The sequence below is a fragment of the Ictalurus punctatus genome, chromosome 3 (assembly GCF_001660625.3).
Source record: "Ictalurus punctatus breed USDA103 chromosome 3, Coco_2.0, whole genome shotgun sequence".
Taxonomy (NCBI): domain Eukaryota; kingdom Metazoa; phylum Chordata; class Actinopteri; order Siluriformes; family Ictaluridae; genus Ictalurus; species Ictalurus punctatus.
The window spans coordinates 5,367,645-5,511,823 of record NC_030418.2 but is presented as its reverse complement, the minus strand read 5'-3'; the positions used below and the strand labels follow the sequence as shown (position 1 = coordinate 5,511,823).

The window sequence follows — 144,179 nt, the reverse complement described above, 5'->3', positions numbered from 1 at the left end:
GAATAGCGGCCTGTACACACTTCCGTTTCTCTTACTGGTTAAGTAACTAATTAGACGAATATAAAATCCACGTCTATAAGTGTTCATAATTGATTATTCAGATTAATAGTTTCAGTATTGGTATTAATGTTCCTTACATTCACAATCATCAAAGGACAACAGAAGTCCAGCTATAATTATGGCAAAAGTGAGATTTTATTAAAGTAGTCTCCAGTCGTAGAAAAATTCCCATTGGACAGTAAAAGGCAGCTAATGACAGTCTGGTCATTATGGTCAGTGGGGCCAGGGAATAGTTCACTTCTGTGTAAGCTGTTAATGGATCAAGATGAAGTGAACTTTCCAAACTCCCAGAGAGACTGTCTATTGTTGTTAATGTTTATAATAATAATAATAATAATAATAATAATAATAATATCATCATCATTATTATTACAGGGAGATTTACCAAGTCTTTCAGTTTCCCCATCCCACACTATTTGGCCAAAAGTGGATGCGGATGCCTGACCTGACAATCACACCCATATGTGGCCCACCCCCAAAATTTTGCCGCAAAGCTGGAAGCACACAATTGTCTAGAATGTCTCTGTATGCTGCAACATTACGATTTCCTTCCACTGAAACTAAAGGTCCAAAACCTGTTTCATCATGACGATGTCCCTGTGCACTAAGCCAGTGGTTCCCAAACTTTTCCAGGGCAAGGCCCCCCAAATCACATTAAAATTTGACCGAGGCCCCCCTTTTGCACGATGTCTTTAAAACACATTAAAAATACAGACTTCTGAATATATCCCCTTTTTTTATTAATAATTACATATTACATCTTTACATTAGGAATTGATTGTGTGTGTGTGTGTGTGTCTGAGAGTGAGAAAGAGAAAACATACATTTATTTATCTTTCACACCAAATTGTTGAGGCCCCCCCAGGCGCCCCCTGGCAGCCCCCACTTTGAAAACCACTTTACTAAGCGACTTCCAGAAGAACTCGAGTGGCACAAGTCCTGAAGTCCACTGAATATTTCCAGGATTAACTGGAATGCCGACTGCGCTCTAGGCCTCCTCTCTTGACACCAATGCCCTACTTCACTAAAGTTCTTTTGGCCAAATGGGCACAAGTCACCAAAACCATGTTCTAAATCTAGTGGGAAGCATTCCCAGAAGAGTGGAGGCTGTTATAACAGCAAAGCGGGGACCAACTCAGTGAAAATGTCCATGGTTTTGGAATTCGCACATACGAAGTCAGGTGTCCACATTCTTTTGGCTATATACTTTAAGACATTTGTAACCATAGTAACCATTGTAACTACTACTACTACCACCACCAACACTACCACCACCTACTACTATGCATCACATCACAATGAAAATTACAGTACAGCACCGCCAGACATGCTGCAAATAAAACACTTTCACGCTCCCGGTCTACTCCCCTTAAAGTATGTAATTGCTGAAGCATAAATGTCAACCGCATCCAACTTCAAGAGAAGCCTGATGAGAACAAAGACTGATGGCAGATATTAATAACTCCCTATCGCTTACATTTGCGCCACCATTTCTCCATGGTAACCTTCAATTACTGCACACCCATGCACTCCACACAACATTTAGAATGCCATGTACTATTATGCTCTTGTCCATCCTCGTGCATGACGATGGCAAAAGCCTTATTGCAGTTCTGAACAGCATGTGCACTCTTCTGAAAATACACACATTCCCTCTCAATCCAAGGCAAATTAATTATGCCTAATGAATTAGTTATATTAACATTTATCCAAGCTTTCTTCATACCTGCATCCTCTTTCTATGGAGTCCTAAGAACGGTAAAAAGGCCTACAGATAGCAATCCATAACATCATCACCAAATAAGCAATAATGTTGCAAATGCTCATAAGGCTGCCATACTAGTATGCTGTGTTACGATTTGACATTTGAGTATGCTGTGTTACGATTAGGCATTTCTCAATCCAATAACTCAACCGACAAAAACACCTATATAACAAGAGTAGCACCCTGTTGTGGACGGGAGGAGTGAATTGTAGCCAGAAAAGGAATTTTCAAAATACAAAATCTAACAAGTCTCAATTGTGTTAATAAATTCATGAGAAATGTTAAGGAGTCATCAATGAGAGAATGTGAAATCAGCAATGGAAGCCGGGGCATGTGTAATACAGGCTAGACTGGCCTGTTTGTGCTGTATTGATTTGTTTTATCAGGTGTGTACAGTAAAAATGAAGGCATATACTGAAGAATCGTCCCAATTCATACAATATGACGCGAGAAAATTCACCGAGCTAGAGAATTAGAACCGCTATTAAGATGTTCAAATGGATTTCTCGAAGAAAGGAAGCATAAGTCAAAAAATGGGCTTGTTAAATCAGTATTGCAATGCAAAGTATGCTTAATCCCGCTTACAATATCTTTTAATGCTTAATAATAAATATGATGTCGGTGCAGCATTCTGCATATCCTGTATTTCACAGCATTTGCTGTTATATGTCTTACTTAGACTTATAAACTGAGGCATGCATGTATCATGGCAGTAGCTATTATACATTATTTCTACTACACTACTGCATCTGTTAATTTCTGGGTTTGGAGATCACTGTGGTGTGGGGCGATCAATTTTGATTTCCTGTACCAACAGAAAGATTTTTTTTTCCTTTCATCCACAACCTCAAATAAGCGTGTTCAATTTTGCTCCTTCCAAATTTAGATTTCATAGCAAAGCTTGAGAATAGGATGAAGTGAGCATATAACAGGACACTACCGTCATGCTAACAAGTTTAGGGGTTCATCTGATATTTACATGGTATGTTCATTATAGTTTGTTATAGGATACGGATAAAAGCAATTATGATAGACATGCAATTCACATATGCAAAAAATTAAATAAAATAATTCACAGCAGCAATTTAAATGTAATCCATCTCCACAGACCTTGTAAACAATTTTCATGATGCTAAAAGGCATCATTTTCAACAAATTGCATATAACATTTACATCCTAATTCGACTTGTTCCCCTTCTTCTTGTCTCTTCCTTTCTCAATTAACTTTCTGCTTCAGCAATAATAACTGCAAATTCTAAGAGGAAGCAGTAGCCGTTATTTGCTTTGGCATACAGGTCAACCCATTAAAGTCACTTTTGACTGGGTTGTGTGGCCACTTGTCATCCCGGCTGAATCTTAATGAGAATGACATTTACTCATTAGATATGCCATGTTTCAGGTGATCAAGATTAATGCGTTCATACTCTGTGAAACATTTAATTATTTTTAATTCTGGGAAATTTCAGCTTTCCTGAACAGACACGGGATAATTATTTGCATGAGCGTTTGTCTGTACCCTGACTGTGACATTAAAGTCATACGTCCAAGTCCGTGAAAGCCTGGGTATGACCGCTATTGGTAAATAATGACACAGACTGCATTCAGAACCACACACACACACCACGCTTATACCAGTTCAAACAATGCACCACTGCTTTGACATAGTGCATCATCAGTGGTGGTTCATCCATAGGGGCAGGTGGGGTAGTGCCAATACCATACAACTGGAGAAACTACTACTGCTTAAATAATACTCACAAAAACAGTATGGCAAAGCCACTGACACCCATAAAGAATATTTAAAATAAAACAATCATCCTAGACAAAATAAAGTCTTTGACCAAATACAAGGTTGCAAGCATGTAAAATCTGTCTTCCATGCCATTGGGTGGGGGGGTGGAGATGAACATAACAGACAGATGGTCAGGCAATGGATATTAAAAATAAAGAAGCAGCTAAAAATATCATTCAACACAACCATGGCCATTTTGATAATTTGCCAGGATTTGGACACATGAGCATACTGCCATTCTGCACATTGCGGAGGATGGTGAGTGAGGCGCAAAAAAAAAAAAAAAGGAACCTAAAGATCTTTTTTTTTTTCAAAATAGCACAGTTTAGTTGATTCTTGGGCTGGTCAAGTTTCAAAATTGACAATTAGATGCCACCTATATAACCGCAAGCTGATTGGAAGGATTAAATAAAGGAAAAAGCCCTTCATGTGTACAACCCCACGAAAAACAGGATGTAATGTCTTCCCATGTAAATTATTTGATTTAAAAGAATAATAATAACAACAACAACAATGGAGAAGAAAGAGTATGAGATACCCACTGCACATACAATTAAAATCGCATTCCAGACTCAGTTTTGTTAAGAAGCTCACTTTACATTATATACATGAGAATATGATTTGGAGAGCATGAATATGTATGATTCATATTATACATTACTTACAAGCAGTCAGCATTTTTGATAGGAACACCTGTACACCTGCGCCCACGTGCAATATTCCAAATAGCCATTCCTGTAGAGTCAGGTCAAGAGCTTCAGCTAATGTTCACACCAAACATACAAAAGTTGAAAATGGGATTTCTGTTCGAGTATTTCAGAAACACATATCTTCCCCATTCTGATGTTTGAAGTGAATATTAACTGAAGCGCTGGACCTGTATCTGTATGATTCGATGCACTGTGCTACTGCTACATGAGTGGCTGAGTGGGTAATTTCCTGAGTGGACAATTGCCTGAATGATTAGTTGTACAATTGTTCCTTTTAAAGTGGCCAATGAGTGTACTGAGCTTGTTTAATATGGTTACAGAGGGTTTGTGTAAATGTGGCTTTAATCAAAGGAATCTATTTCAACAGGGTTCCTTGATAAATCGTGCTGACGTCTTCCAGCATACCCCAAAATGTGCTCACTTGCATGGTGCGATATAATGTTAGTCATTTATCATGTTATTTATTATTCTATAGCGCAGCAATGCATCTCTATATGTCTTTTGGAGATAATATGATCGTGTGTTTGTTTTTGGCTGTCACTGAGTACGTTTACATGGACAGCAGTAATCTAATTATTGACCTTACTCTGCGTAAGACAATATTGTGATTATGATGTTTACATGAGTCGCTATTAGAATACTCCTTTCATGTTCCTGTTTTACATGTTATTGAACATAGATCGATTAACAGCGCACGTCATTACGTCACTGCGCCACGCCGTCCGACGTCCCTCCAGAATTTCACGTATCGACATACAGTCGGTCTTCGTTATGGTACCATATACAGTTTTGGGTGTTTTTATTTTTATTTTTTTTAATTTATGAACACTTCAAGTGCGGTAAATTATTTGTCGTGCTATACGTGCTAATAGACAAGTGCTTGAAGCCGTGGGCTGCATCCCAAACCGTGTACTTACCTTCTACATAGTAGCGGAGATGCATGTATGTCACCTACTATAGGCCTATAGTAGGTAAGTACGCGGTTTGGGACACAGCCGTGCTCTCGTTTGACGATTCGTAAAACGGTTGAGCGCTGCCGTGTGTGTACGTGTCCTGTTGCAAAACGCGGTGAAAACTTTCACACAATGTTAATAGTGTGATTAAGGTGTTTACATGTCTGTAATACACCTCGATAATGCGTCTAAAACAGGAATACTCCACACGTCTTAATTCGATTAGTGCTTACTTCGAGTAAGCACTAATCGAGTGCTTACTTACTTTAATCGGATTAAGGTAATTAAAAATTGCTGTTTACATGGTAGTTTCTCAATCCGAGTATCATCTTAATGGGGTTAATATTGGATTATTTTTGTCCATGTAAACGTACTGATAGACATGTACACACCTTAATCCCACTTAACGTCGTGTGGGAGTTTTTGCCGCATTTTGTGACAGGACACATAAGGCACACGGCAGCGCTCAACCGTTTGACGGCAAACAAGAGAGCACGGCTTCAAGCAAGAAGGTGCATTTTTGTTCCGAGCGGGTCGTCTATTTACATGTATAGAATGACGAAGTATTAAACGGTAAACGGTCCCGTAACAAAGACGAACCGTATGTCGATACGTGAAACTCTGGAGGGAACGTCAGACGGCGTGGCGTGGGGACGTAATGACGTGTGCCGTTAATCGCTCTACGTTCTACAACATGTACAATGTGAACATGAAAGGAATCTTCTAAAAGCAACTGGTAAACACCTTAATCACAATATTGTCTTATTCAAAACAAGATCAATAATTAGATTACTGCTGTCCATGTAAACGTAGTCAGTGACTGATAAAAATAAGCAGTCAGTGCCTAAGGACTAGATTTATTAAGTGCTTCTAAGCAGGGAAATCTCCCAACTGTACCACACACTAATTCTCCAGTACTACATTACAAGTATTCCCAAACTTCTTGGGCAAACAATCGCAGAGGAATAGTAAAAGTTTTCTGCAACCTCAAGCCTTGATCACAGTGTATTTTTGTTCCATATTGATAATTTAGCATTATTGTATTGTATTTAATAATTTAACATATATGCCAGTAACATATGTGAGAGATAAGTGACAACAAAAAAATTCATTGAATTCATTGTACTGACTTGCCAGTCTCCGTGAGAAGGGTGAACTTGGATTTTTATTTGTTTGTTTGTTTGTTTGTTTGTTTGTTTTGAAACAGCTTTTAGGAGTCAGGTTGTTTGTTTGGAAATTCCAGTGTCAGATCCAGCTTCATACAGAGAGGAGCCTGCAAAAGGAGACCAGAATTTTGAGTGCATGCAAAAACATATCCGAGTAGTCAGTTTTCACTGTTTTTGGCATTTTTGTTTTTCTTCTTTATTTACCGTCACGCTTCAATAAATGTCTTGGCGTAGTTTCTTGTCCGTTTAATTGACTACCGTTGTTCCACTGAGCTGAAATCACTCAACGCCGTCCAGCAATTAGCAGAGGCAGACAGACGTGGAAACTTAACCTCCGCAGGTGCAACCTGTCAGGATAGCAAAAAGGAGTAAGTGTACACTAATTGAAATATGGCTTGTTTGAACCATTTCAAAATAGCAGCACACAAACCCCGTCTTCATAGTTAAGAGCAGGACACTGAGCTTTCTTTCTAAGTCAAGCTGAGCGAAACATTCTCACAGGATTTACAAATTTGTCGCTAACGCTCACTTATTTCGCACTCACGCGCGTATTTGATTGATGCCAAACACCTGTAGAGCGCAAAGCGCGTGCACCCCACAACTCGTTTGCATGTAGTGACGCCCACAAAACTCCATAAAAGGCAAAACTCAAAGAGTCAAATATACATTAAAGGTGTAACACAGCTGATTGGAAGGGGGGGGGGGACTCTAAACAAGGCAAAGCTCAAAGAGACAAATATACATTAAAGGTGTAACACACAGGGGGGGACTCTTAAAAAAAAGGCAAAGCTCAAAGAGTCAAATATACATTAAAGGTGTGACACACAGGTAGAAACTCCATAAAAGGCAAAGCTCAAAGAGACAAATATACATTAAAGGTGTAACACACGGGGGGGGGGGGGGGCGGGGGGGACTCTAAAAAAGGCAAAGCTCAAAGAGTCAAATATACATTAAAGGTGTGACGCACAGGTAGAAACTCCATAAAAGGCAAAGCTCAAAGAGACAAATATACATTAAAGGTTTAACACACGGGTGGGGGGGGGACTCCATAAAAGGCAAAGTTCAAAGTGAGGTGAAATCAGGACAAAATGGCAGTCAGAAGTGTTTGTACTGTAGTTACATTAACTATAACACTAACCTTATTTTTATGACACATAGGCAGCTTAAAAACCAGGTTGTGGACAATACTGTATATAAAACATTTATTACAGTATAGGCCTACAATTATCCAATTACTATACACTCATACCACTTTTCACTATTTTTGATTGTGGTTATGCACTTCTCAACTTTTATTTTACTTCCAAGAATAATTTCCCTTTATTTTTACTCATGTCTGTTGAGTACATTGTACAATACTGGTTCCCAGTTGGAGTCCTCTAGAGCCACAATGAACATATTTTTTCTCTCTTTCTCTGTGTAGTGTCTCAAGCAACTGATTTAGCTCATGACGTCCATGGTAATTAGTCCAGGAGTCGAATCAGGTGTGTTTAAGTAGGGAAAACACGTGTAGCGATGTACTCGAGAACTAAGGTTGGGAAATTCTACCTGAAGGGAAAACTGAAGAACCTTATTCATTTAAGTGTCTTTAAGTGTCTTAAAATGCTTGCTAATTGGCACACTATCGAAAGTGGGTTGTGGGCTAATTATCAGAAACAATCCTGTTGATTTGAAAATGTTTATGTATCTGTTTAGCTGTTAGCTGGAGGTCATAAAACAAGTATGGTATGCTGTATCTTATTGGGAGGGGACTATATTTAGGGATGCACTTGATTTATTACTCATTTCTTTAAATGGCAGAAGAAACATGTCACTTTTCTGAGAAAGCTACCCTGAAATAAATATAGCTGTGCACAATAATCTAATTTTATTTATGAATAGAAGGCTAAAAATGTTTCTGGGACATTTGTCTGGGAAAAGGTCATTTGTTCTTTCATTTTTCCTAGGCCTCTGTAACAGCTGGCTTAGGTCATCTTTATATTAGAGTATCGCAAAGTGCATTGTTTCTAAATTGAAATATGCTTATGATGCCATCACTGATTTTTTTGTTTGTTTGTTTTTAATTCCTTTTTATATACATGATAATAAATGTAAGAAAAGAAACATTAAGACACAGTTGAAATACACTGCCTCAAAATCCCTTTTAAAAGTGTGAAATCATAATCCTTAATGTGAGCTCTTTTTTTTTTTTTTTTTTTTTTTTTTTTAAGCTCCTTGTTCCCATGACAACCAACTACTTCTGTGTTATGTCCAGCATACTGTGTGTGCTTTATCAGATAGGGGGACATCCCTCTGCTGTTTGGCATAGCTTGTCTCTATGAGAATCTTGTCTCAATGCAGAGTCCAGTGCAACTAGGTGATATCTCAATGTCTTATTTATTCATTGTGCCTGGGCTATTAAACCGTCTGAATTTTCTGAGGATTGGGGAATGATTGTGAAGGTATAGTTGGGATTATTTTGGTACCACCACCTTTGGCTTTTTGGGCTTCTGAGTGGGAAAACTCAGAAAAAAATAGGATTTTTTTTTTAATCAAATTTTTAGGACACTACTGTACAATAGAGGCCTTGATGTGTACATACTGTCCTGGTACTGTATATGAATATTATTCATTATTTTCATTTAACAGCACATCCCAACATGTTTTATTCTGCCTATACCACAGTGATTTGCCAATGATTACAATTTTTTCCTGGCTTGTCATGTTCCTGATAAATCAGAAAGTGCAAACTCCTCCCTCCTGAAGACTCTCCCATGGTGGAAAATTGACTGTTACCACTGAAACTGGAGACTCCTTCCAAATCTCCTAACAGAAAGCTTCACCACATGAATGATTAAATATTTTTCTTTCCTACCTATATTTCCTTATATTTTTATAATTGGAGTGTCCACCACACAAGTCCCTGTAGTTGCTATCATTTATGTTACAGCCAGAACTACTGTCCGCGGCATGCTTTTATAGAAGTTTAATCCACATGTTCTGTTTCAGGAATCCAACTGCACTGACATATAATATAATATACAATTTATTATACAATATAATAGTTATACAATTTATTCCACGCTACTATCCCTACACAGACTTTTTTGGAGAGTAAATATTATGTTCGAAACCAATAAAAAATGTAGTTTCGTAACCAAGGCCTTAAGTGGTCTTAATAGGGTTGATTTCTGTAAACACATCTGTAGTGTCTGCTTGATTTTATGTATGGGATTTGGCAAATGAGGTTCACCAGGAGACGGTATAAAAAATAATAGAATGGTCTCTCTTCGTCCCCCGAGGAGGTGGTAATGGTATAAAACCTTGAGAAGAATATAATAAAATATCTTTCAGATTAGCTGTGACCTGGAGCTGAAATTGAAATTGATAAACTACAACAGCTCTGAATCTAACATTTGGAATAAACCATGACAGAGTACAATGTATTCAGGGTTTCCTGAGGGCTTGTGTTTTTCAGGAAATTCCATATTCAGTCAGGGCTGAGGAAGGGAAGAAATGTCTACTGGAGAATTGGTACAACTGAAATGCTAAGACCTAATTTAACATTTGAACTATAATTAGCAAAAAAATTATCATGTGGTCAAATACAGCCAATGAATGTAATAGAACTTAAAGGTAAGTTGACGTTTATGGCACATATTTCAAAATGTCCCAGCATTCCATGTAGATTTATAACATATTACAATATGATATATGTACAATATATGTACAAAACAAGATTTATTAAATATTACAATATTATTACACCAGGCACCAGAAAAGAGCGTTAAGGCAGCAACATCAGATGGAGGTTATGTCAGGATTGCTAGATTTTGTAAATCGTGCAAGATGATGAAAATGGATCACCATCAGGGAAATATGCAGTATTATTGTTAACTAAAAAAAGCATATTACTTCTATATGATATAAAGGTTATTACTGTATGTTTTGAAACTAATTAGTCCATCCATCCTTCCATCCATCCATCTTCTCCTTCTATTCGTAGCCTTACTAGGTCACGGGGAATCTATAGCCTATCCCGGGGGCATGGGGCACAAGGCAGGAGACACCCTGAACTGGGTGCCAAGCCATCGCAGGGCACAATCACACACACATTCACACACCATGGACACTTTTTGGACATGCCAATCAGCCTACAGTGCATGTCTTTGGATTGGGGGAGGAAACCCTTGAAGCACGGAGAGAGCATGCGCACTCCAGATCCAGACACACAAGGCCGCGGCTGGAATTGATCCCTCAGCCTTCACCTGTGAGGCAAACGTGCTAACCACTGAAACTAATTAGCGTTTTGATATATTTTATGTTGCATTAGTGTTTAGCCATAGATATGTTTCTGTATTAACAGAACACATAATACTTGACCTTTGGTTTATGCTATTTCAACTTGAGTCATCAGCAATATAAATTTAGGTTCAATAAATTGATTTATTTTTTTAATGGATTTTTGCCCTTTTTTTTGCCATGGCATATGTCCACGCATATAACGAGGAGAAATACCATTTATGCCCCTTAGTTTTAATATTGCAAAGAGCACTGATAGATTTTGGCATTTGACAGCTTGGCATTGTTAGTGCATGGTTATTTTTTTATCATTCTCTATAAAATCAATTTTTGATGCCATTTTGTCCTATGCAACTTGTCAACAAGGATAATAATTCTCCTACCACTCCCATGGGTTGCAGAAACAATAAAAGACAACTATGCCTTCACTTTGCTCATCCTCATCTTATTGAGATGTTTGGTCCTCTGTCCCTAAGACATTGCCCATCCAGCCAAGGAGAGATTGACTGTTGTTCCATTTAAGCCAAGTACAAAACTCCTCCATATATAAAAGGGATGGGTGTAATTTCAGGAGAATGGTTCACAAGCTCTCAAGACATCCATTACTATCCCCCTGTTAAGCCGTGAGCCATGCTGCCTCCAAAAAATTGTAAACTAAAGCGTGGTGTTTTTTTTTTTTTTCTTTCTTTTTGGTCACTGTCATATTTTAGAAGGCTTCCATATTAAGCAGCTTTGCCATTTTGGGCCAAAGGCAAGGTGAAATGCTACTCACAAATAATCGAGATTTATGGTTTTTTGCAGCTAATGCCTGCACCAACAAGTGATACTTTGCTATGGTGATATTTGATCATGGCACAGGATTAAATGTAGATCATTTGTCTTTAAAATACTTCCTTCTATCTGTCTGGTTTTTTTTCTTTTCTTTTTTTATGTGTAGATTGTATTCACACATTTTTCATTTCTAAATGAAAAATAGGTGAAAGATGAAACAGCTGTATATGTTTTAAGAACTTGGCACACTAAATAGGGAATGCATTTTCTTTTTTTACATATATAAAAATATATATTTTTAAGCAACCATTAACTCATTTTTAAATGTTTCTACTCGTTTCACCCCATGAACTCAAGAAATCAAATATTTATGAATCTTGTTTCTGTTTTCATTAAAGATATAATAAAAATGGGATCAGTATGTGCAGGGAAAAAATGTGGGTGATTGAAATATTCTTAAAATGCATCACCTGGAGAATCCTGCTGATTTTTTCAGGAATAATGTTTCATAATATTTATTGTTCTGCACATCTCGTATACATACATGCACAGTGAACACTTTGAGTCACCTTAAAACATACTAGCCAACACTGACTTATACAGCATTTGCACTTTGGTCATGTATGTTACCATGTATTGTATAAACTTCAAGTTTTGCCTGCTCTTTAATTATTTGTACTCTATTATTTAATGTCAGTTTGTTTGAAAAGATTGTGAATATTGATTTTTTTCACTGACATCTGAGATCTGTTCCATGGACTGCAGGCTTGAGACCGATCAACTAACCAGCTTTTAGGTGGGTTACATCTTAATAGCAGTCTTTACAGTAAAGGATCACACGTAATCTCATCGTGAGCAGAAAAGCTTGCTTTCCTTTGCAACACCTGAAAAGTAATCAATTTCTCTCACTTCTCATTTTGCATGTGGGTCAACATTTGACTGAATTATAAAGACCGCAGACTTTGAAGGCTAGAAACAAAGGGGATGTAATTAGTTATAAACAACATGAAAAGCAAATCAACCTTAGTCTAACATGCTTTCTTAGTAGTTGTTTTGTTTATTATTGTTCCGAGACCAAACTATATAATTATGATCATAGAATGCGAGGCAGACATATCTGTATTTGGCCATTAAAGCTAGCTTGACCGATCAAATGAATGCAGTGAGCTACAAACCTATTTGGCTTTCCAAAAGGATTGTGAAGGCACTTTGATTTCATTATGTATTTCAATGTATTAGAAAAGTGACATTGTTCCAAATGTGCAGCTTGAATGGCTAAGTGGAGCCCTGAAGGTCCCTGCATCTGAAACAATTCCATTGTACATAATTGGAAGTGAGAAATTGATCATCGGAAATTAGCGAATTTCTGGTACTCTCTGATTGGAACAAAGGCTAGTTTCCATAGGGACTGTTATGCCAGTTGTGCTGTCACCGTACTTCTGAGGGGCATTGACTCTGTCATGTTGCACAGAGAGAGAGCCCAAGAGGGCTGCTCTCATCATCTGAGGTTCCATATCGCCACGAATTCGGCCTAATGGAATCATTGTATGGAAATGGCTTCCGACCGAAGGAAGGGTATGGGGGAAATATTGATAATCTCTTTTGTTTTTCTCACTGTGGAGCCTGACACCAAATGAATCACATTTTCTATTACTGGTCTCCACCTGGCTCAATTATAGCTGGACAACAGGTGATGGGATACTGCTTAAGCCAGGTAACTACTGCTCTCTCACAGTCACTCAGTCTTGGTGCCTGTCACAGGGGCTTGCTTAGACCTAAATGGGCTTTGAACGTACCTCTCACAGGTGGGAACAGATGGAAATATGGTCCCTCTTACAGCGTGACCCCAGAAAAAAGACCTTAGCTGTCAGTGTAATATGCTGGGTCATTTAATTTCCCACTGCTTTCAGGATTCTTTTTTCTCTTTGTTGGGCTTGACAAATAGGAGATGCCCATCTTTCCCACTCTATTTCCTCCCTTACTCACACTAAATCACATTGTTAAGGTGAACAAGTGCATCATTTACTAGACAAGACATTAAATACGCTGGAGGCTAAGAACTGATCGTTTAATTTCCCATACTGCTGCACTCAGCTTTAAAAAATACCCTACATTCATTTAACTTAACACATGTTCAGCATCTGGAGATTAATTCTTTCATTCTTTTATTTTCAGTAACAGCATTATCCCAGAAACACTGGATACAAATTGGAAATACACCCTGGTTGTGACATCATTTCATCGCATGGCACCAAGCACATACACATTCACACACTCCTTCACACCTAGTGCAATTTACAGTAGCCAATTCATCTACACGCATGTTTTTGGGGAGGTGGGAAGAAATCACAGAGCCTAATGAAACCCATGCAGAAATGAAGAGAACATGTTAAACTCCACACAGACACTAACCCAAGCTTAGTATCAAACCCTGGAGCTATGACAACACTAGCCTCTGTGCCACCATGCATCAAGTGTTATAATGATTTCCCATTTCTCTTTCACACCTTAATGCCTATGCTTATTAATATCAGGGTTTACAAACCACATCTGAGGTAAAACTGATACAATACAACCAATCATATGCATCATTTTGATTTTAGGCTGAAAAGAAGATAATGGATACCTCTCAATATGCATATTTATGTATTCTTGTGTCCTCGTGTCCTTGCCTGATGTCATCTTTTCAGTGCTCAAGAACACAAGTACCAGTTAAGCAATTAACAGTTAAAAACCCTGCAAGTGTTCTTGATCATCCCCAAAAACTGAGGAGGCACTGGTTGGTGACTTGCCAATGAGAACGACCTGAAATTCCCATGATTCATTGTGACATTATTGCGATAAGGAAGGACTCGATTCAGGTCCATAATGGAAATTTTTAAGATCTTTTATTTTAATTAAATGGTGCATGAAACTCATGTTTAGACATGCAGTATGACACATTAATAATATAGTTGTCAAAGCTTTGCTCGTTTGGTACAAACAGTATATATTTGTGTGCATAATATACAGTAAAAGTTGATTCCACCATGATGAGGAGGATCCTATTGGATATACTAGCCTTCTTTGGTAAATTGATATTTGGTAAATAGCACCAAGTTGACACTGTCTAATGGTGAACAGATTGAAACAGTCTTTTATAATTGACATTTTAACCATCGGGTTTATTCTGAACTTACAGTTTTAACTATGCCGCCTTTTGTTGAATCTTTTTTTATATCAATGTTACCAAAGAAATACAATAGAAAATGCTTCTGAAGATTAAACAGAGTGTGACAAAGTGGTGAGCTCAGCCGAGGCAGAGTGCAATAACAAGTAAACAGTGAACCGCTAATGTATATAGGTGCGTTCTGTATTCTCCGGTCCTTGCAGGTTCATTCATGCAAGTCCATTTTTAGTGTTTTAGCTATTGAGAAACATCCAGTGTTTCAAGGTGCAGCTGGATGTTGTAGAATCCACATTCTGTGATCCATGGTTTGTTGATTTCCTTTCTGTTTTCTAAGTTGTTGTGCTTTGACACACCTGATTTGTCCCATGTATTCATTATCAAACTCTACATGAACTAAACTAGTGTCTCATTGAACTCATTGTCTCAGTGTTTACTTCCTGTTTTGGATCCATCTTGGCCCTCACCATGCCTCCTGGGTGTCAGTTTTAACTGTGTTTTATGAACTCTATTAATATTTTGTGAGCTATAAAATAAGCAGAATTTATACTTCTTGCTATTTACTGCCATGTGTAAACTCCTGACCTTTTTTCCCTCGTTGTTTTAATTTGAATCTTCTAGAATATGTAAAACAGGAACATGAAAGGAATATTCTAAAAGTGACTCATATACACACCTTAATCACAATATTGTCTTACTCAGAATAAGGTCAATAATTAGATTACTGCTGTCCACGTAAACGTAGTCTCTCTCTGACAGCAATAATCTGATTATTGACCTTATTCTGAATAAGACAATATTCTGATTAAGGTGTTTACGTGAAATGTTCGCGTTTTACATGTTATAGAACATAGATCGATTAAGGCACATTGTGTCCCCATGCCACACGGTCTGATGTTCCCGCCAGAATTTCAGCTATCAACATACAGTTGATCTTCGTTGGGTGTCCATCCATCCATCCATCTTCCACCGCTTACTCCTTCTTCAGGAGCCTATCCCAGGGAGCATCGGGCACAAGACGGGTCCATTGCAGGGCACAATCACATACACACTCACACACCCATTCATACACTACGGGCACTTTTAGATACGCCAATCAGCCTACCATGCATGTCTTTGGACTGGGGGAGGAAACCGGAGTACCCGGGGAGAACATGCAAACTCCACACACACGGCCCCGGTGGGAACCACCGGATCCTGGAGGTGTGAGGTGAACGTGCTAACCACTAAGCCACCGTGCGCCAATTTTGGGTGTTTCGTTTTTGTTTTTTAATTTTACGAAAGCTTCAAGTGCAGTTAAATATATATATATTTTTTTTTACTATTTGACGTGCTGTTCTCCCCTGAATGTTTTGCCTTTGTGTAAGTATAGCAGTCTGCTGAATGCAGAGTTGAGTAAATACAATCAGGGTTGTAGCACTGTTAAGGAAAAAAAAGTATGATTGTATGATGTGTTCTCAGTGTTGCAATATAGAGTTGTAGCAGCACAAAGTCACTCAAAATAATGTTATAGCAGCACAGAGTAAATCAAATGAATGTTATAGCAGCAGGAATAAATTCTAAATAATGTTAAAGTAGCGTTGTATCAGCATGAAGTAACTCTCCAAAATTCTCCCTGACTCCTGATTTTTCTCTACAGTGGTCATTTGTGGTCTACAAACTACAAAAATGAACTTAAAATCTGTCGTTGATCCAAATGTGTTGAAATGTTGTGGGAAATCTGTGGGATACGTTTCTCTACCATGTCAATTTTGAAATGGTTCGCAATATTGAGGAGGAATCCGCCATTGCTGCTTGCAGCTACATTTGTTTTTGGTTTTGCACCATTTGGTTTCACGTGTGAAAATCCCGGTAGATCAGCAGTCACTGACATTCAAACCAGCTTATCTGGCGCTAACAACAATGAGTGTATTTTCATACACCAAAAGAATAGTGACCCCACTGTTTTGTAAATAACTGGAGGTATTATTCATAGATAAAAATGTGCTTATTGCTGTGTGCAGTATTTAAATATTACCACTTTATTGCAGCCTTTACAACTTTTGCACATTTATGTCTCGAGAGCAATGGGGAGTCAGCCAGTCAACCAATAGAGGAAATTGTCCAAACCCGGTGCAATGTTCAGACCCTGAATGATCTGATCATGAGCTACAGTTGTCTTCTCTCAGCAAGGAAGTCCCATATTGATTTTTATAAAGAGCTATTTTGTTTCTTAGTAGGGCAGCAGCATCCACAGAGTCAGGACAGTGTCGAGGATGGCTTAAAATTCCTTTCATATAGGTTTTCCTTGGCTAAAATGGTGTGCTCCATCACCATCCATATGACCAGCAGAGGACAATCAGATTATTCTTCAAATTATATGTGGAATTAGATCAACCATATTTCCAACTCATGTATATGTTGAAATAATTACTTGCACGGAATTTCTACTAAGAATTTACATACATTGAATAGATATATTTTTTTTTACTGTTGTCATAAGACAGTTGTAATTTCATAAACCACACTACAGCTGTTTATACTGACTATACGACTGCAAAAGATCACACTTCCTTAAAATATCCTCCAAATTTTGTTCCCTGTTCATGTAGCATTATCATGCAAGCTGTCTATCAACTAAGCCAATCATACACAGGATTCAGTTTCACAGTTTGGCACATTAGATCTCGTAGGAGTTAGTTACCACGCACCAAGAACCCCCGGGAACAAATAACTCACTTCAGTTGTTCTTTTGAGTCAGTGTTCTGTAAACCAATGCCAGGACTCTGTCCCTCTCTCTGTCCGCCAGCTTGCTATTGTCTTCCACTTCGTCTGCTAAGAGATAGCAAATATATAATTAAATCTTGCTGCATACTCCTGTGAATTTTAACCTCATTCCCCCTGCTATCAATGCAGCTGCATTTCCACATGACTTGTCGGCTTGATTAGTAGTCAATGAAAAGAGATGAACTCAGGGAGTTTCGATCCCTGCTTCTCTCTTCTCTCGCAGCCTAACCATTTTGCATTCTTATATTATTTCCAGATATAGTTAAATTATCCAGGAACCTCACAGATCCTACAGTTGGTTAGATTTTCTGTTTTAGCTAGTTCAGTTCATTCTTTAGTCAAAGTGAGAAAAAAAAAAGGAGACCGATTTGTAATAGGGGCAGGTTTTCATGCCAGATAAGATTTTAATTTAAACAGTACAATAAATAAAGTGGTAACACTCAGGTTCCCTTAACTTACATTGTTTTACTGCATTATTTATAAGTTACAAACCACGAAGTTCAGCATTAATACAAAATATTGGTGTTTGTTTAAATGTTTGTTTAAATGTTTGTAATTGTTAAATGTTTGTGATTTTTTAAATGTACTTTTATGTATTGATTAATGTTTATTCAATCCAGGATTAAAAATATGCCCACATAAATTAGCAAAACATATTCCTAAATGTTGATGATATGCTGAACTCTGGTCTCCCTGTTTAAATATTGGAACTTGCTATTCGCCATGTCCTCATCTGCAAACGCTGGTCAATCTAAATCTAATTCCAATGATCCCCAGTCTACATACAGTATATATCACATGATGCTCCTATCTCTGTTCTTGCTCACCAGATTGCTGATTTAACTCACTGGGTCATACTCCTATAAGTAACCAGGACTCACTCACATACTTTGCAAAGTGTTGCTCCAGCATAGTGCCTGTGACAATGCTAAGCCTTTTGTTTATTGCCTGTTTGCCTCACTGTTTTGAATCTGCCTAGTTCTTTCATGCCTAGAGTATGACGAAGCATTTTTGGGCTTTCCAACAGAGTTGGCTTCTCATAGTCCAACCTGATAAATGACAGATATCCAGTGTCACTGTGCTCACAATATTTCTCATCGTGAAGTGATAAAGACAAGGCTGTAGTGGGGAACTGCTGTTTGTCTGAATGAGGGTGACATCATACAATATTATGATTGGTTTCACAATATGTTCAATCAACCTTTCTATGGCAAAGGAGCAGGGGAATATCTCCTGACCCTCAGGTGAATGTCAAGGCTCTGGGATGGTGTGAATTATTACTATTGGTGGAACTCCAGCCTACAAGGCATTCAATGTTCGCAAAGCCTGCATACAAACTCCCAAGCCCAAGTCCCCCAGCAGGCACACTCATCCATCTACCAGTCTTTCTGTGTCTGTGGTCTCACCTTGCGATCGATTTCATAACTTACTTGCCCTCCTCCTGAGCCCTGACAACCGTCCAAGTGGTCATTGTCTGCTTCTCTAAATCCCGCAGGCTCATCTGTCCACCCGACCTTGCCCACTGCCTTTGAAATGTAACAATTACTATTCCAGCATCCCAGAAAATTTTGATCAGACATTCCCATGTCAGTACTGTTTGTCTCCTAGTTTTCATGTCCCATATCTAGAGCCTGTTATTCCTGGACCACCAGACAAAGCATCTCCCAAAGAAAGGGCACCACCTCTAGACATCAAAGGGCAATATACAGTACTTTCTAGGAGCCATCCTTGACTTTCATTGCCCCAGAGGACTCCTTCAGTACCTCATCAATTGGCAGGGCTACCCTGAGGAATGCTGCTCGGTCCCTGCACTCATCAGAGAGTTATGTACATGCCACCCTGATTGCCCATGATCCAGATGCTGTTCTAGAAAAGAATCCCAGTCAGTGCCCACAGTGAGCTTGTTTGGGAGGGAGTGTATAACTCCCAGATATACCCAGTCCATGACAAAGTCACATAATCCTTAATCAAACACCTATCATTGGAATGCTGATATAACTCGCCAGTTTGCAATAATAAACACTCCCATAAATAACCCAGATTCACTTATACTTTGCAAAGTCTTGTTTCAGCATTGCACCTGTTCTCTTATTTGCTCTGTGTAGTTCATGCCGGTTTGCCAATCGCCTGACCCATTACCTGTTTATCCTTTTGAGTATTGCCTAGCTTTTCTGGTTTGTTTGCTTCAGTAGTTTTTAATAAAAATCAAAGCCTGCATCTACTGTCCATCTGTCTGCTTTAACGGTACTGTTTATCCTGAGTTACAAATTGAAAATTCTGAATTAATTGCTGAAAATTAATGTGTTATGTCATATTGGTCATTGTGGCCTTAATTTTAATCATTAACAGTACTTATATTGGTTAATGCGGATGTTGATTATTTGGCTTATTTGTGTTACTATGGGGGGGGGGGCAATTGTTACAATTGTTAGATACTTTGTTAATGCTAGATATAGGTATTCATGCTGAATGAAGTACATAAAGTGTGATGAGGATAAAACAGGGGGAAAAAACTGGCTTGTTAGGATAAGTCTTGAGATTTTATCTGAGCTTATTTTGTCGTGTCAGAGTGGAGCAAGGTCAGGCTCATTTATGTTAGTGACTACTGTCATCTGCCTCCAGGGCACCTGGGTTTTTTTGGCACATGCATTGGCCCACCTGCAGTGGAGCACATAACCTCTAGCTACTGGTGTGCTGAATGCCATCACTCTCTCTGCCCCACTGTTCTGCTCTTTCTTGTTAGTCTTGTGCACAAAAGGTAGCTCATCATGGAAGAGAAATACAAAAATCTCCACCCCGGGTTTAACAATGTGTTTAGGAGTGGTAACAAGGCTCTGGGAGGTGCACACTCCTAGAATAGATGAGCATGCCAGATTCTTGCCCTTGGGTGGCACTGGTGTGAACATTACCTCCAGTTCTCTTCAAACGAAAATTCAGTGGAAGATTTATCAAAGCTGAGGGTAGCTTCATTAAATCTGAATTCCTATCCACTGAAGTCATATATATTATGTAAGACTTTTATCTGTCTACTTACCTCATTTACTGTCAGCTTTAATAAAAGATGCTTTCTAATAGCCTGCAGTTTTTAAAAAGGGTTCTCCTAAATCATTCAGATTGTAATCTGTGGGAAAAGACTCACTTTCACAATATTTTGCCATGTAAAACAAATATACTGCCTATTAGGATAGACAATTATACTACCTATTACTAGCAAACTTGGATCGGTTGCTATGAAATATATGAACAGGAAGGAGAACTCGAACATAAAGCCCAGCATAAACTTTTGTGATCATCACTGAACTGTGTGTTCTATGCAGAAATTGAATTTCATTAAGTTTATACAAATGAATAGGATATTCCAGTACTTTGCATTACATCATTTCAAGTCAGTATGTTAAGTATTTTAGTTATCAGTATTTACAGAAATGAAGGCAACAGGGCAGGAATGGAGAACGGACATTGTTCCTTTCCTTTTAAATAATCAGAAAGGGTTTGACATTCATGGTCCAAGGCTTCATGCAGTCATTCATTAGTGTGACCTTGAAGTTTGAGCAGAATGAAATAGGTCCTGCAAAAATGTAAGGATTCTCTGCAGGATCTCATATGACAATATACTTCTGCTCTGTAATTGCCACGACAAACTGTTAAGATGAAATTACATTTTAAATACAGAGGTAAGGCCAGGAATTTTTTTTCTTCTTCTTTCTTATTTTCTCCTTTTCTCTTCTATAGTAGCTTCTAACTAAAGCAAAGATCAACAGTGCAATGTCAGGTATATTGTAGAGAGCTTTTGAAGAATGTAATTGCAGATCTTTTTTCGTGACAGCGGCCCTAATTACATTTGAAATAATTACATCGCATAAAAGATTACACAGATTATAGTTAAACTGTGTAATTGTCACAGTAATGGAACAATGGAGTCTTTACAATGTTCTTATCAACAGCCTTTAAAATTCTTAAAGTAGTCGACATATCAGTTATGTTTTTGGTTTTGATGTGTGTGTGTGTGTGTGTGTGTGTGTGTGTGTGTGTGTGTGTGTGTGTGTGTGTGTGTGTGTGTGCATATGTAAGAGAGAGAGAGAGAGAGAGAGAGAGAGAGAGAGAGAGTAGCTCCATAATATATAATAAGATAATAATTATCCCATTGTCATCCCTTTTGATGAATATAGACCTTCATATAAATAAGTTTGGTCAAAATATCACAGGAAAATGTTTATCCATGTCATCCCTTTTTATTTACTTATTGTAAAGGATAGTGACGCAATATGTAGCAATGGAACAGTGTATTTTGACCATGCTGTTGAGCTGTATATCATATCAACCTCTATGAAATTCACTGCTAGTGTTCACTGCCCTGGTCTATTGATCAACAACTACACACACACACACACACACACACACACACACACACACACACACACACACACACACACACACACACACACACACACACACACACACACACACTAGGGGTTGCATGAGTACTAATTTTTGCTGGTTGACCAATCATTTAAAAAAAAAAAAAATTAAAGTAGTCGACTAGTCATCTTTTCCATATTTAAAGCAGTAAATGCATCACAATGTCACTATTTTTACTTTTCTACTTGTGCAGTAAGGAACATCTCAACTTGCTTTTTAGGATACACTGATAACAACAAAAGTAAAGAAATCAGTGCGAGAAATGTGCAAAATATTAAATCAGTGTATCATATTACTGATTACAATTACACATACTCACTGATACTGAAACTGAGAGTGCAAAGAATGGAAGCTCTTTACAGCGTAATGATGTCTACAGCACTGTATTCCACTGTATACCTCCTAATATTTTTGCTCATGTACAAATTGGATCGTCTGATACAAAATGGTCTATGTCGTTTAACACATCTACATATAAATACCAGGAAATAAAAGCAGAAATTCTTTCTCATGTTCATCTTTTAATCTCAAACCCAAATGTCATCAGTCTACAGCAAAAACAATGCGCTGGCCTTGTCGTTCCAATAGTTTCGCAACTGAGTGGGATTGGATAGTGATGTGCAACCCATGGCAACCTGTTGCTGCAAAAGCAGCTCCTGGCCAACAGCACCTCACAGATGCGACCAGTGAGTGTATTAGTTGACAAATCATCGCAAGCCACACCCCCCTCCCACACATACACACACACAAACTTTTGTTTGCAGTCTCAGCTTATTAAGTCTTGCCTCTTGCTGACTTATTTTTACTCTCAGCTCATTCTTTTGTTCTGTGTTTCAGATGCTGATTAGAAAATGCACATTCGAATGTATTTAATATTCCATTTCCCTTTCAAGTGCACATAATTTGAAACATAACTCCAGTTCGATGGCAAAACAAATATTTACATTAGCATTTTTCTGCAACGCAAAGTACAAAAGCTGCTAAAACTCAGACACGAATGCAAAGTTGATTTGATATTTCATTTTCAATGTCTTCACTGGTATTGTTCTGCCATTTTGAAAAAGTAATTGCGATCGCTCGATTTGCTATAGTTTGCACTTTCTCTTACTCGGGGCAAATTTAAACAACTATGTAATCTCATTTGCATTTTCACTGCCAACAATATAGCCCTGTCTATCAAACACTGCAGGTGGGGTAGCACATTTTAGTGGAAAAGTCTGACTAAAAGGAGAGTACAGCTGGAGTACAGCTGACGGTAGCATGTTTTTTCCAGCATTGGGGTGGGTCCATCAGAAATATGCTACTTTTGCAGAGCTGACGCGAGTAGATTTTTTTGTTGCTGTTGTTGAAAGTTTGGGCATCAATCTTTAGCAAATAATATCTATAAGATGAAGTGGGGGTTTTTCTATTATAGTTTGTACTCTGTTATCTATGCATGCAGGCCTTGGTTATGATTAAAACTCAAAAGGCAGGTGAAATATGAATATGGTAACTAGCAACAGCTAGTATTGTCTAGCTGCATTGTTCAAAATTTTTTAATAATATTAATGTAATGTTTACTTTCGGAACAGGTATGATAGTTTTGCCTATCATTACAGGAATCAGGAACAAATTTGTAGGCTGAATTTCATTAGATCATTAGAAAATCACTTGTTTTCTAACAAGTCATTGGTCTTCCTATCAAGGGGCAAGTGAGTTCCCACAGAGATATCTACTCCCTGCAAGGCAAAATTCCTCCTTTGTTCAAGCGTCATGTGAGGGGACGTTAAGGCACACACACAGCCTGGGTATGTGGTATACAGTGGAAGGGTGAGATCTAAATAAATTGCATCATCAAATTTTGATCTGGGCAGAGTTTCACATGTTGTCCCGACGTCCACGTGGGTTTCCTCCAAGTCCTCTAGTTTCATCTCAATTCCTCAAAACATGTGGGTAAGTAGATGTGTGTGTGCATGGTGCCCTCCGATGGACTGCCATCCCCTCCAGGGTGTATTCCTGCCTCAGGGTGTGTTCCTAGGATAGGCTCTGGATCCACCATGACCTGGAAAAAAACTAGCTGAAGCTGAATACATTTGAAAAGTGTTCCTTTCAAGGAACTCTAGTTCATTCTTATCAATAATTCCATACCTGGTACTTACTTACCAACTTTGTTCCCAGTGGATATTACATTGTAATATTTACAAGCTGGAGACAATCATAATTGACTATATACTATACATAATTGACTATATCATTATGGTAGACCCACTCAATCTTCACACACCATATCAGCAATGCCGTGAAAGAGATAATTACCACTTTCCTGATTATGTAAAGCCAATTGGCATTCGTATTTAACCTTTAAAGTCATGTACCTAATTTTAACGGAAATCATTATTCCCAACACAACCCGACAGCCACACATGAAGCATTAAAATTAAGTGGGATAGCCATAGGGAAATGCTTAGCTGCATGCTGCTACGCCGTGTGTCTAAATCCTAATTCACTGTCGAATACTGTGAACTCAAAAGGGCTGCAGAATGACCCTGGCCTGGAATGAGCAACAGGCCACTTTGTGTGATAAGTGTGGAATCTGTCAAAGGGACCCCAGTGACTTTTTCGGACCATAATTCTCTCACTTCATTTGATATTAAATTGCTGCATGGCCCCACATTTGAGGGGCCCAATTTTTGGTAGGGTATGTGTTAGGATTTTGAATCGATATCCCAGAACGAGCCCCTAGAAAATTGTTAGGAATATGAATCGATATCCTGGAACGAGCCTCCAAAATACTATTAGGAATTTGACTCGATATACCGGAATGAGCCCGCAGAAGACTGTAAGGATTTGAGAATCTTCAGGTTATGATTTTTTTTTTTTAAATAGAAAACGAAAATACACAAAAAGGCGGCGACCTCGCCCCGCTACACACTTCCCACACCAAGGCCTTGGGAGAGTTTGTCAAATGACACACAGACACGCAAAGTTCAAATATCAAGATCTCTCGTTTATTCAGAGAAAGGCAGAGTATATATCATGCTTGACTCACAACGGAGACTGTGGGTTAACTATTGATTGGTTAGGCGGAAGGGCATCTTTGCATAAAACAGGAAGCATATCAATGTAAGACAAGAACAACACCATATATGGTTTTCAAGAAGTCATAGCAATACAGGCAAATATTATTCAGGAAGGTATGTAAATGCACGCAAATGGTATTCGGGGAGAAAAAGGAATGCACATATGGTGAGGGGCTTTATCTGTCTGTACCTGAGTTAACAGAGGAACAAAGAGAAAAAAGGTGCTAACACTTTCTTTGTTCCTGAGGAAACAGAGGCCCTGTTTACACGAGTGCGTTTTCGTTTTAAAACACAAAACTTTGGCTACGGTTACGTCTGGCGTCTACGCTACTCCGGCGTTTTCGACCCTTGAAAACTGAGACTTTTGGAAACGCCGAAGACCCCGTTTTAGTTTGAAAACTCAGGGCTCGCATTTCAGTGTAAACAGACCAAATCAAAGACTTTTGAAAATGAAGGCATGGCTGCCCACATTCAACCCCTGATTGAGTCTTCTGGATCATCGCGTATCCTTCCGTGATTCGTCAAGCCCCTACCATATGACCATTACGCTACATTGATCATATACACAACAACACGGAGACTGAACCGCAAGCTTTGCTGGCTTTGTTGTCATTCTTAGCAGCCATTGTGCAGTTCAGTTCTGTATTTTATAATACTGCAGCTGCCTACATGCGCAAGAGGCGAGCTACGATTAGATCGGCAACAAATCTCATTTCAAGCAGCATAAGCCCGACATGGAACGCCGGTTTGTTGTCGCTGCCGGTGACTAGCAACCAACTTCCTGTTTACACTTGTATGCGCATGCCCAGTGTGCATGAATGGCCATGTGACATGCATATTCGGTCATGTAGTGAGGACGAGGATCGTTTTCATTTTAAAACGCCATTTTAAAACGAAAATGCACTAGTGTAAACAAGGCCAGAGAGGAAAGAGTGTTCACAGTAAACTTAACAGTATGCATAACTGATTTGACAACCAAACTCTATTAACTTATTGATATGTGAGGTGTGGGGGGTTCTTTTAGCGATTCGATGCTTATTCCAGACACATGTATTGATTTAATTGTTAACTAGCAGAAAGTGACTCGTTCTCCGAAGCTAAGCTTCAGACAAAGAGAAGTGATTGATAGCTTAAAACACACTGGAATGGTTTGATAGACTGGTTATGCTATGAGATTTGTGTGTATTCCACTCAGTATGAAATGTACCCATTCCCCCTGCTGATCCATTACATTATGTATGGGACAACCTGCCTATTTCTTGGTCAAGCCACTGGACGTACGGTGATGCCCTATTATCTGTAAATGCCTTCCAGGCTCTATCCAAAACCATGCCCTAAGGAATATCGAATAATCAGAGTACTTACTTGAACTTAGCATCTGTGGTTTGCTGTCTCGAATGCTTCTTTTTTGGTTTTGTTATACTTGATGTCTGTTTATCAGGGCATTGGACTGACATTGCAGAATGAGAATCCCATAGTTGTTTTTCAGGGTGCACTGTCATTTGTATATATATTCAATTAATCCTACTAAAAAGGTTGGCACAAAAATGGATCTTGACAAAAAAAACAAGGCTTTTTTAAAAATTCCTTTGAGTTCACAAGGCCAGAATTTTTTTTTTTAGTGCTTGGTTAAAACCATAAGGATTTGCCTGCTCCCTTCACCCAGTGTTGCAAATCTTCCAGGACTAGTTACGGCTAGCAGTTCTTAGCTTCCCACATTGTAATTATATTCTTTTTGAGCAAAAAAGCACAAGGAAACATTTTGGCAGGCTTTGAGAAAGGACTCCCTATTGTTCCTGTCTACCTCTGAGGCGTTCACTTTTTTAAATAGTGGAGTGCTTGAGAAGAAGTGCTGTGATGAATTAGTAAGTTTTTAATTAGTAAGAATTATTGGTTTTTTAATAAGTGGAAAGTTAAGACCTCCTCTCTCCAGGTCGTTCATTAGGATCAGCAAAAGGTGCTACACAAAACCCTTTTATCAAACTCAGAAATGCACTGCTATATACCACTGGACCAGTGGAAGCAAAATACGGTTTCCTTGTTTGCAGGAGATGTCAGTGAGGCTAGGGGAGACCCAAAATAAAAGGTATGGCAGGTGAAGACAGGACCACTATGACCTAAAGTGGATATCAGTTGAATTGTTATATGAGTGATTCTTCCTGACCCAAGGGGATCTTTCATCTAGCTCAGGGGTGTCAAACTCAATTTCAACCTTTGCTCTGTTGCCATTTCTGTAAAGCCCTGAGGGCCCAAAAACCATGACTATTAGGGTTTTTAATGTACAAGGTGTCCCAAAAGTCTCCATAGATTTTTACAGTAAAATTAACACTTTTTCGCAAAATGTCTTCCAACATTTTTCATCCTTAGTTTATATATCTTTATATATACACCCCTACATTTATCACACCTTCAAATCCATATAATTAGAATCAGGTGTTGAAGATCAGGTGTCAGTGATTAGAATCTGCTTAGGGAGTGCAGGTGAAACCGGTCTTATTTATACCCCTCTCGTATCTAGTGTCTGGTGTTCCCTTTGCTATTGAAGTGTGTGGTGTCATCATGCCAAGATCTAAAGAGTTCTGTAAGGCCTTCAGAAAAAGCGTGTCTATGCCTATGAGTCTGGCAAAGGATTTAAAAAGATCTCCCTATTATTTGAAATACATCATTCCACTGTAATGAAAATCATCTACACATGGTGCAGATTTCAAATGACTGCCAATTTGTCTAGGACTGGCTGTCCCAGTAAATTCAGTCCAAGAGCAGACAGTCTGATGCAAAAAGAAGTCTCCAAGAACCCCAAAATTTCATCACAGGATCTGCTAGTAAGTCTTGCAACTACTGGTGTCAAAGTGCATACTTCTATAATTAGAAAGAAATTTGAGCAGTAATCTCAGGTAGAATTTGCGTAGTTTTATAACGAAATTAGCTGTAAGTTTTACTGAGCATCTTGCAGAACCAGCCATGGTTCTTCTAGAGATTTTGACTGTCGCACTTGCTTCTTATTTATGCAGCAAAATCCAGAAGCCTTTATTATGTTTGTTTTTTGTTTTTGTTTTTTTGTCTGAAAAGTGTCTCTTACCACTTAAAAACATATAAATATTTTTTTCTGTAACATTTAATTTGTACACGAAAACTAATGTTTTGAAATCTAAAAATTTTTTTTGTCCTGAATCGATAATGAAGAAATCATAAAATAAAATTTTATAACAAAGTTTGTATTAAAAGAAATAGGGTTCCTAAGAGTGATGCACAGTATATATATAATATTTACTTATTTATTTTTTAGATAGCCTTTAAGAATGCCTTTGAGAAAAGAATAATCTATTGAAATCATTCTCATGGCTGTATCAGGAAGCTGTCGCAAGGTTGCGATGGACAAACTCAAAAAGCCCAACATAAACATAAAAACATCCACTGACGAAGGTGCAACTGACGTTGTGCTAACACAGTGGTTTTCAAAGTGGCGGCCACCAGGGGGCGCCTGGGGGGCCTCAACAATTTGGTGTGAAAAATAAATTCTCACTCTCAGACAACCACACACACACACAATCAATTCCTAATGTAAAGATGTAAGATGCAATTACTAATAATAAAAAAAGGGGCATATATTCAGAAGTCTGTATTTTTAATGTATTTTAAAGACATCTTGCAAAAGGGGGGCCTTGCCCTGGAAAAGTTTGGGAACCCCCGTGCTAGCACAGTCCCCTACTGTACGTATGGACTTTTGGGACACCCTGTATTATTAGTATATACTTATGATCGTGAGTCAGTTTGCCATATTTATTTTTGTTTCATAATGATACCAAAAGTTTTATTCATTTATACCACTGGAGCAGTAAAGAAGAAAGCATATGAGCTTATCTTTGTTAAGAACAAAGATGTGCTCGGTTTCTCACCTGTCTTGTCTTTATTCTTTATCAACTTCTTTATAAAACATTTTGTAGGTCTCTCAGGGATGGATTAGTAAGTCCTGGGCTCCTGAGCATGAACTTCCGTAGGGATCCAACACATGCAAAAGGAGAAAAAACAAAAAGAAAGAAAATGCCATTACTAAATTACACATACATTATATTTGCGTACCTTCTGTGCTATGCACAAGGCAGTCTTACCTTACGCGACTGGCTTCTTTCTTGCTTTTCTCCTCGTTCTTTAACGAATTCTGCTTCAATGGCCAGCAGTGACTATATGAATTTTCTTTGGCCCGTTTTAGTTCCGAGTTCATTTTGAATTAGTTTTAGTGTGTGTTTATGCTCACCACCGGCTTGCTCAACTGGGATTAATCCACTAAAAATGTGTATCCTGTGTTTATATATTTCTGTAAAGCTGCTTTGAGACAATGACTGTTGTAAAAAGCGCTATACAAATAAAATTGCATTGAATTGAATTGAATTATCTGTTTTTTGTTCTTCGTGTAATACTACAGGCATTGCTATCAACAGCTGCATATAACCTTATTGCATAAGGATATTAGTTTACCTATAGTAAAAGAATAAAAGGTCGGCATCTTTTATTCTTTTACTATAGTTAAACTAATATACTACATCTGTCTGGAAGACAAGTGGCAGGGTGGTAATAAAGAAGTAAATCGATTTGGGGTTTTGGTGTATGATACAACCTGCTGCAACGCTGTAGCATTAGAAAACACCACAACATTATCAGTCAACAATTTTTCTTTAACCTTAGAAAACACATTGCTTGGGTCATTATTCAAAATGGGTGCCATTTTGACCTAGGGTCCAGGATCGCCATTGAATAATGAAGTCCTGATTGTGCAGCTTTCATAGCTGCAAAGTGTTTGTATGATGATGATACTTATGATAATCAGAATAAACACAGATATGTAGTTTATTCACTGTATCAGTCTTTTGTAATGTGAACAATGTTGTAAATACAACTGGTCTAACACTGACTGTGCCTCATGTTTCACAGACAGCATTGTACTTTTGAGCATCCTTTAAAAAAATGAAGCATGCACAATACCAATGGCATGGGCAGATTTTCGCATTGTGTCCGGTGTGCATTCTAGGTAGGTATACAGCTCCAGTGTGAAAATGAATAGCTGAAAGAAATGTGCAGCAGACCATATTTGGCCCATGGGCTTTGTGTTTCACATCTGTGATCTAGCATGTTCACTAGGAGAGCAGTAGGTTGGTGGACCAGGCTAATTGAATGAAGTCAAGGATAACTGAATGAGCCAAATGGGTTACTACTGACAATATAACCTGGGGTGCTTACCTCGTTAGCGCACGCATCAGAGTCAATGGTGTTGAACTGGAGAAGCTATCCAAATAGTAGACTCAGTGGCTCTTTCGTCAACAGTACAAGCTGAGGTCATCCCCCACGATGACACTTGAGCTCCTCCATGGGAAAGTGAATTCAAGTATCTCAAGAACTGAGGTGCCAGGTGCAAAGCCAGATTAATCAGGGCACCTAAGACAAACCTATCTGCCCCCACCAGAAATCCGTTACTGATGCTGGCAAGAACGTCAGCAACACCATGTGGGAGCCATGGGAGAATCGACGCAGCTATAGTGCCCTGCCACTGCTGAGTGATCAAACAGCCTTGAAATTGGTGATGATAGTGGTGAAAATGCAGTGGCTCAGTTAACTGCTTTTTTCCCCCCTTCTTCTTCTTCTTCTTCTTCTTCTTCTTTATAATCCGCTGATAATCATCATCTAATTTCAACATTTAGACATCTAATCAGAAAAATCATTAAAAAGTGTTCCAACTATCTGTCAATCAGTCTCTTTTATTAAATATGACATCTATTTCTTACTCAACAGAACGTTAACAAACCAAAAACGTATGAGTAAAACCAGAACACAACAGCATTAACTGCATAAATACATTAACAAAATGAAACGAGTAAGTGAAAATTGCTTGCTTGTTGCTGATTGGCTACAGTCGGTGACACCATAAAGCAGTGGTCACCAAGCCTCTTCCTTGAGATCTACCTTCCTGCAGGTTATATCTTCAAAATCTAAAATTTAACACACCAGTTTTATTTGATCAAGAGCTTCTTAAGGCAATGATTAGATGGTCAAGTGGGCCATCTGGTTGGAGCTAATGTCTTCTCCAGGGCCCAGTTGTTCAAAAAGTTTCATCCGGATCAGAATGATCTGGATGTGAAAATCCCATGTTTTGCTATCCAGGATCAAGTAATCCATCAAACTTTTGTGTCGTTTTTATCAAAGCAACATTGGATTGGATCACCCTGATCCAGATACAAAACTTTCAAGATTACCAAATCCGGATTACTAGTGCTCTAAATCAGACAACATATCACATTGTAGGCTACTAGCTATTTAAAGAACAACAGGTAGATTAGCCAGCATGGGGTCACTTTAAGTGTTTTTACTTGAAGTGACAGAAAACAGCACAATAAAACAATACAAACAGCCCCTTCCTACAAACAAACAAATATACATTATTCGCAAATACATTGTGGATATTTTGAACATATGTTTTAATTCATAAAAAGTCCACAATTACTAAATGTCCAATTATTAAAACAATAAGAACGTACAGAGTTCATGTGTGGAAAGCAATAAGTATGTAAATGTTAGAGACTACTTTTGACTGGTTCATCTCTGATGATTGTGTCATTGTGTTTGATATTGACAGCTGTTTGGGGGATTATCTTTGGGGATAAAATATTTTTTCTTTTACTGTGACACATAATGGGAACCCATTCAAGATGGTATTCTTGACAGCATTCTATGTTGTCTAATTTTTGAGACATCACTTGTGACCATCTCCTCATGCTGGGAAAATTGATAGGACAGTGTAGTAAAAGATCTTTCACTAATCGGATTTTCTTTTATATTTGTTCTGCAATTCAGCTTTCATGGTGACCAAGATGCTAGAAAGACTGTAAGGAGTTGCCATAACAACTGGCTTTGCTGGGCTGGGTGGGAGAGAGGCTGTTGGAGCAGTCATCTTTAATAAATTAAATACACCTCTTTAAGTACCAAGCTAAGGCCTACTAGTTGTTGAAGCTGGTTTCCATGCTTCCATGCTTACAAATTCGCTGACCAAGTCACTGCATTCCATCCATCTCACAGATATTGTTTAATTTTACCTCATTTTTAAAGCCATGCCAACTATGTGAGGTGTGAAATTACAACCCATATTACAACCCAGAATATGTGTGTGGTAATTATACTGATTATGTCGACTTGTGTAATTATAATTATTAGTATGCTCTGTGTTCTAAACAAATATGCTCTTTGTTCATTGCCCTACTGCCTCATGTAATTTTTTAGGTGAACTGTCATTACAGCTGGCCAGTGGTGTGGTCTGGTGTGAATTCTAGGTAAAATCAGAGTAGGCAGGTTTCCACGTTTAATTAAAATCCAAATTCGATTCAGAAAATGCTGATTCAGACATTTATTCAGACAGTATTTGCAACTGCATTTACCCCAATGAGTATGCATCATATGACACATTCAAATCCAACTGCGAAATGCGTATTTGCTTTTGCTTTTGTGTGCTCAACATTTTATAAATGCAAATGCAATGTTGATTTTACATTTCAGTTTTAATGGCCGGAAGGTTCTACCATTTTGGAAAAGTAATAGCAACCCTGTCATTTGCTACTGCACACTTTTCCTCATGCTCTAACTCGGTCAGAAATGAAACAGCCTTGCAATCCTGTTTGCATTTTAACTGTCAACCATGGCTGGCCTGTGGGCTTGTTAGGCCCTAGGCAAGATCATGACCATGGGCCCCAATACACTTAAACTTACACTGAACCAGTGCATACAACATGACAGATTTCTTTCTTTTATTAGACAAAACCTAAAGACATCACTTTTGAATTAAATGTATTATTTCAGAATGTAAAACCTCTACAGTGCTGTGAGAAAGCATTAAATTTATATCTGATTTGTATCTGATTTCTTCTGTTTTTGTAAATAGTTTCAGAGATTAAACCCGAAGAAAGATCAAACATAGGCAACCTGAATAAACAAAAATTCAGTTTTTAAATGATAATGTTATTTATTGATGCAAAAAAGTTATCCAATACCAACTAGGTCTGTGTGAAAATGTATTTTCCATATAATACAACTATGTATTTCAAATAGTTACTACTTCTCCAAATCTATGAAACTGTACATTCGTAATGGGGTTCAGCTGGACTAGACGCAACCAGGTCTGATTACTTAAAACCCTGTTCAATCAAATCAACACTTAAATAGAACTTTTTCTACAGCATGAAGTTGGTTAGAAGGTCTTACCCAGTAACACACTATGGCAAAATTGAAAGAAATTCCAGAAATGATGAGGAAGAAATTGAAATACTTCAGTCGGGGAATGGTTACAAAGCTATTTAAAAGGTTCTGGGACTCCAAAGAACGACAGTAAGAGCCATTATCTCCAAATGGAAAAACTCGGCAGAGTAGTGAACCTTCTGACAAGTGGCCGACCTTCCGAAATTCCTCCAAGGGCAACAACATCAAAGGATCTACAGGCCTCTCTTGGATCAAAAAAAGGTCGCTGTTCATGACTACACTATCAGAAAGACACTGGGCAAAAATGGCATCCATGGAAGAATGGCAAGGTGAAAACCACTGCTAACCAAGAAGAACGTTAAGGCTCCTCTGAATTTTGCCAAAACACACCTGAATGATCCTCAAACCTTTTGAGAGAATGTTCTTTGGATTAATGAGTCAAATGTGGAACTGTTTGGAAGACAGGAGTCCCTTTACATCGGGCATAAACCAAACACTGAATTCCACAAAAAGAACATCATACCTATGGTCAAGCATGGTGGTGGAAATGTGATGGTGTGGCGATGCTGTGCTGTTTCAGGGTTTAGGCAACTTGCAATAATTGAGGGAAACATGAATTCTGCTCTCTACCAGAAAATCCTAAAGGAGAATGTCCGGTCTTCAGTCCCTATGTTAAAACTCAGGCGTAAATGGATTATGCAGCAAGATATACTTTAATCCAAAGTATAGGAGTAGTGCCACCTCTGAATGGTGCAAGAAAAGCAAAATTAAAGTTTTGGAGTGGCCTAGTCAAAGAATTGACTTGAACCCATTTGAGATGCTGTCGCAGGACCTTAAACAGTCAGTTCATGCTCAAAACCCCTCCAATGTGGCTGAACTAAAGCAGTTCTGCAACCAAGAGTGGGCTAAAATTCCACCACAGTGCTGTGAAAGACTGATCACCAGTTATCGAAAGAGTTTGGTTGCAGTTATTGCTGCTAAATGTGGCACAACCAGAGTTTAAATTTAAGATGGCAATTAGTTTTTCACATGGGTGATAGGTGTCGGATAACTTTTTTTTTTTTTTGCTTCCATAAAAAAATGAAAAAATAAATAAATAAATAATAAAAACTGTATTTAGCAACTCAGGTTGCTAAAACTAGTTAGCATGCGATATACACAAAAACAGAAGAAATCACCTTTTCACAGCACTGTAGCTGGATACCATTTTGCCAACATTTTTGGAAAAAATATAGCAGAAGTTGACATGGGGTGATGAGGATGTTCACAAAGTGTCACTATAACAATTTGAATGTCAGTATCTAGCTAGCTTGAGCAAAACTCAATTATGTGCCATATTCAGTCATTTAGTTCAACAATGTTATGTTCATCTGAAATTAAGATAGTAAGATATATCAGGAGTTTAATAATAATTTCTTCATCCGAAAACGTGAGGATTAAAACACTATGTTTAATATGTAACACAATAAACTGAGGGGGCCCTAGGAGGCCGCCTAATGGATGGGCCGGTCCGGCATTAAGCACAGCATTCCAGACAGCATTCCACCCAATTAGGATGCATATCCTTTGGACTCCGCTGGCAGCTTCAAATTCCTTGGATTCACCCTCACAACAACTTCAAGTGGTCACAACACACACTTACCACTGTAAATTAGGCCAGCATATACTTCTATTACCTCAGACATCTGAGCAAGCCTGCATGTCAACCACAGACCTGAAGAGCTTTTATAGGTGTTCCATAGAACCAACAATCACGGCGTATATGGCATCCTGGTACTGCAACTTCACAAAACACAGGAGCATAAAGCACAGTGGAGGATGTGAAACACAAAGCACCTGTGAGGATCATAGGCACTCGGCTCCCAGCTGGGCAGGACATTTACACCACACGCTGCCTTACAAAGGCAGGCTGCATCATGTAGGACCTCAGTCAACCCACACACACACACTTTGCTCCCTCTTCCCTTTTGGTAAGCGGCTTAGGTCCATCAGCACACACACACACACACATCCAGGTTCAGCGACAGCTTCTGTCACTAAAACTCTTAAGCAACTGCTCACTGCACTGTGACTGTCACACCCTTGCAATGCTGCAGACACTGTCACTTAATGACTTAAATCTCTTAATTTGCACACTGTTGCTGTACATACTGCATAAACTATAATATGCATATTGATATAAAATATAATATACAGAAAAATATTTACTATTTCACTTCTATTTGTAGCATTGTTGGCATGGAGTACTTTGTAGCTTTACACACTGCTGCTCTTCTGTACAGACTCTACACTTTAAACCACTCAAATGTATGATACCTTCCAACACCTAAATATAACCTATAACTGTGCAATTTGTCTCACTAATGTGGCACTCAGCTCTCATGTGTCTCATGACTTATCTTAAAACTGTGCAGTTTTTCTAATACTGTGACATTTACCACTAATGCAGGAAATGGAAATGATGATGTATGTTGTGTCTGTTGTTAAGTAAGAATTTCATTGCATGTTGTACATTGTATATGTTTTGGAAACCTGAACTTGTTTGCAAAATCACCTATTTGACCAAAAATCTGATTTTCTGGCTAAAAATTCTGATGTCTTCTCCATTTCAGCCACAACTCAGATTTCTTTCTGGTAGGCAGTGATTGTGTATAAACCCTTGCATCGCTGTCTGCTAATATCAGAATGACCCCGAAGACAATTGCGCTTTGTGATTCCAGCTGTCTACTTGCAGTGTAATTGCAGCATCGTTCTATGTGGTTAATCAACATGCTTTGACATGTCACACTATCTAGTTGATTAGTAGAAACGTTGATAACGTTTTTACTGGTTGCTTCACCTCCTATCATTAGTTGTGTGCCAAATAGTATGAAAAAATTGTACATTACACCAGTGGTTTCTTTCTTTTTTAGGACAATCCAAATTGTTGTACTGGTTGTGCCCAATATTTGAGCAAAGCCTCTGATTGATTTTCTCCTCTTTTCTCAGCTTCGAAATGACTTCCTTTTCTCCCATAGACAGCTCTCTAGTCTTCATGTTGGCTTATCCTTTTTAACAGCAAATGCAGTCTTCAAAGGTGAAACGGAAGGCTAAAACCAAGAGTAGATGTTCAGAGCTATTATTGTTTAAACAATCAATCTAACAGAATACACCTGTGTACAGGTACTATTTGGGGAAACTGGAAAAATAGACAAGAAACAACACCCAGAAATGCACGATATGATTAGCAATATTTCGCATGGAGGAAGAGAAGCAACAAGGCATAACTAACCAAATTAATTCAAGTGAAACACAAAAGGTGAACACATAAAGGTACTGAACAAATGTCCAAAACAAACATACACTACATGGCAAAACATAAACAAGAGCACAGGGATAAGGTTGATGCTTGCCTACAAAGCCAAAAGGACACCCACCTACAGTACCTGAAGGGACGACTTGACTGGACCCACCATCCTTCAGGGTACAAGGAAGGCATGCCTCAAGATTCTGGTGTAATGAACTTCCCTGGCTGTCCAAACAGATAAGTCATTGGTTGCTTTCAAAGAATGATTGGCGACCCACCTCTTTACCAAGTACTTGAATTAGCACTTATGAAATGAATTCTTAAAAATCCATTGACTTTTGTGGGGGGGGTTTTTTCATGCTGTACTCATTTCCCTCTAACTGGGTTTCAGCTCGATTGTATTCTAAGTCCCTGACCTCACACTGAATGCAAACAAGGATTTTTGTTTATATAAATAGAGAGAGAGGCTATAAAGCACCTTTGTATATTGCTCTTGATTAATGCTAAATTCTGTAAATGTAAATGAGTCTTGAAGTGTCATTGTACTGGCCAGAGCACTGAATGGTACCTGAAATTAAAAAAAACAAACCAGTCAACCATAAAACAGGGGGTAATGAATATGGTGAGCCTGCCAGCCACAAGTCTCCAGGGTTGCATGAGTGGATAATGCAGTTATTAACCTGCCAACATTGATGAATATTAACAATACCAATGCTGGAAATTAGTAAAACTCTTTCCACAAGTAAGCCTGATTTTTCCCGCTAAAAGAGTAGCACTCTGATGTGTCTCTCTCAGGGAGGACAACAAAACGCATGTTAGCCGCCAGAGAAGGGACAGTCAATGTCCCAAGAAATCGCAGCTCGGGCCGACAGTGGCGTTCCGTGTCAAAATCACCTGCCGGAAACTCTGTACTGCAAAAACTCCAAGCGCTCCAGAGGTTAATGCAATTTCTAAGCTGGTGTTGTTTTTGTTTTCACCTCGCTGTCATAATACAGCCGGGACATATCAATGAAGAGGAAGATAATGATGTTTAGTCACAGCACAACAGAAATTACAGTGCAGACTTTGCACTCTCACATGACATGTTTCACTGATCTAAAACATTGGAAGTGTTTGCTCCCTTGTTGTTTTCAATTAAATACAGACTATCTGCCATGCTTCGAATATATCATAATAATGAGGACATGTTGGACGGGGAGTAGCAGATCTGTTTAAGAAAGTATTTAGAAGTCAACAATTGTCAACAGTTATTTTCACCTTGGCTGCAAACGTGCATGATGCTAAATTAAAAAAGCAGATTGTGCCCTCCGTGTCATGCATTCTTGTCTTTGAAGCATTGAGAAAAGTTTGGCATTGGAATACAAATGACAGGAAAGGCACGTCAGGAAAATCCACCAGAGATGGCCCGATTCAGCGGGTCAGCTATACAAAGTTGTTTGTATCTGTTTATATGCATAATTTGTACGAAAAACCTACCATCTTAGGTCAACATGCACTTCTCCCACTCATACATATACTATATTTGAGGGAAAACTGTGATTTTTGAACTGATACATACTTCCTTGAATGTATTAAACTTTACATGATTAGCACCAGTTCTGTGCATTATTTTGTCCAAGAGTGTTGTTCAGTGTTGCCAGGTATATGGTTTTCCCTCTATACTGGGCTACATTTGATCTGCCAATCCAGGGTTTTTTTTATTTTATTTTATTTATACTTATAGATATTTTTATTTATTACTATGTATTAGTTAGTGCTACTATAAAATACAATATTGTTTAATTGCGCATTGTTATATGAAGTAGCTAGCTTTATGTTGTACCCAGCTCTCTATATTTTACTTAAAGCCAATATGTAATCAAATGGCATTTAAAAATATACATATATACTTATTACCACATTATTTATTACTGACCTTGCATTTCCTCTTTAGTCCTGAGTAGTTTCACAGCAATGTGGTTGATCAGTTGCACTATTTCACAGCAGTTTGTGCTTCACACAGAGAGCATTTTGTAAGCTGGCCCAGAGTGTATGTTGGTGATTATAATCCATTTCTCCAAATAAACCTGATAAACTTTCAGAAGTGACACTTATTTCTGTCATTTAGATGCTTGTGCTTTTACAAGCTATTTTCTCACCAGAAATTAAATATGTCAGGTAATCATATCCAATTTTATTTAAAAAAAAAAAAAAAAAAAAACACACACACACACACACACACACAAACAGTTTGAGAAAATAAATGCGGAACATGTTTAAATGGGTCACTGGTTGTAACACAATGTGCAGGAAATGAGACAGACCAATTTGAAAATTGGAAATCACATGCTGCTGCTGAGGATGACCCCACATGGTACAGCCTAAAGATCATTGAGATTGCTGAGGATGGTACCACTTAAAAACCATAAAGATGGATTTGGACCTCAATTCATGTGAACAGTTATGCTATGATGGCCGGGACTGCAATTGCTATGATTGGCTTTAGGACTGCAATTACCATAAACAATTTTGCACTCAAGCCTCCATCAGTGAACAGTGGAGAAGTTCAACAACGCAGACTTGATGTAAAAACTGTAATGAATGTTCCTGGTTACACAACTGCACTATTTGACCATGTAGTATTAGCACATTTATAAACAGATTTATTTATAATCCTACTATCCGATGTCACACAGATGAGGATGGGTTCCCTTTTGAGTCTGGTTCCTCTCAAAGTTTCTTCCTCATATCGTCTCAGGGAGTTTTTCCTCACCACCATCGCCTCTGGCTTGCTCATTAGGGACAAATTCATACATTTAAAATTTATATTCTGAATTTATATATCTCTGTAAAGCTGCTTTGGGACAATGTCCTTTGTTAAACGCGCTATAGAAATAAAACTGAATTGAACTGAATTTGTTCAAATCAGATCAGATTAACAGATCAAATCTGTTAATACATTCATAAATAGAAACATTAAATCAAGTGCAAACCTCCTCAACCACTTAAAGCATCCTAAGTACAGGTCACTGTTTTCTGGAAACATTGTTCAGTTCATAAGAATGAATTCAATAATATGCGGTATCATTAATCTGATTCTGAATGAGTCGAGTGATAATTGGTTTCAGTAACGATGGCTTGTTTTCATACCATTCAGGATGAATTGCATTTCCAACTTTAAATAGAACAAAGATAATAGTATCCTCTTTGTCATCATACAGCTTTGATTCATAACGATATTATGTATGTTTTCTTAATGTTCGTCTTTGGCAGTGCTCTGAAGTGGGTGGATTAGATACTGGCTGATGAATTACTAACAGACTTGTATGTAACTGAAGAGGGGGTTTTTTAGCCTTTGAATTCTGTGCCTTGATCATACTTACATCCACTTTCCCCATTCACAAGGGAGACCAATGTTTGTTTGTTTGTTTTTGTTTTTTTTGCTTTTCACGCAACTTGCTTGCACAACTCATGAAAGCCTGCTGCTCATGATCCTCAGAGCGAATCAATAACTTTTACTGCTGTCTTCCAATAATGTGCTTTCAAGGAAACTATTTAACCTCTGCCTACTCCTGGGATCCAGCTGTAGGACAAACATTGAGTTCTAATCTTTGTCTCTTTCAATATGTAGGAGGTTGAGAAGCGAAATTCCCATAAGAAATTAAGCATATAGAATTAGCCTAAACATACCAACATAGAATGACATTGTTCAACCTACTAATCGCAGGATCTACTAGGGTCTACCAGAGTGTTTATTTTAAAGTTAATTATGTACTTTTAGATAGTAGATGTAATATAGAGAAAGAAAGAGAAAGAGAGGTTTTTTTTTTAATCCCCAGCACAAAAGTAAGAACTATTACTGCATTCATAGGTTACTACAAATAAACAAAATGATAACATTCATTCTACTTAAATCTGCATGGTGTTTTGAGGTCCTAATAACATTTTGTTCAAAGCAATTCTTAAAATTATACAGAAGAGGGAGTGGCCTAACCCAGAAAGGTTGTTTGTTTGTTTGCTTATTTTGTTTGATTTAAAAAAAAATTAATATGAACCATACTGGGCGAACAGTGGCTTAGTGGTTAGCACGTTCGCCTCATACCTCCAGGGTTGGGGGCTCGATTCTTCCCCGTCCAGGGTGTACCCCACCTTGTGCCCCATGCTCCCTGGGATAGGCTCCAGGTTCCTTGTGACCCATTAGGATAAGCGATATAGACACTGGATGGATGGATGGATTGATGAACAATACCACCGGGTTCCCAGAAACACTTGTGCAATGATTATTTTTGTTTGTACCTGCTCAAGATGTTTTCTAACTGTCACACCAACACCAGAATCCACCGAGAACATCACGTAACAGATTGGCCTACAACACCCAACACCTCTCCCCGCCTGCACATTCACACTCACCCAAATATTGATGAGAGTTACCTGTTCCCAATCACATAGACCCTATACAAACACAGACTCTCACAAAGGAACTTTGCCAAATAATGCTCAGTGTACGTTAACCTGAGTTACCAATCCTCTGTTTACGTGTTTAGACATTCTGGTTTTTGCATTTTGGATTTTTCGTGTGTTTTCTGATCACCGGACTTTCTGCCTGTCTCTGTTCACAATATTGCTTCACTCTTTTGGATTTGTCTGCCCGTTTTTTTTTTTGTTGTTGTTGTTGTTTTTTTATGAACACAATGTCATTTTTGCCCAGTGTCTTTCTGATAGTGGAGTCATGAACCTTTATTGATGCAAGAGAAGCCTGTAGTTCCTTTGATTGTGTTCTTATCTCTTTTGTGACTTCCTGGATGAATAGTTGCTCCTGGAGGAATTCTGGATGATCGGCCACTTCTCGGAAGGTTCACTACTCTGCCAAGTTTTTCCATTTGGAGATAACGGCTGTCACTGTGGTTCTTTGGAGTCCCAGCGCCTTTGAAATAGCTTTGTAACCCATCCCAGACCGATGTAGTTCATTCACTTTCTTCCTCATCATTTCTGGAATTTCTTTACATTTCTGGCACAGTGTGTCACTGGGTAAGACCTTTTAACCAACTTCATGCTGTTGAAAAAGTACTATTTAAGTGTCGATTTGATTGAACAGAAGAAATCAGGATGAAATCAGCACTGTATATGACCACTAGCTCACTTCCAAATGAAAGTAGTAACTTTCAACACTTGTGACTTTTTTGTCACATCCTATGAGATCCCAGCCCTGATGTCTCAACTAGATATCCTGTGAACCGTTTTTGGCAAGTTTTATTTAAAAAAATAAATAAAAAATAGAAGAAGAATAGTGTTTCTCCTATTCTTATGTGTTTGAACCTGTTCATGCATGATCTGTTCATTCTGAATAATGCATTTGCATTTTGTTGCATCCCCTAATTCATACAAATGTGTTTTAAGCATAATAAACCCACTGACTATCACTACAGATTATCCATACATATTCCTCCATGTTTGTCAGTCATCTGATTTCTGTAGCTGGAGTTCAGCTTTCCAAGCAGACCGCATAGACTGCATTGCAAACAATTCAACACCATAGTGACACAATGACACAGTTTGTCTGCTAGACTAGATTTAACTCTTTTGGCCACAAATCCTGTGAGCAGCTGTTTCTGAATTAGGCGCCCCGTCAGCTGGAGGCATGTCAGTCAATTTGACAGGCAAAAATCAATGATCGACTTCAGACAAAATGGTTTTCTCAGCAGCAGCTTGGTCTGATGCCAGGCTAAACATTCAGATTCACATGAAGCTCAGAGAAATGCTTTGACGCGGATCAAACGACGTGTATTGCCGCAGTCTGACTGACACTGTAAGAACAAACGTGTCGAGACCGTTAGCTGCACTATTTCAACACAGATTTTTGAAGTGTAATCAAAATGCACAAGTGGTAGATTTTAGGTTTCATTCCTACCTTCCAAGGACAAGAAGACAGACTGTCCATTAGCTGTACCACATGGCTGGAGGTGGCTGTTTAAAGTTGAAAGTTGAGTCAGAGTATCACGTTATTTTACCTCCATAAGTCGAGAGCACAATAGTTTACTCCATCAATAGGATCCCTTCTATCCACCTGCAAATTTCCTTTGCCCTTGTATGTACAAAAACATAAACTCAAATCTGTTATGCTTGTACATACAGGTGCATCTAAAAAAAAATAAAAATAGAATATCGTGGAAAAGTTCATTTTTTCTGTAATTATTTCAAAAAGTGGAACTTTCATATATTCTAGATTCATTACACATAAAGTGAAATTTTTTTTGTTTTAATCTCGATGATTACGGCTTACAGCTCACGGAAATCAAAAATCCAGTATCTCAAAAGAAAAAAATGTAGTCGTGCAATCCCTACTCCGGACCAGGATTAAACGGTTACAGAAGATGAATAAATGAAACACATGATTAAAGGTTATTCCGTACATTGGAATTTCAAATGTGTGCATGCAGGGTGTTTTAAAAAAAATAAAAAATTCATTTTTTGCGTGAACAAAGCAAATCCTTTGTTGCACAAATAGAATGGATATAAGTGCGCACATGCATTTTTTTGTTTGAGAGCTAAATAAATCTATGTTAGAGCAGAAGGAATCCTGCTCATGGATTAAACTGCATCCTCGACTTTTGGCAGTAAAATAAGAACAGATTACAGTGCCAGAAAAGACTGAAGCTCCCCTGAAGGCATTGCTGATTTGTTTGTTCCTAGTTGTGGACAATTCTATTTACCCCTGCACCCAGAAGCGAAAGCAACAGAGGCACAGTGATAAACATGGATTAAATCCTGCTGCATTCAAGTGTGGTTCTGCAGACTTTTCACTGTTGCAGGCAAGGAATAATGGTGGTTCCATGCCACTTCCTCTGGTAGGTCTATTGGACTAGCGAAGGAGTAAAAATGCTTATCCATAGTTTTAGACATGGCCATTTTTCCCCGTATGCATGCAGTATATTAATGCCATTTAAAACAATTTACAATTCCCTCATCAGCTTGGGGTAGTCTTCTCAACTACCAGTTCCTTCCCTTTGTACGTCAGGACGTCAAATCAACATGGCTGCCCACACTGTAAACAATGTAAAGTCCCCTTTCTCTACGTTTGAATAAGTCTATCACAGTTTTAGCTTTAGATCAGCTAATATACAGACATAGTACTTGGCTAAACCTATAAAATTGACAATACTAATCGCTGCTTTGAGAAGGTAATCATCAACATTAGAGTTATCACTCATATGACTAATGTTAGCTAGCTAGCTTGTTGCTACACTACTTGGTGTTCTCCATTGTTGTTGCTGTGCTATAATTTCAGTCCAAAATGTTACATGAATGTTTGAAGTTCACTATAGTAGAACAATACCCATAACCACAAAGGCCTGTAACTGTATGTGTAGTTAAAGTAGCTTTTTAATGAGATTTACATACTATGATAGAGCGAAGAAAAGACAAACATTCTTGGAAGCATCTTCATTTTGTTTTACTTTGCATGTTGAAAGTGCCTTAAAAGTGGTTAAAAGTTTCCACTTACAAGGCACTCTCAATGCAGCATTTGTCAGAACACACTGTAGGTACAGTACTTGGCTGACTATGGCTACTCTACCTGGCAGACGTATTACTTGCACAAATAATGGTATCATTTGCTGAAGCTTATGAAATGATTCGACTTGGTACATCTAGAACATATTGGATACATATTGAATGCAGATGTTGAAATGTAAAAAAAAAAATGACAAAATGTGCTTACTAGGACAGAATTATGTTCACGGTATACACGGAAAGCATATGGCCAATTAACTACAAATGCAATTCTGTTTTACAATCTGAATCCAGCTTTCATTTACAAGCGTTCTGATTGTTCAGAAGAACAATACTGCTTGATTTATACAGGTCTCTAGATCTATGCATAAAGTATATTACGGTCTCAGTGGGCCCTCTCTGGAGAATAAACAGATTATAATATGTGTTGTAGATTTGAAAGGATAGGTCCACTAGATAACCTCAAATGCATGTGTAGTTCTAAGTAAAGATCTACCATCTTCCAAGTGAGTGAAGAAATTTGGAGTTATCCACAACCACAATTATTTAACCATTGGCATGAGGCTATTGGCATGTGTGCGCCAAAACCACCTCTGGTGTTTATTGCCAAAAAGCTTTATTTTGGTTTCATGTGACCATAGAACCCAATCCCATTTGAAGTTCCAGTAGTGTCTGGCAAATTGAACACGCTCGAGTTTGTTTTTGGATGAGAGTAGAGGCTTTTTTTTTTTTTTGAAACCCTTCTGAACAACTTGTGGTGATGTAGGTGACTTCGGATTGTAGTTTTGGAGACTTTCTGACCCCAAGGCGCAACTAACTTCTGCAGTTCTCCAGCTGTGATCCTTGGAGATTTTTTTGGCCACTCAAACCATCCTCTTCACAGTGCATAAAGACGATATAGACACGCGTCCTCTTCCAGGTTGATTCATAACTAGTTGACTGGAACTTCTTAATTGTTGCCCTGATGGTGCAAATGTGCATTTTTAATGCTTGTGTTATTTTCTTATAGCCGCTTCCCATTTTGTGAAGCTCAACAACCTTTTGCCGCACATCTCAACTATACGCCCTGGTCTTACCCATTGTTATGAACGACTAAGGGTATTTGGCCTATGTGTCACCTCATATTTATACACCTGTGAAACAGGAAGTCATGGTTGAACAATTTCCTGTTCAACCAAATTTAAAATACCAATGGGAATATACTTGAAATTTATTTTTCTCATATGAATTCATAGTGGAGCCAATAATTGTTTCACACCTATATTTAACAAAGATTTTTTTTTAACAAACCTGTGTTGTGTTTGCAATTGTTTGATATCCATGACAGCAGAGTATTTTTGTGAATTTTTTGAACAAAAGATCGAAAGGTTAAACAATAAGGACAATTTTTCACAGCCTTCTTTGTTCATATTTACCAACCAAGGGTGCCAATATTCGTGGAGGGCATTGTATACATTAGATGTTGTAATACAGCCAAGATGAAACCACATGTAGTGCATGCAGTATAATACAGCAGGGGAAAAATAGTGCACACAATGCAATAATGTTTAACACTGCATTGGAGACACTGTGTGCAGCTGCAGGGGTGTGAAATATTCCCAAGCTTAATTGCTCATAATATGACCAGTATGTCGCCGTTAAGCCAGAATAAGTAAACCCATCACTCGTTATGAAGAGATACAAAATGCGCACGTCTGTGTTTTATGTATGAACTTGGAGGTTATGGTTTCATTTAAACTGCAACGTGTTTTACTCTAAGTGCATCACAAATCCAAGGAGTAACAACTTTGCAACATAAAGCATCGAGTGTCAGTGTGTGGGGGGGGGGGGGGGGGGGTATGCATAGCAGCACCATATAATAATGATAATGAGTCTTTATTAGTCACATGTACAGTAGAGCACAGTGAAATTGTTTTCTTTGCATACCCCAGGCTGTCAGGAAGTTGGGGTCAGAGCGCAGGGTCAGCCATAATACAGTGCCCCTGGAGCAGAAAGAGTTAAGGGCCTTGCTCAAGGGCCCAACAGTGGCAGCTTGGCAGTGCTGGGGCTTGAACCCCCAACCTTCCAATCAGTAACCCAGACCCTTAACCACTAAGCCACCACTGCCCTCCTTATGTATATATACATCATATAAATGTATTAATTGTATCCTTATTAGAATTCACATTTCTCCAAACAAAACAACATTAATTGCACCATCATAAAAAATACATTTGCACCTGAGATATTAAAGCAAGGCCGTTTTCAGACATTTGTGCTTTTCTTTACTTATTTAAACCGTCCATGTTGGCATTTAGCTACAGAAAACACTTTTTGTTTGTGTACTGTTTTATTTTTTTGTTGTTGTTGTTGTTGTTGTTTTTATTTCAAGCAAATTGCCACTTACCAAAGACAAAATTAAATAAATAGCTGATAAGTAACTAAGCACTGTGCCGTGAATGTAAAAATGCACTAAACCTGAAACCCCGATAAAAACAACGAGTTTGACATTTATTTCATTCACAGCATGGTTTCTGTGGTTATTTTACTCAGAGCTCAAGCATTGTGTGTTTCGTCTTCAGTAAAAAAAAAATAACTTCTGAATCCTGTTTGTTCTACAGTTTTTGTTTTCTTATAAAAGTGCTGCCTTCCTTTAATTTGCTCATAGTATCTGAGCATTAAATGTATTTTGTGGGATTTTGTAAACGTTTTTTTTTTTTTTGAAAGCCTAACATACAGTTCCCATCTTGTCTGGATGATTGTATATACTTTCAGTCTGTAGTGCAGCACGGTGAGAGATTCAAGTCGGTGTAGATGGTAATATCGGAGAAACTGCAGTCAAATAAAATAAAATGGCAGAATATGGAAAAAGCTTGACTGGTGTGGCATGTACCACGGTGTCCACCCATTGTTATTCCAGCTGAAACCATTCTCTGAAACAGCAATTCAATATGCACCATAGCTTTCAAGACAGTCAGAACCGTGCTACTGGCACTTGATTTCTGGCATATTTTCAGTTCCATTCACAGATGAAATCAGCTGGAATCCATCAGGAGAGTGTGTGTGTGTGTGTGTGTGAGAGAGAGAGTGTGTGCGCGCTCGCCAATGGGCCAATGTTGATTCATTTAAATTGGTTCAAAATTCATTTCAATTGGTTTGAAAGCTACTTGTGCTGCAACCCAAAATAAAATCATAGGCAGGATTTAAACTGTGCACGAAGAATGTGTTTAAACGTTAGAAACTCTAACACGGCCTGTGGTGAGTTTATTGTACAAGATGTGTGATGGCATATTGGTACAAGCGTGTTAAGGAAATCTGAAAAAGCGCGGCGGTGAAAAGAGTACAAACAAACTGACTTGAGTGAAATCGCTGCTACTGTAGTAATAATTCTCTTGAGTAAAAGTGATCAAGAAAATTGCCCGTGCAGTATTTACTTAACAAATGACTTTTTCATATGTCTACAATTGACAGAACGAATCTGAAAATGTTCTGTTTTCTCTTCTTTTCTCGTTCCAAACAACTAAGCTGAGCTATGCTGAAGTGCAAACCACCACAATAATCAACAGTATGTAAAGAACAGTAACGTTTGCTGCTTAGCTAACTTAGCCAAATTCTGTTGCAGCTTGTTAGGTTTCTTAGATCAGGGGTTCCCAAACGTTTCCAGGGCAAGGCCCTCCAAATGTCATTAACATTTGACTGAGGCCCCCCTTTTGCACGATGTCTTTAAAACACATTAAAAATACAGACTTCTGAATATATCCCCCTTTTTATTATTAATAATTACATCTTACATCTTTACATTACATTACATTGGGAATTGATTTGTGTGTGTGTGTGTGTGTGTGTGTGTGTGTGTGTGTGTGTGTGTGTGTGTGTGTGTGTGTGTGTGTGTTTGTCTGAGAGTGAGAAAAAGAAAACATACTAGTGGGAGGGATGGGCTTGGTGGCTCCGACCAAATTGTTGAGGCCCCCGGGCGCCCCCTAGCGGCCCCCACTTTGAAAACCACTGTCTTAGCTTGTGTAAATTCATGCACGTTTCTAGCTAAATGGTTAGCTTTCTAGCAAAGATTCCACATACACATTATCCCGAGTGTGTGCTTATAGGCTGTAGCAGCAATTAGCTATATTTACCACAACAAGTAATCACTTTTTTGTTGTTTTTTTTTTTTTTTTTGGGGGGGGGGGGATTGGGCGATTTGATGTGAACAAAAAGTACTCCAACGGGCACGTCATTCCGCCTGTCGTTTCGAGACCTTCCCCATTTGCTGAGTTCCCAAGGGTCCTCGTCACCAGCTGGCGCCACGTGGAGGACGTGATACGATTTTCTTTTCGCTACGGAACTTCAAACTGACATTTTACATTTAATATCTGAGCTTTCATACTGTAAAACTGCAAAAGATTTGCTAGCTACTAGTCTAGCTCGCTCAGCTAGCAAACGACTTATCTCTACAGCATAACTGTGAAGTGTAGATACTATGTCTCCACACATTTTGGCTCACATAATTTATAGAGTATATCATGCTGTTTCTTTTGAGGCATGTGAAATGGAAGATACCTGATAAATTGGGCCAGGGATGCTCATCAGTCTCCAGATAATACTGCTAAGTATCTGACACCTAAAATGTAGTTGTTGTTTTTTTTAATGATTTAAAATTCACACATGCTGTCTTTTAATTAGTTTATAATATTTGTCTTGTGTTAAATGCATTATTATTTTTACTCTGTAAATTTGATCAAAAATAAATGTTGCAAAGTTTTGTTTATTACAGTTTAAATGTACTCATAACAGTATTACAGTTACAGTACTATAATGAGAATACATGTAGTATTCGATTTCCTGCTGAAATCGTTATACAGTTTAAACAGTGGGGTCACTCAAAAAAGCCTCACTCTAGGTGCAGATGTTTTAACACAGGTTAAATTGCTTTTTGAAGAACCAACCCATTAGAGGCGAATGAAAAATGAAATGGTACTTCTGCATTGTTTTGATAATGTAAAGCTCGCACTGCTGTGCAGCGTTATTTTTCTTTTAATGTCGTCGTCTTGGGTCGTAAGATTTCTCATTATGTTCCACCCCTAATTTGTGCCAAGTTAGTGTCTTTGCAACAGTACAAGTTTGCCAGTCTCTTTACTATAATTGTCTATGAAGTGTGTAGATGAGCTTAACATACCCATGGGGCTAGCGTACTTTAGTCTGCCACATCATATTGATGAAAATATTTCTACATTATCCACGCTTCCATATTCTAATCAGGTTCTCCTCATTTCCTAATTTTCGTCAATGGCAGAAATAGCTTGGAGCAAGGTTGGCTTTTGAAAGTGCTCCGCTTTATGCAGTTCAGAAGAAAATGTCTATAATTCGGGGACTCGAGACAAAGTTCACAGTAATAAGCATAATGTGAGAGTCAAATTAATGATGTGACTGTAATATGTCCCGGTAATATCCTGGATGATACATGAAGGTTTAGTGTTTGATCTTTATTATGTATTATGTTGAATTCTCGAATCTGATTGGTGCATAACACAGCATGGCACGGACAGTAGTGCCGGCGTAGGTATATATTATATGGTTCTGCAATGTACAGCTAATTCATGTGGAATTTAAGGATCACACCATGCTGTCATTGATTAGTTTTCTATAACAGCATGCCCTATTGTACTTTGTTTGTTTGGGGTTTTTTTACATAATTTAATGTGCCAAGTTAGACTCAGCTTAAGCATATTGATATGGCCTACACCACGCTATAAAAAGACTGTGAGTGTTTTGGAAGAGCCTCACTATGGTCAAAGATTTCCGCCTTGATGTGTGATGGGTTTTCATCTCACAGCTTCTCTGACTCAACTTTGATGATGGCTGTATTGCAGCTCTCTGTCCAGTACTGCCAAGAATGTTCTTGATGCACTTTCAAAGTTCTCCAGCTCTTTGTAGATTTGTGGAAGTAAACCCGCAGTGCAAGGATAATTTTGGGTTTTAGTGCAATTAGATCATTTTGCCAAATATTAGCTGTAGTGAAAATAGTAGCATTGAATATTATGGGGTGGCACGGGTGGTGCTGTAAGAGGAGCACAGTGACTTAGTGGTTAGCATGTTTGCCTCGTACCTCCAGGGTTGGGGTTTCGATTCCTGCCTCCGCTCTATGTGTGTGTGGAGTTTACCCTGATGTTCTCCTTGTATTCTGGGTTCCTTCCCCAGTCTAAAGCCATGATGTTGTAGGCTGAGTGATGTTTCCAAATTGTCCGTAATGTGTGAATGTGTGGGCGATTGTGCCGTCCAGGGTGTCCCCTGCCTCGTGTCCCACCCGAGTTCCCTGGGATAGCCTCCAGGTTCCCTGTGACCCTGTGTAGTATAAGCGGTATGGAAAATGGATGGATGGTGGTGTAGAGGTAGTAGTGCCACTTCTAAGCTCCAGGATCCCTGGTTTCCTCTCACCTCCCAAAAACATGCAGGTAGGTGGATTGGCTATTTTAGTGTATCATTGTGTGCATGGTGCCCTGCGATGAACTGGCCATTCTCCCAAGTGTCCTCCCACCCCCGCCCCACAGACTCCAGATCCACCACAACCCTGACCAAGATAAAGCACTCTCTGAAGATTAAACAATGAATGGCTAGTCTTTTTGGTGTAACTCAGACAAGTTCAGTTGAACAGTTGAACGTGATTCTTTTTAGCATCTGCATACAAGAAGGAAGTCACTGTTGATGGAGTGATTTAATAAAGTTTGCCATTTGAAAAGCGAGTCTGTATTTGAAAACCGAGTCTATCTGTCTGTAGATAATAAAAACAAAACGGTGCAGTTTCAGCAATAAAACGTTCCCATCAATGAAAAAGTTAAGAGCCAACTTACCTTAAATACTTCAAAACTGCTTCTTCGTCCGTTTCATAGGATGTCGACTCATGCAAGCTCGTCATGATTACACACTGATGAATTATCTGGCATGTGCCAAGTCTTTGGGCTCCGATCTCTATTTATCCTATCCATGTTCTCTTTTAATAAATGATAAAAATTTGTTAAAAATGAGAAAAATAATACAAAAGTATACAATTTTCCTATGATGGAAATGTCATCGTAGCTACTAACTTGACACACCTCTGAAGAAATGGATCACTGGTCAACAATCTGTAAATGTACATGAATATTAAAGTCTATACAGGAATTTATACATGATGACCAAAAATGTTTTTTAATCTACGTGCATAGGAAATCTCTAGATTATACAGGAAATATGTTCAAATAAACATTAAATAACTGTTATAGTTAATGTATTATGTAAGGAATAACAAACACTGGGGTGACATGAAATGGCCCGATGTGAAGCACATCCCGAAGTGTATTAATCCTCTCATAACACAGCGATTAGATTTGATGCCAGTGATTATTAACGAATGACACGTTGTGCTTTTTAAATGTTTGCAGTTACATATAATGTTTTTTTTTTTTTTTTAAAAAAACAGGTTAGTTCCTGAAACCATAAACTCCTCTATCCTGAAGGAAAATTTACTGACTGCTACAAAGCGTAGACACTGGAGACTCCTTCCATAAATCATAAAAAATAAATAAATAATAAAACATCTAACAGGAACCCTCAACACATCACTGATGATACATCATGATGACACACCATATTTTTTTAAGTAATAGTTTGTTTCTTCAATCCGTTATTAATTAGTCTTAGATTATATAAACATTCGCCATAATCTCTGTCTATGAGCTGTTACTATGGAAACAATAACGTATTAGAACGAGCATATTAACATAAACCTATCATTTCTGTTCCAGTTGGAACCACTGTGTGCTGTTGTAGAAAATGAGTCCACACTTTCTGATTGGAGAATTCAAAACTGCTGTAGTGTCATACTAAGATAAAACATTGTCATGATGTCTTTTTTTTTTTTTTTTTGACATATTTCAATTTCCTGATTGATAGGAGTATCTTTTTAAGGAAAATAATATGGTAGAAAGTTTATATTCTTTTTAAAAGTATATATTTATAAATGTATATCATAACTGAGAAACTCTCATGAAAAAAAATTTGCAGCTCAGAGATAATATACTGAATCATAGCCCTGATTAAGTTTAAAGAAAGACAGCAGGCAATACAGCGGCATACGCTGGCTCTGCATGGTTCATTCAAAACCAACACGGCTTCAGATGCTCAAATTGCAGAGGCTGTCTGAACAAGCAGATGGGACAAGGAATGGTTGTTAAACTGCTCTTGACTATACACAAGTACTGTAATTCATTTTGTGCTTCTGGATGTTTCTGTTCTGTTCTTTGTGGTGAAAACTGGCTGATCCTCAAAGCACTTACATCCATTGAAGGATTAGCTGTGAGTGTAAATGTCTGGTGCACTCAGCAGTGAGACTATTAGGGGACATTTTGGCCCAGCCCATCAATAGCCAACCAATCACTCTGCTCTTTCTTTCAGGTTTGCTCTAATGTTATAATGAATGTCCCCCATTTGAACATGATTTCTGGTTAGTCTCTGTGCAGAGTTTCTCCAGTTCTCGCCGTGTCTTCTTGGGTTTCCTCCCACCCACCCCTCAAAAACAAGCCAGTCGGTGGAGATTGTATGTATGTCAAATCGGCTATAATTTGAATACGTGTGTGCATGGTGTCCTGTGATGGTCCGAAGTCGCATCCTGGGTGTATTTCCGCCTCACACCCAGTTGTTCCTGGGATAGACTCCAGATCCACTCCTAACTTGACCAGGATAAATCACTTACTAAAGATGAATGAATGAATAAACTCTGTGAATTCCACATATAGAATTATGCTGTGACCAAGACAAGTATTAATCAACTCAACATTATTTTGTATTTTAAATTCTCTACAGTATTCCTAATGAATCTTCAAGGGTGGTTTAGTGGTGAGCACTTCCAGGGTTGGGGATTGAAATCCCACCTCTGAGCTTGCATGTTCTCCCCATCCTATGGGGCTTTCCTCTGGGTAATCGAGTTTCCTCCCCCAGTCTAAAAACATGTGTTGTAGGCTGATTGGCATTTACAAATGTCAGTAGTATGTGAATGTGTGCGATTGTGCTCTGTGATGCCCAGGGTGTCCCCAGCCTTGTGCCCCGAGTTCCCTGGGATAGGCTCCAGGCTCCCCCACGACCGTGTAGGATAAGCAGTACGGAAAATGGATGGATGGAATCTTCAAATCTGCTGTGCAGGTTTCTCACTGCTTCTACTACATTCTAAATGAAAAATGTTTTAAACTGTTGATTTATTTAGTCATCTTTAGCAACCGCTTTATCTTGGTTCTGGCAGCGATTTGAATAGTTTTTCATGTTTTAAGTAAAAACTACTTATTAAAATGCATTTAAATTCAGAAATGTAAACTAAGTTAGAAACAAATTTCAACCATGAGCCTTCATCAAAAGACAAATATATATATATATATATATATATATATATATATATATATATATATATATATATATATATATATATGCATTCAATCTAGTGTGTCCAAAGTTTTGACTGGTGGTATAATATCTTGAGAATACATTTTAAAACCTTCAGAGAATGTGTGGGGAAGTCATTAAACAGCAAAACACCAAAAACCTCCCACTCTGTGGCCTAGCCCCCCAAATACACAATCTTGTGGCCCATTTTAGAGCTGCAGCTTTGTAGGTTGTATTTCCTGCTGTCACGCTTGCCGTAACACTTGGACAGAGCATGGTTTCGACAGGAGATTTCTGACTCATCCAGTGACTTAGTGTATTTGGTGTGGTATTTTGCCCGCATCTTCCAGTTCTGTGATTCACCTTCCCACAGCAAATCAATGTGTAAAAATTGAGCCCCATAATTTGGTGTCAGAGTGGTTTCTCCCATCGGTGAAGCATGTTTCGCACTGATGCACCAGTGCCACCATGTGGTTGTCTATTTTGCAGGGTTATACACTCCGCTTCACACTGTCCTACAAGCAGCGATAGTTTTGAGTGCTGCAATCTGTTACAGACCACGGGATCTCGCCCAAGTAAGTGTGCAAACACAATCAATATTATTCCATAGGGTGAAAAGATACATCATGAGGTGACATCTTGTAAACATGCTTGGGTTGGGTTGGGTTGGGTTGGGTGGGTTGGGCGACGATTTATGGATTGCCTGAGTTTCCATAGAAACATGACTTCTAAGCAAATCATTTCCAGTGATTAAATATGCACAATTTAATTAAAAGTCAAATTCGAAATCTAAACAACCTCAATTTTCACTATATTTTAATTATTTTAATAAAATTCCCATTGAAGTGCAGTGACTGCTCGAGTAGTTTCATCATCAAAATGAGATGGTTAGAAAAGAAAGTATTTTTACTTGGTATTACATCTGAAACGGTTAATCATCTTGTGAAGGCAGAGAAGAAGGATAATGAAAAGCAAAACTGGAGCAAGGTGAAAATGAATCTGCTTTGTGCTAAAGAGATCTATGACAGTAAGAATCGACTAAACTCATTCGACGTTCCTAAAAAATATGGCATGCAGATAAACATCACAGACCGAACCTGGAACAAGGCTCCAGTCTGTGCAAGACATTCGATGTACATGGAGTGCGTGGAACATCTTGTGATGGGGTACACAGGCGTGATTTAAAATGCTGATGCAATTCAAAAAGGCCTGACTGCTGTTATTGCTTTTGTGCATTCATGGACTGAACGTGCGTGCATATGTGTGTGTGTGTGTGTGTGTGTGTGTGTGTGTGTGTATGTGTGTGCATGTCATATAAGCAACACAAGCACAACGCCGTGAAAATGATTACTACATCTGTTTTAATAACACAAATGTAGGCAGAAGGTCATGAAGGTGAGGAAAGGAGAGGACATAAAAGGAGAAGAGGTTTATCTGAAGTGCTGTAGCAGAAACCCAGCACTCTGTGGGCCATCCTTCCAAATGCCTCAAGATTCCACCACCTGACGGAAAGTGCAGCTTTTATAAAATAGAGATAAAATAGAGTAAACATCAAAACACTGGCCATTTTTCACCAAAGGACCTCCAGGCAGAGGCAGCCAAATCCATTAGAAACCCACACCGCTTAAGCAAGCCAGATGCCAAACTGTTTAGCACTTCATTTTGTAGGTGGTGGAAAAGGAATCTAATATAATCTGACACCCTCTCTCCTAAGCTTTCACTCTTTATTTACTTTACTCAATTCATTAGATCCTATAAATCCATGCAATGTCAATGATGAAAAATGGCATCTTTTTAATGTAACTTTCAATATACCGTTATTCTGTTTTCTGCTGCTTCTTTTTGTCCAGAATAGGACGGCTTACTTCCTCCGGGAAGGAGCCGGGGACTTCATGCCAGCTGATTTGACACCTGAGGATAGGGCTGTGGTCTTGGCGGGGGCAGGAGCAGGGGTGGGGCTAGACACCTTGGGGGTAGGGAGTACAATGGGCTGAGTTGCGGGCAATATTTTCTTGGGTGCAGGTGAGGGCTTGATGTCAGGCAACTTGTCGCCATGCTTGTAGACACTGACAATGACGTCCACTGACTCGCCACCGTATCTGTTCTGCACGCACATGGTAAACTTGCCTGAGTCATCTAGGCTCACGCCCTTGATGGTGAGGCTGGCGAACTTGCCTGAGTCCAGAGAGATCACATACTGGTCACCCGGCTCCACCTCCTGGTCATTCTTGAACCAGGTGATCTGTGGTTTTGGGTCACCACATACTGTGCAGGTCAGGCTCAGGGTCTACAGAGAACCAAGCATGGAGAGGATGTAATAAATGATTATTAAACAAAGGGATTTTTAATCTAAATACATCTGGTGTTCATAGAACAAGTGATTCAGAAGTTACGGATGTGTGCAAAACATGCTGAAAAACATCAGACCCAATGTACATAAAAATCTAGCGGGCGTTTCACTCTGTTTAATCACCTGTGTGGCACCGAGAGGCTGCTTGATTCTACAGTCTGGACTAGAACGCAATCAGCCCCGGCATTCCTTCTTCATGCCTTTTTTTTTGTATTTGTTAACAGGAAATAATCTGATGTGGATGTCAACAACGAAGGACAGTGTGTTTATTCTGTATACAGTATACTGTATTAATAACAACAACTATCATCCAGTTTTCCCAAAGGCAAGGCAGTGTGTCTAGCCTATTTATGATAAAAAGACTTTTCAGAATATTTCCCTAAGAATTTTCTAGTAAACATTCTGCTAGGACGTGTAACTGATACTCATCCGGTGCGCTCACTAACAGATATAAACAAGGTTGCTCATTTGGACTCATAATGCTCCTGTGGCTATAATAATGGACCTGCTCCAGCAAGACCTTGGGATCTCTTTAACAATGACCATCTTACCCACTCTGTCTATCATTAAGGGAGCTCTTATTAGAGCACTGTCCATTGTAAGAGTCCTGCTAATGTCCCACGTGGTAGCTGCTTGCCTTTTAATGGGACCTAACATGGACTTACTGCATTCACTTGGTGTTAAAGAAATAGAGAGAAAGGGGGTTGGGGTGGGGGGTTGCAAGTCCTTGACATTTCCACTGTTGTCTATTCAGATGGATCCATTGAATAGACAACATTCCTTGCAGCTTCCTCAACAGTGGATTACAAGGCCAGAGACAGTGAAGGAGTATCATCCACCACCCCCCAAGCACACGCCATCCGTAATGAAGAGAGGAGATGATCCTCTGGCTTGTTCACACACCACCACACACCATTCGGGATCACTACAAAACTGCCCTGTGGTGTCTAGGATCACTAATGCAATCGCATCATTACCACAGGGGCCAAATTAATGGTCTGCAAAATGTAGAACAAAATTCACTACTACCCAGTGCCAGCTGTGCTGATTCTTTCAGTGCAGTTTTCCTCCAAATCCAAACCCATTTCAATGCCCAAACAAACAGTGATGGCTCGTCCATTGGGGCAGGAGGCGCACCATGTATTGTATAGCAGCCATTTATCAAACATTAATCTTCCTAAACTTCAAAACTCAATGCATTTTAAATTATATCAAACTATTAATAACCTCTTTTAAGAGACCAACAATGTAAAACAATAACAACCAAAAAAACCTGCTATTTGACAGATATAAACAAATGTTCTGTTGATTTCCTGGCCTTTTTATATATTGTATAATGGTGGGGAATTGCTCTGACTGCCCCATTTAGAATTTTTTCAACAATGGTCAAAATAAAGATGGAAGAATGTGCTGAAAGAGGTCCATTGGGGAAGGAATCCCGCTGCCTCGTGCACGCTCTATGAACATTTTGAGTGTGGGAGGAACAGAGGATAGGAATGTTAATGACAGGATTGCCAGGATTGTGAAATTTATAGTTGCAATCAAAATTACTCAACCCTGGCATGGAAACCTTCTGCGTTTAGTACGCGCCATACTGTGCTCACTGAAACCTCAGTTCTTGTTGCCACTGTCTTCCTGCAGGTGTTTTGCAGTCACTCGAGGGATTTTCACAACTTGCCTTCTCAGAAATCTGGTTGCAGCCATTGATAGCTTCCTTTTTATGCCCCGTCCAAGTATTTCATTAACTTTCTGCCCCTAGCCAGTTCAGTTATTTCATATATTTTCTTCCCCTAGCCAGGTGTGTTTGAGACAACGCCTGTTTTGCATATTTGTGCTGTTGAGGGAGTCTGTTCAGGCGTTTGAATAATTTTGAAACTACAGAAGTCACTATAAGTTGCATTCTGAGTTGAATTTGGGAACCATTTAAATTGTTTTTGTTTGATTTGTCCACTGCAAACAGCCAAAGGCTGACATTTTGACAATAAACCTGATTTGTAATGGTGGTTGAATAATTTTGATTGCAACCGTATGTGAAATTGGCTAATTTAAAAATATTCCGCAGCCAACAGGATCTTGTTTTATATCAAATAATCGTAATGTAATACATTTCTGCAAAGCAAGGCTGCTGATGTCTTTAGTGTTTATGTTATGGTACACCAATGCTGAGATGATGCCAAACCTTTTTTTCCATGATGGTTGCAACATCAGGAAGACCGCCAATGACTTTGCCACGATCTGAAAATACAAACGTTGCACCCCAGTCAGACTGAAGGATGTAATTATATCAATAAAAAGAAGCTGTGACAAGCGCCGAGGACTTGAATGAGCGTACTCACTCTTTTCAGCATATGCTTCCGCTCTGAAAAGCAACAGAAGAATGGCGTTGTTAGCAGGCTCATTAGCGCACATGCTAATATTTTATCCACACACTGACATGTACCACACATGCTCTGCATTTCTAAACACTGAAGGGAAGGCAAGCGAAGCAAGCAGCATCCCAAGCAATGATTATCTTACTTGAGTCTCTGGAACTCTGCATAGGCATTATCATAGACTAGAGGGGTGGATAAAAGGCAGAAAGAAGATAAATGTTAAGCACAGTCTAAATGAGACATGAGCAAGAGAAAAATTACTTAACATTAGAACCCTCTAAGGGACAGTATAGAATTATTTTTTTTTTTTAGATCTCATTATTGTAATAGCTATGTTTTGCTGCATTGCAAGGTATCATAGTTTTTTTATTTCCTAATTAATTACTGTCTTTGCTCTACTGATTGCAAGTGCTCTCGGGCAGCACACACGACAGTCTGCGGACTAACTGCTGCCAAAGCCAGGATCTGCACCTTTGATACATTGTTACCAATACCTCACGACTGGAATTACCTAAGGAATGTAGGAGCTTTTTAAAAATGGTTCCCGAGATTAGATGACGTGCCAGATCCTTGGGCAACACCACTCTCGAATACCATTCCACATGGAGCTTGGAGTTGGCCACTTTCAATTAATGTTGTTTGTTTGTTCCAGTGTCTGAAACCCCATGTGAGGGAGTGCTGTTTTGCAAATGCATTATGTTTATTCAGAGATCAAATAGGGTACACAGTTAAAACCTTTCTCTCAAGTTTGTTTTTAATTAGACCTTTGCCTTTAAACTAGAGCTGCAACAACTAATCGATAAAATGGATAATAATCGATTATGAAAATCGTTGTCAACAAATCTCATTATGGCAAGGGGGAGATTTACTCATTACGTTACTTCTGTTCCGAAAACACGCTTCGGAGAGTAAATACTAAAGTTGTGTCCCAGATGATGTACTATACACTTACACTATGCACTCTACTAGTGTATGAATTTTAGAAAGGTAATATTGTCTCAAATGGAACACGAGCGGTTTCCCAGTCAGTGGTACTTGAGGTCATACGCATGTAATGTGACGCCACTAGCTTTGGCAGATACGCAGAGTCAACAACAACGACTTTCTTCAGTTTACTGTTTATGTCAGTGTTACCTTTTATTCCTATCATGACCTCAGTCACCATCAGACGGAGCCGAAATCGTCAAGTGACTGAGGAAGAAAGTGCGTGACCTCCAAGTCCTCTGAGGCAGGGCCGCATTTTATATTAAACACCGAGGAGAAGATCAAACTTTACAAAGCGGAGCTTGTGTAGCATGGAAGCACGACAGTGATGCACGAGCACAAACTCTTGTTTGTATCCAAAGTACTCCACTGTGTGTAAGGCTTAGTGAAACTGGTGCAAGTTGTTTAAAAGATTTATTTGAATTCCAGTTTATTGTCATTATAAACTCATTATTTGTGCACTTGCAGTGTAACTTCTGTCGTTTATTATAACGGAAGTGATCTATTGGTAACGAGGTAACGTTGCTCCTCACTCACAATGTAGACGTGGTGATAAACAGTGGGAGGGCAAGTAAGATCTGTAATGTCTAATTAAACACTACAATCAAAAGTAAACAGAAGTAAAACAATATGCCAAAAGGCAGTGAGTAACAGAAACCACAAGGTGCAGTGAAAGTGAGTTTTTATTATTAATTTAGGACTGTAGTTTAATTCAGTGCTTTTTGTTGTGCATCCATAAAAAGTAACGCATAAATACTATTATATAATATAAACATATATATATTTATTTATTTATATAAGTATTTATTCATATTTTTTTTATGGATGCACAAAGAGTACTGAATTAAACTAAGCTACAGTCCTAAATGAATAATGTATATTCTGGTGTGTGTACTGGGTTCTTTACAGTCTTATACATTTGTACAAACAGTTGTGTAAAATTTTAGTCTTAAGTTTATATTTGTAACACTCAGTTTGTGGATTTTATTTTAAATAAATCGATTAATCCGATTAATCGGAAAAATAATCGGCCGACTAATCGATTATTAAAATGATCATTAGTTGCAGTCCTCCTTTAAACCATATGAAATCTTTCTTTTTAAGGATTAAGAAAAGCCCTATCAGTTCGCAGCTTTTCTTACCTTGTCCAGACAGTTCAAGGGTGCGAGTGTAGGTCTTCTCAGTGTCTGTCATCACAAAGGTATATACTCCCTTGTTCTTTTCAGTGGGTTCGACTATCTCCAGACTGGCCATGGCTGGGGTACCACCAACACGCATGCTTTCAGATGCAGTAATTTTAGTATCCCTGTTGAATATCAATAAAAAAATGTATATAAAGGTGATACATTGCTCCTATTACGTTTGCAAACAGTGATAATACAGTAAATTATACATAGAGTAGTGTATTGGTGAGCAGTTTGCTTTTCCACTCATTTCCTTATAGAAATCTACTAGTATTCTAGATATTCAGGGGTCTATGGGAAGGACAATCATTATGTAACTGCAAGAAACCAAGAGTATCCTCTCAGTGCACAGTTCGGTGTGGAAATGATAAGGAACATTCACAGTAATTTCAGAACATTTACTCGAATTGTACAAGAAAGGTACAAGAATGGCCGTGTTTACAAGATGAGCTAAGGAAGAAGATTTACCTCATGTGTTAGTATTCGGCATGCCTCCAGTTTGCACCTCAAGGCGAAAGGATTAAATAACTATAAATCTGATAGATTTGATTTATATTGACAGTCATGCAGGTCTCTTGTCACTTGGCCCTGCTAATTTCCCATTGTTCAATAATCGTTTTCTTGCGCCGCACACTAAAACAACACAATTATAGACAAAAATCTCCAAATCATGTTTACACGCAGGGCCGCCGTCATGCTCGGAGGTGTGAGCAAGCATGCATATCTCATTTCCATGGCTATTTCCATCAGTCTATTCAGGAACTTCCCTTCTCGGGAGGGAACGGAGGGAGAGAATAAGCATACTTTTGCAACCAGTGAATCTTCATTTCCTCTGTGTAATATTTCATATGGCACTGCAGCATGATGCCCTCAGCTGTGCATTGGATCACCATCTCGGAAGCGCTGGAGCCTGTTCATGTCAAAAGAAAGGAGAGATACTTCCTTAAACTTAAGTTAGACTGTGGGTTTTTTCTATAACAGAACGAGTGAGCTCTGGGCTAAGGTGCTCCGTAGGGTGTTGGGGGATAGTAACTGGTGATTGGTTTGGGAAAAGGGGATTAGTGTTGGGATGTTGGAAGACATGAACTACTCTCACAAGGCAGAAATATGGCTAATGAGTGGCTCAAGGTGATTCAGCCAAAAAGCAAGCCTATTATTTCTAACTAGCTAGTTAAAACGCATAATAAACTATCATGTCTGGTCGCTTGTGATGTGCGTGTGTTTTTTTATTTATTTTTTTTTATTTACCATTTGTGTTTTCTGTATATTTTATTGTCTAATCTGTGTATTGTGTTCTCCAGGTTGTCAACAATGTTAGAAGCACCTGATATAAACCACAATGAAATACAAAAATACAGTGAGATATACCAACACCTTCCACTAGATAATATTTGGCTGGCAATGGAGAATAAAATCATCTGAATTTTTTTCTTTAGCTTCCCACCAACACCAACAGACAAGAAAATGCATTATCTGTTCATCTTTCTGTCACGCCTTTTTTCCCCCTCGCTTACAGTCTCTCATATGGTTTGTTTACACGCTCCCATGCTTACTCTTTCTCTCCTCCTTTTATTGGTTTTCGCCTTTCGCCATGTAGTTACACTTCTTTTTTGTTCCTGGCGTCAGGGTATGATTGCATTTGACGCATCTGATCTGGCATATGATGTATTCATAGTAATTTTCCTCTGATTCTGACCCGAGACCCCTGACAAATCACTGAGTGTCAATTATTATTACAGGACAATCAGCATGACTCACAGCAGCTCAGGAATATAATTTTTTCCCCCTTCAATGACTAAATAATCATGTTTTTCATTTTCATTTTCAATAAAAAGAAAATATTTGGTTGGGAAGATAGAGACAATGACTACGTTCACACGGACAGCAGTAATCTAATTATTGACCTTATTCTAAATAAGACAGTATTCTGATTAAGGTGTTTACATGAGTCGCTTTTAGAATATTCCTTTCATGTTCCCATTTTACATGTTATAGAAAATAGATCGATTAACGGCACACGTCATTACGTCCCCACGTCACGCCGTCCAACGTTCCCTCCAGAATTTCACATATCGACATACAGTTCATCTTCGTTATGGTACCGTATACAGTTCTGGGTGTTTCATTTTTTATCTTACGAACGCTTCAAGTGCAGTTAATTATTTGTCATGCTATACGTGCAAATAGACGACTGCTTGAAGCCATGGGCTGCGTCTCAAACCGCGTGCTTACCGACTATATAGTAGACGAAATACAGGTATTTTGCATACAATGTATTAAGTATACAGTTTCGGACGCAGCCGTGCTCTCTAGTTTTCCGTCAAACAGTTGAGCACTGTCGTGTGTACGTGTCCTGTCGCAAAATGCAGTGAAAACTCCCACACGATGTTAATAGTGTGATTAAGGTGTGTACATGTCTGTAACGCACTTCCATAATGCGACTGAAACAGGAATACTCCACACATCTTAATTTGATTTGTGTTTACTTCGAGTATGACTTTAGTCGGATTAAGGTCATCAATAATCACTGTTTATATGCTAGTTTCTTAATCAGAGTATCGTGTTAATCGGGTTAATATCGGATTATTGTTGTCCATGTAAACATACTGATTGTCAACTAGGTATATTTACATTTCAGTCATTGTGTACAGTGTGTTGAACTGCCTGTCTGTTTCAGTACAGACTGAAAGAACCGTCTTCTTTTACAGACGTACTCTCGTTCAGAGGGTTGACATTTAGCTGGACTGGGTAAGCAGCAAAGGTTTCTATATAATCGGCTGCTCTTCATCATGAGTCAGCAGTCATCCGGAATCCATGCTAAAGATGATGTGTGGGAAGTCATAAAACAGCTTAATTGTGGTTCTGATTCTGTAAAAAGATAATGCCAATCTTTGTATCTGCTGAGTGAAATCTGGTCGATCTGACATTGATCTTTCGTTACGTACTGAATGCTGACTAGCTTCACAGGAGTGAAATGAGCAGCACAGACCGAAGATATGCTGAAATGCTAATGTGATACATACCAGCAATTCTTGAGAGCTCGTTAATGATGTTGTCAAAGGCTGCAGAAGTAAGAGAAAAGGTCAATTAAGGAGATGCTTTTTTTTTTGTGCACAAATATTTGATCAAATCCGAGGTGTGCACTATTACCTTTCCCAGAAATATCAACCTGAGACTCGTCTTGTCCTCTGTCATCGCTGATCGTTGCTTTGTACACACCCACATCCTTCTTGGAGAACTGGGGGCGAAATTTCAGAACACAATGTTTACTGAAACAAGCTACTCGAGTGTGTTTTCTGTGGGCTGCTCGTTTAACACAGCTCGCTTATGTAGTATCATACGTTCTTTTCCCATTATACGGACTGCAAAATGAAGTGTTAGGCAGCGGTAGTTGGGTGAGCGGGGATTAAAAACACCCACTGCCGGAACTACCAAAGTGTTTTGATTAGTGTTAAAACACAAACCTCCTTTTAGTGTCTGCTCTGAGCCCATGTTTTTGTAAAGGAAGTGATCATAATTAGCTTTGGAACTGTATCATACTCCCTGGATGTATAATTATGTAATTGACCACTATGTCAACAATCTAGTGTACATTCCCATCAGGACGTTTATGTTTGATTACTTGTTAACTCGCTCGCTTTAAAAGCCCGAATGAACATTTTGCTGTATTCTACAATGTTATATACGTTAAGGAAAATCATGATGACTATGTCAACCTGTGCAAGTTGTTGTATCTACTAGTTACTGGAGACAAGCGGGGAATTTTTTTAAATGTCATATCAGAACGGCAGACCTTTACAGTGATGCCAGTGCCTAGATAAAAAAGAATCTGTGGTTAGGAATAATCAGCTTGGTGCATTGGTGCACCTATGATGCACCTGTCCATGTTGTGACTGGATACAAATACATTATTCAGAACGAACAGATAATATGTTCTAAACAAATACAATTAAAGTCAGAATTAAGGCAGAATATATGCTTTTGGTTACATTTTTTAAGAAAGTTTGCCAGAAAGGTTCACAGGGCATCTGGCTGAGACTACTAGAGTACAACAAGGGACTAGGAACTCGAAGAAAAGTTAAGTGAGAGGGATACTTTCATGCAGTTTAAAAAAAAAAAAAAAAAGTCCTGTGCACATCTCTAGTTAGACCAATTATGAACTGTCCAGTTTTTTCATGTGAGCTTTACAGCGTTTACAGTAGGTTCATATTGTTTTAAAAAGTTCTTCAGATTTAGAACAAACCTATTTTAGGTTTAAATCTGAATACAGAGATCAATATCTGGAGCACTAAACAGATACAGATTCATATCTTAGCCAAATATTATTTCTCCAGCATGATATCCTATGTGCTTGGTTTAACGGTTTTCTTTTCATCTTCAATTAATTCTTTCCAGTTCATCTTATTTTCTCCTGGGAGTAACAAAACCTTTCAATCATGCAGTCACACAGCGTGTCTACGTTATTACTATGAGCATCTGTAACATCATCATTCCCATTAACCGACATCAGAGCTTTGAATGCGATCTGCCGTGAAACATAAATCGACATGTTCATTATTATAAAACCAAAAGACTGCAAAAAATTTGATTAACCTCTGCAAACAATGGGAACATAAAACTTAATAAAATCTAAAAGTCTTACCGACTCAGCAGGAACAAATGAATCATGCAATTATTCCATACAGATTACAATGTACACTATGTTTTGCACTTTAACGACATCTGTTGCTGCTCAAGTTGCACTGTTTTTGCCGCAGTCCCTCAAATTTGTTCTGTTTTATTGGCTCAGTAACTACATTGCTATTTTTTTTTTCTTTTTCTTTTTCATGAATCCAAGATCTCACCAAAGCCAGGTTGAGTTTACAGACTCCAGAGCTCAGGTCAGCAGGCACGTCAGGTATCACCTCCACATCGTTCTTAAACCAGTGGAATACAGACTCTTTCTTCAGATTAGCCACCTGAGGAGAGGAAAGGACACACATCAGGCCGTGGGCAGCGATAATCGAGCCAGCCTGAAATATGGCCGGTCAGTGCGCCTGTGAACACCAAGCCACCACAATGATATCTTTATGCCTGAGCCAAATAAAGCCTGACACGTTAGTCATTCAAACTGGCACTGAAAATAAGCGCAGGCCATTTGTTTGAGGTGTGTTCAGGCACAAATGTGGCTTCACTTGCCTTGCAGATGAGGCTGACACTGGCATCTTCCCCAACATGAACAGACAGGAACTGGCTAAAATGAGGTCCTAGCAAAAGGGAGATCATTGGCAGTTGATGAAGCAATCACAGCAGCAATGAGAAATGAGCAGATTTACATCTGAAGGATGATAAATGCATCCACCTGGCTTTTCAGAAATTAGCATTTTAGGTTGTATTATATCCTTATGAGTGGAATAACACCCTCTATCCGTGTCTATAAAAACGTCCTGTAATTGAGACCCAACAACTATAACTCATACTTAAATTTACTTAATATATTTTGTTCCATTTTTACCTTCACTGCTTTACTATTATTGAGATTCTACTGTGACATATGGTAGGTCTACATTCGATGTAGAAATGTTACACATACATTATGGGAATACAATTGGGAGGCACACTGAACGAGAGCATGAGTGACAGCGACTACAGTAGATGTGGGCGTGTCCAGCGATGCAACAGAGTTGAGAAAAGTTGAGCTTTATGCAAATTTGGAGCGATTTAGTGCAGCGACTAGCAGGGGGAGTGAAGACAGTAGAGTACAGGTGATCCGCCAAGCTGCCTGAGATTCTGAACTGTTTTGTCAACCCAGACAGTCCGGCGCTTGTGCTTTCACCGCAAACAAACAGAAAGCACACACTTCTTCTCCTTCATCTCATAGGATATGATGTGTATACACCATGGTGAATTTTATATACAAATGATCTCCCTCCAGAATGTTTCATTTTAGAAGCAAGAAAACTGGTTTGTTGTCAAAAGTGGAATGCTAGTTGCGCCACCCACTGATCAATATAGGAACGCCTACTGGCGTCTTCATAGTACAGCGACTGGCGACTTGCAGTGATTAAATCGCTGTATGTCTGAACGTACCTTTAGGGACTGTTTGGCCAAGGTCTTATATTTTGGGAAACAGAACCTACTAATTTCATTAGAAAATATCACAGACGGGTCTGAATACTGATACAGAAACGTATATCTATACAAATTCCTAAAGTGTCCTTGCATTACACCCCTTGTGTATAGTTATAGGTTATAGATATGGTACATAAAAAACATAAAAAATAAATAGAGTGTGTGTATTAATAAAACACAGATTAACATTTCTACTGCTTCTCTCTTTGATTTATACCCTCTTTCACACGGATGTACTCCCTCCTCTGATATTCAGCCTCAGCCAGAGCTGCCTTGAAAGCTGGAGTATAAGAAAAAGCACGGGTTAAGGGTCTGCAAGCCAAATCATAATGGGAAAATCATATATATATATATATATATATATATATATATATATATATATATATATATATATATATATATATATAATATAAGTGCAGATGGCCTTACCATTTCCAATTAGCACCAGAGACGACTGAGCCTTTGCTGTTCCGTCCTGAATCTGCACGGTGAACGTCCCCTCGTTGTCCTCGGTGAAGTGATCCAGCACCATCTCAATAATGCCCGTGGCTACATCGTGTCTCATTTTAGTTTGCTGGGGCAAAAACAAGAAGAAAGCAAAACAAATAGGGAAGTAAATTGCCCTCATTGGTGCTTCTACTAGGTTTATATGGGAATTTCAATCGGATCGGATGTATTATTACATTTTCTTGGAGGCGTTCGGGGTGAGACTGCGCAGGGTGCAGTGCATCCTAGGGTTAACTTAATCTAAAACCTAAAACAGTTCTCACCAAGCGCTCGAACGTTTACACCGATGTCACAGGCTGTCCGTGTCGCTTTGCATGACGCTTGTTGCTTACCTCGCAGTTGACAAGCTCTTTATTATTGGCAAAGAATTTGTAGGTCACAGCAGAGGAGATGTTCTCAGCTTGCAGCCATAAGCGCACACGACCTCTTTCCAAAATTTTGTACGCAAGCTCGGTCTTCAGAGGGATAACTGAGGCGAAAACAGAAGTGGCAGAGGTGAATTTCATATGCTCTCATGCTTCACACATATGCCCTTGAAAACGGCACAGACATACACAAATCCGCCTCGGCTCTGAGAATACTTTTAAAACATCGGTCAAGAAGACATTGGTCAAGGCGCGTGCAATAATTCCCGTTCTAAACTCAGCTTCTCAGATAGTCGTGGCATAAAAATAGCAGGAGTAGTTACTTGGTTACTTACTTGGATGGCGGATGTCATGACTGAGTGCCAGCATTTTCTCAAGCTCTGAAATGAAGAGAAACACATCAAAAACCACCAAATATCTGTGAGCACAGTGCAAGAAAAAGCATCATATATGTGTATGGTGCACATGGCGCATGGTTTGTGACAACCTGAAATTGCTTGCCAAATGGAAGTGATTTTAAGACATGATTATGTTCCAGTCGCGAACGCTGTAAACATCTATAACCCAAAATGATGGTTTTCATGTGACATCACGTCGTTTAAGCGCTGCTATTTCAAGACCCGAATAAAGCACTGGCTGAATCAATGTTATTGTCAGTGCTTCATCAAGAAGATTCATTTTCATTTATACTGAGAATCGACTGTCCTAATACACTCGACTACATGCAATATATCTTCAACAAAAAGCAATACAGCGGCTCCGCCCACAGACTCACTGAAACCGAGCGGTTAAAGATTGGAAAAAAGACAATCTGCAATCTGCCTGTGTCCACTGTAGCCTTAGATTCCTGTTCTTGGCTGACAACACAGGAACTCGATGTGGTCTGCTACTGTTGTAGGCCATTCGCCTCGACGTTTGGCATGTGTTCTGAGATGCTTTTCTGCTCACCACGGTTGTAACGAGTGGTTATTTGAGTCACCATAGCCTTTCCTGTTCACTTGAACCTGTCTGGACATTCTCCTCTGGCCTCTCTCATCAACAAGGCGTTTCTGTCTGCAAAACTACTGCTCACTGGATGTGGTTTTGTTTTTCTCCCCATTCTGTCTCAACTCTAAAGGCTGTTGTGTGTGAAAATTCAACAGTTCTCCTAAAATACACGAACCAACCCGTCCAGCATCAAGATCAAAGTCACTGAGATCACTTCTTTTTTTTTTCCTCATTCAGATGTTTGATGTGAACATTAAAGCTCTGAAGCTCTTGACCTGTACTGTATCTACATGCTTTTAAGCATCGCCATACTGCCACGTAGATAATTCCATGAATGAGCAGATGTGTACACATGTTCCTACTAAAGTTTTCTGCCAGTGTAAGTGGAATCTGCATTCAGGGGTGATACATAAAGATCACTCAAAGTGCTTTACTTAGTATGGGGGGAGGGTGGGGGGTCTCCTTAACCACCACTAATGTGTAGCATCCACCTGGATGATGCTATGGCAGCCATAGTGCACCAGAACGGCCACCACACACCAGCTATTAGTGGAGACCTTACTTCACCTTACTGAAGTAAGGTGAGTCATGTTTTGCCTCTAGGTGCCTTTGTGTTGTGGGGCAAAGCCACAGATTTAGTCCTGAACAGAAAAATCACCCGACTGAAGCACTACGATATGAAATGACTGTGGTTTGTCACATCTTTGGCCACTCAGATGATCATTTGTGGCTAAACACCTATGTGTGCGATGTGCTGAGAATATCAATAAGCATATATTCATGTGTTTACTGATGTTCTCAACACATCACATGAATAGAAGATAATAAAATAATAAGGGCATAATATACAGGACAGTTGAATAAAAAAAAAAATTTTTAAAAACTTGATGCATAATGCATTATACTTGCTCCATAATTAGCATCGCCCACCTTCTGATGAGATTTTGTAACTGGCTGAAGCTCCATCAGTGTTGGTGACAGAAACAGAGTAAGTGCCCACATCCTCTTTGTCTGGGTTCTTGAACAACAGAGTCGAGCTTTGACGAGCACAGAAAGGCAAACGGCACACTGGGTCAGCATACAAATGAGGCTTAAATATGTACAAACTGTTTTAATACTCGATAACAGCTAGCCATATACGATGTACTGCTTACCAACTGCCTGATGTTTTATTTACAATTCCTTTGGAGAAATCCGTGATTTCTTCATAGGACTTCTTCCATACAAACTGGGATTTCTCCGTAATCTGACAGCTCTCGAAAGACAGATAAATATCTCCAGTCTCCTTGTCAACGCCACACTTGATTTCCTGAGCACCTTCAAAAGAACACATTTGAAAACAAGTGTATACACATAAATCATCCTAATTCAGAAGTGTGTAAGGGATATGGGGTAGACATGTTGGATTTATGGAGTGGATACAGTGGGATTATGGGGCACACTCGCCTCCAACGCATCTGTCCTTCATTGTCCTGTGGTGTCGTATCCTCACTCTCTCTCTCTCTCTCTCTCTCTCTCTCTCTCTCTCACACACACACAGGTATATATATATATATATATATACACACACACACACACACACACACACACACACACACACACACAAGTCCACAGTGCACTCTGCTGGTGGAAGTGTGTGCCTTCCTTTTATAGAGTATGAATGTTTTAAGCCAATTCAAGATGAATCATCTCGTCTGCTGTTTTTTTTTTTTTTCTTATCTGCGGCCGGGCAGACATCTGCCTCCCTCAGCAGTTCGGAGTGTAGTTTCCCTCTCACTTTCTATTTCTCTCCCTTTCTTTAACATGACCTCTTACACTGCAAGCTGTTTACCTTGTTTCTGCTTATTTCAGCCTGATGCCTCCTGATATAGCTGAGATGGTTGGCAGTCCATGGTAGTAGTGGGTGTGTGGTTTGCTTATATCTGTGTGTCATGTGTGTGTGTGTGTGTGTGTGTGTGTGTGTGTGTGTGTGTGTGTGTGTGTGTGTTACCTGGAAGTGCCTTGGCACACACTGGGTCAGAGGATATTGAAGCATTTCCAATGCCCTGGGCGTTCTCAGCACGCACACGGAACACGTAGGATGAGCCCATCTCCAAGTCCTTCACCTAAGCATTACACATTACTCACGTTATTTTTTTCTTGTATTATACATTGTGTATTTTATATACGCTCTAATTTTTTTTTGGTCGAATGTCAGACTGACAGCCCAGTAAAATACATGTACATGTTTACTTTCACGTAGACATCACCAGAGACAGTACCTTTAGGTAGCAGTGGTTCACAGCACTGGTGTTAGTAGTGGTCCAGGTATCAGTACCTGTCTTGCACTTGTCCACATAGTACCCAGTGATGGCACTGGCACCGATATAAACAGGAGCCTTCCACTCCACCACCAGAGAGTCATCTCTGATCTCAGTGACGCTCAGGTCATAGGCTGGACCTAGACAGAACATGACCAAAAGTCTGAATCCACTGTCAAGAATTGTTATCAGTAATGCTAGAACTCTGGATCCACCGCAAACCCTGCTCAGGATGAAGCTGTTACTGAACATGAATGAATGAACGCATGGATAAAATTTTCCAACAAACTTTTATGGACTTAAATAATACAGAATTGGTCATTTTTGTGTGATCATAAGCCAAGCACATTATACAAATCATGGCAGTGGCATGGGTGGGTGATATTTTCATGCGTGAACATTGTCTAAATGTGTGTTAGATGTGTGATGCAATATCCCAACAAATCAATATCACACCCCACTCCACTCACATCACTGAAGGTGCACTGTTTCTGGCCACGAACCCACCAAGGACAGGAAAATACATCCACATTAAGGATACTAATAGAAATTCGTTTGTTTGTTTGTTTGTTTGTTAGAGAAAGATTGCTAGTAAGGTTTGCACGACATCTGGATGAGACTAGAGTTGTACATGGGTACTTTGTAACAACAACAAAAAATAAAGGGAGTTGGTCAGATATGAAGCTCAAAGGACAAACAAATGCTTTTCTGGGCCTTGTCCAGTGTCTTAGAGTGTTTCTAGGGGTCCTTAATTTATTTAGGCCACACACACTGGGTTTAAATCCAAAGTCAGATATGGACCATTTTAGCACGGATACAGTAACAAATAGGGGTATTGTGTTACACTGCTAGTCCACATTATACCACTAAATAAAACTTAAGTCTTTGTGGAAATAGAATTTGATGTAAAACTGATACCTATAATCATTTTTATTGGTGCCTGAGGTATTTTTTGAGTAAAAGTTAATGTAGCTAACCACTGATGGAAGTCTATGCTCCATAAATATATGCTCAGATAACACCATAAAACTTTGAAATCTCATTTTTAATTTGTGAGTGTGTCAAACAGAAGGCACAGTCCACAGGTTCAAAGTGAAAAATATATACTGTATTATCATTAGCCTCACTTCAAACTTTCTGGTACAGTTATGAAGACTTCCAAATACAGTATCACGTTAAGCCAATGGAACGATGAAGAAGCAAATATTGAACACCAGAAATGCATTGGTTGGCTGAGAACATTGATGTGAATTGACAATTGTTACTTTACTTTACTATTATTTTCATTTAATTGGAGGATGGTGGTGGGGGTGGGGTGTTAGGAATGCAAAAGCTTTTTCATTTGCATTAAAGCTTTCATTAAGTACCATATTTCTTTAATGTACAGTATGTGTGTGGGGGGTTCGTTACCTGGCTCGGGCATGTTCCATGCCTCACATATGAATGGAGCACTAACTGGAGATGCATCACCCAAACCGATTACATTAGCACCATAAACCCTGAACTGATACACTGCACCAGGAGTCAGGTTTTGAACCTGGAGACATAAAAATAAAAAATAAAAAACATCACACATCACTCCAAACTCTTCTCATCTGGAACCATAACATAAACTGTAGCAGAGTGTAGGAGGTAAATTTGTAGGAACCTTGTATAGCCTCTCCTTAATGGGTGGGACGTTGACCTCTTGCCATGTTTTCTTAGCCAGATTGCACTTGTCGATGTAATATTTGGTGACCTCAGCACCCCCACAGCGGACAGGACGCTTCCAGCTGAGCACCATAGATTGGCCATCGCAGTGGAGGAGAGCGATGTCATAGGGAGCCGAGGGGAGCTCTGCACACAAGATAGATGACTCGCGCTTTACGCGCCTATTACTCAATGTCCACGGCAGCACGCTGTACTCTGGCTATCTCTGGCTTTTAATAAAGTCAATTCGTGGCCATTTATTGTCTGCTGTGACTTATAATGCGGGAATGATTTATGGCGGATGCGATGCGTTACGACTGGTGTTTGTTGCGAATTATGAATGCGAAAGTGGTAGCTTAAATCAACATTCGGAAAGTTTTCAATGCTAAGACACAAAGTAACTCCTGCAGTATTAAAGCTGCACACTGATTTATGGAGCAATTTTATTTGCATCAGCATTATGGTAGACGTAATATATATGATTGTGTAGGCAAAAATCCCCAGTGTTCAGTAGATTCGATCTGAAATTTTTATAAGGACATTTTAAGTGCATAATGTATATTTACTCACTCGCTCACTTTGACTAACCGTTTCGTCCTGTTTACTTTGTTCTTTCTAAGTTTCAATTTAAACACTTCACATTAGTTTAGGACTTGAAGAACACCGAATAGGCCACAGTGTTCCACGGTATTGATTAGGTGTGAGACTTGATTAATAACAGCTTTTAATTTTTAAAGACTTTTGTTGAAGCTGAAAGGATGTCTGCTGTCAGGTGCTGTCTTTCACACTCAGTTGCTCTGGAAATCATGGAACGTTGTTCACATTTCATGGCTGCAATATACACGTTCTGTCACAAGATCCCGGTTGTTATTCAGAATAATGTTTTTTAAACAGTTTCGGTGTTTAAGTGACTTAGCAAAAGAGAAAAAGTGCTTGAAACTGTCCTTGAAAACGAAGTTTTCAGAGACGGGTTACGCATGGGCTTAGGCTGGGGTTGTTGGGTTTGTTGTTTTTTTGTTTTTTTTTTGCGCCATTCACATTATACACCTGCATTTAGTTTAGGTTGTGAAATTTTTCTTGAGTGTCAGTTACAGGGTATTTCAATAGCATCTTGACAACCACCTTTAAGCACAAGTACTTTCCTGTAAGCCTGAAAGAAATCAGGAGATCGAGAAATACGGACTTAAGAAGTGCAATACAATGTGAAATAAAAGCATGAGCCAATTTTATTTTTGAAAAGAAAAATAGCAAAGACTAATATGATAACATGAATGAGAAGGTGGCAAACGTTGTCATCTAAAAGGAGTCTAGTACGGTATATTAACAATACATTGCTGCACGAATAGTCCTAGTTGTAATGAGTGCAAATTCGGTTGAATTTTATAATATCACTCCAATCATAATTGTTCTGAAGTTCATAAAATAGCACTTGATCCAGCATGTCCTATTTTGCTTAATTGTGCACACAATGTGTACGCAAGATGTAGGATATTTCTCATGCTTTTAATTCTCTAATTTAGTTCGTCAAATGAATACAATAATGCCAATTCAATGTGCACTTCTGTAAAGAAAGTTTAAAGAATAAGCTGACCTAGCACTCAATTTATTGAGTTCTTTTACAAATTAAGCCTGTTGTTATATCTGAGGTCTGGATAACAATATGTCCAATTTCAGGGTTAACTCTTCACTACACACACTTTATTCAACCTTTTGGGTTGAGGTTTTGGGTTTGTTTGTTTTTTTTTGGTTTTGCTTTTTAGTCCCTTCCTGTCAGTGGAACAGCAAAGTGGGCACATTAATTCTACCCTTTTTTCAATAATTCTGCATGGACTCACGTCTGCTGCACATGCACTCTGTTATTAGTAGTTTGACATACTGCTGTATACATAAAGTCAGAGTAGTATCCCCCCACAGTTTTTAGGTTAGTGAAACTGAATTCTCATAAGAAACTCAAAGACAAAATGTACTTTGTGTCCCAGCTTGACATACAGCAGTGGAGTCAGTCATGTGGTTTGTATGAAAGCTGGCCATACGTACTGAGAGCAGCTTTGACAGACAGAGGCGCCGATTCCTGCGACTCCTCACTGAGACCCAGCTCATTGATGGCCTGCACACGGAACACATACGTCTCACCTGTTTTAAGGCCATGAACGACAAACCTGAAACACAAGCAGCACTGCTTAGGTTTAAATCCAAAACGGCTTCCTAACAGGTGGGAAGTACGTTTTTATGTGTCTGTTCTTTATTTGGGTCTTTGTTTCACCCAACACTTTTCCAAACACTACATTTACATATATATATATATATATATATATATATATATATATATATATATATATATATATATATAAATATAAAGTCATAATGTGACCCTTTTGGGGTTTTTTTGCAGAAAACAGAGCTCAGAGTTGATTGAAATTCCTAACGAATCAAAATTTTAACAGCAAAACGAGACCTGATCCCCAATCACTGTAATCTATCTGTTGCTACTTACACTTTGCATATTTATCAAAGCAGTTTATATTGTGCCAGCTAGCTATTAGCAAGTTATTGTCATGCTATCTGACATTTGAGAGATTAGGATTAAAGCTGTTCTTAGTTACCTTAGCTAATGTTTGCTACATTCCTCGGTTCCTTGGTGAAAAGGGCACTAATTAGGTGTGTTCAAAGTGATCTCAAGCGGACCTCTTTTACTTTTGTGAATATTTCTTCTACTTTTAGTCAGTTTAGGAGGGTGTACCTTTCTGCTTAATCTTGAGTGAAGAAGTTCATCTTTGACTAGAGATACCGCTATCAGACCGAAACATGCTCATGAAAGCTCCAAAAACTTCTCACACAAAGAAGTCTGCCAGCTTGGGATTTTTTTTTTTTTTTTTTGCTAGACATTTCTATATGCTGTACAGCAAGTACAATTGCACACACACACACACACACACACACACACACACACACACACACATGAAAACATACACATTATATTAGAGGACATACTCTGTTTTCTTGTGTGGCTTGTGGTTAGCAGAGATCCAGTTCTTTGATCCTTTAACACACAAGTCAATATAATAGCCAATGAGGTTATTGGGCTCCTTTGGAGGGGCCCACTGGATCAGAACAGATGTATCGGTTTCTCTTGTTGCCACAACCTGACCAGGAGCTGAAGGAACACCTGGAGAAACAGATAACCTCATTACAGTGATCATCCACTGCTGATTAAACTTCCAGATGACTTTCAGAGCATGCATTTGTTACGGCTTATAGCACCATTGGCAATTTAATTACTATTCTCCTGATCTAGCCTTGAATCAACCTCCAGTTTTTTGCTCACACTTCAGGCAGTGGTGTAGCGGGGGGGCTGGCGGGGGGGCTGGCGGGTGGGGTTTGTCCAGGTTAGTCTCTAATGCTTATTTGGGGATGGTTAGCATACACTAATACCACATCTGATAATGTACACGTTAAATAACATTAAAAACATCAAAGGAATGTGTCCTTTAGTTTGTTTAATCACATTTATTTATATATTTATTTATTATTGTCTGCTATGATAAGAAACAGGATTAACCAATCCGAATCATACTAACACACAACCCACCCACCCACCCCCCACCCCCCACCCCCCAATTCCTAGCATTTTATTTGAATCATTTTCAGTAGAACTACGAGAAAGGTATTTTATGGCAATGTTATTAATACAACAAGATTGGGTAGCTTTAATGATTTAAAAACAAACGTGTTCCCAGAATGCATGATTGTGTTGTACTTAATATAATATAATATAATTTTTTACAGATCTTTATTTAGTAACAATTTGTTTCTTACCACGCAGTTCTTGAGTTTTGATGGGTACAGTAGGCTTGGAGGGCTCACTGGTGCCATACATGTTGGCTGAGAGTATGCGGAACAGGTACTCTTTCCCTTCAGCCAGGTTGAAGACGGCGTAGCGCGGTGAACGCACTGGCACTTGAGTGTTCACCCTCTGCCAGGAGTTACTGCCAACCAGAGTCTAAGCCGTTGAAAAGCACTCCATTACTTCACCCAGCCGTGTCAGCTGACAATCAAGGAACTCTTACACTAATTCCAGTCTCTCAATTCACAAATTAAAATAGATGCTTAATTACAGCTGTCCTTAAAGCGTTAACATCAGCAGTGAAAGTGATTTGATAGGGGCCTGTAGTGAGCTTTGTAGAGTAGAGAGTAAGATTAAAATCCAGTCTGTGGTTTTTATCACTCTTTGCCAACAACGGCTTCCATCCAGAGATTAAACCAATCCATCAAAAAGCACTCCATTACTTCACACAGCAATGCCAGCTAACAATCGAGAAATGCTCACACTAAAGTGGGAGCTCTTCATTTACGTGCACAAACGGATGGCTAATTGTAAGTAAAAGTGTGAAAGTGATATGGACTCTGAGAGCGTCAAAAGGGTTAGCTTTCCGACACTGAGGTGTACCAACCTTCTCAATGTAGTACCACATGGGGGCCCTGCCGTTGTACACCGGGGGGGTCCAGCTGAGCACAACATATGTTCGATCAGTCTCAGAGGCGTAGACATTGGATGGAGCTCCAGGAGCTGTTCCCTCAGCTACAGCCAAATCACATCAAACAGAATTACTGCCTGCACCAAACAGCGCGTTTCACTTTCAATCCTTTTCTCACCCACAAACACGCATGTATAAACACCTCTCGAAAACATCTCAATGTCATCCGTTCTGCTTTCAAAAGATAAGACAGCACCATTAAAATGAGTGCATCATGTGCAATATTGGTGTAAACACCCAAGAACACACGCTCCTGACACCAGTTGATGTGTTCATTCCAGTTTCAAAAAGCACCACAGATGGTCAGACACTCCTTTCCTGATGGAATTCTCATCAAAAAGTAATCAGCACCTCTTGAATGTGAGACAATTATGGCCTGTATAATTACATTTTTTTTTTTTTTTTTTTTTTTGCAACAACAGCAACAAAAAAATATAAAACCATGAGAGGAATAGTGAAACTCAAACAAAAGGTGATAAACCAAGGTTTAATTGTACGTACAATAAATAATACGCGTAGAGATGATCAGAAGCAACCCAAACAAACGAAATAAGACCGAACAAAATAATGAGTTTCCTCATTTTTGGGTCTCAACATCTAGATTTAGGAAAAAATTTTCATTATTTTAGCAATCCTTGTCTAAAATATATTTGAATATCCTCTTTGAACCTGTTTTTAAAAAAAAAAAAATAAATTTTAAACTGTTAAAACACAATATTACTATTAAATTAACTGCTATTGACTCAGCTAGTACAGCCCTCTATTCATTATGTATTATTGCTACCTTTAACATATATTAGTGAACTGATTATTATGTCAACAGTGTCAGAACTCAAAATGTGTCTACATATAAACTGACCAATCACTTTATTAAGAACAGCTGTACATCTGCTCAATCATGCAAAATTGGAAAAAATATCCGTTTCAGTGAGTCTATGTCCACTGTAATAATAATATAATAATAAACTTTATTTCATAAAGCGCCTTTAAAAGGAGCTTCTCAAAGCGCTGTAGCCTCAGAGTCCTGTTCTTGGCTTACAAGAGTGGAACATGATGTCATCGTCTGCTGTTGTAGCCCATCCGCTCCCAGGTTTGGCGTGTTGTGCATTCTGAGATGCTTTTCTGCTCAACACGGATGTAAACAGTGGTTATTTGAGTTACCATAGCCTACCTATCAGCGCAAACCAGTCTGATCATTCTCCTCTGATCTGATCTCTCTCAACAACAAAGTGTTGATTTCTGCACCATTCTCTGTGTGAATATCCCAGGAGATCAGCAGTTTCTGAAATGCTCAAACCAACTCATCAGGCATCAACAAGCAGTTTCTCCTCATTCTCTGAACATGATGAACATTCATCTGCCACATGATTGGATGATTGCATGAGTGAGCAGGTGTACGGGTGTTTCTAATAAAGAGCTCGGGTGAATATACACTACCTTCAAGGTCATCGTGATAGGTAATGATGTCGAGTTTTCCACCGAGTCTTGTAGCTGTTAAAACAAAAAAAACAAGAGAAATCCAAAAATCCGACACACAAAGGTGAATGATGTTATTTATAATGAAGGATTTGGCTGATTTTTACCATGAAGTCTCTCAAACTCAGTAGGATCCACTGCAGCAATGGGTTCGGACATTCTGGAAGGTCTGCTGATGCCATGGGCGTTAACAGCACGCACGCGAAAGTAATAGGCGTGACCCTCAAACAGGCCTGACACGGGGTACTTACAGATCTTAATGGGTGAGTCATTACACTGTACCCAGTCCTCTGTTCCGACCTCACATCTGTCATGGAGTTCAAGCAAAGGCCATAAAATGGACAAGGACAGGAAATTATTTCCAAGCATTCATTATCTCGCCATACAATTAAAAAGACAGTGAAAATTACAGCCTATTATTAAGACAAATAGTGCTTACTCAAAATGGACCAAAACTCTTTTTTCTTCTTCTTTTCTTTTCTTTTCCTTTTTTTTTTTTTTTTGCTCTTTTAAGAAAAAAAAAATCTGCTACATTTCCAATGATATGTTCACTATCATTATGTAAATACACTGCTGACAGTGATGTTTGGAGTCCTCAGAGGTCTATGCCTGATATTTAGGTTTAATAAAAAATTGCCCCATTTCCAAAACACGTGGCGTTTTCTATCATATAGGTTGATGACGCAAACAAATCTGTTCCTGAATGACGTATGATTAGTGCAGGGTCTGATTACACAAAACATATGCTTTCTAAGAAGGTCTTATTTGAAGATCTGGCTTGCTGTTTATAGCTTAACCAACTTGAAATTCGGAAAATCCTTTAGAATAAATAAAAATACAAAAACCTCACTGGTCTGTGCTGGTTTATAAACCAAACTAAATAACGGGAATAAAATCTTCTTCTTCTGTTATACTATGTACACTATAGTACACATAGTTCAAGAACATTTCTATGCCAAATAATACCTTCATTTTAAAGCAAAATGTAAGACACTGGCACTGGCACCATCTCAGAATTTTAAGGGTTAAAGTTGCGATAAAAAAAATTCTCCATCCATTTTTGAAAATGAATAATTAAAATGACTAAACATTAGGAATCCCTAAACCACTAATATCATTTTATAAATGTGAATGATGAGATCCCCTCAGTGCCTCCCCACACACTGGCAATCAGCAGAAATTACTGTAGTTAAGTTAGTTAGCCATGAGAGCAATCAGACATGTCAGCCCGCTCAGTCACCTATCAACAAAATATCCAATGATGGGGCCCTCAGTGGTGGTGTTGGGCGGCTTCCAGGACACAATGACGTAATCCCTGTTCGCGTCATGGATTTTAATGTCCATGGGGGCTCCAGGGGCCAGAGGAACTGGAGGGGGACCATCTGTAAAAGAATCACGACTCTGTGAAATGCTCAAGAAGACCTGCTCTCGTTACCTTCATAACATTAATATAGTAAGCAAAATGATGGCATGATTTAATGTAATTAAGTAACTCCAGTGTACTTCGGTAACAAATATATAAAAAGTTCAGCATAGTATACAGTAAAGTTTACAGAGGAACATGATTTTTTTTTTTAAAGTCTTTTAGATGTCCTTCTGACCTACATAATCATAGTCATATAAAGCAAACAACAACCACACTTGTTGTGGATTCTTGTTTGTTTGGAATGGAGATAAGAGATAAGATTGAAAACCCCTGACAGTGCAAAAATGTAGGCACCCTACATGTATTACATACATTTTGTATTACTGTATAATCCTTATTTCAGTGTTTCACACTTACTGCACTAGTGTGTCAGTAGAAAAGGTTTACAATTTTTTTTTCAAGCAGTTTTAAATAATAATCCAAGGTTCTGATAAAACATCATCAAGGTTGTTTGCGATTTTACCTGCATAAAAAAAAAAAAATCTTAGCAAGTGACTATATCTTGAATATGGGCAAATTCATCAGATATTTCTTATTATGAGATTATTATAAATCAAATCTAAGATTATTAGGCTGATTTTTAGATGCTTTTACTCATTGCAGGATTGAAATTTCTTTTTCTATTGGCAAATAATTTTGCATCTTTCTAAAAATATAAAAATAGATGATTTAATAATTTTTTTTTAATGATCTGCCAATCGAATAAGGCGATTTCAAGCTAGTAAAAATAGGTAGAAATAGGATGAATTATCTCAGTTTGGTTTATTGTAAGCTTAGAAAAGGGAATACAAGATGAATGTGACTATGTGTAAGATATTTACACTTGCTAAGATTTTTTTGTTTGTTTTTTGTTTGTTTTTTTGTAGTGCGGAAGAACTGTGGAATGTTTTTCACCAAGGCTGGAACAACTTTCTACACTGTTCAACATAGTGAGTTCTCTGATTCTCAGGAATGTTTCATTTCATTCTTTTCAAAAGGCATCTTCGCTTCATGGAATTTCTTGCCCCTGAGACCTTCATACAGTACTGTGTTTAAAACCTATAGCAAGAACTTTATGTCAGCTTTAAGGTTAAATTTGTTTGTTTTCTCATAATGCAAGTTAGAAGGAACTTTTATTGTCCCCTTCATTGAGCTCAGAGATTTTTACCTTCCACATAGATGTAAGCCTTGTGCACCGCATCTCCTCCTTTGGTCACCATGCGCAGGGTATAAAGACCCTCATCGTCCTTGGCGAGGTGAGTCAGTGTGAGCTTAGCGACACCTCCCCCAGACTCCATTTTCACCCACTTCGACTCCTTCAAAAGGTGCTCTATAGGTTTTAAAAGACGCAGCTCAGCATGGTATATCTTTTTTTCCCCTCAGTCTAAATGAAAAACAAGCCTTCCTTTCGACTATGTCAGTGATGTGCAACAAAAGTGTAATTGAATTATGTTTTTAAGAACAGCAGGTGAGGAGCTGATACTGTGACTTACTGTACCAAATGGAGAAATATTTCAAGGTCTGTGTCACATATGTGTCATGACTTATCAAGAAATTAATACATTAATAAAGTATATATAAAAGCTCACATGTTGTAAGTGTATGAATGTACTGTATGTTATGGATTGAAGGAAGAACAGTTATACCTTTAACCCCTTAAATTTACATCACATTATTCATCTTAAAGCATATTACTAAGTAAATACAGTTAGACTAACTGCATGAAGTATGTATTTAACCCTTCACTGCATGATGTTTCCATATCCAACAGTTAATTTATCTCCAATATTTTGATAAGCATTGATACAAAACTACTATTTTCCTATGTAACTGGAAAAAGAGGGATTTAACTTTGACACAACCAAAAAAAAAAGCCATTTGACATGACCAGGAAATACTGTTTACACTTCCTTTTCTGCAATCATATGGCATGGTGAAGGACATCATTGTATTTTTTTGTAAATTTGTATTACTTTTTCAATATTTAGGCAAAACTACATAAAGGAGAAAACTATATAAAAATTATTTTTGTCGTTTAAACAAGTTTATTAAATAATTCTAAAACAATTCTCTTTATTTCTAAGTATTTGTGGACTGTGTTGTAGGCAGCATGTTGTAGGTTTTATGTTTCGTACCATCTCTGTACCACTGGGCTTCAGGTTGCAGATTGGCAAGATTGGGGCTTATAGTCATCTTACAGGACAGAGTCACACAGTCGCCCTCTTTACCAAACTTCACATCGAACGTCTCCAGAAAGGTGATGTTGATCTTTGTGTATTTAATCTCGGGTAAAATTCCATCTAAAAGAAAACAATAAAAAGCATTTTTTTTTTTTATTTCAGATATTTATATAGATAAAATTATAGAATAAAGATACTGGTAATATAAATGTAACCACATTTGGGCTCAAAACAAATATACATATATCTTATGTAAAGGGTAAAACACAACAGAGCATGATTTTTTTTATAGGAAATTAAGAAATTAATCCTAAAGTGGATTATTTTCCTATCCTAAAGTGTTTTATTCCTCTTATACCACAGCAATTTGTCAACAGTTACATCCATCTATCCATTTTTTGCACTGCTTACCCTACACAGGGTCGCAGCAGAGCCTAGAGCCTGTCCCAAGGAGAACCTGGGGCACAAAGCGTGGGACACCCTGGACGGGGTGCCAACCCATCGCAGGGCACAATTGCACACACATTCGCGGCCATTCACACACTATGGACAATTTGTAAATGAGAGTCAGCCTACAGCGCAAGGCTTAAGACTGGAGGAGAAACGCGGAGTACCCAGAGGAAACCCCCGAAGCGCAGGGAGAACATGCAAACTCCACCCACACAGGGCGGAGGCGGGATTTGAACCTCTCACCCCAAAAGTGCGAGGCAAATATGCTAACCACTAAGTCACCGTGCCCCCAACAATCACATATTTTTCACTTATTAATAAATGACAGGTTGTGCTTTTTAACCATCTATAGTTACATTTTAATGTTTGAGAACATCCCCAAAGCAAGTTAGTTCATTAATCATTTATGTTTTGTAGCAGCTATAAACGTTGTTCCCCCTTCACCAGCCTCTTTGTTTCTCTCTCTCGATTTTAGTCACTTATTGACTTTTACAAAGCACTGACACTAGAGATTCCTTCCATAAATGTTAAACATCTCCTTGCAAAGCTTCATCATAGCAATAAGTATATATTTTTCGTCGTTAAATAACCACATTTTTAACGCCATTTATTATTAGCCTTTGTTTGTGTGGAGTCTCCACCGTACGAGTCCCTGTGAATGAGCTGTTACTGTAGAAGCGAAAACGTTAGGAACGAGTGCATTAATATAAACCTAATATTTAAATCGCAGACGGAACTACTGTCAGATCTGTGCTGTTATAGGATTTTAATCCACACCTTCAGTTTTGAGAATTCGACAGCGTTGTGGGATAAGGCACAAATGTAAAACTTGCTAATACATGTTGAACATGAATGTACAGTTAGTGTAACTATATAGACAATAAATGCTTATTGTGGATTAAAAAAAACATAGTGTTACCAAAATAGCTTTAGACTTACATTGATAAGGCATCCAAGAAAAAGGGCAGATTTTCTCTTCATCTTTGGCCCCTATACAATGTGCACAGTAAAGGGTTCCCAATTACTGAAATAGTATAAAACACCATTAATACATTAATAATAATTAATAATTGTTCTAATAAAACCAGGAACTACCAGGAACAATTTTTATTTCACCATTTATTAAACACTCCTATACAGTTTATGCATCATCTAGCCCATAGTTCCCCTCTCCAGACCACCAGAGGGCGCCCTCCGCTGATTAATAAACCCACTTCCCTTGTGTCATTTCCTATGTCCTGTGGTACTGCTATATAAACTGTATAAACTTGAACTCAAAGTCTTGTGGAATGATTCTTTGTGTCTTGTCTTGTCCTGATTTTGTCTTGTGCACTCGTCCCAATAAACCTTGTGCATATGGATCCTTACTCTCCTTAATCCCTGAGTACCACGTTACAGTATATTATATCTTTTTAAACTCATTTTCTCCAAATATTTGTCATTTACAATTATCCTTTTTTTTGTCACAAGGCAGATACGTAGGTGGTTACTGTCCACTTCTGCATACATGAGCTCACAAACATCCAGGATTGGCTGGAAGACCGGGTTACTGCGCATTCATTAATGAGTCATTAATGAGCATTTAAGGTGTAATTTGAGAAATCCTTGCATTAAAAGTCTATAAAAACAAAAAACCCAGAAACAGCTTTAGATGTAGCACACCGCCAGGCCATTACACCTCCATGTCAACAGAAGTCCTCCTTCACTGAATACCAAGGACTGTTCTTCTTCACAACTTCCTGGTTTGTGAGCATGGTTCATGAACACTCTTTGCGAAGTCTTGCCATCTACCTATAAGTTCCGATCCCTGTTATTTCTCTGACTGCTTTGACTTTTGTTGTGGATTATTCTACAGATTACTGTGTTGGATGACAATTATGCAGTTTGGATTGAGTTTTGCAATTGCACATCGATCCTCAACACTTTTCCTCAAAGTCCTTTACGACAGAATTGTAGTCGTTGTACATATCCGATGGAGTAAAAACAGCTGTAGGAGTTTTTGTAGGATTGTTTTATCCTACTGTATGATGGCAGTGTGTTATTCTGATAGCTTGTTTGTTTAAGGCAGTACTCACTCTTGACAATCACTGAAGCCAGAGAGGAGGCCTGGCCGTGAGTGTTAGCGGCAACAGCCGTGTACTGAGCAGTGTCATCAATCCCACACCTGCACAAGGAACACACACACACACACACACACACTGTTGAAGACTGTCCATTTTCTCCCAGGAATCACCCCAAACTTGGATCAATATACAGAATCAATAACAACTTCAATCTCATTCGACTTGTTAATCAAATGATAAACCTGCCAGCGCTGCACAATGTCTGCTTTGATTGGATATACAGCATGGTAATCTCCTAATTGACAATTGGACAGAGCGCAAAAATTCTCCCTAGTGTATAATACATAAGCTGTCTTTGATCCAGTGCTGTGAGGGAAGTAAGTGTTTTAATCTGCGTGCAGTAGAGTGCTGCTTACACACAAGATTAAGAACAGATAACGTTTTTACACGCTGCTTGAGTACTTGAAGTTCTCTAGATACAATCAGCTGGGACGGAAAAGCAAAATAACAGAATTATCTGACTGGCAAGGACGTGGTCAGCAGCGAGGGGTAAATGGCAAATGTACTGAACTGCCAGGAGAGGAAGAGTCATGGTAATGTGACCTTCACCGCAATGCTGCTATTTTAAAAGCGCTCTCATCTCCCTTGCTGCAGCAATATGCTTACTTCTCTGACTGGAAAGTAAAAAAATGTTTTGTTTTGTTTTTTTTGTTAAGAAATTGTTGTTAAGAAATGGTCCTCAGATGTGTAGTATCTATGTAAGAGCTTTGAGAAAGCATTAACCTTGTCCTGAATCTTATTGTGATTTCACAGATTGTTTCAAAGCATCCCAGTTTACAGAAATAAAACGGGAAAAAAAAAAATTCAAAGCTCAGAGGCAAAAAGTGATTTGGAAGTGATGGACTATGTGGACATTATAGTGATATCGATGTAGGGACAGAGAACGTGATCCTGAACTCTTTAAGGCGCTGGTAGGTCGCATGACGCTGAGCTCAGCACTTGGGTATGAACAGCTGAGAGGAGCTCAAGACATGTTAGGGCTTGGACTAAATTGGGATAAAAGCTCGCTCACACACACACACACACACACACACACACACACACACACACACACACACCAGCTTCCTTTTGCGGATGAGTGGAGAGCAGTGTGCAAACAAAATGGATCATATTCACTCAAATCTGTCCAAAATATTTTTTACAGCTTTTACATGCTAAAGAATTCAGTGAGGATCTAATCTTTAACCTGTAATCTTAATCTGAGGCTCTGGTAGGATCATAATTTTCATAAATGTCATTACAGGATTATGATCAACTCTAAACGGAAATGGGTGAAGTGTGCACTATCATGTGAGTGAATCTAAAGATTAAGAAAAATTAAACAATCATCCCTGTGCTCTCTAAGCTTGCAAAGAGATACAAAGAATAAGGAGTATCTCACAATCAGTAAGTCTGTAATTTAAAAAAATTATAGAATTACAGAATTCTATTCAATTCATTGGATATTATTCAAACAATAGATACAACAGCATTTCAACGGATGACGAAATCTACACTAATGCCTTAATTACTTGATGATGTTCAGGCAGTGGATTCCAGCACTGCTTTCCACAAAGTATTTTCCGGAAGAAATGTCGATCAGGATATCATCCTTGAACCTGATGAAATCAGAAAAAAAAAGAGTAAAATCAGGTGATTAATGCCTTTGATGAGGTCGTTCTAGACACCTTCATGTAAATTTCAGTCCACGTTGCTTCATGAGCCTAAATTTCCACTATGCTTTTAGTTTTATATTAAATACGTTCTCTGGCACACTCTAGCCAAGTATTTTGACTACTTTGCAGTTGAATTTGGACATTCTGGGGTCTTAATGTGCGCTGCCAGGATGAATCAGCATGTCAGGTGCAGCTTTTCTTCTTGTGCTTTGAGTACTCTGGAATAAATGGCACACTGACAGGGCCTAGACAGGTGATTGATTTGCGGCATCTTGCCGTAATCCTTATATCCAGTCTTAAGGCGTATTTTAAATTTAGTAATCGATATTAAAACGAATACATTTTTTTTAATGACGTGGATTTTTAAAAAAAAATAAGTATTACGTATTAGAAAGATGATATTTTTGGTCATTTGAAACCAAAACAAGTAACAAGTACAAGTGCGGAAGCCTAGTGGTTAGTCTTTGTAAATATGAAATGAAAAGGTGACTACAGTCCCTGTTTCTCTCACTCACGTTTGACAAGCATGTGAAGGGGTGTTGCGTGCTCATTTACGGAAATATTAATTCTATTGCTAATAACCGAGTTGGATTATATAAAAAGAGATGGTGTTGGTCATTGAGACTTGGTCGAACAGCACATCAGTTGCTAAGGATTGAACAGAAAAGAATGAATTGCGTTTCCCTTTGTATCTTTGCCACGGACTAACCATTGGACTTGCGGGGTGGGGTAGCCTTCCACGGTGCAGAACAGCTTCACAGGAGTGTTTTCAAACACAGTGTGTGACCTGAGCCTCACCAGGAATTTGGGACCCCTGATCATGGATGATTCACGGATGTACTTTTCTGGAATCTTCCTGTGCACCTGTCAGAATGAGAAAGGATTGTTTCATGACCTTGCTATGAGCTTGATCTGGGAATATATATATATATATATATATATATATATATATATATATATATATATATATATACATAGTGTGTGTGTGTGTGTGTGTGTGTGTGTGTGTGGGATTGGGAGTACACATACATAATTTCAAGCCTGAGATTATGGAATATATTGTATAAACCCAAATAAGACCTGTGTTTACTTCCAAGCCAGTGTTAAACACGTTAAACTCTCCACTTAAAGCATATTTTGTGTTAACGATTTTTCAGTTACTAACAATGAAACAAGAGAGACCATACGTAGTTATGTGAATGAGGTATATAAGTCGACGTGTGAGTTTATGGGGTTAAAATACATTTATTAATCTTTTCAAGATGTCATCTGTATAACCAAGTTGTAAGTGAACCTTACCACATTCTGGATATTCTTCTGCGATTTGTATTCATATCTCACTTCTTCGACTTCAGAGCTAAAAACAGAGTCATTCACATCCTTTACAAATGACACAGTTGACTGTACACCAAGACACTTAGGCATCAACAGGCAAACATTTGCAACCATCATCGAATGAATACACTAAAGAGAAATCTATTGTACGGCCAACAGTTGTAAGATTAATGCACACTTTTTGATACCGATTAAAATCATTCACTCCACGCTGTTGTGTTCATTCTTCAGTTCAACAGCGGTTCTGATTATGAAATAGTACGTCACCAAAAACAGGCCATGACTTTCAGCCCAAAAGTCAACTTAATTCTATATCTAATGCCCAGGTTGGTTTTTTTATGAACTGGTCTGTCACTAGATAAAATCATCTGAAAATGAATACCCGAATGCCAAATATTACCTCCAGGATGAAAAATCTGTGCAATATGTGTGTGCAGTAAAGTCACTCCAACAACACCAATTAAATCCCTCCAATTTTTTTTTTTTTTTTTTTTTTGCCAGCATTTTTCCTGCTGACAGAAATGATGAGGGTGGAGATCATTTCTCAAAACCTTCATACAAAATCCACTGTGCTCAGCATCGTACCTGGAGTATTCCTTGACGACGTATCTCGACTGCTTACTGTGATAGTCGTGAGTGAAGTGCTTGCGTCTGGCGACGGCTGCAGCCATGTTCAACTACCAGAAAAGGGCCTATGAAGTGAAACCAGTAATGAAGCCATACACTTTTGCACCCACAACAGATTGAGTAATTTAATCATCTACTAAATGCAATATAAAATTAATTCGAAGCTAATTCGAAGCTATTTTCTGTGATTTAGGTGCTACATCATTGTGGGATATTACAGCATAAAGTCCTGCTCCAAAGAAAAGAGCTTGTGAGTTGGAAGATCAGAGAGGACTAAATTATGGGATGTAGTAGATAAGCAATGCCTTTAGTTAAATAACTAGTTCATGTTCATTAAAGGCTTTATTACAGCCACCGTTATTAGTACATCAGGCCACAGCCACAGATGCTGTGTGTATAAAATGGAGGAATACACATAATTCATTTTGATTTATTTAACAAATTCAGTGATCCATTTAAAATCTTAACCTAATCCATTAAGGTTATTTTATTGCTGATGATAGTATTAACGCTGTTAAAGTTTAACAGTTCACATATTTGGTAAACAGTTTCAATGTTCATTTGGAAATTGTGCACACACAATAGATGCCATTTTGTATGAATGATATTATAATAATCCAAATCAGAGCTCTGAATGCCTGTCAGCAGATAACATTAAGCAATTTTGCCCTTAATGTGCCAAGGACGAAATCAGTAAGATTAGATTTAGATGTGCACAGACATAACGTGTATTTATTTCCACCATATTCATAAGACAAGTTGTATGGACATTTGCTTAAATGTGCAATATACACCCAACCATGCCAAGCATTTTATGGCAGCTGTATTAATTATGGGTAATTCCAAGTGTAAAAGAAAGTATCAAACTATAAGCATGCCTCTGAGCCTGAAATACTAAACATTGCCTTTTCATTTGCAGAATTTTTATTTATTTATTTATTTTTATTTATTTTTTTTACATATGCAACAGCAAAGCACTCCTTGCCTTGACACACCCAAAATGTCAAATCTTTCACAGCTGAGCTGCTAACATACTTGAGGAATTGAATCGTGAACAGAGACATTAAAACTGCACGTAACACAAGACGAGATATATACAGAACGATATGCAGTTGTACAATTCTGCAATTTCCTATTAATGCTACACTTCCTAGGCTCATGCACTAATTCCCCTTTTTTGCATGACATGTATAAATTATGACAGTCATGATCCGTCAGCAGCAAAGCTAAAAATATCAAATAGCTTAATAGGTCCAATCAGGCTATCATATTCCATCACCATCATCATCATTATAATAATGATCATCATCATTATAATAATGATCATCACCGTCATTAGAGTTCATTTAGGCACCCAAGCATAGAAATCATTTCCAAGATGCAGTTTCAGAACACAGCTTCGTGCAATAATCGATTTTTTGTTCTGGTGTAAATAAAGGCCATGTTAAAGGCTTTAAGTATAGAAGCATTAAATGAAGGGCACACTTTACACACTTACCCAGGCAGAGTAGAGAGCAGCGCTTAACACACATACATCAGACTCAACTCGCCTGGGAGTCAGTGGCTGATGAAAACAAAACTCTTCATGCCCCCACATGGACCTCGCCACCTCCCTGTACACCATTTATGGACACGCAACAAGATTATATATAGCATTTAAACTCCTGTCCCACCATCATTTCTTACAGAGAGAGGCTTATGTCTTAAAGGACAGTGTATTGTAATGGCTCGGGATAAGTGTTTCATAGTGTGTAACGATGGATGTGGTGGCTCCAGCAAACAGCTGCTTATTGATCAGTAATGGTCGCTTTGATAGATTGGACTGAGCATTAAGGAATCTGACTAGATATAGAACAATTCAATTATAATTAAATGACTCAAGTTGTTTAATATTTCTTTTGTTTCTATTAGCTTATTTTCACATCCAGTTTTTTTTTTGTTTTGTTTTTTTTTGTTTTTTAAACCAATTCCTTCAACACAAGTGTGCTCCTGCAGTCCTACACTGGTTTCTGAGACGTTTGAGCCGGCCTTGTAAAGACTGTAATACTGTAATGCCGGGCTCTATTTTTAACAGCAGATTAAGTTTACATTCGGGACGACACAGTTTACAGTCAGGACGGTAGCCCTGATGTGAAACATTCCCAGAAACACCCACATAGCCACTGTAGTATATCTGCTGGTGCAGGATTTTAAGACCTAAACAGGAGGACTTATAGTCAGCTCCAGCATTATGGGCATACCTGGGAAATATAGGGCAGTGGTAGCTTAATGGTTAAGGGGTTGGACTACTGATCGGAAAGCATCACTAAGCTGTCACTGCTGGGCCCTTGAGCAAGGCCCTTAACCCTCAACTGCTCAGATGTATAAATGAGATAAATATAAGTCGCTCTGGATATGGGCATTGAAAGATTGATTCAGTGAAGCATTTTGTGTGGATTTGGATGTATGTTTTGGATCATTGTCCTGCTGGACAATCCAAACATTACACGTTTGCAACTTCTTCCCAGCGGTAGACAGATTTTTAGTTAAAATGTCCTGTTACTTCATAGAGTCCATGACACCATGTATCCTAAAACCTTCACAACATCACAGATCCTCCCTTAATTAACAGTGGGGATTAGTTTCTTTTCTGTATTATTGTCCTTCTTTTTATGCCAAACCCATCTTGAGTATTTGTGTACCATCTGAGCTTACAAGTTGATTCCAGTCAAAGTTCCAGTGGTGTCTAGAGAATTCTAGGTGCTTGTGTATGTGGTTAGATGAAAGAAAAGTCTTTCTTCTGCAACACCTTCCAAATAGTTTGGTTTTTATGGAGGTGGTGTATAAAAATGTTGACTTTGGCCTGTGTGTCACTTCATATTTATACCCCAGTGAAACAGAATGAATGAATGAATGCCTTTTATTGTCACTATACACATGTACAATGAAATTAAGAGCCACTCCTTCTTTGTTTCGTGCCAACATGTACATAAAATAGACAAGAAGAATAAACAAGATAAATAAGATAAATAACAAATAAATAAACATCAATCGTCATCAATGATTGTTTAAGGGTTCCTAAACACTCAGGGGAACTTTTATTTATGTATATATTTACATATTATATATATCATATAATATATATTACATATTTATTATATATATATATATATATATATATATATATATATATATATATATATATATATATATCCACAAACAATTGTGAAAATCGTAGATTTATTTGCCCTGGCTTATGAGTCATTCTTGACCCTCCTAACATGACGGCAGGGCAGACGTATTAGCAACAGCGTCTGCAAAAATCGAAGCTCACGTCACGTGAGTGTCTCGTATATCACGTGCTCGGAAGTACACTACAATGTTGCCTGATTGGGAGGTAACCTCTCAATTGGGGCTTGAATTTTTTATTCAGCTGATTTAGTAATCCATCCATCCATTTTCTATAGAGTTTATCCTTTCAGGGAGATTATGCGACACGGACTCGAACCCCCAACCCTGGTGGTGTGAAGCGACCGTCCTAACCACTAATCCACTGTGTGCCCCTGATTTGGTCATATTTTGTATTCATGTATATTACCAGTCCTACAGAATAACATCTCTCTTTAAGGCTGTAATGAATATATATTATAGAATATTAAAAGAAGGAACAAAAGTAACAAATACTATTACATGTTTGAGCAAACTAATTGCTCATAAGCATATATTCCATATGCTTTTTAAACACAATTAAACAACACTGTGTATACATAATAGTTGTTTAATAGTAGGCCTACAATATCATTTTACAGACAGCACGACAGGGTTTCAGTCAAAGCACCTTGATTAAAGTAGATAACTGTGAAATCTGGCAACCCTGTAGACATACTCAGTACTCGGTGTAAACATGTTTAGAATCGGACATTACCCACGAAGGTGAGGTTTTACATTTGGAGAAGTTAAGTAGTGCTTATTCAGCGGGTTTTTTCCCCCCTTCCCGTTGCTTTTTTTTTTATTTGCTGCTGTTTTATGTTTTGCGCTCGTTTATTAAAGACTCAGTCTTGAGCAAGCTCATTTATAGGCAAAGTCACAGCAGTTAGATAAGTCCTGCAGAGAGAAACGGGTAAGTTTGTCTTTGTTCTGACTTCTTTGAGACGTCCATTTTACATTCAGCTTTATTCCTTTTCACTATTTTCCATTTTCAGTTAGCTCTACGTGCTTATTTACATTGTATCAACAGCCAGGTTTCATTCAACAACAACCGATTCGCGGAAGACTCTTTTTGAACAATTCTTTTATTTGATTCAAAAGAGTCGATTCTTAATTAATGAAAGGGTGGCGTTAAATTGACCTCCACGAGGTTTATTATTCTCCTATACCAGCACATCAAGAAGTACTCCAAGAAGTACTCCAAGAAGTTTAACACTTTCTGACCAATCAGATTTGAGAATTCAGCAACACTGGAGTTTTAAGTTATCCATCCATCCATCCATCCATCTTCTATACCGCTTATCCAAGTGAACCTGGAGCCTATCCCAGGGAGCATCGGGTGCAAGGCGGCGTACACCATGGACAGGGTGCCAATCCTTCACAGGGCACAATCACATACACACTCGCACACCCATTCATACACTACGGGCACTTTGGACATGACAATGGACATGCATGTCTTTGGGCTGGGGGAGGAAACTGAAGTACCCGGGGGAAACCCCCGCAGCACGGGGAGAATATGCAAACTCCGCACTCACAGGGCAGCTACGGGAATCGAACCGCCAACCCTGGAGAATGTTTTTACACCATAACCTGATTATTAGCAATTAAACCTCATCATGAGTTGTAAATGTGATCTGTTTTCCAATTGTCGAAAAAAAAATTAACAATTGTTTTTCTTTTCATGTGTGCACTGTGGGTTTTTTTTTTCTTTCCCCTTGACCCGAGGCCGGTCATGTAAAAGCTGTATTTGGACCCAGATCTGCTCCCTGTAACCAATCTCTGATCCAACTATAAACTGTGGCCTGGGATTTGCTTCAAGTAAATTTAGGTGCAGACCACACCACATGTACAGTAAATGTCATCTACTCCTAAATAATGGAGGATAAATTCTCACAAACAAAACCAGAATTCATCCTGGGTGTAGACCCAAGCTGTGCCCAGTTTGAAAAATACAACCAAATATACGCAACATATACCCAAAGCCTAAATATATATTACAACACTGTAGGTCTGATTGATGGTGCATCCTGATAGAGGTCAAAGAAACTTCCAGAAAGTTGTGAAATCAACTGATTCATAATGCTTTTGTGTATGTTCTCATTATTTATTGTTTATGTTTGCTACTTCTGGTTTAAGTCTCTAGGGAAACTAGTCATATAGTTTAATATAGCGTACCAGTAATCATTGTTGGGCATTACTACATCCATAGCCTGTTTGCTCGTTACAAAGTAAAGGATTGTGAAGCATTGAAAAGTCAGAAACGCACTTTGAAGAGAGGTGATTACTTATTGTTTATTGCTTCGTGTTTATTTTACTACTCTTAAAAAAAAAATTTTTAAAAACCCAAGAAAGTTCCAGACTTTCAAACGCTTGCCTCGGGTTGTTTGATGAACCAGCTTTACCTACACAATAATGGCCTTGTACTTTCAACCGAAACTGTAGCTCATTGAGGAAGCTCCATAATTGCATTAACTCATTACTAGTTAAGGACTTTTCAAAGGTTTCAACATTAACCACTGGGTCCCTACTATTATATTTCAGACCAACCTGGGCTAATCGTTGAAGAAGGATGAAGTTACGTGTCATCTTCCTGTGTCTTGGTTATGTCTTCCTGACATTAGCCCATAGAGCTCATAAGTAAGCTTGTATTTTAGAACCAAGCTTACGTCTTTCTTCGTTCATTTGAAATGATTTCAAAGACTGCATTATTGAAGTTGTGAATGTGAAACAGTACTTATTGGTGTTTTGGCCTGGCTGTGTTTATTTCAGGAAGGAATGGACCAAACTCCTCGTGACTCACCACTGGCCACAAACGTTTTGCAGTGTAAGAAACCAAGTGATTTCTTTATGTATCTGTATACATATTTATTGTTCTAGATTTTCTACGCACCGAGACCCTCTCTTATAATGCCACTCATAATAATTTAATATCACAGTAAGTCTGCTAGGTGTTCCCAAATTGTGTCATTGAATTGATCCTGTTCTTGTGTGTCCTGTCATGACATGCACTGCCATGTATATTTCTTCTATTGTGTAGAAGGTCTGCAAGACAAGTTAGTCCCTGTTGTTGCTGCTATAAAGAGTTTGTTTGTTCTGCTGTTATAGAAACTTATCAACACCTTCAGATTTGAGAATTCAACAGTACTGGGGTGTAAACTTCTGTCAAATGCTTCTGTGTTCGTAGATGGAAAAATGCACTGCAAACTTTAGTTACTGGACCCTGCATGGATTATGGTATGTTCAGAGTCCTTCCATTTTTTTGTTTTTTTAAAGATCTCCAAACTGTTCAGTGCGGAATGATAAAATGTGTTTGTGCACAGGCCTGACAGCGGTTCTGAATGTAACGTATCCTGGCATTTCAATGCAACTTTGATTGCGGTAAGTATGGGCGCATGTGTGTGCATGGGTGTGTGTGGTGAATCACAGAATTTTCATACCTACCTCTATGTAGCTTTGGGCACTGCAGCCAAAATTATATAGATATCAGAATAGTTTAAAATATGAACTCTAAAAAGGAGTATTAAAGATGTTATTTACACACGGATCCAAAATACTCACTAGAGGTCGACCGATTTTGCCACCAAGTTTTTCCTGGTTGCAGGAGCTGCCGAGAAGGGTCCGCTGTCATTGTACAGTACGAGAGAGGCTCTGACAAATATTGTTGTGGTGTTTATAGTGATTTTGATTTGATTTCGGATGTCTTTATTTTTGCTAAGTTTTATTTATTTATTTATTTATTTATTTTAAAAGAGTGTTACGTTTTGGTTCAGTTTGGATTTTGTGCGTCCTCGCACATTCAACTGCGTTTATTCCCAGTAAATTTCTTAATATGATTCAACAACTGAGACATAAGCTGAACAAGTTTCACAGACATTTGACGAACAGAAATGGGATAACGAGTCCCTGAACAAAAGGGGGTGTCGATATCAAAAGGAACAGTCAGTATCTGGTGTCTCCACCAGCTGCTTTAAGTACTAAAAGTAGTTTTGTCAGTTCTTGCTTTGAGATATTACCCCACTCTTCCATCAAGGCATTTGCAAGTTCTCCATCACGTCACATGTTTGCACGTAATTTTCGAGGATGATCAGCTGTCCTTCCTGTCTCCCTGTAGCACCATCTTAGGCATTTTACACTGACATTGCAGTTTATTGCTCAATCCTCATGCCTCCCTGCAGCAGGCCTATGGCATGTTCTGGTGTTTTTCAGAGTCAGTACAAAGGTCTCTTTAGTGTCCTAAATTATAGTAACTATGACCTTAATTGCCTACCGCCTGTAAACTATTCGTGTCTCAAGGACTGTTCCACAGGTTCGTGTGCAATAATTATTTATGGTTCATTGAACAAACATGAAAAACATTATTTAAACCCTTTCCAATAAAGATCTGTAAAGCGTATTTAGATTTTACAAAATCTTCTTTAAAATACGTCTCCTGAAAAAGGGCCGTTTCTTTTTTTACTTTATTTATATATAATATGAATATTTATATTAGTTTTGTTTTTTTGTTTTTTTTAAGTACAGTACATTTTCACGGTATAGTCAGTATTGTTTATTTTGTAATGACGTTCAGTAATATTTTAGTTTGAGTGTTGTGTTTTCATTCAGTATCGGTTATCAGCAGGTACTGCTCAACTTACTTATCAATATGAGTAAAATGCACTATTTGTCGATCTCGAATACTCATAGCCACAGTATTACTATTTAATGGTCATAATCATGTAGTCTGTGTTATTGCTGTCAGGATCCTTATAACTAGTTTCAATTTTTCGTCGCCACAGGCTCGCTCAATAGGGATAAATTCATACACTTTAAATCTATATCCTGTGTTTACATGTTTCTGTAAAAGCTGCTTTGAGACAATGTCCATTGTAAAAAGCACTATATAAATAAATAGAACTGAAAAAAAAAAAATACAGAAAGAATCTTTAGAACACCCTCTCACTGTGGAGCCATACTCATAGAATCTTTGCAACTGAGTTGTAGGTCACTTCCACCATTTGTCTACTTTTTGCTTTACAGGACCTGCTACCAGAAATGAAGACATTTTGGCCAGATCTTCTTGAACCAAACTCTACAGCGTTCTGGTATGACCCGTGCCCTTTTTATTTAAATGTTCGTTATTTGCCGTTACGATGACTCCTACGACTTTACAGTTATGCTGTAATGGATTTTCTCTCTGGATATTTAGGAAGCATGAATGGACAAAGCATGGGACATGTGCTGCTCACGCGGAGGCCTTGGACACTCAGCACAAATACTTCAGCAAAGCCCTGGAACTTTACCACAAACTGGACCTCAATGGGTGGGTGAAGGTTTATAGTATTAAAATACAGGGATTTATTATTACATTGTTATTGTAAGCAGACATATATATTATATTTATGCACAGAGTCTTCAGTGTCAGCCCTCTATGGTTCCTGTTAGTACAACATGATTTGAAATAACCGGCTATGAAACACTAACCTCAACCATGTTAGAAGTTATCCTGTGCTTGCCTGATTATGATTTTTATTTATTTTATTTATTTTTTTGCTTTAGCCTTTTAAAGAAGAGCAATATCGTTCCCTCTGAAAACTACTACAAGGTAAGTCACCATGACTTGTATTGTAGTAATAATCATAATAATAATAATAATGTGAAGGGAACTATTTTATCATATAGCTGTCTGTGAAGAGGAGTATGCAAATCATTTATTTAGAACTTTGACCATAAAAACTCAGTAAGCTTTATCAATTATTTAACTGTTATTAATGATTTAAATAACGTCAAATGTAGCTGTTGACTCCATTCATAGCTCAGTGGTTTAGTTACATAAATGGTTTGGGTGCATTTTAATTAAACGCTAGCAGCCCAATGATAAACATGTGTCTCAGGCGCTTTGTTGTTTAACAGTTAGGGGGATTTCAAAGTGATTGTCTATTAGTTTTCAGTAGGGGTGGTGACTTCAGTACGTTTCACTGCCGAGTGTTTTGTTCTTGCATGATTATCGCTTTATATGCTGTGTAAAAAAAAAATGAGGTGAGTGTAGCATGTGAGGAAGCTGCTATTCATTGTTCTCTTTAGTCAGATGACCACATTGTGCCTTTTTGGTTTTTCAACTTCTGTAATAATCAGCTTTAATTCCCTCATGTCATGGGATATCACTGCTGATCTTTTCTTTAGCTAACAGATGTGGAAGGATGCATCAGCAATTCGTATGGTGTGACTCCAAAAATTCAGTGCGTTTCCCACGGACAGGTAGGACTCCGAATGGATCTCGTCCCAAACACTTGTATATAAATCAGCTTACTCAGTATTCTCTACTGATCATTATACTTTTATGCATATTTTTCTGAAATGTCTAAATATTTATTTATTTATTTATTTTTTAATTTATTTTTTAAAAGGAGAGCGAGTTCCAGACCTTGGGCCAGATAGAGATCTGTTTTGACAAGCAGTTTCAGCTTCTCGACTGTGAAAAGCACCCGGAGGAGCTTCAGAGTCGGGACAACCACCCAGGATTCACCGTGTGTGATGCGTCTGTGCCAGTCTACTATCCTCCACTACGAAGCTCGCAACAGACACCACGCTTTCTTTAAGCTGTTGAGGTTTGCAAAAACTTGATGTGGTGTAATTAGATATGATGCAACAGTATTTTTCCCGCTTGTCCTGTTCGTGCCTGTTGAATATGAAACGCTTGAGGGAACAGGGTTTTCTTGACGTCCAGTTTAAAGTGCTAGTTTGGACAAGCCACCGACCACACAGCATATGTGTGACCAGTAGACCTCCATGTATAGGCTATAGGCTAGTAATTCTGCGCATTCAGATTTAGACCACTGGAGGTCACCACTTGCTCTTTTAATAACTCAAGCAGGCTGGAAAGTGATTGTTATGTAATCATAATGTAAAAAAATTTTTATTATGTACTCATTTACCTCCTTTTGCTGTGATACGCTGGGGGTTAATGAAATAATTGTTTTTTTTGTTTGTTTTTTTTTTTTTTTTTTTTTTACCAAATTAAGGACTGAATATGTATCCACTATGAATGAATTTAGATGCATCATTATTGCCAATATTACCAAAATAAACCCTTTAAAAAACAGTTAATTAAACGCTTATGACGATGTTCATTTTGTACACAGTACATTAACATATCAGCAACGGGCATTTCCTTCGTCGGGCCATTTAAGAGGATGCCAAGCATTTGAGCCCCACAGACCATCATTAAGCTCAGAACGTTAATGTTAAACCTTTAACCCACTGTACTATAATACAATCTGGCTTATTATACAAAATAAGCATCATTCCTGGTTATGATTATGATGTTACCTCTTGTTCCAGAGTTGTTTCTTGTGTTTTCTCCCTACTGAAAATAACTGATTGATATTGGAGATTTTTTTTTTTATCTGTATATTTATGTGCATTTCAATACAATTTAATGTATTGAATTAAAATCAAAAAACGAACTTGTTTATTATTGGTGCATTACTTATTCCATGAAACTTGAGATTTGCTTGAGATGTAAGATTTGAATTTATTCAAGGTAAAGTTATCAAGGTTATACTCGGTCCCTTAATAAATAAGGGACCGAGTATAATATTTTTGTCTCGTTCGTTTAATCGGGTTCTTTTTTTTCTCTAGTTTTCGGACTCGTGTGAAACCCCGATGATTTATGCAGAAATTCTAAAGCGTTCACAAACCTTCAAACACCTCTGTAAGTGTTCCTGGGGATGAAGGAAATGAATACGTGCTACCAAAGGGCCTACAAAAAACGTGTGCGAAAGCAGTTTTAGAGTTACAGTTCATTCAGTTACAGTTCGTGTGAACAACTCGGCTCTCTCGGGTTGATTTGCAATTATAGAACTGTTTCAGTTCAGTGTTAATCACAGGTAGTGATTCATCTTGCTCACACAATACCAGTTTTAGCACTCGTTCATTTCTTTTATCCCAGTTTACACCTTATAGTTCTTATGCCTGACGTGTGATCCATAACTGAAGTGGGTCATCCTGGGCTGTTTTTCTTCCTAGAGGTTCCTAGATACCACCTACAGACTATGAAATTATACCAATGAGGGAGATGATAGCCATCACTTTTAAACATTTTTCTTCTTAGCTGTCATTTATAGCACAGAAGAGCATGAAGATCTCAATTTATGTGGGCAAGGATGAAGAGACCCTGGAAGATGGTCAGGAGCTCCTTAGATGTATGTGTGCACGTGCATGTGCACATACAGTATGCACAGCAAGTATTAAATATGGATTTGAGTTTTAATAATATTTAAGCTTGTTGGATTTTCACGGGTGAATAGATATATTTTTTTGATATCTTTGATATAGGTTTAGGTGTTGGATGAGTAAGTCTTCCTAAGGTATGTTATATTTAAGTATTGAACAAGGTAAAGACCTGTTACAATATTAAATTTTTTGGCATTATCTGGCATATACTCAAAATTTGAATGCAGTATTCTGAAATCTATTTAACCTCGACTAATCCCTTGTCATTAAGCCGGTGACAATAAGAAAAGCCTTTGCAGATTTTCTGACTAATCTTTTACTGGACTAGAAAATAGTATAAAAGCATTCAAACATCTCTGCAAATAAAGAAACAGACTGTCAAGCCATGCGCAATGCACCCTGCTTTCTTTTTATGTGGTAATTGCTTGGCCAAAAAAATATGACCGTGTCATTAGACGTAATTTGTCCTTGATTATACCCGTCTTTCTATATGCAGTCAGAGCTGTAACACTGAGTACAGAGCTGTTTTTCTGTGTCTGTTGTCCTGAGTGACAGAAAGTGCAAGCGACAGAGAGAGAGAAAAAAAGATTCAGACTCTGCGGCAGACAGACTGAATTAAGGAGCAGGATTCCTGACACTTTCTCGTCTGATGGATTACTGTCAATATGGTCAGAAGCACAGGTGCAACTACGAGACAGAATTGCTCATATATTCTAGTGACTGGCACAGAACACTGGGAACACCGTGTTGTCCTGATCACCTCTTCCAGCACTGTTTATTCTGCCACTTGCTTATCATTTACATACATAAAAGCAAAAACCAGAGCATGATTAAGCAAGAGTGCAGTATACTGAATTGGCTGCTGGCTGCTTTGGATTCACAGACATGGACCTGCAACTATGAATTAGCTGTATATTGCTCAAATGATTAATAAGAGCTGCCTTTGAATGATGACGCTTAAGCTTCACACCTTATTAGACTAATTATTACTTATGATTTTGTACATAGGGTGGCTTAGTGGTTAACAATAATGTTTGCCTCGCACCTCCATGGTTGGGGATTACCCTGTGCGCACGGAGTTTGCATGTTCTCCCCGTACTTCGTGGGTTTCCTCCGGGTACGCTGGTTTTCTGCCCCGGTCCAAAGACATGCATTGTAGGCTGATGGCATCTCTAAATTGTCGATAGTGTGCGAGTGCGTGTGTGTGATTGTGCCATTCAAGGTGTCCCCCACAATGGCTCCAGGCTCCACCGTGACTGTATAGGATAAGCGGTACAGAAGATGGATCTATGGATGGATTTTGTATATTCACCATTTTTTTCTAGGTTTTATGCAAGATGCCTTGCATTCAATAGGGTGATTTTTGAATGTTTGATTCCTCTAGCCTGTTTTTTTGTTTTTTGTTTTTTAAACGTATATTGCACCGATTTCACATTTTCCATTCATAAAGAAAGTGGAAAGTCATGGTTCCCTTTAATGTTAATTGAGTATAATTAAATCATAGTACATTTACTTGAGTTTATTGTTTTTTTTTATTGTTCAACTTTGCTACAATTAATTTTATCACTATTATAGAGTACAAAAAAATGTGCTTAACCCTGGAAGCGTGTAAACCAATTAAAAGATAATATATGCACATTTTAAATAATTCAATTCTGAGACTCAATCAGAATAAAGCAGTTTTCTGCAAATGGTCTACACTGCAGGTGTTAAAAGATTAGCAATGTCTGAGTATCCCTGCCTCAATTCATCAGTTATCCTCAGTTTTACAAACTTCAAAGAAAACAGCATGATAATGATCTGCAAATGAACTATGAGCCAAGACCTGTGGAGATATCTGCACTTCACAGCTCATCATCCAACCTGCAGAAACATGTATAGGTAAACCATAGCTAACTGAGTGAGCTAGACTTGCTAGCTAGATCATTTGATGCTTTGAAGTGAGATGCCAAGTCAATGCCCAGTAGCGATTGCCTGCTGTTATTATATATATATATATATATATATATATATATATATATCCAAGCACTGCTGCAGCCTATACAGTGCCCTCCACCTTTTGATGCTTTGTTCAAAATTTCAGAAAAATACTCTGCTCTCATGGATATCAATCAATTGCAAACACAACACAGGTTTATCAAAAAATAAATAAATAAATAAAAAATTGTTAAATATATGTGTACCACAACCATTGGCACCCCTATGAAATCATAGGGGGAAAAAATTTATATTTGAAGTATATTCCCATTGATATTTTAATTTTTTCATAACCCATTCATAACAATGGGTAAGACCAAGGAATATAGAAGTTTTGTGCGGCAAAAGGTTGTTGAGCTTCACAAAATGAGAGGTGGCTATATGAAAATAGCACAAGCTTTAAAAATGCACATTTCCACCATCGGGGCAATAATTAAGAAGTTCCAGTCAACTGGAAGTGTTATGAATCAACCTGGAAGAGGACATGCATCTATATTGTCCTACCTATAGGACAATATAGACTGTATACCTCTCTATACCAATAGAGTGGTAGCCATATGGAAAACCTCATTCCCACGGTTAAATATGGTGGTGGCTCTTTAATGTTTTGGGGCTGTTTTTCTGCCAGAGGACCTGGACATTTTGTTAGGATGCATGGCATCATGGACTCTATCAAATATCAACAGATATTAAATGAAAACCTGATTGCCTCTGCCAGAAAGCATAAAATAGACCGTGGTCGGATCTTCCAGCAGGACAAGGATTTAAAACATACATCAAAATCAACACAAAAATGGTTCACTGTCCACAAAATCAAGGTCCTGCCATGACCATCCCAGTCCACTGACTTGAAACACACAGAAAACCTGTGGGGTGAACTGAAGAGGAGAGTCCACCAGCATGGACCTAGAAATTTGAAGGATCTCGAGAGATTCTGTATGGATGAATGGTCTTAAATCCCTTGCCATGTATTCTCCAACCTCATCAGGTATTATAGGAGAAGACTCAGAGCTGTTATCTTGGCAAAGGGAGGTAGCACAGTATTGACTAAAAGGGTGCCAATAATTATTGCACATCTATATTTAACAAAGTATTTTTGTGAATTTTTTTTTTAAACAAAATATCAAAAGGTTAAACAATAAAGACAATTTCCCCAACTTTCTCTGCTCATGTTTACCAAGGGTGCCAATTTTAGTGTAGGGCATTCTAGATACTGTTCAGGATAATGTGTAAGGGTCACCTTTGCTAGATGGCTAACTACATAACTAGAAACCTCTATGAGTTAACATGAGCTAGCTAGCAAACAAATATAGCATCCTACTGAAAACCCAACAGCATTTGCATAGCTAAAATTGACTTTACATATACTTAAGGTGCTGTTCACTTCAGTGTAACTCACTTGGTTAGTTAACATAAGTGTTGAAAAAAAGCATTCCTCAAATATAGAGCATTTATTTATATTATATCAGATGTGTCAGTTGAAGGCATGAAAAAAGTAGTTCTAAAGTATTTACTCAGTTGAGGTCAGTGATTTTAAAAAATAGGCACACCAGAATAAACTATTAGAGGCCAGTGAAATGTTAAACATGAACTTTTATCTACACAAGCTTGCTAGCTAGCTTGACTAATGTTAGCGGGTTGTTATGGTATATTTTGACACAACTGGCTATTGTTATATAAATAGCAGAATATATATATATATATATATATATATATATATATATATATATATATATATATATATATATATATATATATATATATATAATACTAATCAAGCCTCAGATAGAACTTATCTAGCTGCCTAGCTGTTTGCTAATGCTACCTGCAGTACTGTAGCAAGCAGCGGCAGTAAACACAAGTCAATCAACAAGCATTCTCTTCAATTCTCTGATTTTTGTGATTAAATGTCTCCACTCCATATTCCAGACTCAGTCTGAAGTTCCAGCATACAGCCATGTATTTCCTCAGTGCTGCCGCTTGCCATTTAGAACAGCATTTCCATACAGTAGATATTAGCATAGAATAACCAGGCTATTCAGAGGAAAGGGTCAGAAGGTAGGTAGGCTAGCATGGGGCTGTTTCTTTGCATTCTTTATGGTGGAAACATTGTAGAGATATTCTTATTGCAGATTTAGTTTCTTGGGCACTAAAAATATACAGTCTAAAAATGCTGTTATTTTTACAACTCGGTTGCTGGGTTTAGCTTGTTGGGTCAGGGAGGTAGATTAATGTGACCTACATTGGGTTGATAATGGGCAACTCAGCATGCTGGGAATAGGCACATTGTGTCTAGATTCATTTTCTGTATTCTTCCCACTGTGCTTGTTGAGACAGTGGCAACCAGGAAACGTCTGAGGCCAAGGAAATCAGCTACAGCTTTCAGTATTGTATTACAATACATTATATATACATATTATGTAGGCTGTAGCTTCTTTAAAGTGTATTTGGCTTGGTAGTCAGTGTTAGTCTGCTGAAAAAATGTACGCTAGCTAACATTATTTGAGGGAAAAGTATGGTTAAAACTGGCTTCTTGTAATAAATACAACAAAATAGTAATTGTTAAATTAAAGACTAGATTAAGTTGTACATAATTATATTTTATAAACATTAAGTTACCTCATTAGCACGTTCGCCTCACACCACCAGGGTTGGGGTTTCGATTCCCGCAGCTGCCCTGTGTGTACGGCGTTTGCATGTTCTCCCCGTTTTCGGGGGTTTCCTCCTGGTGCTCCGGTTTCCTCCCCCAGTCCAAAGACATGCAAGGTAGGCTGATTGGCATGTCCAAAGTGTCCATAGTGTATGAATGGGTGTGTGAGTGTGTATGTGATTGTGCTCTGTGATGGATTGGCACCCTGTCCATGGTGTACCTCGCCTTGTGCCCAATGCTTCCTGGGATAGGCTCCAGGTTCCCCGCGACCCTGAAGGATAAGCAGTATAGAAGACGGCTGGATGGAAGTTACCTCATTTTGTGCAGCTACATAACTATTAATGTTACTTCTAGTTAGTTGCTAAACTGTATTGTGCAGCTATTTCGATCCCTGATTCTTTTCTACAACTAATGACCACACTACAGACACATAAAATGTTCATCCATGTCCTACATGTTTAATATATCTATGATCATAGCTCATCTTGACATAACACAATACAGAGGTTGACACGGCACTTCATCATCATCGGTTTTGTTAAAACCAGAGAGTGTGTGAAATGAAGTTATGACCTAGCACCTGCTGGTAGCACTTTGTCATCTGCAGTATTTCTTTAACACACTTCTTATCAGTCACACTTTGTATGGTGTCAGATGGCTGAGTGGTGCATTTAATTCCTCCCAAGCTCTTTTACAAATGTCACACTTCGTTCACAGCAAGATGTTCTTCGACACAGTTTAAGAGATCTTCAGTTACATTTAAAAGTAAGGAAGCTATTCTATTATTTACTTGATGAGATAACACTCTTAAGACTTTTTTTGTGTGTGTTTGTGTTATACAAGTTGTTCAGTATTGTCCAAAATATTTGTTCTACTACTAATATCGTGTCAAAATGTTTTTTTTTTTTTTTTTTAATAAAATGACATGATTCCTTAATAATAAAAGTTTATTATTACAGTAGGACATAATGATAACACATTAAAGATGCCTGATACTGAGTCTGTGTCAAGTGTTAAGTTATTAGGTGTTAAACTGTAATGCAACACCGTGAGTGTTTATTACATGCCTATTTATTCATGGTTTTTCGAGTAATAGAACACATGTAGACCTGGCTAACAGTGGTACCGCCATACGCAAAGTTCAACTCGCTGACAATCAAGGTCAAGCCTTGCAAATTATTGGAGAGTATACAAAACCTTTCCATGGCAGTTAATGAGAAAACTGAGCTCACTCAAATGACGGATTGCATGTGTCAGCAAGGTAGTCCAGCACCAGGGACCTCATTAAATGATCTGTCCAAGAATCTAGTGGTATTGTAGTCCCCTCCAAAACGATCAAAACTGCAAGGCCAATTCATTTGTTTGTGCTATACACAAATGCCATTTGTGTTCGAGATCAAGAGATGAATATGAGACAAAAGTTTAGGATTTCAGTTTTTATTTCCTGGTATTTACATCTAGATGTGTTAAACAAAACATAGAACCTTTTGCATTAGCCCACTCGATGTTTAGGCGAGCAAAAGTATAGGAACAGATAAGCCTTGAAGTAAATTTAAATAAATAACACTTAATATTTGGTTGCATATACTTTGCTTGTAATAACTTTATCAAGGCTGTGACGCACTGACATCACCAAATCGTTTGTTTCTTCTTTTGTGATGATTTTCCAGGCTTTTACTGCAGCCCCTTTCAGTTGTTGTTTGTTTCAGGGGGTTTCTCCCATCAGTCTACTCTTCAGGAGGTGAAATGCTGCTCAACTGGGTTAATGTCTGGTGATTGGCATGGTCAGTCTAAAACCTTTCCACTTTTCGCCATTAAACGTCCTTTGTTAAGTTGGCAGTGTGTTGGATCATTGTCTTGCTGTATGATAAAGTTCCTCCAGATTAATGTGGATGCATTTCTCTTCAGGCAAAATGCTCCTGTAAACCTCTGAATTCATTCTGCTGCTACCTGCTACCATCATGAGTTACATCATCAATAAAGATTTGCGAGGCTGTTCCAGAAGCAGCCATGCAAGCCCAAGCCATGACACTACCTCCACCATTTTTAGAGATGAGCTTGTAGGTTTTGGATCGTGAGCAGATCCTATCTTTCTCCACATTTTGGCCTTTCCATCACTTTGGTAGAAGTTAATACCGGTTCCAGAACTTTTGTGGCTCTTCTGTCTATTTCTTTGCAAATTCCAAATTCTTGTTCAAACAGTGGGTTGTGATACCGTCACCCCTGCCCTGTAGAGGGTGTCGGTGATGCCACAGACTGTTGTTTTGTTTTTTTTTTCATAGTTCTCATAGTGTTTCTGTCATCAGCTGTTGTTGTTTTCTTTTTCTTTGGCCGACCCATTCCGTGGTTTCGTTCTTTTTCAGTACATCCAGATTGTTGCATTGGCTATGTCCATTGATTGTGCAATGCCTCTGACTGACTGCTTCTGCTACTGTATATGTACTTGATTCGGCCAACTGAAATATTTTATTGGGCCTGCATCTGACAACCACTGATCTAGATTATTTCTTATTACTCAACTTTTACTGTTAGGAATAACAATATGTGTCAACATGCTACAACATTAGATAGCTATTTAACCTCTTTACACTCTTTAGTTACTTTCCATTTGTCAGATTATTATAATGTTTATCAAAATGTTCTAATGTCTAATGTTACACAATAATCATGCATCGTTTCTTGTATATATGTCATGTTATGGCTTTTTGTTTTAAAATTAACTATTAAATTGATTTGTTTGCAATATTTTCCATCAGGATCTCAACTGGGTCTCATGGGATAACATGAGAAAACATGCACCCCTAAGTCATCCCTAAATCCGACTGAAGCTGTCCTGGTAATTAGCCATGAAGCTGATGTTAGTCCTCACACATCTGTCAGTAGCTGTCGTTAGACCACTGGCACCCCATCCGACTCCTCATTAGTATGAGGCGCAACCAAGTCCGACGGTCCGACTCATGAAATTTTAAGCACATGTAGTGTTGGGGATGTTTACAAATTGCATATTCAGAGCCTCTAGGTTGTATACGCAGTATGTGTACTTATTGCACTGCCATAAGAAATTAGTCTATGTTACCAAATTTTTAAATTCTGTTTAAACAGAGTCATGATTTTAGACAATATCTCGGATTCATTATAAATATTTTATAAGGTTTTATACATTATTTTATAAGTGATATTACCATTTCTGTTGGAGTGATTTTGTCATAATTGCCATGAATGCTATTTGGCATTGGCACTGCAGACCAGTATTTATTTATTTATTTATTTATTTATTTATTTATGGCAGGGGGGTCATATTTTTAACTGATTTTCATGATATTTCTAATTCATTACATTTCATCTATTATCTATAGAATGACATACAAAAACAAAGGGGATTTTCTGATACAGGGTGCAGAACAAGACTTACGGATAAATATGCTCTGCAAGACTACCTCCTTTTGTGCATCTGAATGCATAACTACAGAGAAACTAAAAGGAAAAATACGTCGGTCCTGGGAGGTTATTTGTCCCAAGTGTCCCAATGTTCCATTAAATTGGTGGCACTGTCACTAGATGTATGGTACAGATAATCACTAGATAATCCTAAAGATAACAAGATTATTTAAGGTCACTGCCGTGTTGTCGTCGTTATTTTTAGAAAGCTATATTTAGTCAGGCATAAGTCCACAAAGATTGAAACTGATGGATCAGATCAATAAACAGATGTGTGTAGTTTCTGATGTCAGATGCATCAGTCAGAGGTAATGAGAAGTCAGGTTTTTTTCATTCTGTTAAGTAATTTATTAAACGTTTTTGAAGAATAAACATTAGACAAAAGTCTGTAGAAAAAAGATAAATAATCCCTATACCACTTTTCAGCGATGGCTGGTGGTGATATTAGATGGGAGGGTGAAAATCTAACATCTATATATAGCAGGACACTGAAACCATTAGTGTTGAGTAATGCATTATACCACAAGGTCTCTTTAATGACATAATACGAATGACATGGGGGAAAATATTTCATATACACACACACTTAAAGGCAGATACGCTGCTGCATGTGTGATTTCTGTTTTTTAAAATAAGTGTTTTAGGTTCATAATGCTCTAATGGGTTCATGCCATGTTTCCTCCAAATACCAAACACAGTAAACAGAAGTCGCCCCTGCCCCTTTTCCATTTATTTCATATATATTACAGAAAAATAGTCAACAGAGTTGTTACCACCTGAGAGTTTATTATTGTCTTGTAACTGTGCATTCTATTCTTTATTACACTTATACCTTTACAAACTGCAAATGATTATCTACATCTCTCTATAAAAATATAACACATCCTATTTTTATTTGCTTACAACTACATTTAACATTGTGTAATGTCCACGAACGTCCCTGCTAACACTTATGTACTCCAGTAAAAAGCACAGTACACAAACAGATGCCTGTCATCTGTAACATCCTCCTCACCCCATCCCCACATTATTTCATTACATACAATATTGTCTCTTTTGTTCTAAATACGTATTTGTTCTCACACATTTGAAGACTTTTTCATTTGTCACTTTTTGCCATGAAAACGCTCACAGGAGAATGTTTGATTAAAGTGACTTTCCAAACATCGCTCTTTTGCGCTGCTCTACTCAAACCCTAAACCACAGGTTCCCACCAACCCCCCGACTTCTAGTTCATGTCCGCCCAGGTGGGAGGAGCTGGGTCAGGTCCGACTCCTCATCTGGATTTTTGGTTAGATTCTACCCAGATTCACTTCTGGTTCAAGTCCGCACAGGTAGGAGGTGCTGGAATAGATCTGACTCCACCCCCTCAACTTCTGGTTCAAGTCTGCACAGGTAGGAGAAGCTGGAATAGATCTGACTCCACACCCTCGACTTCTGGATGGAGCCCGCACAGGTAGGAGGAGCTGGAATATATCTGACTCCACCCCCTCAACTTCTGGATAGACCCCGCACAGGTAGGAGGAGCTGGAATAGATCTCCACCCCATCGACTTCTGGATGGAGCCCGCACCGGTATGACTCCACCCCCTCGACTTCTTATTGGTGTCTGCACAGGTAGGATCCAGGAGTTGCTGGATCAGATCCGACTCCACCCCCTGAACTTTCGGTTCTGCAGCCAGCGCTGGGTCTTTGTGGAACGACAGTAATTCATGCTTTTTGAACGTATTCATAATATAGATATTAGGCCAGCATTCCTGTGAGAGTACCACAAATCCTAAACAAATACAATTCCTGCTGAATTTTTTTGTTTGTTTGTTTTCGTCTCTGTCAGTAGCGCAAGGTGAGCTCCTCCTTATCGTCGTTTCATCCTGCCCAGGTTTCCCACACGTTTTCCGTCAAAACCCGGCGTCCTGCGCTATGATTGGTTAGCAGTTAATACAAACAAAGTAATCCGCCAATTACGCACCGGCGGCTGCGTGGTGAATACGAAGCGTGGAGGCGGGGCTTTGTCAGAAAACGGGTAGAGCCAATGCCGCGTTCCACAGTCGTTAAGCGCCCCGGGACCGGGAGGAGGCAGCGCGCCGGGATTGGCTACAGAAAGGGAGTGGAGCTGAAGGTAGAGCTGAACAGGTCTCACTGACGCCACACAGGACAGGAGGAAAAGGATGCTGAAAGACACGGAGCCGTGTCACATCGCCCTGCAGCACTAAACCGAAGCACAGGGTCGGACACGTCCAGCGTTTCTGAATCCGCCGTCCAGCTCATAGCAAAGTCCGCGTTATGGATTAGAGAGAAAGCAGGTCGAGAAGCCACGGTAAATCCCCGCGGTGTGTGATCCGGATTTACAGTGTAGGATAAAGGCTAAATTGCCCTCGGGAAGCCGACGCGGGACGATGGACGCGAACATGCGGAAATTCACAGTACGGAGGTGGTTCTCGGTTTACCTGCGCAGGAAGTCGCGCTCCAAAAGCTCCAGCCTGTGCAAACTCGAGGTGAGCGGCTCTTTTTCCTCCATCTGTCTTGTTTGAAGTTGCGAGGTGTTCGCTGTGTACCTGCTCTGTTGCTATGTGAAACTTGTCCTGGTGCAGATCTGGTTCTGTGGACGCGCCTTGCCCAAGCGCATTGCGTGTGATGAAGTGCACCAGCCCAAAGTGCTCACCAGCTCCACACTGACACAGCAAACTCACCGTCCTGAGCTATCATCTCAGTAGGACACAATAGGAAGTGACCAGAATTAAATAGGTTACAAAAACAAACAAACACACAAATGATGCCACTTTATAAAACATAGGCTACATTTATGGCATTTATCATGACGCCCTTGTTCAGAAGTGCCATCCATCCATCCATCTTCTATACCGCTTATCTTTCTTCAGGGTCACGGGGAACCTGGAGCCTATCCCAGGGAGCATCGGGCGCAAGGCAGGGTACACCCTGGACAGGGTGCCAATCCATCGCAGGGCACAAACACATACATATTCACATACCCATTCATACACTACGGATACTTTGGACGTGCCAATCAGCCTACCATGCATGTCTTTGGACTGGGGGAGGAAACCGGAGTACCCGGAGGAAACCCCCGCAGCACGGGGAGAACATGCAAACTCCGCACACACACGGTGTGCATTCCCACGGTGGGAGTCGAACCCTGGAGGTATGAGGCGATCGTGCTAACCACTAAGCCACCGTGCGCCTCCTCAGAATTGCCTCCACCAAAAACATATATGCTTCATGCTACTTCACTAGGTCAAGCTCTATTAACCTAAACTCCTGTTCGAGAAGGTTGAAAATAAAGTGTAGTGAGTACCTCTGACTGACTGAGGTAATACTGACAGTACAGTAACAGGGTGAGAGAGAAGGATGAACCCTAAAAGTGTAGCCTCCACCTGGTTCTCTCACACTCTGGAGCCAGGAACCCCGTTAGTACTGTTATTTTTTTTAAACTAACATCATTCAAATATTAGGATTTTAACATGTACGCTAATATTTTTGGCTATTTGTTGACTCTGTAGAGATTTTATTCTTGAAATTTCCACCCACTCAATGCATTAGGTCCCCCGAGCTGACGTTATTTATCGGCTTGACTTGTTTCTCAGCTGTTGGTGTAAATTGGTGATGTATTTTGAATTATTTGTTTTGAGTTATCGGTGTTAAAATCCATTCGATTCATGTGGCCACTTAAAAAAAAATAAATAAATGATACGAGCTCAAGAATAATTCTGATAACTTTTCAGAATGGTTTACAGAAGTGTATTCCTATTGTTGCATTAAAACAACCTCGCATCTGGCTTGCTCATTAGGGATAAAGAATATATCCAGAATTGATATATTTCTGTATGGCGATTAAAAGCGCTATACAAATAAAAATTGAATTGAATTGAAAAACGTACTGTATTTATTTGCCTTACTGTAGACCGCTCAGACCTAAATATCTCTTTGGAGTAGGGATGGGCGATATGGACTTCAAACTATATCACGATATTTTCTGGTATATATATTGCGATAACGATATCAGTGACGATATAAAATATAGTACCGTTCACCACTGTTTTTGGTTACAAGCGACAGCTGTGATCTTGAGAGCCTCAGAAACACGAACGTTGAGCTGCGAACGGGTCGCACTCCGTCGTACACACAAATACGTCATCAACTAGGCTATATCGTTATCATCACGCGGAGGCTAATTCTTATTGTGGGGAGAATTTCTACCGGTATATCGCACAGGATAAGATCTCGCCTATCACTACTATGGAGTTCAGTTTTGTTCTAGAAATAATTATCAAATTGATGTAACTGCAAATGTGAAGTAAAAAAAAACAAAACAATTTTTTTTATCTATTTATTTATTTGTGTATTCATTTTTCTGTTTATGTATTTACTAACGGACTTGACTGACAATTTCGGCGCATGGCATCAGTCTTGTCGTCTGAAATTCCTTTCAACTGCTTTCAGCTGCTTTTCTTCCTCGCAAACACAAGATAATCGGCTTTGACAAGGCTGCCTGACGGTATTAGAAGTTAAGTCGTCAAAGCGTCTGTGTACCTGTGATTAATATAGTTAGCTTATGAGACATTAAATGTGGCATTTATGTTACTCAGCAAAAATACCCAGAGTGGAGCGAAAATAACCAGAGAGGAATGAACTCTTGTTCGTTTGTGACTTAAATAAAACCTGCAGGTGTCAATTAACTCCTCTTTTAAACTTAATTAAAGATTTTATTTTTTTTGAGTCACATTTATAGAACCTCATGAGCTCTGTATATATTTACATAGTCTTTTTACATTTACTCATTTGCATGATGCTTTTATCTAAAGCGGCAGGATGCACTTGAGCGGTTGAGGACACGACAGTGATCGGGACAGTGGCAGGAGTGGTGCTAGTGCTAGGATTTGAACTCGCTACCTTCCGAAGAACAAACCAAACCGCTTAAACAGTCATTTCTATGCTATACTGAATTTATTCCCTTTCTGCGTCCAAATTTCACACACAGTGTTTCGTACCAACCAAATACGTGAATCACTTTCATACGGTTCATACAATTGTGCATTTTATTAGGTACGCTCAAATCCGAGCCGATTCAAAAGATGAAAAGCCGATAGGTAATATGACGTTTATTGTCTGATTGGACCTGAAATGAAATGCGGAGGCCTGAATAATGTGTTTTGCTGCGAGGAAAATTGCATTAAGTCTGTCCTTCAGTTGCTGCATTGTCCCTCATCTGTATTCCTTTGCTCCATACAAAGGGAGAATGGATATAATGCAATCAGGTTAAGATGTGAAGATCTAGTATTATTCAGGGGGTAGAGAACAGTAATGGAAGAGGGGGGGGTTGAGTATAATGAAATGAAAAGGAACATTTTGCTTATTATTAATCGTTGGAACAAGGGCATTAAAAGTGTGTTATTAACCACAATTCTGTTCGCATACATGCCAGCTTTCTAATATGTTTTGTATGCATTTGCTTTTTCTGAAAATATGCTAATTTCGTTATGGTTATGGGTTTAAGGCCAAACGTGGCATCAATTAAAAAGCTGAAGCCTCTAATAACTTGGGTTTTTGCCCTTGAATAAGGTAGGAGTCTTCAAATTTGCAGTGAATAGACTACATGACAAATGTTTTAACTGTTACCCTAATGATTAAAGGATGGTCAGTACCTTAAAGCTGCGGTATGGAACTTTCTTTGGTTAAAAATGAACAAAAATCAATTATTGTGCAAGTACATAAAAAAAAAACAGTCAGTGTTCAAAACTGTCTCGTTTGGCAAAACGTCAGTTTGGCGTCATTCACCTTCGCGTGGTTACGTCACTTTCGCAAACAGAAAGAAGAAGAGCCAGTTACTGTATCGCGTGTATGGGGGCTGAGGATGGTGGAGTGTTTGTAGCTTGCTTTTATAAAAGTTGCTTAGAATTGAAACTCGTCATCTCGATGGCTGCTTAATCTGGATCGTTCTAGACGCAATCATCGCCGACATCTGGGGAATCAGCTGTTGTCAAAACCAAGAGACCTCGAACTGCGGAGAGCCTGCAGTCAAAAAGGGAACGCGACAGAGCCGGTGCTAAACCGAGAGTAAATATAGGCATGTCTTTTGAGACGGGTAGACAACTCAGAGATCTGAAGTGATTGACGACTGACGCAGAGATGACTGGTCAGACATTTCAGTGGCTCAATAGGTAGCTAGCTAACATTAGCGCACTTGTTCGCTTGATTCAGCTAGCTATCGAGTTTCCTGTGATGGTTTTTTGTTTTGTTTTGCTATAGTCGGTATGTTAAATGCACTTATTTTCTTCTAGCTACGAGAGAGTGCAACTCGCCTCTACTCCAAGAAAACCCGTATCTACCGCCACCTCCGTTATCAGGTATAGGAGCTAAAATACAACCCAAACGTGTATCTCAGTGTTGCCAAGTCTCGCGAAATAAATAAGCATCTGCAGCTTCAAAAACAAACCCAAAACAAGCCCGTAATTATTACAGCCTGTTACGGCCTAAGCGTAAACAGACTCAATAAATGAACCTGTAACATATTAAACTGAAACCACTCACATTTTGAAAAGCAAAAAGAGAATTTATATCAGTTTTTTTGAAAATCATCGTACGGCGACAAAGCTTATAGGGAGGACAGGCACTATCCACTCATCTCTGATCACCTGCGAGCAGAATATGATTGGAGAGATGGAAAAGGAGATTACATTAGAATCATAACTGCTGTTAGTATATATGAGTATGTTGTGCTTGTTTAGATTGTTGTAATCTGTAATAATTGTCGGAGGGCGAAATACACTACAGCACTGATGTTATTGTGAGGCTGTGAGCAAACAGATTTTTCTAACTTGTAATTCTATATTTTGAAAAGAGATGGCGATAGAGAGGCAAAAATTAAGTACTGCCGCCTTAATGTAAATTTCATCTACATGTTGGTTTTGACGTACATGGAGATTCGTTACCAGTGTGAGTGTTCATGATGGTTTTGGTGTCAAATGTGAAATACCATCATGCATAAGTTTTCAGACGAAGCGTTGAAGCCTAAAGTCTAAAAACACCACAATTTGAACACACTTGAATGATATGAATAGTAGATGTGAATTGCATGCACTTGCTGTGCTACAGCACCGACAATGGAACGTCTTGGATGGATGATTTTCTCAATTTGCCTGCTGCCTCCTGGTCATTTCTGTGCGTATAGATGGTAAAGACTGTCCTTTCCATTCAGTGGTGTTCGGCATAATCGTCACAGCGCATCAGAAAAGGTGCGGCTAAAAAAAACACCTTCAAACAAGTCCGCCATCATCAAACAGATGAATCATATTTTCTGCACTGGGAAAACAAGTCTAAACATTTGAATAATAATGATTACTAAGCTGAAAATTTTAGATTTTTGTCATGGAAACAATCTTTCCAGTTTACGTTAAAAACACTTCAGAGACAGAGGGTTTGTACAGTAGATGTCAAAAATAATCCAACTTTATTGAAAAAACAAAGTGAGACAGTCTGCAGAAAGTCGGAATTATACACGCACACATATGTCTTTATATACTTATCTGAAGCAGTAAAATGATCCCTAGGTGGGGCATTCACCTCTTCTTTCTAAAAACAAACCAATCTCCATTGCCTTAATTAATTATTCATATCTATATGATACCTTACATTTGTGGCACATGCGCCTTGCGTTGAATTTTCTGAAAGGTTTCATCAGGACAGGTTTTTTTTTTTTTTACTTTGCAAAATTCACTCTTATACCTTAATGATTTTCTGCCTTCTGGTACACTTCATCCTGGAACAGTCTTATCTGGTATTTGGACACTGGTTTGCAAGCGTAAACTGCTTTGATTGGAAACACAGTTCTGGTGAATGTCTAATTGCTAATCTATTGCCATAGAGTAAAGCTGCTTTAGACAAAACACACGGTTCTTCCAACTCAATTTACACAGGACATACGGAGATACAGAGAAACACCTGCTGTGCATTACAACATAGAGCTCTTCTAGCTCAGTACACACTTAGAATATAACGTGATTAAAAAGTGCTCTATGGTTTTAGATTATGCTTTTAAATGTTGATTACACATATGGATTATGTTTGTTAAGTAATATTGATTATTAGATTATGCTTCTAAGTAATACACATCGATTGGACTTTATTAACATATCCAAATATCAGTTACACATATTGATGACACTTTATATATCAATAAATTCTAAAATTTCTAAAATCACTTTCAATCTTGCAGATGTAGCCCATGAAGCCCCCACCCCCCCACCCGTCCCCAATAAACAGCGTAGGATTACACCTAATCCATAATTCATGGTACTAACTATGCAAATCTGAAAGTAAAGGCTTATATGTGCAGCTGAGTTGCATCTTATGTTGTGTAGATTTTTTTTTTTTTTTTTACCGTTTCCATTTTATGAGCAAAATCAATGTTAAGTTAAAAGCAAGGTGCGCTTGTATTGTACACATAATGAATGGTTGTGATTTTGAAAGCACTTTATCCAGGAAGCTGTAGTGAAAACGGGGGGAAAATGCGATATGGATCATCATATTAATTCGAAACTATTCGGTTTTAATTGCGCTATAACTGGAATGAAAATGGCTAAGTGGTCAATTCTGCTCATTAATTCTGCTGCACTCACATCTTATAGCGTATGCTGCTGAAAGGTAGTATATCAAGTGTGGACAGCACACTACAGCATTAGAGCCTTGTGCCCTTGTTATGTTATCTTGGCACCAAGTATCAGGTCCTGGAACGAACAGAGTGGCTAGCGGTGTAGGTCTGTGCCAGTTAAAGAAAAACGCCTGAAACATATCTGAGAGGTGGGCGGATTTTGTATCCTACGCGCCAACAATGTACGAAGGAGAACGGAAAGAGGAGAGGCGGTGGACTTGTGCGTTTGGAGAACAACAGATGGCGCAACCCGGGAGACAAAACTTTTCGAGTTTTCAACCAGAGTGTAGAGTTTTCGGCTGTCAGACTGCGTCCATATTACATGCCGCAGGATTTTTACGCCTAATTGTTTTGTGTAAGCTTGACAATCTGGCCGAGCCTCAGGGTAGAGTTTCATTTATAAGGACATGCCCATGTTGGCTCAAGTACACGTCCTGCTGGATGGAGACCCCCGGGCAGACCCACTGGTAGCCCATGTCACACTTGCTGATTACCCTGTGAGTTTGTAATGCGACAGCAGTTCTCTGATCCCAGAAACGGTCCAGAGGACTGATCCCTGGTCATGTTGAAAACGGTGGCCTGGGGCTCGGTTCCACCAAACCATTGTGTAGTCAGGTGTGAAAGCTATCCACTGCACTCTGAGTAAGTGTCATGTTACTTCCTTTCCCAAGTTCTGTGATGTGAAAGACAACTGCTCCTTGTTTGTAGGCGTTCGTGCACGATACCATGCCATGCATACAAAAAGTGTTGTTCTTCAACTCTTGAATGCTGATACTAAAGGGGAAAAAACAAAACAATGAAAGGATGAACCTAGGATGCGTATCATTTTTGCAAACCTGCGATTAGGAGTCCCTCCCACATACGAGCCATGCAAGTATTCAGACCAAGTGTGAAAATGCCCTTTATCTCACAGTGGGCTTGGGAACATCTGGAGAGCCCGAAGGAAGAACTGGAATCTCTGGCTGGGGTTAGAGATTTCTTGGCTTAGTGCCACCATGACCCCGAGATGAATGAAGGCATGTACGTATGAATGAACGAATGAACAACCAGGAAATGTCTTAAAATCACACCAAATATGATCAGAATATGTACTGATATGGCATACACTCTTAAGAATAAAGGTTCTTCAATGGATCTCTACAGAAGCATAGGTTCTGCAAAGAACCTTCTTCTTGTCACGAACTGTGTTTCATTGTATAGCGTTCTCGAGTTGTGCTATATAGTTCTTTTGATATTAAAGAAGTTCTTTATGTTTCATTATAGGTTCTTCAGAGCAGTGTATTGGTTCTTCTTGCCATCATCCCTTAACAGGATACTTTGTGAGACTGGATTTGGGAGAAGGTTCTCCTGGCATCACTCTTAAGAACCATACTTTGGTTCCTTAAAGCACTGAGGTTTTTTTTTTTTTAGAGAACTTACGATAACATGGTTCCTTGTGGCACTGCTGTGAAGAACCATTTCTGGGTTCTTTAAATCACCAGTAAGTAGATGGTTCTCTAAAGATTCTTTGTGTAACTTAAAAGGGTTCTCCTATGGCATCAGGATGGAAAAACCCTTTTTGGTTCTAACCGGAACCATTAGTTTTAAGAGTGTAAATAAAAGTAGCAAAATTAGTAACTTGTAGGATGAAGGTTTTACATAATCTAAGGCTAATGAGATGTTTATTTAACGTTAATGAGTCTCGGGTGCCACGTTTTCCCAAGACGAAAGAGTCTTCAGGACAGAGGAGTTTGTGCTTTCTCAGTCACGCGGCAAGCTGTATTGTTTTGTCTGATTTACTTCAAGAGAGATAACACATGAGAGGCTGTTTATAGCTGCTATAACATCGGTTATAACAGGAATTAACTTGCCTCACGGACGTCCCACAACGTTAAATGTCACTAGAAACCGTTAAATGCACCACATGCTGTTCGTTAATAAATGAAAAAAATGTAACCATTGGCAAAAGCGGGACAACACTTTCGGCTTGGATTATTTTTGTCCGTTTTGTGTGTTATTCCTTATTGTTTAGCAGATTACAGAACTAGGATTTTTTTTTAATGTGATTCTGCAGCCCAGTCAGTTCCCATCATTCATCACTAAGCCTGAGTGTACATTAATGCAGTGTTTCCCAGCAGGGGTGCCGCGGCACCCTGGTGTGCCATCTGATGAGAGCAGGGGTGCCGTGTAAAAATCCTTCAAACATTTCTAAAATGCTAAAGCGTGTATAAAACTTTTAATATCTTGGATAAATGTCTGAAATAATAACACACACACACACACACACGCATAACAATAATAAATTATATATCAGTATGCGTGACGTATGCGTGTGTTTTATCCTGATAATTAGCGCGTGATGATGCGTGTGTACTGAAGAAGAATATGGACAGATTTCTTAAAAGAAAAGCTCCAGATGCTTCTGGACCATCAACTTCATCGTCATTTAGCTAACGCTGTCTAGCATTAGTGTTTGTGTAGGGAGACACAGTTTGTTTTTTTTCTTTAATTTTCAAAGGGTGCCGTGACTGTAGGGATGAATGTAGGGACTCTAAGATAAACGCTTCGCTATTACCGAATCCATGGCAAAAGTTGTTTCATATTTATAAACTACTGTTTATTCTTTTTCTAGACAAAAGAAGTCCGTCGTCGCAGATCGCACGCACTGCGAAACAGCACACCGTTTCTTCACAGGGATAATATTTACCACTTTATATCAGGCGTATTTTTAAGCATGATGCTGCCGTGAGTCACACGAAGTCTGTTTTCAACGGCTCCATTAGTCGCAATGAAAGCTGCCGAAACCTCTCACTCATACACATGCAGGTTAATGGCAGGAGTGTTTGTTTCCCTCCAATCACATGGTCTCTCTCTGTGCCATCTGCTTGCTTTGCAGGATGACAGCATCCTGAAAGAGATCGATATAAGCAACCACGTGAAAGAAGGCTTTGAGAAAGCTGACCCATCACAGTTTGAGCTTCTTAAAGTGTTGGGACAGGGCTCCTACGGCAAGGTGAGCTGGAAAACACATCACATCCGTTAGTCAACGGCATGCAAATTCACCTTTCCACGAACGAACATCTGGTCCTGTAATGTTGCGCTGTTTTCCTGGGGTTCATATCGTTAGCCTTGTAGATGAACGTTGTGGAGGTTAGGGGTGCGTGATCTGAGCGAATTCGAAGTTATCATCATTTCAGTTTCTGAAACACACTGTGTATCGAGATACATGTAGATTTGCTCACAAACTGCTAGCCTTACAGTAGTATGGCAAATTGAATGATTATTTATGTCTCTAAAAATGAAATCTGTAAAAAATATCTAGCGTTTTTATCATTTTAAAGATTTTAAATTCGCCAGCTGCGTCCAGTCAGTTTGCATTTAAATGTATTTTGTTTATTATAACATGATATCACAAGATCTCAGAAAGGACATCATTTATCATGATACTGATGTTTTGCGAACTTAACTTGTTTTTAAAAAAGTGTATGTGGTTTGTTGTTGTTGTTTTGTTTTTTCCCCAGGTATTTCTGGTTAGAAAAATTAAAGGCTCAGACACTGGGCAACTCTATGCCATGAAGGTGTTAAAAAAGGCCACCCTGAAAGGTAATGCCATTTGCTTCAAGTATATCATTTGCAAATATTACAAATAAAACAAAATATTATGCTTCCAGAACATGTGTACATAATATTTATCGATTTTCGATGCTATAAATCAGTCCTGAGCAATTTTAGCGAAGTGTGAGTTCGCGTGTGACTCACAATTATATGAAAAGATGAAGGCGCTAAAAAAGGGGGGGGGGGGTGGCTGCTCGAATACCTACACAGATGAGCCAATGAGAAAGGAAAGAGATACAGTTTCACAATGTAAATCATGTGGATATAATGCCTTGAATGGATGCGAAGGAGGATTTGGTAATTTGCTTGTCGGTTGTACACTCACCGACCACTTTATTAGGAACACCTGTACATCTACACATTCATGTAATTATCCAATCGGTCAGTCACGTCGCAGTAGCGCAATACTTAAAATTATGATACAGGTGTCGCGCTTCGGGTCACATCGACCATCAGAATGGGGGGAAGGTGTGATCTCGATCTCTGTGACTTTAACGGTGGCATGGTTGTTTGTTTCAGATGGGCTGGTTTGAGTATTTCAGAAAGCTCCTGTGATTTTCATTCACAATTGTTGAGCTGCAACAACTAATCCATAAAAATCGATTATGAAAATCGTCGTCAACGAATCTTATTATCGATTAGTCGGTCTGCGCGGCACGGGGCATGTTTACTCACTGCGTTACTCCTGTTCCGAAAACACGCTTCGGAGAGTAAATACTAAAGTTGTGTCAGAAAAGACGTACTATGCACTTACACTATGCACTGTGTACTCTACCGTCTAGTGTGTGAATTTTAGAAAGGTAATATCATCTCAAATGGAACACTAGCGGTTTTATACTAACTGGAAGCATAAGCCGTTTCCCAGTCGACGGCAAATGAGGACAAACGCATGTAATGCGACACCGTTAGCTTTAGCAGAACACCCAGAGTCAACAACAATGACTTTCTTCAATTTACTGTTTATGTCAACGTTACCTTTTATTCCCAACATAACCTCATTCACCATCATACGAAGGCGAAATCCTCAAGTGACGGCGGAAAAAATCGTGCAACCTCTTAAGGTCCTCTAAGGCAGGGCCGCATTTTATATTAAATGTCACGAAGAAGACTAAAAACCTGTAAACTTTACAAAGCGACGCTTGTGTAGCACGGAAGCACGACATGATGCACGAGCACAAACTTATGTTTATGTCCAAAATGGTCCACTGTTCAATGGGTTGGGGAAACTGGTGCAAGTTGCTTAAAAGGTTTAGTTTAATTCAAGTTTATTGTCATTATATGCTGTATTTGCGCACTTGCAGCGTGACTTCTGTCATTTATTATAACAGGAGCAATTTGCACCTGATCTGATTAATCAGTTACGAAAATAACCCTTAGATGCACAATAAAGTTTATTAAAATGGTGTGAAAAACAGAAAAAACATCTACTGAGCAGCAGTTCTGCATGTAGATGAGAGAGGTCAGACTGCTGGAAGGATACAGGAACTCAAATAGTGAGCAGAAAAGCATCTCAATATGCACAACATGTCAAATACCACTTCAGCGTCCACTCCTGTCAGACAAGAACGGGAATCTGACTCTACGGTGGATAAACGCTCACCGAAACAGGACAGGACAGCCTGATCTCTTTCCACTACATGACTACCGCTATTACCCAAACAAAAAAAGAAGCAACGATTTGTCTTTTTACGTCAGTTTTCACGTAACTGCTTATCGCTCCATTAAGAAAACAAAATTCGAAATAGAATGAGTTTTCTACAAAATGCGTTTTTTTCCTTTCATCGTTTCCTTTTATTGAGTCACACCATAATAACGCAATGATCAGTTTTTCATTATGGTAGGTCATGATGTCCGTTTCAGATGCATCCTTTTCCGCACCCTGTGCACAACCCACGTAACTCCCTTTGTGTAACCATGGTTACGTCCAAGACTCTTTTTAACATGGGAGCTTTTCCCTCAGCTTTTACGAAGTCATCTGGACCAGTTCCGTGTGTACTCGTGAGTGAAAAATAACACCACCAGTGAGAGCGACACCTTAGCAACAACCAGCACTTCTTCACTTACATAAACCAGAAATACGCAGCTGTGCAGCACACACTTCTCTTGTCTTGTCAGCGGTCTCGGAGATGTTAGACAGTTGAAAGAGGGAAGGAACTCTATCATTTGGTTTGTATTGTAGATGTACCAGCAGGACTGAATTCGAGCTAGCCTAATGGTATCATGCGAAATAGATGCAGCATTCGCAGAATACATTACAAGAGTGTTTGTAATTCCAATCCACTGTGCAAGAGGGGTTTAAATGGTACTCAGACAGAAATAGGATCAAAACATGGAACCCATCCTTTTCTGATTGACACCTCTATGCAATTATAAGCCATTACACTTCCACGATTGTATATACGATAATGTTAAACAGTACTAAGTGCATTGAAAGGATGTTCAGGACGAGCATTATAGGCTGTATGATTACAGCGGCAGTTCTTATGCACAAGTCTACGGTATCCCAGGGAAATTATCCACTGAAAAACAGGTAAAATGTGGGCATAAATGATTTTTGGGAATTCCAAATCATTAGTTTAGTGATATATGTTGGACTCTTTGTATATGACCCTTCTGTTCTCCTATTGCCTATCAAGTGCGTGACAGGGTGCGATCCAAAATGGAGAGGGACATTCTTGCTGAAGTGAATCATCCCTTCATAGTGAAACTTCACTATGGTGAGCAGCCATTGCTTTCCTCCTAAAAAAGAACATCAAGATATGAGTGTTGGTATTGAATAGTTTTAAAAAAATAAATAAAGGGATAACTGTGCGGCAAGGAAGAGTGATGTGTTAACGTGCTGTTTCTGCAGCTTTTCAGACTGAGGGAAAACTGTATCTCATCCTGGACTTCCTAAGAGGAGGTGATCTGTTCACCCGTCTCTCCAAAGAGGTTAGTTGCTTGTCTAAGGCAGCTCAAGTCAAATATGTGAAAGCGTGAATATTGTACTTTATTTAAAGTCAAGGAGGTAACACGATGCATTAAGAGTCAGGGGGGTGTAAAACTTTGAACAGGATGATCGGTGTAAATTGTTAGTATTTTTCTTATCTTATTTAGTGTCTGAAGGGCAGTACTAAATGAAAAAAAAAAAAGATCTTTAAACAAAATAATAACAATTTACACCGATTATCCTGTTCAAAAGTTTACATCCCCCTGGCTCTTAATGTATCGTGTTGCCTTCTTGAGCATCAGTGAACGTTTGCACCTTATGTAATAGTTGTGTACGAGTCCCTCAGTTGTCCTCAGTGTAAATAGATGGATCTGAAAACCATATAGCCTGTGTTGGAAAGAGGTCAAATATGCAGAAGATGCTGGAAAAGTAAAGAATGTGCAGGACCTGGAGGATTTATCTGAAGAACAGTGGGCAGTTTAATTGCTCAGGACAAACAAGGGACTCATGAACAACTCTCACAAAACATAAAAACAGTCATTGATCATCCAGGTAACAACACACGGTATTAAGAATATGTATTAAGGTATGTAAACTTTTGAACGGGATAGTTTTCATAAATTCAGCTATTATCGTGTCTTGTGGACTATACATCTGTTATGTGAAATAGCTTCTTCAGGACAGCACTAAATAAAAAACATGGGATTTTATGATCGGTCTTATTTTGTTAACAGTATTAAGATTTAGCAGATTCTGCAAGGGGTGTGCAGATTTTTCGGCACAACTGTATGGTTTGTTTTTTTTTAGTTGGTTTTTGGTCAAGCCATAACAGTTTGCTCAACTAAATTCATATATAAACAAAAAATTCGGAAGTTTAAGAATACATTTAGGGTTAGGGTTAGAAATGATCACGTATTAGAACAAGCGCATTATGATTTGTATTGCTGCTGTTATAAAAAATGAACCACCAATCAACTTTGAGAATCCAACAGTTTTGTGGTATAGTGTAAACAATTTTTAAAATACAGCGAGATCTGGATTGCCAGACCAAAAAAAACCCCTCACAAATGATTTGTATTGCTGCTGTTATAAAAAATGAACCACCAATCAACTTTGAGAATGCAACAGTTTTGTGGTATAGTGTAAACAATTTTTAAAATACAGCGAGATCTGGATTGCCAGACCAAAAAAAACCCCCCACAAATCGAGTAACTGGAAGGTGTCAACTAAAATGTACTAAACACATAGTATTGGCTTTATTTTCATGGAAATGTAATTGAATCAGTGTACAAATAAAAATGTTAAATTATACTCCAGTTAAAGTGCAAATTTCCTAATAGCGATCGAGTTTGTTAGCGTCTCTGTGCTTAATATGTATTATGTTTAAATGTATTATCTGTGTGTGCAGTACGCTCCAGTCATAAGACATTTCGCTAAGATTTACTTGCATTTGAGGACTTTAAATGCAAAAAATAGGATAAGACAAATACATGAATAATTATTGATGCATCAAATCAAATATTTGGATGTTGGAAAGGATGTTGCGCTGTCATCTAGGATCTCCGTCCGCTCACTTTCACATACTTACTCTGAAAGTAAGAGATATCATCGTTCTATTCATAGCACTAATCCATGATTAGTTAATCATTCATTTTATGTTAACATACGGGAGATCCAACATGCATTCAAGTGATCATGGTTCTCTTGGTAGCATGCCTGAGTTACATCCATACGTTTGATTACACGTACATGCCTTGATTCCAATCATTTGACCAAAATATTTGAGTTAAGTAAGGAATAAAACACACGGTGTGAGCAGGATTATTTTCTTATAACTGCATGCATTTGATCACTCTTATACCGCAGAATACAGATTCGCCAACAATAACACGTCACACTTATAGAAAATTAACCCACACCTTTCAGATTAGAGAATTCTGCAGCGCCATGGTCTACACCTTTAAATGCCAGTTTGATGTCAAATCTTTTAGTAGCCATATCAGAACCGTAGCTGTGTGAAGATAGCGCCCTAATGGAGATTTATTCAGATGCTGCTGGGTAATTAAAGGCATGTCTGCCAGCTATTCTCCAATTAATTGTCCCACCATGGTGTAATTAGCATCGCCAGTGCTTTGTTATAATTCTCCCTAATGGACTCTTTCATTCCTATGATTGCATCACTTATCGCTTTTATCTTCTGTGGGGGGGGGGGGGGGGGGGGGGGGGGGGGACCCATTCTGTGATTTCCTTCAAATCTCCTTTTAAAATACAGCAGGAATAGATTATTGATCTTCATGTGGTTGTTGCCAAGATTACTAAATGCTCACAGAATTATCATTTCTGATTTATGGCAATAGTATAGGCATGTTTATTATCGTATTCCTTACATATTCCTTTCTCAGTGTACACCGGTCAGGGGATTTAAAACGGCTGCACTCTGAATCTCTGATTATGCACTTTTTTTTTTTTTTTAAACAACTTTGGCGAACAGCAGTTGAACCGTCAACTGTAAACACAGTGATACTTTATGATTACGAAGGACACTTAATTCAGTGTACGTGCATTGATTGAGATTGCCGAGAATAACATGTTGCCTTGGTGATAAGATAGGGGATACTACAAGTTATTTTTGAAAACCCTTATAACATTAAGAGCTTTAGAACATAATAAGGGTTGCACATTGCTATTCTTATCTGGAGCCTGGCTTTTTCTTCCCCAAAATGGCTGTGCATAGAGGTCCAATCAAAAAGTCTATGTGGTAACCAAGAATAAACTACATTTATCCAGCAAAGTGGCGAGTTTATTGATTGACAGCACAGAACCGGTCCCTTTTCTGTATAGGTACATTGTTATCAAGCGTTAATGTAAAATAGAGTTCTCTGAGCCTCTAAAACAAGTCCTCTAATTACGAATTTGCTGGATTGTCACGTGACGTGGTTGCTGACTGGGATCATGGGAATTTGCATTGCAAATGCTGACCTGACATGATGGAAAGAGTAAAGCTACAGCTTATACAAATGTAGTTATAGCTATCAAAGTGGGTCACAGATGACTAAAAATACTAAATGTAATCTTAATTATTGCAAGGTAAATACATCAATATTATGCTCATACTCAATTAATGGAAATATATTGAGCCTAATTTTTTTAATGTTTTAAATGAACCAAGAAGGGGGAAAAAATCCAAATCAAATACCAAGTTGCATCAAGACACATAAAGAAGTCATATGTATATATAATATGAATCTAAATTTGAGATCTTTAGAGGTCTTGTGTCTTTTTATAGTTCTGGTTTAACTACTAACCCTGGCTTTAGTCTCCAATTCTATCATTACACAACTCCTTATTGAGGCTCATGTTCAGTTCGAATTGCTGGAGGTTTTTTTGTTTGTTTGTTTGTTTGTTTGTTTGTTTTTGCATTACACTGTCTTAATAGTGCTCTCAGACCAGACTGAGCATGTGTAGTTATTTTCAGTGCTTTTCTTCAGACAGTGATTAATGAGAGTCATTCCCTCTGCTAAGCATCCAGTCCCACCTAGTCTCAGCGTCATCACCTTCAGACAGGACAGCCTCCGTGCATAACACTCATTAACACCTGAACATATGGGGTTTGATGCCTCATAAACACAGCTCTTTATTAAAGACAATAAACCATATGCGACCATGCGTGCATCCTTTTTGCCCTGTAGCCTCTATGATTTTGCACATAGCGAGCCAAAACATCTTGAACGATCTTCTACATGAAAACAGCAAGACATAATCTATTCTACACTGCAGCTACTGAGTAAGAACCAGCACAATTCAGAAGTGCCAGACTTACCTTTTTAGCGCTGCTTCTATTCCTTTTTAAAACAGCACCGGGCGATTGGCCAGACTCTTACCACACTCTGTGATGCCATGCGTGAAGCGTGATTTAATCATGATCCTCTGCGCAGAAGCTTGAGAAACGTGAGATGTGAATTAATTATCGCTGGTGCTGGAATCAGTCATCTGCCAGCAGCATCTGCCCGCACTCCTGCCGGGAACTTGTTACAATCTTCGCGAGCCAATTTTCTTTCCTCGGAATGCTGGTGTCTGTCTCCCAGCACATCCTGTGCAAAAGCTAAATAAATTTCCCGGTAATTAAAATTGATCTGCGCAGCAAAGTGAGAGTAGCTTGTGTCATGGTGGTTACTTGGTAAGTTTCTCTCCTCTTTAAATGCCGCATGAAGCATTTTAAAGTTTGATCAGAATCTTCTCGGTTTGCCTGTGCTTTTCTCTACAGGTCATGTTTACTGAGGAGGATGTGAAGTTCTATCTGGCTGAGCTGGCTTTAGCTCTGGACCATCTTCACAGCCTGGGAATTATCTACCGTGACCTCAAGCCAGAAAAGTAAGTGTGATCAAAAAAAAAAAAACATACTTTACTGTAAACCTCATATGTCCTACATCAATAGAAGAATGTGATCCACCTACTACAACCAATTCTTCATTGCAGTCAGCTCTACAAGTATTTTTACCCTCGGTAATGTTGGGTAAAAAAGATTCTAAAAAAAAAATCTTTGTGGTGAATTAGCTTAAACTCTTACTGAAAATATGAGCGAACCTTTTAATTTAAGTGAATTTATTCTAAGAAAATGCCCATATCCACTGTTTGGGTAATCATTAAGATGTTGAAATTAAGAAGAGCTGTAAAGCTGTACCTTGCCTAGAAGAGGGATACAAGTGTATTTTTCCCATTTCTCCAACCATCACAGTTGGAGATTTGCAGACGATGGCATCATTTAGGGATCGCCAAGTTTCCAAATCTACAATTAGATTAGAACTACTTGGAAAGACATGAGAAAGCATTTTCTTGCATCTAACCACGAACATAAGCGCCTGGAGTTCACTAAGCACTACTGGATCTTTCACTGGAACTGGGTTCTATGGTCAGATGAGACACAAATAGAGCTTTCTGGCAGCAAACACTCAAGTTGGTTTGGGGTAAAAAAAAAAAGAAAAAGAAAAAGAAGGATTGTTATACAGAGTAGAACCCAATCCACACTGTTATGTGCGCTGGTGGACAAGTGATGCTGTGGACCCGTTTTTTTTTTTTTTTTTTTGGGGGGGGGGGGGGGGTTGTCTAAAGGCTCTGGGAAACTTGGTAGGATATGTCACATCATGGACTCCTTGAAGTACCAGGAGACTTGATTAATGATACAAAACGGACATCCATGTCAAAATGCTTCCTGACCAAAGAATCAAACTCACAGCCCCCTGACTTAAACACCACTGAGATGAGCTGAAGCAGAGCGTGCACAGGAGAAGATCTAGGGCTGTGGAGGATCTGGAGAGATTGTGCATTGAGGACTGAGCTGTACTCTCCAGTCTTATTCAGGATAATAAGAGAGGACTCAGTGCTGTTATATTGGCAAATAAGGGTTGCACAGAGTAGTAAAATCATGGGTGCTAATAATTGATAAGGGTTCCCCCCCTTACTTTACCAGGGATGCCAATAATTCTGGAGCTGTATGATTCATAATAAGGTTTTTACCCCAGCCATTATGGGCTGCAGAAGCACCGCTCAGATTAAATGCCCTCGAATAAAAACCTCAGCATAATTCCGCTGGCAATCCTGCAGTTCAGCTGAGGTGATATAACCACTTGCTTTGATCCAAAAAAAATCCATCCAGGTGCCTAGGTGTGATTAACACAGCAGCTGCGCTTGGGCCAGATTTAGAAGCACAGTCGAAGCTTTTTCCCCCTCATAGACAGCTGAAATCTACACCAGTGTTCTGCTTGTGCAAACAGCAACACTTTTTTTTTCTCTCTCTTTTTCACAGTTTGCCTAGCGTTGAACACCACACCGACTTTTACTCTGAACTCCTCATGTTCATTCTTCCTCAAGGGGACATGGGTATGAGGAGGTATAATCAACATAGGGTTTCTTGGAGAACTGCAAAGTGGACAAGCTGTTCTCAGTGCAAATGATTAATGGCATGTAGCTAAAGACCAAGCGTAGGATAAGCGTGAGTCTTTTTTGGTCACAAAATTTTCCCCAGCATGCCAGGATATTGGGGTCAGAGCACAGGGTCAGCCATGATACAACGCCCCTAGAGCAGAGAGGGTCAAGGGCCCAACAGTGGCAGCTTGGCAGCGCTCGGGTTTGACCCCCAAACCTTCCAATCAGTAACCCAGAGCCAGGCAGTGCTGGAGCCTGAACCCCCAACCTTCCGATCAGTAACCCAGAGCCTTAACCACCAAGCCACCACTACCACAGGATGTTGAACTTCTGTTCATAAGGACAAACATGTTATATTGAGCTCATTAGACATATTAGCATTTTAATTGAAGTACTACTTTTAAAAGCATTAAGTAAATGTTTGTAAACCATTTATTTTACAGCATTCTTCTTGATGAAGATGGGCATATAAAGATCACTGGTAAGATATATTCTTTTTTTTCCCACCCACCACTTAAAATCAGCAGAGGGATTGTGGGATATATTAAAAGAAATGTCTTTCTCCTGCTGTTTCAGATTTTGGTCTGAGTAAAGAAGCGATAGATCACGACAAGAGAGCATACTCGTTCTGTGGGACCATCGAGTACATGGCCCCAGAGGTAGTCAATAGGAGAGGACACACGCAAAGTGCAGACTGGTGGTCTTTTGGCGTGCTGATGGTAAGTGTGTTTGACGCCGGAGGACGAGCCGGTTGCATACAAGACTATGTAATTATAGAATGCTTTATCATCAGTAAACAGAAGAAGAGCTGTAGGCATATCAGGTGTGTGTGTGTGTGTGTGTGTGTGTGTGCTTGTGCTCATTGTGATGCACTGAATGAAACTCTAACCTGAGACATGCATTTGAATATTTTACTACAGAGGCAGGGGGCACGGTGGTTTAGTGGTTAGCACGTTTGCCTCGTACCTTCAGGATTGGGGTTTCGATCCCGCCTCTGCCCTGTGTGCATTGAGCTTGCCTCTTCTCACCGTGCTTCTGGGCTTTCCTCTGGGTATTCCGGTTTCCTCCCCCAGTCCAAAGACATGAATTGTAGGCTGATCTCTAAATTATCCATATTGTGCCCTGCGACCGGGTGGCACACCCAGCATGTGCCCTAGGCTTAAAGGAGAAGGGATAATAATTATTCATACATACATTAATAATACTATGATTACCAATCAGTGATTGTCCATTATTAAAATCTACAGTTTACTTAAACTTTCCTTTCTACCATTCACCAGTTTTTGTCTGTCCCAATGGCAGAACTAGAAAAAAAACATGCACTCCTTTGCAACTCTCTCCTATGTGATATTTTTTGACAGTTAATGATTAAGATGTTGAAATGATCTGAATAATGTTTACTGAAAGCTAGCTTACCCTTCTGTTGTATAATTAATGACAGACTTTCAGCCGAGACGTTTCGTGACGCCTTTCACTTTTAGTGAAAACTAAAAGTGTCACCCTTGCAGGCAGATTCAGACATAAACAAGTCAGCATATTTATTTTTAAGAAGCTAGCACATCATCAATAGTGGTTTTTTTGCAGCTCTACAAATGCAAGAAGAAGAAGAAGAAAAAGAAAAAAAAAGGCTAAGACAACAGTCCTTGCAGCCAGCGTGGCTCGAGTTGATTCTACACCCTTCAAGAATTCTGAGTTTCCCAAGGTTAAACGACTTGATGACTCACTGTTGGGTTAAATGACATTTGGTGTAGTGCTCAGGCCAGCCGAAAATAAATATATCGGCTCTCAAATGCATTGACGGCAGATTTTTAAAGAATGAAAAGAATTACGAAGTTAATAGATGCTCTAATTAAACACAAACACACTTTTTACACTTTTCAGTTTCTCTAGAAATAAAATGCATTAATTCTAATATGATCGAATAGACCGTATTTGTATTAGATAACACATTAGGCAATATTTTTACAGCAAGTGTTTCGCACATACAGGGTATACATATCGCCTTCTAAAATGGCTTATGTTATTCCCTGGCTTCCTTTTTGAAGATGGCATCGACTAGCAAACGTTTAAATTTAGCAACAGCTCCAGCAGACTGAGCGCTGGCTTGTGTCCTAATATCTCAGGGAAAAATTCGGTTACACAATCAGAATGCAGACAGAAGACGCCACCTGTGAGAGCTGATGCTCTGAAAGTATATGTTGTTGTCATAACGTCTAGCTGACACCAAAGACTAACACTTTCATTGCTGTCCTCCAGTTTGAAATGCTGACTGGATCTCTGCCTTTTCAAGGCAAAGACCGCAAGGAGACCATGGCACTTATTCTCAAGTAAGATTGATTTATTATTACTGTTGAAAATGTCTAGTGGGTGAATTACTAGCGTCTGTGCTTGTACGATATATAGATTTTCACCTACTCATGAAAAATCGATAAATGAGCATTTCCACCATTTTAGGTTTAAGGAGAACATGGTAGGGTGTTATACTTTTATCAGCTGATAGATTTTATTTACATGAATGAGTCCAAATATTCTCCATTCGCCGTGACAGACAGCGAGGTGTGACGCAAGTACGGTCAAGAGAATGGGAGATGGGGGAAGGGGGCAGGGCTTCTAAACGGTGTCATCTCAGATTTAAATGTCGATTGGCTCATCTTTGGCTTTATTACACACCAAAAAGTCTGCTCTTTTGACATATTTTGGAGTGATAACTTGTACTATAATACTCCTATCGCTCCACTGTGGAGTTCCAATGCTAAATGTATAAAGGTTGGCAGATCTGATGATATAACATAAACAGAGTAAATATCACTGGACATCATGCCAGTGTAATACTTTATCTGAAATTCTTTATAAAGACAAAATCTCTCTAACAGTCCCGGCCAGGATTTCGCGATTTTGCAGTCGCAGAAATGAACACAAAATCAAGCAAACGCCACAATATTCAGAGGAGCATGCAATTTTCCGAAATGACTGCAGATTTCATGCAGATTTACGCCAAGACACGTCATGTGCCGTCATCACAAACGCGCATTCGGCGAAAGCCATCTTCGATTCATGTGCGTCGAACATGAGTACAGCTGTAAGGTCTCATTTGCCAACAAACGTCACTGCGAAAGGCCGTGCAAAACAATTTTATGCAATTGAGATTGCACCAAATCGAGTAGTTTTCCGCAAAAAATCAAGCATTTTTGGCCGCAACAATCACAAATAAACTCCGTGAAATCCTGTACGGACTGCATTATATCGCACAAGCCCACTAGTGTGTATACTCATGTTGCTTTAGCTTTGTTTTATCAAGATTATATGAAATGTAAATTTTTTGTCATCTGGGGAGATGTGTGGTTGATATTTGAATCTATTTTTAGGGCAAAGCTTGGCATGCCACAATTCTTAAGCCCAGAGGTGCAGAGTTTACTGCGAGCACTTTTTAAAAGGAATCCAACCAACAGATTAGGTAATATATCCGAATTCTGCACCACACCTTTAGTCACATGGATGTACAGCATGATGGCACTTAACATATAAAATTTTATAGTACTCAATACTACACACAATGACATCCATTAGAGCTAAATTATGCTTTATTATTTGTTCAGATTCCACAAGTATCTACATTTTCAGACTTAAAGGCCAGTGGTTGAAAACAATAGATTATTAACAATAGACCTCTAATTTATCTTGCAGTTTAAACTTGCTAGCTGAAATATATAGTAAAGTATAAAACTATCACATTTCTTCGCTTATGATGTGTGTTTTATATTACTTGATCTGTGTTTTCTGTATATTTTATTGTCTAGACTGTGTTTATTATTCCCAGGCTCATTACAAACATTAGGCAGTGGGTCAAGCAGACCTCCTGGATATCTCCCATTAGAAACTAGCTGCCTATTTCCAACTATAGTTAGAGTTCTCTAGAATCTAGAGTTCTCTAGCTAAACAACTTTAACAAAATTCCACAAGGAATTGAGGGGAGTAATTTGACCATCTTTCACTAGCTTCCCACCTAAAATAGAAAACAAATACCTTACTTGTGCAGTAAAAAAATAAAAACAAATCACTATCACTCCTAAATTCATTTTCCTCCTACATTACCATACTGGCTCATTCAATTACTTTCTCCGTTCTTTCCTGATTATTTGTCTACTCTTGCCTGTTATAATGTAGTTGGACTTTTTTCATGCTTAAAGTTGAGACATGATGATGATGATTACATACAACTGGTGTGGGTCATTCCATCTCAAATGGTCCAATGCAAGTTGCTTTGCTGTTTAAATTATTATTATTATTATTATTATTATTATTATTATTATTATTATTACCTAAGTGTATTGCCATTGCAAAATTTACCAAGCTATGATGATGTTTCTCCTGTATTAAAAGCAGTAAACGATTATTGACTTCTGATCTGTAGTCATTGCTTTTATCGGAGGAGAAACAACACCATAGTTCTGTTTATGACACGGTTCATTTGTAAAACACCCAACTGAACACTGTAATTCCATATTTGGATCAAATCTATTCACGGATACTAACTATACCCCTGTACCAACATGATAGATCAGGCTGGATCTTCAAATCTGGCCCTCAAAGTCTACTGTCCTACAGAGTTTACTTCCAACCTTAAGCTCACAATTTTTACAGCAGAATGCTACTATAAAGGACTTATTTCTGTCAAAATTTCAGGTGTGTATCTGGTCCCCCATCAGAGATATTCAACCTGAAAATGCTGGGATTTTTATTTATTTTTTTAATGCACGTCCTCACTCCCATCCATATAAAAGAGAGAAATATCAAACCTGAAATGTTCTGCATGCACACTATACTTACCTAGGTACCTCCTAAAAAAAATTAAGACTGAGACTCAAACCCTTCCTATTATAAATTGTGAGCAATCTGTGAGCAATCTTCTGCATTACATTTGGACTTAAGTTCTATGTCTAAGGAACATGAATGTGCAAAATGTTTCTATGTACATGCATCTTGAAAAGTGCTGTAGAGATCAGTTTTTGTTACAAGGAGCCAACACCATCCTGAGCCGAGATATTGAGGTTTCCGTAAACAGCTGTATAAGCAAAATTTGTTGCGTGCCATGACACAAAGATGGCTGTTGTAGTTAAATCAAGTAAAAAAAATAATAATAATAATTAAAATAAGGGTCGTTTTGCAATGCCAATACATAGAGGTAATCACTCCAAAAAAATGTTTTAATTTAAAACAGTCAAGTAACCAAATTTCCAATTATTGCACCACTTGAGATGGAATGGCCCGTGTATGACATATGTGTACAAATGTCCCACCAATTCTGTCCTGACACAGCAGTTAACTATGAATTAATATCACCGGACTATCAGGGTGAATCACAGAAGCTAAGAATTATTTTGGCCCCTCAACATATTTTTATTGTATCCTTTTTTTTAACAAAACATAATCTACTTGGTGTTAGATTATAGGCATTTAGGGTATTCTTAAAGGCCTCAGCATACCCATCTATGACGCATTCACAGATCGCATAGAGCGTTCATGTGCAGAGTTGGCCCATGTGCATGACACAGTTAGCAAAGCCTCCACATGGTGTCCGTTTGCTCCGCAATTACATCATATTGTTTGTGGAAGGCAGCCGAACGCCGTCTCTGCATGACATATTCTGAGACCATAAGCTGGTGCTGATTTTCCTCTTATGGCTTTGGACCAGTTTTCAAAATATTTGCGATCGCTTTGCACCAGACTTTCTTATATCTCTTCTAACGGATAGCGTTCAAGACGAGTAAATGATTCTTACTGGACACGAGTCCATGCTTCTGCTGTGTAATTAACAAGTTTCAGCTGAGATTTTCATGACAGCTGGTAGTCTGATGCCAAAAGGTCTGTCAGAGACTGGCACACCATTGTAGCAGATTTACAGCTTTGCAAAAGCAGAGAGATGACAATTGTTTGTACAGACAACATGGCTTGAGTTGATCCTGCTTAAGAGAGGATGCACACTGAATCTGTTTTGAAATAAAAGAAACACAAATGTATTACAGATAATACAGAGGTGGCAGGGGTGTGTTAAACTATAGTTAATGATAGCTACTCTGAGCTAAACTGAAATGAATTTTAATCTTGAATATGGGGAATTTCTATTGAACCATAAGTGACTGGAGGACAGAAAACACCATTGCTAGGTAAAAATTTGTGTCAAAAATGTTTAGCGTACATTACATGTAATTACTTGGGTATTATTTACATGCCATCACAGCAAATTAGATTACATTTAACAATTGTATTTAAAAGTCAGTCCTGTAGGACACCCTGTTTCTTGTATCAAGGAGGTCCACTACAGATGTGGTAGAAGTGGTTGTTTTTTAAGCCTGAGTCGAGTCACGTCGAGGCTCAGATGCAGGCCATTTGTGTGAGCTGTGATTGAACGTGACTCTGAGAATCACGCTTTCCATAATTCATGAAGCAGAAAGAAAATGCAGCAGCGGTATCGTGCTGAGCATAGCTAGACAGGCCTGAGCCTTGCATTTGCTATTTACACTGGCGACTTCTCAACTCCTACATGTAATAGATAACCCACCAGTAAAGCCACGGTGATGAAGAATAACTGGGCTTTCCAGGAAACCGACGCATCATTCGGAACATTCTTGTAGGAAGGAACTGAGAAGAGTCAACAGGATAGAGATACAAACATTACTGCTAATGTGGCCTGTTAATGAATTAATGTAATCAGTTAGCTGGATGTCTTTAAGCCAGAGTATTGAAATGGAATGTCAAGATATTTGCTTGTAATGTGAGATAGGACTACTAGATTTCTGAAGCAGTTCATTTTATAGACATTATGGGAAATTATGGTATGATTGCAATAGTTTGATCTTTGCCCCTCTGGCTTCTCCATAGGAGCGGGACCTGACGGAGTGGAAGAAATCAAAAGGCATCATTTCTTCGCACCCATAGATTGGAATGTAAGTGGGCTCTCTTGACAACCTGCTGGGTTAAATTCCATGAATAAAACGGGGATACCGGGACCTCTCGATCTCCCACAGCCATGCAAGACCTGGAGACAAGGAAGGCCAAAATAGGCCTTGAGGTCTGGGTGGGAGGGATGGCATACTCTCTCTCCTGTCAGTCATGGTGTCACTATCTAGTCGTGGGCATTTGCGAGCTCATGTATGCGGAATAGGGTAGATAGCACTTTCCTCAGAGGGTTTTTCGCTAACCTGTGAGGCAGCATGAGCAGCACTTCAGAAAGATGTGGTTGGCTGGCTTCATGTGTCTCGGAGGAAGCACGTGTTAGCGAGAGAGAAAAAAACAAGGTAGAGATGTTACAAGAGATTTTTACAAGTATGGGTATTTGGAACTGAAGATCTCTCTACAAATCTTTTTCACACACACTAAATGTAAGACCTGTGTCTTACCTGTGTAAGGAATACGCAAGAGTGTGTATATGTGTCGTGTGCTGCATTTTTCTTTTTCTTACTAGGAACCATATGTTGCCCGAATGATAGGAATATCTTTAATATTTGTTATTGATGTTTGATGAGTACCTTTTAGCTGTACTCATGTTCGACGCACGTGAATCGAAATCTGAGGAAAATCTGCGTCGATTTTGAAAAATTACGAGCTCCTCCGAATATTGCGGCGTTTGCTTGATTTCACGTTCGTTTCTGCGATGGCAAAAAAATAAAAAATAACGCTAAATCCTTGAGGGACTGAAATGTGTAGAAATTGTAGATCAACATTTTGGTACAATCATGATTTTAAAACAACTGATCGTTGTTTTTCTTTGATCGTGTCTTTTTAAACAACAGAAATTATACAGGAAGGAGATCAAACCTCCATTCAAACCAGCAGTTGGCAGACCAGAGGACACTTTCCATTTCGACCCTGAATTCACTTCCCGCACGCCAACAGGTGCAAATAATTTTGATTTTGCTTGAAACAGATATCCCGAACGATTAGGCAAATGTAAGTGAGAAAGTAGTAGCACATTTTTATCTGACCCACTATGACCATTTTGATGGATATGGTATAGAAGGTGAGAACTGCATGTAATAGAGTGACCATTGCACTCAGCTTTCTCTAACATTTCAACACAGCTTTCAGCCAAACATTTGTTATCGTGTTGGGATTTAGTGTGATGTAACCATCTGCACTCTACCAATGTGACACTGAGAACATCGAGTGCAGATCTGTGCAGATTGTGATGACCTCGTGAAAAGTCACTTCATACCACACACATCTGATCGATCGTCATTTTCCATCCATGCAGAATCCATGTCCTAGTTTCTCTGCTAAGTGTGTGTGTGTGTGTGTGTGTGTGTGTGTGTGTGTGTGTGTGTGTGTGTGTGTGCACGCTCAGACTCACCGGGTGTTCCTCCCAGTGCTAATGCCCATCAGCTTTTCCGTGGTTTCAGCTTTGTGGCCACCAATCTAGGACAGGAGCAGTGTATAACAGAGACCAGACCGAACTCCATTAATCCTATAGTGCAGGTAAGCAAAAGTGCATCAGTGTGAAGAGAGCTACTCTCATTTCCTTTCCGTTCGTTGCTCCGTTTAACTTTCAAATTGATTGCAGGATTCACATTAACATTTGATGCACCGTTCATTGCTGGTGCCTTCTGCATTTATCCACCTACTGGCAAAATAGTCTTTATGATCTGCAAATGCTAAGATCGGTGTTGAGATCAATGGTGCACGTGATGATGTGCTAAAATATTGCCATTTTAAAATACAGGCCCACCTACTGTACATCAGCTGCGATGGTACATTCCAGAATTACTGGCACCATTCATGAGAAAGGACCCAAAAAAACACCTTCAATAGTGCTTTTTTCAGAAAAACACAATTAGCACATCTAACAAATATTTGACAGTTCATGCTATTCATATTGTAGTATAATATATGAATATATAACATTTTCAGTCATTTTAATTATAGATTTGGATTTATTTTTATTATAGCTTTACCGCCCTCCAATCATGTCCAGTTTCCCCCAGTGTATACATGTGGCATCTAAAATCATTTGTCATGTGAAAACGCCACCGAAGAGTTTTCAATACAAAAGATACAGATAGATGTTAGGTAATGTTTTTATTGTTTTTAAACAGTTGCGGTGGTTCAAAATATCACAATGCACAAGCATGAACATAATAAAATGAAAAAAAAGACGTATATCCTAGGAATTGGCATAAGGTGAGGAGAACAGTGAGGAAGGCAAAGAAGGCGTCAGATATTAGTTTCAGAATTAGTACAGTTTATTTGATTATTGAGGTTGTCAGATTTCAAAAATGTATTATTACACACGCCTTCGCCGTAATAAGACGTTGTTTGGAAAGGTTGCACGAAAGAAACTCTTCCTGAAAGCAACTTCACCGAGTGCCTTTAAATCTACAGCTGGAAGTCTGTGTCTTAGTCCGATAACACCAAACTCGAGCTTTTTATCTCTACATGCCAAGTATGTTTGTTTTTGTTTTTTTTAAGGGCAGGGCTTTTTTTTTTACAAACAAAAAAAAAAGCACCTGATACACACTGTAAAATATGACGGTGGATCGTTTATGTTTTGGGCTGTTTTGGTAAAGAGGCTCTTTCATGAAGTCTGATCATGAATATGTTTAATACCCAAGATATTTTACCACCAAACTACACAGTGTTTCATAGTATGCACTAGTGACACTTATTTTGGAGTTGAGTAAATCCCCTGGTCTGCAATTACAGACCAATAACATTCGCCCTCATTCCAGAGAGGCTGCTTTTGCAGGTCTCGGCAAAAAGATCAGACAACAAGGCGGACTGTAATTCCTATTGTGTAAGCTGATTTGTTTGTGTCACACGGAGCCCGACTGACTGAATATATCTCTCTGAAGAGTCAAGGTGGAGCGAACTCTATTGACTTTAGAGAACACACAGATGTCAGGATGAGTGACAAGGCCAGCTGCTGGCTCTGACATATTGTTCCCTGCACTTCAATTTGACGTCACAATAAGACCATCCCTCGCTTATATTGAACCTGCACAGCATGAGCATTTGTGCAAACGCTGTACCATTTTTCTGGGTTCGCTTGCTGGGACTCACAATACGCAAAGAAATATTTGAAGCTATTGAAACTTTGCATTTTGACTTTCCAAAGCATTGGCGTATGAAGTGTAAAATAAAACGTCAAATTTTTTTTTTAAGTCTATAATAATTTGAATTCCAATGTCTTACTGAGGACATTCGGGAACATTCTTTTTAAAGGCAATCGTAAAATTTCCCAATTTCAGCCATTACATAAATGTGCACAATAGAAGAATCATTTTAAATGTTTAAACATGCTTCACTGATTCTGTTTATAAAGGGTTATGGGGGTTTTTTTGGACACACGTGTCTGTGTAATGTGTACAATGGTCTTACTATGTTTCTGTTTTCCATTTAAGCAACTTCATAGCAACAACATCCATTTCACTGACGGATATGAAATTAAAGAGGACATCGGCGTCGGCTCGTATTCAGTATGCAAACGCTGCGTCCACAGAATCACCAGTGTAGAATATGCTGTTAAAGTAAGGGAATTTATTTATTTTTTTTGTATTTCTTTCCTTGATCTGGTTAATAATGATGATACCCACATTTGAGTAGCATTTTAATACAGAAGTAGTAGGCTCTGTATATAAAATAGGTACCACGTCTTTTAGTGTTTTTATTTTGTACTTCACAAGTTCCTCTTTCCTGATGCGTTGCATACGGCTGAAAAAGCCGTGTTCTCAGGTTGTAACGTCACACACACGGTCGCCTTCATTTCAGATCATAGACAGAGCTAAGAAGGACCCATCGGAGGAGATCGAGATCCTGTTGCGATATGGACAACACCCCAACATCATCACTCTGAAAGACGTGAGTCGAATTTCTACATTTAAAAAAAAAAAAAATAGCCTATTTACACCAAGTTGTACATTTCTATGACCGAATTAAATACATGTAACTTAACCAGAATAGACCACTGTTTCACTCAAGATGAGCTAAAGACACCAAAAATTCTAGATGATGTAATGAAATACATGGTTATTATGCGAATTGGGCAAATATAGTTATTGTATCTTGTGTATCATTGTAGTATTGTTTCCAGTATAGTTAAAAAAAAAAAAAAAGACAAATTAAAAATAGCTCATTTTCACAGGAGAGCTGTGTGTGTTGTTGCTTGCAGGTCTACGATGATGGGAAGTTTGTGTATCTGGTTATGGAACTGATGCGTGGAGGCGAGCTGCTCGACCGTATCCTGCACCACAAGGGCTTCTCGGAGAGAGAGGCCTCTGCTGTGCTCTGCACCATAACCAAGACTGTGGAGTATCTCCACTCACAGGGGGTCCGTTCTCTGTTTGACTCACACGCACTCGCATACATTTGCATGCATACATTCAGGCACAGTGAGCTCAGCTCAGGGGGAATGGAGGGGAGGGGAGGGGAGGGGAGGGGAGGGGGGTGGCGGTCTCAAGACACCATGTTTTTGAGTAATTATTTGAACACAATATTGTTATAATGAACTGCGTGTCCTGCATTAGTTTGTAATGAACGCATGTTATAAATCATAGCTGTTGTCCTGCATATCAGCTACATGAACTGTATGTTAATATGAGTACAATCTACTGCTTACACAGTGCTTCATATTTGCCAATCTCGGCTTTGTGTTCTTCTCAAGGTTGTACATCGAGACCTGAAGCCTAGCAATATCCTGTACATGGATGAGACGGGTGACCCGGATTCGATAAGGATCTGCGACTTCGGTTTCGCGAAACAACTCCGGGCTGAAAACGGCCTCCTCATGACACCTTGCTACACTGCCAACTTTGTGGCTCCAGAGGTAGTGAAAAATCCTCTCCACTGATTACTGCTATTATAAATATATCTGTGTATTAAGTGTGTAACCAATGACTGTATATATGAGTGGAAACATGGCGCTATTCACTCCAATTGTGCTGTTTTGAGGCCTTTTTTGGGTAGAAATGGGAGTCGCCATCTTGCGAAAACTGCAGGCCTTGGAATCAGAGCATGCACAGCATATAGGGCCAGACGGACAGTGGGTCCCGCCTCTCGCGCGCCGTATTAGTGATGGACATTTACATGAGCATGCACGCTGATGTTATTTGAAGTAGAACTTAAACTGGCGTATCGGCTAACTCGAAGTGGCAAGTACATCATATAATTTTCACAGGTATATTTATTATACCGTTGTCAGGAACATATTTTAGCGCATCGAGCGTCATGCGCATCATGACTAACCGATCTACCATTTGCAAGCTAGCTGACATTATCAATCATTTTAATCAAAGTAATCCAAGTATAAGTAGCTAATGTAAGGTACATACTGAAAATATAGTTGTAAACATTTACAGTCAAGATTTACACGCAACACAACCTTTTAAACATTTTACAGGGGAAAAAATCACTGCTCTAAATGATTTTCATCTAGCTCTGACATCTAGTAAGTCAGTGTGCTCTTAACACACTTCTCGTTTTTGCTAGCTATAATATCAGTACAACGAGCTAGCTTGGATCTAAAAATGAGAGAAACCGCAAAGAACTCCGCACTGAGTGTCTGTTACGATGGTTTACAGTAAAACAGGATATGGTTTTGCTACAGAACTGTTAAGACCTTCGGGTCCGTGTCGAACTCCTATAACTCCTATAAAACACATTTATCGTAAGAGATATCAGGGTCCACTTAAAATTGTACTGCAGCCAGCCACTGGAGGGCCTCAGAGACATTTTGGGTTCACTTTTGAATCCCTGTAACGTCGTCCTCCCACATACAGTATACCGTCATTGGGTGTAACACAATGGCAATATTGGATTTGAATCTGTTGTGGATATGGTCTAAACAATGAGAGCCTTTTTTTTTTCTTTCCTCCCTCCCTTCTTTCCAAGTCTGATGCACACCTCTAGTCTCAACCAGAGATGCCCTGTGATCCTTTCCGGCAAGCTCTCTTTAAAAAATGAACAGTGTGCCTCCTACTTGTGTCTGTATTTGTATCTGCCTAGGATGCATATTTTTGGTCATTCTGAATAATATGTTATATAAAAAAGAAAAGCTAAAAAAAGGCACAAAGCTAAACAGTCAGTCTGAATGCCACTGTAAAATATTTAATAATGTCTGTAGTCAAGATCTGCTTCCTGTTGCTTGGTTAAATCAAACGGATTGACTGCGGAAACGTTATGGTAATTAATGTAGTAAGTCCCGCTATGCCAACACCATGCTGTGAGATGACAGAGCTAGTCGGTCTGTGTGGCAGGTTCTGAAGAAGCAGGGATACGATGCTGCTTGTGACATCTGGAGTCTGGGAATCTTACTGTACACCATGCTTGCAGGGTGGGTAACGGGTCTGCACACACACACACACACACACACACACACACACACACACACTCTGTCTCAATCTAATTTCTCCCTGAATGTACTTATAAACATGTAAATCCACACAATGATGTGCTAGTATACAAAAATATGGAATTTACATTTATTGAGACACAAAAGGTCCACACTGCATCCAGCAGAAAATCGTGGCACGTCCGTGACCTTTAGGTCTCCTGCTTTGTTTACTCATTGATTGCGTGTGCATATAAATTGAGCCACAGTTCTAAGTGTATTACCTCTTAGAAACACCGAAAGGCAAAAACAGAACCTTTAACACTACTACTACTTAAGTCACAAAGCAGGTGATTTATTTCTTTCTATAATCCGGTTGTTTTTAGTCTCTGTGCTGGACCTTACAAGCGATCAAACCAGGTTTGTGTATTCAGACTGTAGTTGCATGGGTTTGCATGTCCACATTTGTTGCTATAGTAACGACAGCTGCCGACATGGAATTTCCACTGTGGATTATGTTTTACATAAGGACTTTGACATGTCATGGTTTAGAATGACTTTAGCACAGACAACAGCAATTGGAGTGTTTATAGAAAGTACATGGGCTGCCTAGATGTATGTCCTGTCCTTCTTTCATGCTGTTATAGCAAATGTTAGATATCAAGATGTAGTCTTGTCATGTGGTACACATGGTCATGCACCAAATGAGAAAAAAAATGAAGAAAACAAAAATTCTTTTTTTTCTATTCAGATGTTTTTCCAGATAATCCAAACAATTAAAAACTAAAAACAGGTCTAGTTTTTAAGAGATGACTTTCGAATGTAGTTTTTTTTTTTAATGAAGAAGCCTGTAACAGCTACATAATTTCACTCTGTACTCCTTCCATGAGCATACCACAGCTAGTTTAAAATCTGTCCAGTGAAGATGACAGCTCGTCCTCGTGGGAGTGATTCAGTGCCGTCTGCCTGACACGTGTCAACACTTTATCTAAAGTCCCGCACTGACCCGTCTTCCTGCGGTACGAGCAAATAGAAATCACTGTTCGAATCACGCATACGAACGCTGCTCGTGAAAACGCTCACTTCTGGAGCAGGTTGAAAGGATTACTACATAAGCCCAGGTCAGTTCAACAACTGCTGTGGAGAATCAAGCCACGCTCGAACAATTTAATGTTCCTGTCTGTTTGTTGAGCTTTAAAGCTCCGTGTAATCAGGGCATCTGAAAAGGCGCATTTCAACACATTTAACCTGACCACCTAAAAATAGTGCTTAGAAATTGGACTTCTACAAAAAAGCAATTCCTCTCCCAGTTGTCTGCCCAAAAGGCTCAAATGTGATTTTGTGTTCTCTTCTTTTCACACTCCCGCTTCAAACAGGTTCACGCCCTTCGCCAGTGGACCTGATGATACCCCAGAGGAAATCTTGGCTCGAATCGGCAGTGGCAAATACACCCTCTCTGGGGGCAACTGGGACATGGTGTCTGACGCTGCTAAGGTTAGAACAACTGGTAACAGTTACTGTTTTTGGTAAATGCCATAAATGTTCCGTTTACTACCACTACTAGCACTGGAGGCTCCATGTCTATGAAGCATATTGTTATATATTGCGTATGTATAAATTATTAACAGAACAGAATTATTAATAACTTTGTGTATAATATAATTATGGAAGGGGACACACAAAAACTGGTCACATGCTTCGGAATCCCCTCAGAGGTCACATGCAATAAACATACTGTTTTACACCTTCCTAGTCATTTTCTTTTTGTTAATGCTTTTATTTCATCGTGGCACAAAAATGCTCAAAGATTTTCATATTTATTAGATCGATTGACTCACACATTTCCATAATAATGTGAACCAAATACACATTTCCACCACAACAAAAAAGAATCATGTTTTTGTCATTTTTTTATATTTAGCTGAACACAGGAGTCAACGTTCTAGTGATGTGATCTTATTCCTTCTTTTGCAAATGCTCTGTGTTTGTAGGACATCGTGACTAAAATGCTGCATGTGGACCCTCACCAGCGGCTCACCGCCCCTCTGGTCCTCCGTCACCCGTGGATCGTAAACCAAGAGCAGTTATCTCTGAATCAGCTCACCCGAAAAGACGTGCACCTGGTCAAGGTAAAAATCCTGTTTTATGGCGTTCACATGGATATACTGTGTGAATATATGTGTGTGTGTGTGTGTGTGTATATATATATATATATATATATATATATATATATATATATATATATATATATATATATCTGTGTGTCATTGGGAGCATGCACTGTATGTCCTTTGCAATGCAAGAAGGTGCAACATTGCCACCACCTGGTTCTCTGAAACACTGCGTAATACATC

The 144,179-nt window shown here is 38.8% G+C and overlaps 3 protein-coding genes across 6 annotated transcripts in view; 2 read left to right on the top strand and 1 right to left on the bottom strand.

Annotated features, from left to right (window-relative positions):
• Nucleotides 1–54,636: 54,636 nt before the first annotated feature.
• On the bottom strand, nucleotides 54,637–89,541 carry myom2b (myomesin 2b). Of its 2 annotated transcripts, XM_017465018.3 has the most exons (37): nucleotides 89,432–89,478; nucleotides 87,892–87,998; nucleotides 87,271–87,328; nucleotides 86,681–86,835; nucleotides 85,828–85,914; nucleotides 84,269–84,357; nucleotides 83,133–83,183; nucleotides 81,699–81,863; nucleotides 80,732–80,893; nucleotides 79,399–79,540; nucleotides 78,266–78,465; nucleotides 78,120–78,173; nucleotides 76,599–76,726; nucleotides 75,964–76,147; nucleotides 75,139–75,313; nucleotides 74,185–74,306; nucleotides 72,107–72,294; nucleotides 71,869–71,995; nucleotides 70,420–70,598; nucleotides 70,149–70,263; nucleotides 69,313–69,475; nucleotides 69,089–69,195; nucleotides 67,507–67,551; nucleotides 67,139–67,275; nucleotides 66,729–66,873; nucleotides 66,517–66,579; nucleotides 65,367–65,434; nucleotides 65,033–65,146; nucleotides 63,339–63,426; nucleotides 63,212–63,250; nucleotides 60,993–61,098; nucleotides 60,147–60,310; nucleotides 58,166–58,202; nucleotides 57,985–58,007; nucleotides 57,828–57,883; nucleotides 55,114–55,585; nucleotides 54,637–54,800 (listed from the first exon to the last, which is right to left on the bottom strand). In XM_017465018.3, exons 2-36 carry the CDS (start codon nucleotides 87,975–87,977, stop codon nucleotides 55,160–55,162), a joined length of 4,248 nt encoding a protein of 1,415 aa, XP_017320507.1. In that variant the 5' UTR covers nucleotides 87,978–87,998; nucleotides 89,432–89,478; the 3' UTR covers nucleotides 54,637–54,800; nucleotides 55,114–55,159. The 2 variants fall into 2 exon arrangements, with proteins under 2 accessions (XP_017320507.1, XP_017320506.1); XM_017465017.3 differs by having other exon boundaries at nucleotides 54,637–55,585; nucleotides 89,432–89,541.
• Nucleotides 89,542–91,795: 2,254 nt separating this feature from the next.
• Nucleotides 91,796–98,564, top strand: rnaset2 (ribonuclease T2). 3 transcript variants are annotated; one of them, XM_017464799.3, is made up of 11 exons: nucleotides 91,796–92,032; nucleotides 92,848–92,950; nucleotides 93,664–93,759; nucleotides 93,892–93,946; nucleotides 94,307–94,356; nucleotides 94,443–94,500; nucleotides 96,139–96,203; nucleotides 96,308–96,421; nucleotides 96,658–96,703; nucleotides 97,282–97,356; nucleotides 97,506–98,564. In XM_017464799.3, exons 3-11 carry the CDS (start codon nucleotides 93,692–93,694, stop codon nucleotides 97,695–97,697), a joined length of 723 nt encoding a protein of 240 aa, XP_017320288.1. In that variant the 5' UTR covers nucleotides 91,796–92,032; nucleotides 92,848–92,950; nucleotides 93,664–93,691; the 3' UTR covers nucleotides 97,698–98,564. The 3 variants fall into 3 exon arrangements, with proteins under 3 accessions (XP_017320288.1, XP_017320287.1, XP_017320289.1); XM_017464798.3 differs by lacking the exon at nucleotides 92,848–92,950 and having other exon boundaries at nucleotides 91,797–92,032; XM_017464800.3 differs by lacking the exon at nucleotides 92,848–92,950 and having other exon boundaries at nucleotides 91,798–91,845.
• Nucleotides 98,565–107,907: 9,343 nt separating this feature from the next.
• rps6ka2 (ribosomal protein S6 kinase, polypeptide 2) overlaps nucleotides 107,908–144,179 on the top strand; it is a 38,928-nt gene continuing 2,656 nt past the window's right edge. Inside the window, exons 1-20 of the mRNA XM_017464469.3 lie at nucleotides 107,908–109,892; nucleotides 118,938–119,054; nucleotides 119,563–119,644; nucleotides 122,293–122,373; nucleotides 122,508–122,587; nucleotides 126,850–126,956; nucleotides 128,951–128,988; nucleotides 129,084–129,226; nucleotides 130,764–130,834; nucleotides 131,873–131,961; nucleotides 135,387–135,451; nucleotides 136,298–136,400; nucleotides 136,849–136,979; nucleotides 138,902–139,027; nucleotides 139,269–139,358; nucleotides 139,669–139,827; nucleotides 140,161–140,322; nucleotides 141,752–141,828; nucleotides 143,202–143,319; nucleotides 143,817–143,954. Coding sequence (XP_017319958.1) covers nucleotides 109,794–109,892; nucleotides 118,938–119,054; nucleotides 119,563–119,644; nucleotides 122,293–122,373; nucleotides 122,508–122,587; nucleotides 126,850–126,956; nucleotides 128,951–128,988; nucleotides 129,084–129,226; nucleotides 130,764–130,834; nucleotides 131,873–131,961; nucleotides 135,387–135,451; nucleotides 136,298–136,400; nucleotides 136,849–136,979; nucleotides 138,902–139,027; nucleotides 139,269–139,358; nucleotides 139,669–139,827; nucleotides 140,161–140,322; nucleotides 141,752–141,828; nucleotides 143,202–143,319; nucleotides 143,817–143,954 — 2,076 coding nt within the window. The 5' untranslated portion in view covers nucleotides 107,908–109,793. The remainder of the gene's footprint in view (nucleotides 109,893–118,937; nucleotides 119,055–119,562; nucleotides 119,645–122,292; nucleotides 122,374–122,507; nucleotides 122,588–126,849; nucleotides 126,957–128,950; nucleotides 128,989–129,083; nucleotides 129,227–130,763; nucleotides 130,835–131,872; nucleotides 131,962–135,386; nucleotides 135,452–136,297; nucleotides 136,401–136,848; nucleotides 136,980–138,901; nucleotides 139,028–139,268; nucleotides 139,359–139,668; nucleotides 139,828–140,160; nucleotides 140,323–141,751; nucleotides 141,829–143,201; nucleotides 143,320–143,816; nucleotides 143,955–144,179) is intronic.

Excerpts from the sequence above, each read along its gene's own strand:
- myom2b (XM_017465017.3), bottom strand. The coding sequence starts at position 87,977 with ATGGCTGCAGCCGTCGCCAGACGCAAGCACTTCACTCACGACTATCAC. Across the intron at positions 87,329-87,891 it reads GTCGTCAAGGAATACTCCAG|CTCTGAAGTCGAAGAAGTGA; the intron begins GTACGATGCTGA and ends CTCTGTTTTTAG. Across the intron at positions 66,874-67,138 it reads AAGAGCTTGTCAACTGCGAG|CAAACTAAAATGAGACACGA; the intron begins GTAAGCAACAAG and ends TTTTTGCCCCAG.
- rnaset2 (XM_017464799.3), top strand. The coding sequence starts at position 93,692 with ATGAAGTTACGTGTCATCTTCCTGTGTCTTGGTTATGTCTTCCTGACA. Across the intron at positions 94,357-94,442 it reads TGGACCCTGCATGGATTATG|GCCTGACAGCGGTTCTGAAT; the intron begins GTATGTTCAGAG and ends GTTTGTGCACAG. Across the intron at positions 96,704-97,281 it reads CCTCTGAAAACTACTACAAG|CTAACAGATGTGGAAGGATG; the intron begins GTAAGTCACCAT and ends TCTTTTCTTTAG.